Source organism: Urocitellus parryii, chromosome 4, assembly GCF_045843805.1.
Source record: "Urocitellus parryii isolate mUroPar1 chromosome 4, mUroPar1.hap1, whole genome shotgun sequence".
Lineage (NCBI taxonomy): Eukaryota > Metazoa > Chordata > Mammalia > Rodentia > Sciuridae > Urocitellus > Urocitellus parryii.
Genome location: NC_135534.1, coordinates 65,736,420 through 65,878,002, shown reverse-complemented (window position 1 = coordinate 65,878,002; position 141,583 = coordinate 65,736,420). Strand labels below are relative to the sequence as shown.

General features: G+C 48.9%; 3 protein-coding genes and 2 non-coding genes across 6 annotated transcripts; 1 reads left to right on the top strand and 4 right to left on the bottom strand.

Moving 5' to 3' along the window:
* Positions 1–1,716: 1,716 nt before the first annotated feature.
* Positions 1,717–8,244, bottom strand: Rps3 (ribosomal protein S3). The gene is made up of 7 exons (XM_026387265.2): positions 8,170–8,244; positions 6,770–6,900; positions 5,904–5,997; positions 5,344–5,438; positions 3,070–3,257; positions 2,428–2,624; positions 1,717–1,794 (listed from the first exon to the last, which is right to left on the bottom strand). The coding sequence occupies exons 1-6, from the start codon at positions 8,197–8,199 to the stop codon at positions 2,431–2,433; spliced, it is 732 nt and encodes a 243-aa protein (XP_026243050.2). The 5' UTR covers positions 8,200–8,244; the 3' UTR covers positions 1,717–1,794; positions 2,428–2,430.
* Positions 2,730–2,874, bottom strand: LOC113181738 (small nucleolar RNA SNORD15). Its single transcript, XR_003300624.1, has one exon. It is a non-coding gene; the product is annotated as a small nucleolar RNA SNORD15 (small nucleolar RNA).
* Positions 7,262–7,406, bottom strand: LOC113181732 (small nucleolar RNA SNORD15). The gene has a single exon (XR_003300619.1). It is a non-coding gene; the product is annotated as a small nucleolar RNA SNORD15 (small nucleolar RNA).
* Positions 8,245–33,304: 25,060 nt separating the features above from the next.
* Positions 33,305–111,164, top strand: Arrb1 (arrestin beta 1). Of its 2 annotated transcripts, XM_077796875.1 has the most exons (16): positions 33,305–33,371; positions 88,545–88,575; positions 90,612–90,672; positions 95,067–95,111; positions 95,796–95,992; positions 97,307–97,366; positions 98,202–98,269; positions 100,109–100,244; positions 101,053–101,137; positions 101,579–101,651; positions 103,556–103,693; positions 104,873–104,956; positions 106,084–106,107; positions 108,554–108,624; positions 109,414–109,465; positions 110,771–111,164. In XM_077796875.1, the coding sequence occupies exons 1-16, from the start codon at positions 33,352–33,354 to the stop codon at positions 110,880–110,882; spliced, it is 1,257 nt and encodes a 418-aa protein (XP_077653001.1). In that variant the 5' UTR covers positions 33,305–33,351; the 3' UTR covers positions 110,883–111,164. The 2 variants fall into 2 exon arrangements, with proteins under 2 accessions (XP_077653001.1, XP_077653000.1); XM_077796874.1 differs by lacking the exons at positions 33,305–33,371; positions 106,084–106,107 and adding an exon at positions 85,610–85,679.
* A 17,477-nt stretch (positions 111,165–128,641) lies between these two features.
* Positions 128,642–129,811, bottom strand: Tpbgl (trophoblast glycoprotein like). Its single transcript, XM_026387256.2, has one exon. It carries the CDS (start codon positions 129,809–129,811, stop codon positions 128,642–128,644), a length of 1,170 nt encoding a protein of 389 aa, XP_026243041.2.
* Positions 129,812–141,583: the final 11,772 nt, after the last annotated feature.

Here is a 141,583-nt window from a genome sequence, read left to right as displayed (position 1 = left end):
TTGTGCTTGCTATCCATGGGTTTTATGTTCAACCAACCACCTATACTGAACATGTATGGAGTTCTCTTTAAGGCATAATCTAGATGATATAAAGCATATGGGATGATGTGCTTAGATTACATGTGAATATCATGCTGAGAGCCATTAGCCAAGTAGGTATGACAATTTCCTTGCCAGCGTACCCCATGTTGCTTAGAGGAAGGACTCATGGAAATGGACTTGCCTTGGACATTTGCAGTGACATTGCATGTATGTTTGAGAAAGGTGACCCTGCTCAAGGACCAGGGTGGATCCAGGTTTAAGGTGTACCCTGCCGGGAATAGGGCGTATCCTGCTGATTAGAGCCTGGTGGAGTACATGGATTTTGCCCAGAACATGAAATTTCCCGAGAATGTGTTTGTAGAGGGCCGGTGTGAGTTCAGGCATTAAGAATTGCTGTTTGAATCTACAAAGCTGTGAGTGGCTCGTGATTTTGTGCCCAGCCAGACTGCGGCAATATCATATGCCATTTTATTGAGACTTGAGTAAAAGAGGTCTTTGGGGGTCCTGGAACTAATCCTCTACAGACATACTGTGTAGGCATTAAAGGTTCTTCACAAGGGGAAGACCTGTCTGCAAGACAAAAAGTTCTAGAGATACGTTGTACATCAATGAATGTACTTATAACAGTATAGAAGTGTACACTTAAAAATGGTTAAGATAGTAATTTTTATGCTGCATTTGACACAAGTTAATGGGGAACATGGATATACATGTCCTGTGAACACTATTTAATTCAGTGAAATATTAAGCCCTTACCATAACAATGTACAGTGCAGGTGCTCTTTCGACTCTATATAGTTAAGACAACCAAATAATCAAACAGCACTTCTGAGACAATCGATGGAACCAAGTTTTTTTTTTATCACCAGCCAGATAGCATTTCCATCAGGATGATGGAGCCACCTGACTTGGCCTCCCATTCCTATAACAGCTGTCATTAGGAAGCTGTATGTAGTGGTAAATAACTTTCCTCTGTGACCAATCAAAATGGTCTACCAGTCTTATGGGATTTTTCAAGCCAACTTTACCTTCACCAATTTCACCTAATCAAAAACATCCAATTTCTTACAAAATACAGTCACTGTTAGCAAATATTTCTAAACAGATAAAACTGTAGACAATTTAGGTGTTTTTAATAGTATTCCAGGCTATAAAAGCTAACTGCATAGGACTTAGGATGTGGACTCTAATGACAGTTTTAACACTACTTAAGGCAATTCACTTCTAAGGTTTAAGCACAATAGCACAGTCAAATCCCCTTTACACTTTAGAGATGCTAAGAATTCAGATAACACACACACTTAGCATAGGATGGCAAAAGTATGTACTTATATTTACTTTCTATGTGCAATACAATTTTCCTTATACAGCAGGAAAAAATAATCTTAACCCCCATAGCTCAGTGGTGGAGTGCATGTCTACCATGTGCAAGGCCTTAGGCTCAATCACCACCTTCCAAACCAAATTCTTCTTCTAAACCTGTAATCCTGAAACATAAGATAATTAAAGTGCTGCCTGCCAGCTTCACAATCTCATCTTTCTCTGGTTAGCTCTGCTTGGTTCCTCCAGTTTTGGCCCTTTGCAAATACTGCAAATATGGCTTAAACCAAAATGATATGTTCCACAGTCCAACATAACTCAGCTTGAATAGTGGACAGAAAGTCTAGTCAGGCCTTATGTTTTTGTACAAGATTTTATTACATGTCTTTAAAGAGTAACATCCAGACTCCAGATACAGCTGCCAAGAAGACCCTGAAACCAAACAGAGCACAATAGTAAGTGACACTGTACCTCAGTATCAAGTTCCTTCACTTATCAAATAGGTTCACATTAAGGTTAACAATACAGGAAGGCATAGTGGTGCATGCCAATATCCCAGTGACTCAGGAGGCTGAGGCAGGAGGATCACAATTCTAGGCCAGCCTCAGCAACTCGCCAAGATTTTCAACAACCTAGTGAGACCCTGACCCAAAACAACAATTAAAAAAGGGCTGTGGATGTGGCTTGGTGATAAAGCACCTCTGGGTTCAGCTCCTAGTACCAATAAGAATAAGCAGCAGCACCACCACCAAGAAACAAACAAAACCCTCAGATACATAAGAGGCTGCTTGTTAGGGAGCTACTGAAGAACACCAGCCAATTACTAACAAGAGTGCCTTGAAAATCTTGAGCAAGTATTTCAGATAACAGTAAAAGTAGGATCTTCATTCTTAGATCAGCCACCCCAACAGAAGTGTGAATTAAATGGGCCCCAGATTCCAACTTAGTCAATCTCCAGAATCACAATTTATTGTGCTTATTATCAGTTTGATACCAGTGTACACATGCGTGATCATGCATATGCACACACACGCACAAGGAATAGGAAGGACACTGCAGACTTACCTGTTATGCTGTAGGGACTGGCTGGGGCATGGCAGGGGGCTCTGGCTTCCCACCCTTCTGTTCTGAGATGGGGGTGGTGGGCAGGATCTCATCTTTGGGTTCCACGATGCTCACGTGGTCAGGCAAAGGCTTCTTAGGGCCAATCTTACCACTTGGGTCCCAGGGCAGCATGATCTTCACTTTGATGCCTAACACACCTAGAGGACATCAGACAGGAACTAGATAGTGCTTCACCAACACCCCCCTCACACACACATACAGGATAGAAAAGAGCAGTTTTCTAGAGCACCATTGGATCTGCCCCTTCTCAGACAAATGCCTCTAAATCAATCAATGAACAGGACACTTTTGCAAAAGGAACCCTGCACAGCACCACAGAACGTGGCACTGACAAGGACCAAGAGCAGGATGTGACCTTTCTGACTCGTCATCATATCATCACTGAAGGGTTCAGAGAAGACTAAGACAAAAACAAAGCAATGATCAACAATGCAAATTTTACATCCATGCCGCTAATCAATAAACCCAAGGAGTACTAACATGCCCAGCTATTTCCAAGGTAAATCCCTACAAACACTGAGGTTGTTTATGGAAAACCACACCTGCTTATGCTCTTTGCCCCAAATATCCCCAGCTGTTTACCCTGTCTGAGAAGCACGTGGCGCACAGCAGTATCAACATAGTAGTTAACAGGGTCCCCGCTGTGGATCATCAGGCCATCCACAAACTTCATGGATTTAGCTCTCTGTCCTCGGAGTTTCCCAGACACCACAACCTCACAGCCCTTGGCTCCACTCTCCATGATGAATCGCAGCACACCATAGCAGGCCCTTTAGAAGAACAAAAGAAACACACCTGTGTTATTAACAAATACAAAATTCATCTAACCGGGCTGGGGATGTGGCTCAAGCGGTAGCGCGCTCGCCTGGCATGCGTGCGGCCCGGGTTCGATCCTCAGCACCACATACAAACAAAGATGTTGTGTCCGCCGAGAACTAAATAAATAAATAAATATTAAAAATTCTCTCTCTCTCTCCCCCCCTCCTCTCTCACTCTCTCTTAAAAAAAAAAAAAATTCATCTAACCACTCCAGCAAGTTAAAAAAAAAAAAAAAGACCATCTTTCTTATCTCTAATGATCCTTTAATGAAGAGCAAATGAGATCACATTCGGACCCCCCAAAATAGTAATTCTATTCTTCTCATAACTAATCTTAGGCTAATTTTCCTTAGGGAATTAATGTTAAGCTCCAAGCAACAAAGTGAATTCCAACCGTACTTGCATATCACTTCAGAAGGCTTTATAAAAACCAAACCCTTATGGCTCTGGGGTGGCAAAGCTCAAAGCATTTTCAAAAGTGGTCCCTAGGTAGTTTTCACATACAACCAAAGTTGAGAACTATACTTTAAAACTCCACAAGTACAACCAGGCACATTGGCACATGCCTGTAATCCAGAGACTCAGGAGGCTGAGGTAACAGGATCCCAAGTTTAAAGCCAACCTCAGCAACTTAATAAGGCCCTAGATAACTTAGTGATACTGTTGCTAAATGAAAATTTAAAAGCTGGAGATGTAGCTCAGTGGTAAAGCAACCCTAGGTTTAATGCCCCGTGCCAAACAACAACAACAACAACAAAAAAACCACAAACCCGCTCTTAATAATTTAGGGTTCTTCCATGGTTTACTGAAATATTCAACCTCTAGAATTCATACTCAGAAGTGAACAAGAGTACTATATGGGAACCTGGCTGTTTTGATATCACAGTGCTGGAAAAAACTTTAGGTCTATAAAACTCAATCTTTAAAATACCTGCCCTTGCTGCCTGTCTCATCCATTGCTTTACACCATGAGATACCAACTGGATTATTAACCACTTCCCACCCTTTCTCAATGTCATTCAATCATCACAACTAAGGACAGTTGGCATAATGACCTTTATTTAAAGGAGATCCAACGGTCAGAGAAACTCAGTAATTTGATTAGGTTGCAGAACTTCCAAGTTAACTTTAATGTCAACAAAAATCACATGGAAGGCTTATTTAGACAGAGAGCTGGGCCACACACACCCCCAATTTTTCATTCAATGAGTACTAGATAGAAACAGTTTTTATTTCTAAGAAGTTCCCAGTGATGGCAGTAATGTTAGCCCAGAAATAAAACTTCAGGAACACTGTTATAACAGCGAACTGGCACTCAAATCAGGTTGTCTTTTCCATGTCCTTGACTATATTACCCAATCCCACAGACCAACCTTCCTATAGCAGAATGTTCATGTCATTCCTGAGCTGAAAAACATTCCTTCCTCCAGGGCTCTGTAGTCAAGTACTGTCTAAATTCCAAACAACAAGGGGAAGACACTCCACAAATAGTCAAAGTGCACAAAGAGCTTGTCAACCAACCCCCTATTGCCCTTTATACCTTTATCACTCCTCATTGTCCTAACTATAGTTTATAGAGATTAAGTGTCTAGATTTTATGCTGTCTCCCACCAGGACTATGTTCTCTTCACAGCCCCCATAAGGGTGAATTCATTTGTGGATTTGCATGGCTTCTAGCTGGCTTGAATGGAGGTATCCTACAAGTGCCAAAGCACACTTATTGCCTATAGATACATAACACCAGCCTAGTTAATACGAATTACTCCTTAGTGAGTGGAGGCTGCAGTTCTATTTCTATTCTACTCTCAAAGTACGCAGAACACTTCTCCATTACAGCACTGACCACACTTTATGGCTTTTGCTTCTTTACTAATCTTGTCAGCCTACCAGTTCAGCAATGGCATGGATTACCAGTATCTTCAGAGACTAGATGATCCTATCACTTAATAAGAGTTCATCTGCTAAATCAACAAAATGGCAGATACCATATTCTGATCCACACAAAGAGAGCATAACCATCAAGTTTCAGGACACTCACCTCCGTACAGCAAGCCCTCCTAGGAGTTTGTATCGCAGAGACTCTGCCTGGGCAATGGCACAGAGACCTCTTGTGGCCACCTTTTCAGCATAAAGCTTTAAAGAAAGCAAGACACATGCTGTTACCTTCACTGTTTCCAATTATAAGCCAGCACCATCATCTTTTTCCTACACCATCATATATTATCAATGTAATATCCCTGAAGAACTGAAGCACTTCTACCCACACATGGTACACAGGTACATTGTGACACAGTTCTCATTGTGTTCCCACCACTGGCTCACCCTAGGAAGACCAATGGGGTAGCCAGTCTATCCTGTGTTACCTTTTCTATACTCAAGTGGAATATAAAAATTCTTTAGCCATCAAATTAGTTGAACAGACCTATAAAATTAAGCCCACTACTGATTAAGAACTTTGTTAAACACAATATTTGTAATACTCAATAAACACAAATACATTAAAGTTTCAAAGGTTACATCAAGATTTTTTTTTAAGTACCATTCAAAGAGCCATTTTCAAGTCCATAATAATTTCTGGCACAAACCATGACCACTCACCTCTACACTGCCCTCAGGGAAGCCAAACCTCTTCTGAACTACCGCAGTCAATTCCCGGATCCGCCGCCCCTTCTCACCAAGAACATTCTGTGTCCTAAAGGAAAAAAGGTGACAATTCATGATTCTCACAAAATTCTAAACCTAACTTCAAACCTTATGACAAAATTCTAAATGTAGCTTTAAGTCTTGCACTTATGCTTTTTTTGTGTGTGGTACAAGGGATTGAACCAAGGGGTGGTTCTACCACTGAACTACACACCCCAACCCCACTCACCCCTTTTAGACAGGGTTTCACTAAGGTGCTGAGGGTCTTGCTAAATTGCTTAGGCTGCCTTAAACTTGGGATCCTATGTGACTGAGTCTTTCAAGCTGCTAAAATTACAGGCATGTGCCACTGTGCCCATTTTAAATAACAAGAACTAAGATAAAAATTTTTAAATCCAGCTTTTAAAAAACTTGCGTCCAGGGTGCAGCCAAGTGGAGGACAAACAGTGCCTTCTCCAGTTCTCTAGCAGTGTCTGTTCCTGTCTGTCCATCTGGCTCAGAGCTCTGGGAGGGTAGAGTCATACCACGATTCTCCCAGACTCGCATGAGAAATGTCAATAAAGGACCATTGGCTAACCAGGTGCAGTGGGGCGTAAGTTCAAGGCCAGCCTGGGTACTGTAGTGAGACCCTCTCTCAAAAAAATAATGAAAAATGATATAGCTCTGTGGTAGAGCACCCCTGGGAACCATCTCCAATACTGATGGGGGAGAAAAGCATTCACCAAGGCCAGATTCATTGGTTGTTTCCAAAGTTTACACAGAATAAGTCACCTTAGTATATATAACAATCATAGGTAATGACCAATCAAGTGAGTTTTTACCTGGTAGCTAAGATAATGATTTCTGTCCTGGTTGGTGTAACTCGGACCTCAACTCCAGAGTAGCCATCTTCAGCCAGCTCCCGAGTGAGAAACTCATTTAACTCAGCTTTGAAGATGCCATCAGCAACAAACTAACACCACCACCACCAAAAAACAAAAAGAACAAACAAGTTAAAAATTAGGAAACAAGTAAAGGCTTACATTCCCCTGAACTGGTCTAGTTTATCAGTCAATTAATCACTCATTACAAAGCAACACTTCCAACAAATAACCCATCAATCATCCTATTTTTTTTTGTTGTTGTTGTGTCAGGGACTGAACCCTAGGACAGCTTAACCACCTAGCCACATCCCCACCAATTTTTTTTTTTGAGACAAGGCCTCACCAAGTTGCTGTGGCTGAGCTGGAACCTCAGCTTCCTTGGTTGCTGGAATTAAAAGCATGTGCCATCACATTCAGCTAATTCTCCTATTCCAACAGCAATACAGGAACCCTTCTCAGACAAATGCCTCTAGGTCATCTTTACTTAGTTTCTTCTACCAGGGTCCTTTAAACTGTGCCACAGAACGTAGCACAGAGTAGGGCCGCATGGCCAAAGATGAACCAAGTCAGACTCGTCATCATCTCTTCATTGAAGGGTTTAAAAATTGGTACTTAAACATGTAAAATAAAAAGCTGCTCTAAAGTGGCATATATATATATATATATATATATTTTTTTTTTTATTAAGCACTACGAGGACACCTACATAACTTGTCAAAGGAGCAGTGTGGGCTGAAGATAGCAGTCTCACACAGGGACTTCAACTTGGTCGCAAAAATCCCAGCCATGTTTACCTGGTCTTAACGTACTTGTGAACTGATCTATCGATAAAAACAAACCGTCTATTTCCAAAGCTAATGACTTTTACAGCTCTTTACTCTGGGAATAACAAAAAATTGAACCCGAGAATCTCCAGGAAGGAGCAACTATCAGTAGCCTCTCCAACTGAGGTCTCTGGAGTTGTTAGATACATTGAGACACTAAGCAAGGAAACCAAACTACACTGTTGTCGCTCCTTCCCAAAGCCATGGGATGAGATGTGACGCCTCATGCCCTCTAAATGCTACGTTTACTATTTTGCCGGCCTAAGAAATGCTCACAAGCTCCTTCTCCCGGGCAGGTGGGGCGCCCAGCTAAGTCGGGAACTGGCGGAATCTGTATCTTCCCCAGCCACACTGCGCTCGGCCGCCGCGGGCCTCACCCTCAATCCACTGCCATCCGCAGCCCGCGGGAACCCAAGGCAGCCATAGCCACTTCCTGGAACAAGGCACGGAGCTGTGGGTCTCTCAATAACACCCCAAGAAAATCCTGGACCCGTGCATCCTCAGAGTTTCCCGTCCTCGGGCCCAAAGGCTCACCTTCCTCTTCTTGGAAATTTGTACCGCCATCTTGCCGCCGCAAGCCCCGAAAGGAAAGGAAGTCTGGCGGGCGGAAGTGAGTATAAAGGGCGCGGAGCGACGGCGAAAACACTGCGCGACGTCGACGCCGGCGGGCGCTCATGGGAAATGCAGTTTCACGTAAAGAAGGCGTTAAGAGGAGAAGAATCGTAATGGTGACACCTGTAGGCAGAACAGAACTGCAGAGCAATCTGGAGTCTAGTTGTTGCCGCTCACAAACGAGCAACGTGTGGCGCAGAAATGGAAATTACAGGTATTAACTCTCAAAGCAACAGAACTTGATCAGCGGAACCCTGGTTCCTACACATTCTGGTCCACAGTAATGAAAATCTGCCGGAAGCCCTTCAATGAAATTTATTCAAGCACCCCATCTTCTCCAATCTGTGTCCATTTTCTCCGCTCTAAATGGATAATAATACTTAACATTTATTAAATTCTCTAGGAACTGTTATGTGATTTTTTTAATGTTATTAACTCATGTACTCCTACCTCACTTTCATAACAATCCATTAAAATTTGTATCGGACAGAGTAGTGGCTCCCCTGCTCATTTTTTTCAGCCAAAAAAAAAAAAAAATCCGTTTCGATTTATTATGAAAATGTCTAGCAAGGTGCAGTCACACACCCCTGTAATCCCAGGGGTTTGGGAGATTGAGGCGGAAGGATTGCAAGTTCGAGGCCAGCCTCAGCAATTTAGCAACCTCCTGTGTCAAAAAATAAAAAGGGCTGGAGATGGTAAAGAACCCCTGTCCCTGTTAGATGAAAAATAACTTTTCAGTGTACCACGGAACTCACTTCATTTGAGTGAAGTCTCTGGAAGCTTCACTCAATTATTTCCTGGGCTTAGAAACCATTTTGAGTATATTTAATTCCAGCACTAAAACAACTCTGGTGCCAAGTGACGAGTCCTATTATCATAGACTTAACAGTTCTGTGACAGCTGAGACCAAATGAAGGGGAAAAGAAGGGAATAAACCAGAGATAGGATAGGTGTGGATCTGATATATCTTGAATGTGGATTGAGGTTGAAGGGAAATTGAAAATGAAGCAATGATGCTGTGGCTATTTGAGAGACAGAGACAGAGAGAGAGAGAGAGAGAGAGAGAGAGAGAGAGAGAGAGAGAGAGAGAGAAAGCAAAAATAAATAAATAAAAATAAATAAAAAATGATACCATGGTTCCTGATTTCAGTGGTGGATGCTTGGTGACAGCACTGGCTGAGATGAGGAAAACAGAAACAGGTTTCTAATCCCCCCTCCATCTGTCATATTCCTCTGTTCTTCACACCTCTTCCTGCCCAAGGTCTGTAAACTAAGTGGTGTCAGGTTGCCAAAACCATAACCTTGGTGAATTTGCCAGTGTGACTTCTCTCTATGGTCATGGGTACTGTAGAAGAGCACCCTACCTTGAATCCTGGGGACACAGTGGTCCACTTCAAATAGGCTAGTCCTTTTAGGTGTATTTCCTGCATTTTCCCATTCTAATGTTTATGTCTCTTTCTCCCACAGTGTCAAATATAATCTTTTTCAAATCACAAACACCAGCATTTTCTCTTCACTCTGAGAAGTTAACCTCCCTCCTGATCCCTTCCCCCCCCATACAGATTGAATAGGCAACAACTGTCTTCCACCCATCTTATAATTCTATGTACCCATGGTCATCTTTTCTTCCTTAGTTTAGGAAAGAAACAGTCTTCCTACCCAAGGTCAGCCTCACCTTTGTGTTCTCTTTCAAGTTTCTTTCTTTTCTCTATATTTTTTTAACCCTGGGAATTGAACCCAGGGGCACTCACCACATCCTCAGCCCTTTTTTATGTTGGGACAGGCTGCTCTCTGTAAGTTGCACAGGCTGGCCTTGAACTTGGTGATCCTCCTACCTCAGCCTCCAGAATATTTGGGCACCACCATGCCTTGTCTTAGTTTTGTTTCTTTGAAATATTGCAATCATTCCTTCCCTTTCCTGTGATACTCTTCCTTCATACTAGCTCTTTCCCTTCTTTGCCATCCCTAATGTTAAATATGCTACACACTTTCTCCAGGTGATGCCCCTGCTCGTTGCTTTCATAGCCTTCTGTATGACCCCCACCATGTCACTCCTCTCACTAGGTTGGAATGGTCTGTTGATGTGTTTCTCTCACTAGACCCTCAGCTTTGTAAGAGCCTGGGCTAAGTCTGCTTTGTTTATCATATCGAGAACCTAGGATCTGGCCAGGCTCAAGCCCAGTCAATACAAGTCTGTGAGCAAACAAATCCATGCCTGGATTCTGAATTTTAGATCAGTTTCTGGCAGTATTGTTCTTAACAAATTTGCTTGCAAGTTCTGTTTCTTTTCTGGGATGTTCATGAAACCAATTTCTGAAGATTCAATACTGGGGGCTGGGATTGTGGCTCAATGGTAGACCACTCGCCTAGCATGGGCAGGACCCAGGTTCAATCCTCAGCACCACATAAAAATAAAGGCATTGTGTTGTGTCCATATACACCTAAAAATAAAATAAAATAAAATAAAGATTCAATACTGAAGATGAAACCATAGCAAGTGCTCTGAGGTAAATACCTCTCTTTGGTTCCGTGATACCTCATCTGCTGCCCTTCCCCAGTGATGCAGACGGCTGCCTAGATATCATCCTCTGGTCCAACAGAAAAACCATAAAGGAAGACTTTGTCTTTATTATAATGTTCTTTGTGTTATGTAAGACTGACATAAGAAAAATTACATTCTATTAATCTAAATAATGCTAAAAATTACAGTGCAGTCATAGAGTTCTAATGAAGAGCGGACTGTAGGAGTAGTGCCTTCATTTCCCCTGGGGTATCCAAAATGTAAATAAGGTTTTATCCAGTTAGCCCCCAGTGTCACAGAATTGTCCTTAGATATGCGAAGAAAAAAGACTGTGTCTGAGAACACATGAGACTTTGTGGCTACACTTGGGCCATGCCTTGGGTCTCATGAACACCACATAGGTACTTTCCTGAAATTCCTAAAATCCAGAGGTGAGAATTGCTGAGGTTGAATGAACACAGCCCACAGTTTCTGAGAGTAGTTTAGTGGCTTCAAGACAAAGTAAAACAGAACCTCATAGAAAGCATTTAATTTACCTAAATCCAGCTCCAGGAGCCTGACAAAAAAGGGAAGTAGAGTTTAAGCAGTGTATGTGGGTGGGAGAGGGAGTGCCTTCCTCCCCGCCCCAGGAGGGCCTGGATCAGAGCCAGGCAAGAGGACAGAGGAGTTTCATCTCTTGTTGCAGGTAGTCTAGGCTAGCTATCTTGTGGCCTCATTATGGGGTGAACGTCTAATTGAGCTGGATGTTCAAACATAGATTTTCTTTTTCCGAAAAGACCCTGAACAAGCTAACTACTTTATCTAGTGTTTAATTAAAAACAAAACAAAACAAAACAAAACCTTACCAATCCTGGAGGAAGATCTAATTCTCAAAGAGAGGAGAGGATACATCTGTTCCCACTAGGATTGCTCTTAAAGGATTGCTTTTTCAGGGTAATAGTGATCATATTTGATTGTCACTTACTTTTTCTTTCTTTTTCTTTTTACAGACCTGGGGATTGAACCCAGAGTCTTGCACATAAAGATATCCTACCTTTATGTCTCCAGCCCTTTTTATTTTATTTTGAGATAAGATCTTGCTAAATTTCCAAGGCTGGTCTTGAATTTGCATCCTCCTGCCTCAGCCTCCAGAGTAACTGGGAGGAGCAGTTTCTGTTGTTGGACTCTTTTTATAATGAAAATGTATTCACATAGTACTTGCAAAATGAAAATGAAGAAAAAAGAAAACATGCAAGAAGCTACAAGCATACAGAGTTTTGATCACATGGCCTCTTGTGAAACAGTGTGGCTGTCTCTGCCTGCAATACCAAATCCCACAATCCATTCTTCAGAAAGTTCAGTGTCTGTTACTAGTAATATAAATCTATACTAGCCAGGGGGGATAGTAGAGGATAGGAAAGGTAGCAGAAAACAACAGTTACTAATAGGGCATTATGTAAAAATGTGGATGTGTAACCGATGTGATTCTGCAATCTGTATTTGGGGTAAAAATGGGAGTTCATAACCCACTTGAATCTAATGTATGAAATATGATATGTCAAGAGCTTTGTAATGTTTTGAACAACCAATTAAAAAAAAGGTGAAAAAAAATAAAACTCAGCCATATTTCATGAAAAAAAAAATCTATACTAGCCACATGGGTCTATTATTCACTGAAAGATTGTTACTCAGAGTGGAAAAGTGTTGTTAAGTATAAACAATACCAGTCTTCAAGAATAAAAAAAATATAAAATATATAATTTTTATACTGATTACATGTTAAAGAATAACATTTTAGATATAGTAAGTGAATTTTTAAAATATAATACTGGATATTGAACCGAGGGGCATTTAACCACTGAGCTACATCCCTAGCTTTTTTTAAAATTTTACTTTGAGACAGGCTTCTGCTGATTTCCCCGACAGCCTGAGATCCTTCTGCCCCAGCCTCCTGAGTCACTGGGAGTATAGGTGTGTGCCACCATGCCTGGCCCTAAAATATGTTACTAAAACTAAGTTTGCCTGTTTCTTCTTTCTTTTGTTTTTTTTTTTCACATGACTACTAGAAAATTTAGTATTACATTTGTGATTACATTTGAGGCCTTTATTATATTCTGTTTTACTGTACTTCTGTAATCTTTTCAACTCCAGGGATCAAAGGTGTTTTACTTGACTGTTTCCATGAGACACGGCACAGTGATTGGCCGAGGATCAGCATTTAGTAAGACTTAATGGAAAGTCTTATTTTCACCACAGACTTAATGAAAATAAATGGTTTACAAGGAGTTACAAGGAATGTTAAAAACTTATCTTGTTTCTTCTCTGTTTGCTGGGAGTCCTGGGAAACTTACAGCCAAGTTTCATCCTCTATTGAGTTCCGGGGACCCCTCACTGTGGCCCAGAAGATCAGCTCTGGAAATATGGAGGAAGCAAATTAAGACAATTTAGGAGGGCTGGGGATGTGGCTCAAGCGATAGAGCGCTCCCCTGGCATGCGTGTGGCCCTGGTTCGATCCTCAGCACCACATACAAACAAAGATGTTGTGTCCACTGAAAACTAAAAAATAAATATTAAAAAAAAAAGAAAATTTAGGGTTGTTTCTGGATCCAGGGAAATGAGACCATCACAGTCCTTCTTCCCTATACACATATCTCATATCTTTTTTATAAACTGATGTCCAATTGGTCCAGTGAATGAGTAGAGATGAACTCAGTGAGAAAACCACTTGGCCTTGTCCAATTTCCCTGAACAATCTGGCTATGTGGCCACTCAGCATCTATTTAGTATGGCAGAGTGTTTAAGGTCACAGACTTGAGATAGACAACTTGAGCTTATATCCCTGATCTGGTTGGTTCTTAGCTATGTGACCTCAGGCAATTCATCTCTGTATCAGTTTCCTTATCTGTAAAATGAGATGAAAATAATAATAAGTTCCCATTATGGCATAGTTGTGAGATTAAATTAATTAATACAGGCAAAGTGCTTAATATGTGGGGCATGAAAGTGTTCAATTAGCCTTAGTTATTATTACTTGGAGCAAGTTTCTGTGCCTGGACCCAGGTTCACTGATGAATCTGATTTAACTCTTGCCTCCCAAGAACTCAAATCTGGGGTCAGGGGTACAGATAAATAAATATGATAGGCATCTCAAGTGTCATGGTAGGGATAACTGGGCACTGAGGGAGCATCTAGGAGGGCAGGGAGTAGGAAAAAAATGTCACAATGCTCTAATCCTTGAGCTGAGGCTCCCAAGAGATACGTGTGTATCAGACCATGGGACACATCAGGCAGAGTGCATGGGCTAAAGCCTTTGGGGACAAAAGAACATCTTGAATTATGAAAATAGTTTTCTTTTTCTGATTCAAAATAATAAAATGTTTTCATTAAAAAGGGATTTTTTTAAAAAGGAAGAAAAATGACCCAGGAAAATAAAAAAAGACACTGTGCTGGTTAATGAAAATTTTGGGAGCACGAGATCTCTCCCTAGGATCAACCTTCAGTATGTAGATGCGTATTCACCTGACCCAGCCCTGGGACACATAATACACAGGTACACGGGAGAGGCTGGTGCCATGCTTGGAAGGTGGAGACAGAGTGACAGGTTAGGGGAGGTGGCGAGGTAGGGAAATCTGCAGCCAGCTCAATGTGTTTCACATTCCAGTGCTGCTACTTACAAGCTCTGTGAGGTCAGGCAAGTCATTTAACTTCTCTGAACCTCATATTCTTCACCTGAAAAGGGAAGAAATTATCATTACTCTCACAGACTTTCTGTGGTTGATTGAAATGATATCTGTAAAGCTCTTAGCTTAGTATCCAGCACGTGGAAATTATTTGTTAGATGGGACAGATTATCATTGCTGTTAAAGCCAACAAACACCTAAGCATTTAGGTTTACGTTATTAATCTTCAATGACTTTGGTTAGGGCAGGTCTCTTTCAGCAATGCCAACATGTGGCTCATAGACAACCAAAACACCAGTGCCTTTCATTCTCAAGCACACAGGACACTCACTATTTTACTACCATGCAGCAATTCCAGGCTGAGTATATAGCCTAGAGCCCTAGTCCTCAAAAAATTTGTGCATTCTCCCTTCAAAAAGGACTCAGGGCTGGGGTTGTGACTCAGTGGTAGAATGCTTGCCTAGCACATGTGAGGCACTAGGTTCTATCCCCAGCACCACAAAACAAAAACAAATAAAGGTATTGTGTCCATCTACACCTAAAAAAGATTTTAAAAAATAATTTGAAGGATTCATGGTAAGCTGATGTTCTACCACTGAGCTACATATCCAACCGAAGTTCTGTAGGACTTTAACATAGGTAGACCTTTCATCATGAGTTTAAATAAACTTGCAAAAACTATAGTTTCCAGTATTAATGTCAATATTTGAAATAAAGCAGTCACTATTTTTAAATGTCCCCTATCCACAGGGAACATAAATACCACAGAAATTTGATGCAATTATCCACTTAAAAATAAGTTTTCCCAGAACAGTAGCACTTATGTTGTTATGTTTTCCTCTCTAACTTATATTTCCATTCCACACAACCCTGGGAATATCTTTGTGCACCCTTGAAAATCCACAGTTCCAGTGGAGTTGATCCATGACCTCTTCCCCAGCCACTCCTCTAGTCCTAGTTGGCAGAGCTAACTCAAGTTCAGTCTAGATGGGTCATTTTCCAAGAAGACCCAGCTGGGTATTTTCCCAGCCTAGTGATCCAATGAAATTTAGTTTCTTTCCATTCCCTTTATTTACTTATCAAGAAGATTCTGAACCAGAGTCCCAGCATGCAGGGACAAATAACACTCTTAAAAGATTGCTGCTTATATAAGTAACAATTTCACATATTAATAGCTACAATAACTGAGAGTTTATAATGTACCAGGAACTGTACTAAATACTTTTTATATATTATGTTTCCATAATCTTTATAATGCAGTTTAACCTGTTATCATACTATTAACACTTTTTACCAACAAAAGGATTCTGTCTTGAGATCAAACTCCTCGTTCACTAAAATCAAATTACTGGAATTTAAAGGGAAAGGTAGCATCATTTTTCTAGACATAATTGAACCAGAAGCAGCACATGAAGAAGTTAAGAGATACTTAAGGCATTTGTTTGTTTGTTTGTTTGTTTTTGGTGGTGCTGGGGATTGGGAGATTGAACTCAGGGCCTTGTGCATATGAGGCAACCACTCTTCCAACTGAACAATATCCCCAGCCCAAGGCATCTTAATTGTATTGATACCTGTTGTGAAAGTGATGGATCAAGACCGTGAATGGTGGGGAGGGGGAGATAGTAAATAGAAACAGGGAAATGACCTAAATTCCTTCTATCAAGTGCTTTTTTCCTGGTGGCACTGGGGATTGAACCCAGGGCCTCGGCACATGATAGGCAACAGTTCTACCACTGAGCTATACCTCCAGCCTCCTATTGGATGCCTATACATAACTAAAATGATAGTAGGTAAGAAAAATAAATGATTTGGGACCACAAAGTGTTTCAGGATAGCAAGTCCAATACATTTCCATCCGTGAAGACAGGATGACGCTTAACAGCCGTAGGAACGCTTGGAAGACAAACCACTAGAGGGCGGCAGAGGACAGTGGCGGGGTGGTCCATCGCCGGTGCCCTGGGCGGTCCAGCGGCAGCCCTGAACCTTACTGGGGGACACTTCTGCCTACCTTCTCTGACGCGGACCCAGCTTCTCAGGCAGTGAAGGGAGGCAGGTCACCTGCAGGCAAGGTTATGGTCCAAAGTTGTCCAATAGAAATATAACGTGAGCACATATGTGATTTCATGAGCTGAGCACGGTGGTACACTCCTGTGAATACCAGCTGAGGCAGAGGATTGCAAGTTCAAGGAATTCTGGGCAAATTAATAAGACCTTGTCTCCAAAAAAAAAAAAAAAAAAAAGGAAATAGAGAAGAAAAAGATGATTTTTCCCCCCAGTATTGTAATTGAACCCAGTGGCTTTCTAACACTGAGCTACATCCCCAGTCTTTTTTTTTTTTTTTTTTTTTTTTTTAGACAGGGTCTTGCTGTCTTGAATTTGGATTCCTTGCCTCAGCCTCTGGAGTAGCTGGGATTACAGGCCTGGCTAATAATATTTTTTTTTCTTAATCACATAAATCCAAAATGTACTTCAGGGCTGGGGATGTGGCTCAAGCGGTAGTGCGCTCGCCTGGCATGCGTGCGGCCCGGGTTCGATCCTCAGCACCACATACCAACAAAGATGTTGTGTCCGCCGAGATAAAAAAAAATTAAAAAAAAAAATGTACTTCAACATATAATTAACATATTTTTTTAGTATTATGTCTTTGAAATCCGATGTGTGTTTTCTTTACAGTCATTCTCTCTCTTTTTTTAAATGAATTTTAATATTTATTTATTTTTTAGTTTTCAGCGGACACAACATCTTTGTTTGTATGTGGTGCTGAGGATCGAACCCGGGCCGCACGCATGCCAGGCGAGCGCACTACCGCTTGAGCCACATCCCCAGCCCCTATTTACAGTCATTCTCAATTTGAACTGGTCACATTTCAAAAGGGCTCGATAGGCACTTGTGGATACAGTTAATTTTAATTAGGTAGGTGCCTGCTGCAGGACAAGTGAGGCCAAGGACTCCTCCTTGTAGCCTTGACCTCCAGCCCCTGCCACTCACCACCTGTCACAGATATTCAGGATGCATTGACCGCTGTCTCCTCACCCCTCAGGCCACCTCTTGATACATTAGAGCTGCCTTCTAAAATGCAGCTCAACCTATGGTGCCCCAGATTAGGACATGTTCACAACCCCTCTAGCCTTCTTCCTTCAGTTTGAGACCAGAGATGTTCAGGCTAGATTTAGAAGGTTCAAGGGTTCAGGCAGCTTAACTTCAAAAAGACTGGGAAGGCACTGGTGACAGTAACTGGACTCTTGATCCAGTTTCACATGGAAACGGCAGATCTGAAAAGAGGTGAGAGAAGGCCAGGGACTCATGAAGCCCGGTGTGCATCCCAATCATGTGGCCCTGAGCAACTCGCTTAAAAATTTCCCTGTGCCTCAGTTTCTTCATCTGTATAACAGGGATAATAGTACTTGTCCAAAAAGATTGTTGTGAGATATTTACATAGTAAGAGCGAAATAAATGTTAACTTTTAAAAATCTACATTTGTAGTTTTAATGTATCAAGAGGTGGCCTGAGGGGTGAGAAGACAGTTGTCAATGCATCCTAACTGTATTTCAACACTTTTTAATAATTACTGTTTGGCCATATGTATAAACTACTGAGAGCTATCTCAGTGGCCGTGCTGCCAGGGATCAAAACCATTCTCTGAGGTGCTTCGACTGGGCCATTACAGCATCACCTTCTGTCCCATTTAACTAAGTAGAGCCCATCATTACCACTCTCTGCCAACTAAAAATTTTTAACAGAATACAGAAAAAGATTGTCAATTTTAAAAAACCTCTTTAAAACAATTTAGTTGTTTGCTAATAAGTGGATACCACTTATTGAGTACTTGCCAAGAGTCAGATATTCTCCTACTTTGCTTTTTTAAAAACATGCTTGAAATACTCCATCCCTATTACAACTTTGTAAATCACATTCTGTATTTTACAGAAGGGGAGACAAGTCTTCAGCTAAGAAGGGGAAGAAGTGAGACTGAAATCCAAATGGTCTGACTCCAGAGTCTGAGTTCCACTCTATGCCACTTCTTCAGTGTTCAGATCCCCAGATAAGTAAGTGATCTCCCACTGAAGAGCCAAGTGTCTGACAGCCGCCTGTGAGGGGTTCTTCACCACCTGCCTGAAACACACCTTTCCAGTATTGGCCCCAGACCAGCTTCTGCTCTGCACACATTTATTCTCCTCTCCGGAGCTGATATTCCAGTTTCTATGTCTTTGTGAATGTTGGTCTCTCCCTGCTGAGGACCCTTTTCTACTTCTCATCAGCCAGATCTGTTCCTCCAATATTTAAGCCTCACCTGAAAGGCCCTCCCTCTGTGAATCCTTTTCAGACCCTTGCCTCTGCCTGACCTGTCCCTGGGCTCTGGGTCTGTGCTCTGGGGCACTGGTCACATGACATCACCGTGAGTTATCCTGGAATCTAGTTCCTCATACCAGGTGTCAGCTTCCTGCATAGCAACAAGGACCAGGATCAGGCCAAAGCTAGAGCCTGATAAGCCAAGGCTTGGTTTCTGGCTCCCTCACCCACTCTTTGGTATCTTAAACAAAGGGCTTAATTCACGGTGTCAGGAGTGTTTTGATAATATGTGTACATTCCTGACGAATACTAAATGTTTCAAAAATGATGATCTCTTATGATCAAAGACAATGACTATGTTATATTTTTCTCTGAATTAAAATATAAGCAGATAGTTTCTTCATAATCATTAATATGACAATCAGTAAATTGATATGGAAAGCGATTTGGTAATAACCTTAAATATGTTAAATACATTAACCCTTGGACTCAGAAATTCCACTTCTTGGAAATTATCTTACACATATGTTCCCATATGTGAGAAATATATATGCATAAGAACAATCAGTGGGGGCTGGGGATGTGGCTCAAGCGGTAGCGCGCTCGCCTGGCATGCGTGCGACCCGGGTTCGATCCTCAGCACCACATACCAACAAAGATGTTGTGTCCGCCGAGAACTAAAAAATAAATATTAAAAATTCTCTCTCTCTGTCTCTCTCCCCCCTCTCTCACTCTCTCTTTAAAAAAAAAAAAAAAAAGAACAATCAGTGAAGCAAAAGATTGGAGGCCACCAAAATTTCCAATGCTAGGGCACCGTTTAAACAAACTATAGTACGTTTACTGAATGGGAGGGATACTAGAAATCATGAACAAGAATGAGATGGCTCTGTGAAGAGTGGGATAAACTATTTTTTAGGATTAAGTTTTTAAAAGAGCAAAATGCAGAATGGTGTAGAAAATGTTATAATTTGTGCCAGGTGCAGTGGTGTATGCCTGTGACCCAGCGACATGGGAGCCTAAAATGGGAGGATCACAAGTTTAAGGCCAGGCTGGCCAATTTGGGAGAGAGATCCTATCTCAAAATGAAAAATTAAAAAGGCTAGGGGTGCAACTCAAGGGTACAGTTCTCCTGGGTTAAATCCTTAGGACTGCCAAAAAAATATATATATGTGTATGTAAAAACTGGAAAGGCAATACATATAAGTGCTTATATATGCACCAAATATCTCTGAATGGAAACTCTAGAAATGGCTGTCAGACATGGTCTCTGTATAGAAAGTCTGCAGGGGCTTAGCTTCAGATCCACGGGAAAGAGACAAACTTTTCTGTTTTGGTTTTTGTTTTGTCCAGTACTGAGAATTGAACCAAGGGCCTTGTGCATGCTAGGCAAGCACTGAGCTATATCCCCAGCCCTTTTTATTGTATTTTGAGATGGGGTCTCCCTGAATTGCCAAACTGTCCTCAAAGTTGTGATCCTTCTGCCTCAGCCTCCTGAGCAGCTGGGATTACAGGAGTGTTCACCATGTCCTCTGTGAATGTTGTATGATGTGCATGTATGCCAATTAAAATCTTAATTAGAAATTTAAGATCATTTTTTGCATTTGTGCATTATCATAAACCTTTAATTAACTTAAAAATAAAAATAGGGTCAGTCACAATGGCACATGCCTATAATTCCAGCAGCTTGGGAGGCTGAGGTAGAAGAATTGCAAGTTCAAAGCCAACCTTAGCAATTTAGCAAGGCCCTAAGCAATTTAGCAAGACCCTGTCTCAAAATAAAAAACAAAAGGGGCTGGGATGGGCTGGGGTTGTGGCTCAGTGGTAGAGTGCTCCTGGGTTCAATCCCCAGTGCAGAAAATAATAATATTTTAAAAAATAAAAATAGGGCAGTGGTAGAGCACTTGCCTAGCATGTGCAAGGCCCTGGGTTCAGACCCAACACTGCAAAAAAAAAAAAAAAAAAAATTAAATAAAAATAAAAGTAAACACCTGAAACTAATCAATCTCCCCCCCCACAATAAAGGAAATGCAAATTAAAACAATGAAATTATACTTTTCAACTGTCAGATTGGCCATCATTTTAAAGCTGGTGTCACCAGGCATAGCAGCACAGATCTGTGATCCCTGCAGTTTAGGAGGCTGGAGCAGAAAAATTGCAAATTTAAGGCCAGCCTTTGCAACTTATCAAGACCCTATCTCAAAAAAATAAAATAAAATAAAATAATATTTAAAAATAACTAAATAAAAAGGACTGAGGATGTGGCTCAGTAAAAGAACACCCTTAGCTTCAATCCCCAGTACCAGAGGGCAGAGGTGGGGGGACTAAAGCCTGGTGTCAAGTACTGGCTCACTCTGGTTCTGTCATACCTCCTGGTGGTAGAGAGAAATGGTACAGCTAATTATAAAGCCACTAGGCAGTATCTAGTAGAATGTACTGGCTCCCTGTGACCGGGTAACCCCATTTTCCAGTGTCAGTTCAAAGCTGAAGGCAGAGCTGTGTCCCTGCAGTGCTTAGCATCAGCCTTGCAGCGGCAGTTACTTGTGCACTGGTCTTGGTGTGTCATTTCCAAATTTGTTTTAGTTTTTTTTTTAAGTACTGGGAGAATAGCATGCATTATTTGTATATATTAAAAGTCTAAAAGTTTAGAAATATGAACCAGGTATGGTGGTATATGCTTGTAATACCAGTGACTCAGGAGGCTGAGGCAGGAGGATCTCAAGTTCAAGGCCAGCCTGGGCAACTTAGTGAGACCTTGTCTCAAAATAAAATATTAAGGGCCAGAGATATAGTTCAGTGGTAGAGCACTCGTTTAACATATGCAATTTCCTGGGTTTAATCCCCAGTACTGAAAAAATAGTAAATAAATAAAAACATACGTATATGCATATGTGTGTGTGTGTGTGTGTACCTGAATAATCCTCTAGTTTTCCCTTACCCTTCATTGTCAGTTAGTTGGTTGACTTTGGGTTTCAAGTTTCTGGGTGTGTTTGTTGATATTTGAGAAAGAATATATATATATATATATATATATATATATATATATATATACACACACACACACACACACACACACATATATGTATATACTTGTATAAATAAACATATTATCTACATAAGCATTTTATGACATGGTTCTCAGGAAATATTAGGGAAGAGAAAAAGGGAAATGAGAGGGAAAAATATTTCTATCGCTTAAGTTCACTACCCTGACATTTTAGTCGTTTTTCCTCCATTTTTTAATGCATGGTTTACCCCTGTGCAGTGTTGAGAAAGTACACAGTTTTGCAAGATATTTTTTCCATCAACTTCCTAATTTGGTATTGACTAACATCTGTGACAAGTAGTGCAACTGTCCCTGTACATCTCTCAGTTGCTTGCGGGTGGGAAACAGGGGGGCAGGTTGTGAGGGGGAGGTGGGGGAGAGCTCTCTGTGCTCTGGCTACTCACCAGGGCAGAGTTACTCAACCTTGGCACTGTTAACGTTTTGATCAGGATAATTCGTATAGTGCAGATGAAGCTTTGGGCTAAAGTCCCAGAAATGAGATTGCTAGGTCAAGGAGTAAGTGCACTTATACTTTTGTCTTACTGATTAATTGTTTTTTCCTGTTTCTGACTAGCTTGTAAACTACGTGAGAGCACGAATTTTAAAACTTTTATGCATTGCTATATTCCCCAGTTCTTCAAACAAGACTTGGCACAGAGTAGTTGCTCAGTAAATACATGTCGAATGAATGAATGAGCCTCTTCCTGGAAGCCTGGAGATGTGCTCCTAACAACCATTCCAAACTTGGTCTCCTTCCCACCCTCAGGGCTTCAGATCTTTAAAGGCAGAAGATAGTCACTGTCTGGTCCCATTGCCTCTTCCAGAAGTCTCTAGCTTTTTTTCCTTTGCTGCTAAAGGACTGTCGTTCTAAGGCCTGGTTATTCTCTTCCTCTGTTTCCCTTTCTTTACCCTAGAAGGCACTAAAAAAAAAAAAAATCCTTCTGCTAAGCTGCACACATCATTTCCCCTCTAAATTCTCTTCCCTGACTACAGTTTCCTCTTTTCTAAAAATTTACAGTCACCAAACACTTGAAGGTTTGTCAGGTGGCAGAGAAAAGGGGGTAATTTTCAAAGCATAAACTCATTCATGAAGTGGTATTTTTGTGCCAGGCCCCTTATTGGCAATGAGATGAGAGACATAATGAAGACTGTTCCTGCACAGGAAGGCAGCGCCCATGAACGGCTTCCTCAAGGGAAGGGTCTTATCTTCTCATCCTGGAGTCCCGGGTGCTTAGAGCAGTGTGTGGCATATTCAAGATGTCCACCTGTCCTCCTCACCGCCACCAAAAAAAAAAAAAAAAAAAAAAAAAAAAAAGTTAGCTGGTTAATATTTAAGTCCCTTAGACATGCGTAGGGTAATAAAAAGGTTGACCTGCATAATTCTCTGGCTTTCCCTCACCCTTCATTGTTAGTTGGCTGGTTGACTTTTGGTTTGTGTTTCTGGGTGTGTCTGTTGATATTTGAGTCAACTATTTAACTGCAGGAAACTAGGCCATTCTGATTCCAGGCATTCCTCTTCTCAGTGAATACCTAAATCAGCGTTCCAGTTTCTCCCTGGGCTGGCAGATCCCATGGGAGTGGGCAGAGAGAAGAAGGGGCTCACGTTTGGAGCCAGTAGGATCTGGATTCAAGTTCTAGCTTCACAACTCAGTAGCTTGGCAGTCTGGGGCAGCTCAGACTAAAGCTCTCTTCTTCTTGGGTTCTAACCCTGCCTGCCTTCTCCTCCCACCCCCATGATCAAGCACCCCAGCGGAGAAGGAGGGGGTAAAGTCCAGAGCCCGTGACTCAGGACTGGGCAGGAGGCAGAGCTTCTCAGTGGCAGTCTGTAGGCCCAAGGTCAGGCTACCTACTTCATCTTCAAGGCTGAGTAGGTTCTATCACAAAATCGGGAATCCATGGCCATAGATTATTTCTGAGGATCTTTTGTGGCTGCAGCTCTAAACACCTTTTAGCTCTTAATCTAAACTTCCTGGATTTTCTGAGAGGTTCAGATATAAATTAGAGCACTGTTTGAGTGTCTCTAATCCTATCTGGCACTCAAGTATCCATAGCATGTGTAACCAGGAGAGCTCTTAATAAACTTAGACAAACAAAACAGTACAGAGGATTTATAGACATTGGATACCTTCCTCGGTGTTTATGTTGGAACTGGGGAACCCATATTTCTGTATTGACTGGGCCACCAAAGAAAGGTCATGTAAGACCAAATAAACTAGAGGGTCTTTTAATTAAAAAAAAAACTGAGCACACCTGTAATCCCAGCAACTTGGGAGGCTGAGGCAGGAGGATTGTGAATTCAAAACCAACCTCAGCAAAAGTGAAGCACAAAGTAACTTTTATCTTTTATCTAAATAAGATACAAAAAGGGCTGGGGATGTGCTCAGTGGTTAAGTGCCCTTGGGTTCAAACCCTGGTTTAAAAATAAATAGGAAAAAAAAGAAAAAGAAAAGAATGATTTTCCTGAAGATTTGGCTGGCATGGTGGTGCATGCATGCAATCTCAGATCTCAAGTTTGAGGCCAGCCTCAGCAACTTAGTGTGTCAAAATAAAATAAAAAGGTCTGGGGATGTGGCCCCTGGTTTAATCCTCGGGTACAAAAAAAAAAAAAAAAATTAAAGAGACATGTCAACTCAATGCAATCTGTAGACTATGTTGGATCTGGATTTCAGCAAACCAGCTTAAAAAAAAAAAAAGGAAACACATATGCTCAGAAGCATACACATGTGGCATTTAGGGAAATTTGGAAACTGATATCTGAGATTGACCATATCTTGATAACTGCTGAAGCTGAATCATGGGCACTAGGAGTTCATTTTGCTATTTTTGCTACTTCTGGATATGTTTAAAATTTTCCACAATAAAATAAAATAAAGCCAGAAAAGAACAATGAAAAATATTTCAAATGCTCATGTCAAATATTTCTTTTTCCTTACATGTCATCAATTGCTTAAGAATCTCACCACTTTTTTATATTTGAATCACAGTTTCTGGTATAGATTCATGTTTTTCCTGGAATTTATTAGCATCTTCCCCATTTTTCAGAAAAAAAACATGTGCTTTCTTTACCTTATGACTAAGAGAGTCTATCTTCTTTAATTGTATTGTTAACTGAAATTCACTTTTTTTTCTTAAAGACATTATTATGAGAGCCTTCTTTTTCTGTGTTCTAATTTAAATCCAATACATGTAGGCAAACAATTCTCACTGCAGGGTTTCTTTTCTTTTTAGTATTGTTTTTCTTTCAAAATATTTTTTCAATGTTTGTCAGATTTGTTTTATTGTTTCTTGATATGTTTTAGGTCAGGCTCCCAAGAAGCAGAGCCTCAGGTAGTGTGTTAGTCTGTTTCTGTTATTATAACAATATACCTGAGGCTGGATATTTTCTAAAGAAAAGAGGTTTATTTAGCACACAGTTCTGGAGGTTCAAGGGCATGCTGTTGGCATCAGCTTGGCTCTGGTTAGGACCTCATTGCTGATGGCGTCAAAATGGTGAGATGTAGTTCAGGGATTAAGAACCTCTGGGTTCAATCCCTGGTACCACACCCCACTGCCCCGGGCAAAAAAAGAAACTGAGGTATATGTATATTAATCAGATTTGTGGTATAAGCCATAACAGCTCAAAGCAGAAAAGGTTAAAACAGGGTTTTCTACTTTTGTTTTTTGTCCCCTGCCACTTCCACTCCCCAGATCAGAGATTGAGGCCAGGGCCATTCTACCACTAAGCTACATCTCTGGTCCTTTTAATTTTGTGTTTTGAGACAAGATCTTGCTAAGTTTCTCAAATTGGTGATCTTCCTGCCTTAGTCACTGGCCTGCAAACAGGTTTTCTTTAGAGAGGAGGTGAAGAGCACGGGAGGATCGGTGGAGGGGAACTTTAAAATTTTCCTTACATTTGATATTAATCATGAATTATTATTATAATTATTATTTAGTTGTTTTATAAAAACAACTATAATGTCTGTAATCATTGGGCAGGGATAGGAACCGGTCAACATAGATTGTGTACAGGAAGGAGGGCCTTGGTAAGGGGTTCCCAGAGAACAAACTCTTTCCTCTGCTTCAAGGTTCTCATTGATGGAGCAGTTTGCCCGCACTTGCTAAACTCCAGACCCTATTTTAGACTGAAGCTACCCGGGGAGCCACCTTTGCCCTTGACCTTTAAACCACTTGTTACAATAAGACTGCAGGTAGGAAGGGTACATTCCATCCACATGTCCCCTGAAAAAGTTGGGGGATTCCCAGAAAACATGGTGACCAAGCTTGCTCAGGGTTGTTCAAATTTTAAAATTCCAAGTTTAGCTTTTCAGGAAACCCCTTTGTTCTGGGCCAACCTGTGCAGTTGCTCAGTTCCCCTTTCAACGGACTCTTCTGAGAGGGCGATTCCAGTCCAGCCTCTCATTCTTCATTCATCTTGCTTCTGCTAGAGGAGGCCAAGGAACCCTTAGCTTGTGAGTCTTTAGAAGTATGTTGTTGGGTCTCATTTTTTTTTTTTAATTCTTTCAATTGGAATGTTTAGTCTATTTCTTTTCTTTTTCTTTCCCTTCTTTTCTTTGGGAGCTGGGGTTGAATGGGGCCTCACATATGCTAGGCAAATATTCTACCACTGAACTACACCCTCAACCCCAATTTCTTGTGTTTTTAAATGGGTTGCTCTCAGAATTACAATGTGCATTCTTAATTTATTCAGTTTAGATAGAATAAAATATATGAGGCTGCAACAATATAATTCCATTTGTTACCTGCCTTTGATGCTATTATTGCCAGACATTTGCCTCTACATGCATTAAAAACCCTACAATAAAGGGGCTGGGATTGTAGCTCGGTGGTAGAGTTCTCGCCTCGCATGTGGAGGGTGCTGTTCGGTCCTTAGCACCACATTAAAAAATAAATAAAATAAAGGTATTGTGTCCATCTACAACTAAATATATATATATTTTGGGCTTAAAAGTGGAGGATGAAGCCAGGTCTGGGGAACACACCTGTAATCTCAGCAATTTGGGAGGTTGAGGCAGGAGGATTGCAAACTGAAGTCAATCCTCAGCAATTTAGCAAGACCCTGTCGCAAAGTAAAGAACTGTGGCTGTAGCTCAGTGGTAAAGCTCTCCTGGGTTCAATCCCCAGTGTGGGATGACAGGGAGTTGAGGGGGGGGGAAGTCTTATATTTATCTATATATTTGCTATTTCTGGTGCTCTCATTCCCCTCTGAAGAGCTCACTTTCTACCTGATGTCATTTTCCTATAGCCTGAATAACTTCATTTAACATTTCTTGTACTGCCATTCTGCTGGTGACAAATGTTCTCTTTCATTTATCTGAAAATACCTTTATTTCAGAAGATTGATGGGTTTCTTTGTTTGGTTCTGTTTTTAGTACTTTAAAGATGGTACTCCCTTGTCTTCTGGCTTCTGTGGTTTCTTGGTTTTCTCCCTCCCTCTCTTCTTTCCTTCCTTCTTTTTCTTTTTTCTTCTTGGTACTACAAATTGAATCCAGGAAACTTCTACCATGGAGTTACATCCCTAGTCCTTTTAATTTTTTTTTTTTTTTTTGGAGACATTGTCTTCCTAAATTGCCTAGGCTTGGGATCCTACCTCCTCGGCCTCCCGAGTCGTTGGGATTACAGGCATGCACCACCTCACCTAGCTCCTCCATAATTTCTGATGAGAAATCAACCCTCATTTGTAGTCTTTCTCTAAAGACAATCTATTTGTAATATGTCTCCCCCTACCCCTTGCCCTTGTGGCTGTTTTCAAGATTTTCTCTTTATCTTTGGTTTTTGGTAGTTTGATAATGATGTGTTTGGGTGTTGCTTTCTTTGGGTTTATCCTACTTGGGTTTTATAGAACCACTTGGATTTATAAGATGGTGTTTTTCATAAAATTATGAAATTACTAATCATTATTTATTCAAATATTTTTTCTGTCCCATTGCCACTTCTTTTTCTGAAATTGAAATTACATGATTTTTGTTTCACAAATCAGTAAGGCAATCTTTTATCTTTCTTCATTCTTTAAATTGGATAATTTAGGGGCTGGGGATGTGGCTCAAGCGGTAGCACGCTCGCCTGGCATGTGTGCGGCCCGGGTTCGATTCTCAGCACCACATACCAACAAAGATGTTGTGTCCGCCGAGAACTAAAAAATAAATAATAAAAATTCTCTCTCTCTCACTCTCTCTCACTCTTTAAAAAAAAAATTGGATAATTTAGATCTATCTTCAAGGTCACTCTTTCTTCTGCAGCCACCAATCTGATAGTAAGCCCAATCAGTGAATTTTTCTTTTCATATATTGTATTCCAAATTCTAAATTTTCTGGTTTGTTCCTTTGAAGGTTTTTTGTTTTTTTTCCCCCCAATTACATGTTGAAATTCACCTGGCTGTTCACTCACTATGAACGGGTTTTCCTTTAAACCCTTGAACATATTTATAGTGGTGGGTTTCAATTTCTTGTCTAATAATTTCAACATCTGGGTTATCTTAGAGTCCGTTTCTATTGACTGCTCTTTTGCATGATCTATTTTTTTTCTTTCTTTTTTCATAGTAATTTATATTATTCTGGGTTCTTTTCATAATAATGTTTACTTTGCATTTTTCATTATAGATGCTGTGGTGACTAGATTTTTGTCATCTTTAGAGAGTGTTGAATTTTTTTACAATAGGTAATTAAACTACTGGCTGGTTATCTTAAACTTCTGGAGTTTTGATTTTTGTGCTTTGTTAATAAAGATCTATTTCAATCCTAATTAAATTTTTTGTTATTTATAGTTTAGAAAAGTTTCTTTCAGCTTAAAAATCTGCAATTGTTAGTATCATATGAGATGTTAAGATTGTCAAATTTGGAATAAATCTTTAATAATTTTCTTTCCTATATGAGCTGTAAGATTTCGGATGTATCCATTATATATGTGGATAAATCTTCCATACTCTTTCATTTTTTAACTGGTTTCTCAGGAGTTTTATATCATCTGCCTCAACGTTAGTATTTCACGTCAAATCAGGAAAAAACATCAACAATTTTTTCAAGGTGACTGGAGTTCTTGAGAAGACAAACCTGAAACAGCCCTGCCATCTTGGTGAGCTGCATTGTCTCTGAACCTGCTTCCTCAGAACCTGCTATGGCCCCCATCTTCCTTTCCACTCCCTCCCCCGCCCTCTGTGCTGGCCACAGGTCCATCTGAATTCCCCTAAGTGTCCTGCTCTTTCTTTCCTCCCTGGCTTTTCAGCCGTTGTGCATTTCTCCCTGGAGTGCAGTTTTGTTATTCTCCTGAACTGCTCGCACCTCCTTTAGTTGTTCTTCCCCTCTGCATCCAGGGCAGTTCATGTCCATGTAACAGAGAGATCCTCTCAAAACACACTCTGAACGTGTCACCTCTCTGCTTAAATCCTTTAAAGCCTTCATCGGTATTTGGATGATGACCAAACTCTTTACATGGCCCTCCAGGCTCTGCATGGTCTGCCTATTTCTCTCTCTTTCTTAGGAGCTCGAAGCCTAGGATTGATGGATATGGATTGAGGTGGCAAGGGATGAGTCAGGATGACAGATTTCTGGTTGGGCGGAGTTAGGGGAAGTGCCTTGGTTTCTTAACCTCTAACATCTCAAAGGAAGGCATCAGTCGGCTGCAAATCTTTTCATGAGTGGAATGTTGAAAATTCATCATTCACTCCTCAGCTCACTCCCTCTCACTGCAGTTTGACATTCAACTACCGGGCCAGCCAAGCAGAAGCTTGGGTTTGAGCACTAGTTTTATCTTGATATGTCCTTGACTTCCACACTTTCCCTGTTAGAGCTGTATTTTCTCACATGTAAAGCAGGAATTATATTTCCTTTTCTCTTTTTAAATATAATAAATTATTATTAGTAGCAGTAGTAGTAATAGTACCAGGAGTTGAACCCAAGGATGCTGGCTTAACCACTGAGCCACATCCTCAGCCCTTGTTTTTAATTTTTTTGAGACAGGATCTCACTAGTTTGCTTACAGCCTCCCTAAATTGCTGAGGCTGGCTTTGGACTTGTAATCCTCCTGCCTCAGGCTCCCAAGTCACTGGGATTACAGGTATGTGCCAGTGCTCCCTGCTAACATAAGAAATTATTATTGCAAGTGGTAAATTTCAGGTATGTGACAGCTGGGCCCTAGCTTGAGATGACCATCTCCTCTGAGCCTCAGTTGTGGAAGTCATTTGCCTTTTTGGAAAATCACTCTGGTGTTCGGACAGAAGATGCACTGCAAGCGGACTGGGATAGGAAGGACAGAACTCTGTTATCCTCTCAACCCTAACTTCCCTTGGAGAAATTCATGGAGAGGTGGCCTTCATGGACTATGGAACAGACTCTGCCCCAAACCTCTGAGTCAGCTTTGATCCTCCTATCCACAGCTGGTCCTTCAGCAGGTACTGGTGACTCTGCCTGCAAAACTCCTAGGAGCACTTTACCGTCTTTGTTTCTGCTGCACCCACACTAGGCCAAACCACCATTGTGGCCACTGTACTAATGAGATGCCAGCCTCTGCTTTTCTCTAGTGCCAAGTCATCCTCATCCAACAAGGCCAGTGTGACTTTAAAAAATGTAAAGTAGATACTGCTATTCATCGGCCTAAACCTTCTCCTTGAACTCGCTGCCCCAAACTTCTCACTTCTGACCTCAAAATGATCTGACTCCTGCCTGCCCCACCTGGCCACTCCTCCCCGGTTATCAAAACCCAGGCACACTGTCCTGGTTCCTGTAATTCTGTGGTCGCTGATCCTTCCGCCTGGGCAAGTCTCCTGGGGCATGCCCCTCACATTACTGGTTTCTGGTCTGTAGGTCTCAACCCAAAGGTCACCTCCTTGGAAGGCCTTTTCAGTGTACACTTGTCCCTATCACTCTCTTCCATTACTGTATTATTCATTCCCAATATGTATAAGCCCTTGAAATTAAATTGTTGACACATAATTTTTCTCAGTATTATTACTTTTACATTTTTATTAATTTTGATATAGGAAGAATACATAAATATGTTTTCCATAGATCCTGACGGGTAAAGCAAAGTCCCCTCTTAAATAACCCCTTTTCCCCTGTCCTAGATTTCTTCCTCGAATGAAAGCTGTTTTGTCCTGTTTTCTACTGACTCATAAATTTCTAAGACCACGAGTTGCACATTCAATAAACAGCTATTGAATAAACATTAAATCAAGGGTCAAATTCTGGCTCTACTCTGTATTAGCTTCCCTTTGGAGACTGCTAGAGGAAGGGAGGTTAGAGGCCAAGGTCAAGAGGAAGCAATGAATGTAGGCAAACTACTTAGCTTCTGAGTATCAGTTTATTCATTTATATAGAAAAGGAAAGAGTATTAATTCTCAAAGAACTGTGAGAATCAAGTTGTGCCAGGCACACCACAAACACCCTCACGAGATTTATAGGCTAGTGGGGAGGTATTTGACATCCTGCATGTTGACTCCACAGTCTACCAATCTGTTCAGTGTCCATAAATGCTAGAGCCACACTCTCCAAACTGGGCTGGAAAGAGCTCTGTGGGGGTGGGGGCTAACCTGAAACCATCTGGTGCATCTTTCTGGACTGTTTGTTTTACTTGGAAGTAATTTAAAACATTATTTGTTATAGTAAAATAAACACAAATACTTATTGAGTAGAATGAAGAATTCGCCTGAATTTTAAAATTCAGGTGCTTTGGACATCAGCACCAGTGGAGATCATCTGCTTTGGTGGAAACTGTTTTATAGGTGGGGAAGCTGGGATGTGGCAAATGGCAGGACCAGGCCTTTCCATCCTGGTCAGGAGCCTTTCTGGCTTACAAAGGGAGTTCCTGCCATCTAGGAGGACTTTAGTTTGCTCCTCTCCCTGAAGCCCTGTAGGAACAGCAGGTGGCTTCCTCTCCTTCTCCTCTGGGGTGGGGATGGAGTCCAGAGGTTAAGAAGGGACACAATCAGGTTCTGGGCTTTAATCCATTTTCTCCTGGCTCCTAATGTTGCCCAGACATGGACCACCCTGCCAGCCAATCAGCCTCTACTCCCCAACATCTGGACATAATTATAGTAATTATACTGGGATATCATTACCAACTCTATCTACACTGTATAAACAATACATTCTATATAAACAGCATAGGTGACTGCTTTTGAGCATAATTACAGGAGATGTTTGCAGACCCACAATTGCATCTTAGTAAAAGATAGCTTCTCTTCCTCCCATTAATACTACAATATTAGGGACCTATGGGGTGAATTAGCCAAATTCCAGGGGTGATGGATGAGAAAGACCTCCCACTACCGGCACAGCAAGAAGGGACCTCCAGCAAAGCTGAGTCCCTCAAAGAGCCAAAAGAAAAATGGATTAAGGCCCAGAACCCTACCGGCCCCTTCTCCTCTGGACTCCACCCTCACTCCTACTGGGGAAGGAGAGAAAGCTCTCTCTGCTGTTCCTGCAGGGGTCAGGGATCTTGAGAGGAGCCAGGATTTCCAAAGACCAAGAAAACTGCAGAGAGCGGTGGGCTAACCGCTGCTGGCAGCTGCTGTTTGCGAGTCCCACCTGAGACCCGCAAACTCAAGCGAGTCCACGCGAGACGTTTCCACCTATCAACAAGTCAGTGGGCTGAAATCACTTTACAGGTATGGAAATCGGTTCTAAGGGGGCTGGTATCCAGGGTCCCAGCAGCAGACCGTGGAGCTGGGCCTTGACGCTTTCCACGATGTGACCCTGCCTAGCCACACGCACAGGCCGGCAGCAGACCAGCTCTTTGCCCCCTTGCTTATCTCCTTCTCACAGCTTCCTCTTTCTGGCTGCCACCGACTGTCCCTGCTGGCCTCCGGTACCCCTCCACCCCCACCAATTCCCTAACGTCAGCGCAGTCTGCGGCCCCTCCACCTCCTCTTCCTGTCCCTGTTGGGTGGTTAAGTGTTATCTCTCTAGAAGGGCGGGGGTGGGGATGGGGAGGGTGGAGCGTGGGGCGAAGGCCTTGCTAGGCATCCGGAGACTCCCACTGTCCCAGCGCAGGGGTGCCGCTGGGAGCTCGGCAGCTCGGCCTCAATTCCCGGAGCCGGGCTTCCACCCACCCGAACACACAAAGGCTGCCCAGGCGTGCCCGGGAGAGCGCGCTCGCACCCACGGCGGTGCGCACACACACGCACAACTGCACAAAGACGTGCACATCCTCCCATCCACACAAATACACTCCTGACAGGCCCGCGCACAGCCGTGCACCCGCACCTACACACTGGGTGCGCACACGTCCCCCTCGGTGTGACAGAGGGACAACAACTCGGGCAGACCCCCGCCCCCAACAGCGAGCTCTCGGTCTGGAGGCTTCCCACCGGCTCCCTGGGCTCTGCTGTGAGGCGCGCGCACACGCAGACACGCACACAGAGACAGGCACACGCGCGCACACCCGCACAGCTCCACGCCCCTGGCCGCTGCCCGGGAGCTGTGCGGCGCGGCGGGCGGCGGGCGGGCGGGGACCCGGGGCGGGGGCGGCGGCGGCGGCAGGGAGAGCGAAGGAGGCGGAGCGGGGAGCCCAGAGCGGGCTGGCCAGCGCTCCTCCTGCCGGCCGGGGATTTTCCAGACTGGGCGCTGACGCCGCGGACCTCCCTGCGGCCACCGCGGACCATGGGCGACAAAGGGACTCGGTGAGTGCGGGCGGCCACCCGGCCCCGCGTACGTGGGGGTGAGCTAGGCGAGAGCACGGGCGGGGGTTGCAGCCTGCGTTCGCGGTCACCCGAGGACCTGGTACCCGGCTGTCCACCGCAAGTCTCCTGTGTGGTCGCTGGCAGGAGCTGGGGGGCGGGGGTACTTAGAGGCCAAAGACAGGGCCACCCCATCTGGCTTGTGGCCCCTGACCGGAGACGCACACAGACTCACTGACACCCAGCACTGGCTGGCAGACGCAGAGACTCCTGGGGCAGGCTGACACACAAAACACAGGCTCATATGGACACACAGACACACTCATGATAGCACACACACTGACAGCCACTGCCACACACTCTTCACATACAGTGACAGGATGTCACACACACTCCCTGGCACACATTTGCCTGCTGACACATTCCTACTGACAGTCCTGTTGGCATACGCAGGTCATACTGCAACACACACCAACTCTAACACACCCTCATGATGGCACACACATGTGCTGCACACTGATGCACACATACACTGTCACTTGGACTCTGTAACATTCAGGCTGGCATGCACACATTGTCACCCTCACATGACACTGACATGATATGAGGCTGGCATATGTCTCACCATCACAGTGGAAGGCCAGTGCTGACCCCCACAGAGGCACATCAGACTGATGTCTGCGGGGATTAAGCACCCAACAGGAGGGAGCTGCCAGACCTGGGGCTACTGACACCCTCATACCAGTACCCAGGTGACAGGAGTGGAAACACATAGCACACAGGGTGGAGGCAGCCCCTCTAGAGTCTGGGAAGGCAGGTTCCCATCCACTCTGGTTCCTTTCCCTGTGACCTCCTAAGGCCTAGGGGTTGGGGGGTGCTGGCAAGGGGCTGTTTCAAGAATGGAGAGGGGGGGTTCCTGTGCCTTAAAGCCTGCTCTGAAAGTCACAGAAAGGGATAGATGTGCCTCTGAAATGGGAAACTGGGACAAAAGAGGCAGGGGGCTGGGCAGGGCAGCCTCTGGGGTCAGCCCTTCTGAAGGAGACAGCTTGGCTGACCTCCTGCACTGTCACCCTCCCCACCCCTGGAAGTCCCGCAAGCAGCCTCTCCTGCGCTCCTCTGCTCACCCTTTCTGCACCTGCTCTTTTTTGTTACTTTCTTTCTTTACCCTATTCTATTCTCCTGTCCCATTTCTCCCTTTCATCTTTCTGTCTCCCCCTCCTTGCTTCCAACATTTATTTATTGAGCTCCTGCTGTGTACTAGGCGTAGTGTGGGGGATCAAATTCTCGCCTCCCCTGAAAGAACCAACAGACCAAAGAGAAACCGCCCACTGTGGTCATCACATTTTGAGGCCCCTGACAAAGTGATTCCTCACCCACTGCCGCCTGATACTCAAAGGTCCTCCAGAGATTATTCCCATTTTCTAGGTGAGGAAACTGAGGCTCAGAGGTAACTTAGACTCTTACTATTGAGAAACTGCTTCTCAGCCATCCTCTTCCAGTAGGTTCATTTTCTTCTTCCTGTTTTCCCAAAGAGGAACCAGAGGGTTAAAGAGGTCACCTGACTTGTTTAGGTCAAGAGGGGGTTGGAGGCAGGGCAGAGGCCAGAGCCCTCTTGGTTCCTGTCTCTGTGGCTCTCCTTTGGGTACTGTCAAGCCCTTCAAGGGCCCCAAGTATGTGGGTGGGCAAGGTGCCTGCTCTGTGCTGGAGGCTCAGCCTTGGGGAGACTGCAGAAGATCATGAGGTGTCTGCATTCACCTTGACAGTTAGTCCCCACTGCAGCCACTGGCCAGCACCGCGATCCAGGTCTCTGTCTTAGCAGGAGGGTGTATGACTCCCTTCTCCAACACGTCAGTATCCCCCAGAACCAAGACCCCCCTGGCCTGTGAGGTCAGGTTCTTTCCCTGCAGGGCACAGCAGGCAGCCTGAGCCATTGCTCTTCTCCTTTGTTCTGTGCTGCTTGGCAATCAGGGTGACTCAGCCCCTCTTGGGCCTCTCTCTGCTGCTCTGTGACTTGGGGAGAAGTGTCATTGCCCCCCTGCTGGCATGAGTTGTCAGCAGGATGAGGACACCATGTGGCTGCCAGGCACCTGTTGGAGACCCTGTCTCTGGGGTCAGGGCTTTTTCCTTGACACCTCCTGCTCTGCCTCAAACTCACTGTTGGACCTTGGGGATGTTGGGCAATTGCCTTTCTCTTCTGACCTTAGTTTTTCCATCTGTAAATGGGAACTATCAATATTGACATTTTCCATGGTTCTTCCTGTGTTTACTGAATTCGCTGGGCATGGGAGGAGGTGCTGCCTATAGCCTAGAGACAGGTCTGACTAAACTAGCCCGCTGGTGGCTCTGCATGCCCTCCTCAGCCTCCCTAGCAGCCCCATGAGGTCTCCCTCTCCCTTTCCAGACAGGTTCTATATAATTGGGAAGAGAAAGGCAATCTCACTAATGGGCCATGTCTTGTTCTGAAGCCACGAGATTCTACTTGATTAATTGAAAGAGGAAACTGCAAATATCCAATACACTAAGCATCAGGCGTCATGACATCTATCTCTCCATCTGGGGGTCCAGAAATCAATGAGTCCACTCTGTTTCTATCCCTTACTAATTTCTAATGACAACATCATGGATAGAAACATCATGCGTCATCTTACTGGATTCTCCCCATGATCTAGAGTAAAGCAGATGATCATAATGCAGGGTGACATGTGCTTTGAAAGGCCTGGGGAGGAGTCCCCAACCCAGTCCTGGGCCACGGGCATGGGAAGGAGCTGGCATTGGAGTTCCTGAGTGTCATCTGGAAGGATAAGGAGGCCACGGGTGCAGGACTGGTGACATCTTGCCTGACCAAAGGTGCAGAATGCGCAGAGGCTTAGAGGCATGAAGCACTGCGTAAGGCCTAGGAGTGGGTTGGGGATGAAGGGTGAGCCTGAGGGGGTGAATGAGGACAGTCTGCCAGCCTGGGAATGGTAAGAGATGAGATTTTTCTCTTGAAGCCTTCGGTGATTCAGGCAGGGGTGTGTGGGGTGGAGTGGGCTGGAGCTGATTTTCCTTTCAGAGAAGTGCCTAAGGCAGTGGCCAAGAGTGTAGATGGGAGGTAGGGAGGCCCATAGGGGGTTCCCTGAGAACTAAGGCTTTGAACTCAGAACTACAGCTCTAGAGAGGATGGAGCTGAGAAATAGAGTACCAATAAGGAAGTAGAGTCTGTCGGACTTGCTGGTTTGTTGGACCTTCTTGCTGAGTGACTGGTATGTGCTAGAATTATGTGCATCATCTTATTGGATTCTCCCCATGATCTAGAAATGTAGGGATTGTTGCTCTCTTTATGCAGTTAAGGAAATGGACTAGGAGAGAGTAAGTAATTTGTCTACTGCCATGTAGCCAGCAAGCATCTGAGCCAAGACCTGCCCACAAAGCCCTTTTGGCTACTTTCTAGTTCCACTCAGAGCAAGGGGAGTTTGTTTGGCTCATAGTTGGCCTCCCCAGTAGTGCCTTGCCTCAAGTATCCCTTTTGGGTCTTACTGTTCTTACTAATTTCTAATGACAACATCATAGATCAAATTTAGACAACAGGAGGGACTTCCTGAGAGTCAATGGGGTGGAATAGAATTTCCTTTCCTGCTGATGTTTATGAATTCTTTTTTCTAGGAGAGGAGAGTGGTTGTGATGGGAAAGTGTAATCACCAGCTCTCCGTGAACCTTGGCTGTCATTTCTCTTGGTGGTTAAGCCCTGCGTGACCTATCTTGGCTGGGACATGGGGAAGTCCTGTGGCTTTGGCCAGGACTGCTCCTGGAACTGCTGGACACGGTAGTGGTGAGCTGGCCCACTGTCTCTGAATCCAGGCTGACCTCTGGGCCTCCGGTGTCTCCAGCGGCTCTCTCCCTTCCACATGTGGGCCTCCTCACCTGGGGCTGAGGCTTCTCACTGGCATGGGCACAGGGGTCCTGAGTTGTCGGCTGCCAACTCCAGGTCTTTTGGTACCTCAAGCTGTGGCAATGGAAGAACAAGATACTGGGAGTCAGCACACCCCAAACGGCTGCCAAGCCATCTACTGCTACCAGAGCGGCTGTGCATCTGGCTGAGCCCGGTGGAGGGTGCACATGCAGCCGTGTGACGAGAGAGCAGGACTGCTGGACACAGGCTGGCAGTGAGGAAGGTGTAGGGAGGCCTCTGCCCAGATGGGACCTGGATCCCGGTGGGAAGCAGGAATTTGGAAGTCTTGAGAGTCGAGTCGTGGGCCGTTACCTTGGGGAATGTGGATAACAGTGTGTGGCGAGGCGGAGAGGATGCTCAGGGTCAGCGGGGCCGTGGAAAGAGTCAGGATACAGAACAGCTGGGTCCTAGGGCCCAAGAGACTGGGAAGGACCCACAGAGGTGGGGCTGCAGCAAGACCCCATGCTTAGCCAGAAGGCAGTGGAAGGTGACCTGGGATTTGGGTGGAGTGGGTAGGCACAGTCGAGCCACGGAGGCAAGGAGAAAAGTGGCGGACCCTGCTTTCCCATATGCCTCAAGTATGCCCTGGGCTGGGTGTCAGAGGGGGCTGTGGTCATGGGGCCCGGGTGGCCCTATCCACCCGGCCCCTCTGCCTTGTGTCCAAAGGCAGAAGATCACTGCCTTGCACAGTCCTTTCAAAACCAGGCTGCGGGGTGGAGGAGCCTGGGTGGAGTATGAGCTGGCCTCAGGGCAGACATGTATTGTGCTGGCTCTTGAAAGGAGGGTCCTCTGACTCAGGCTGGGGCCCTTGGGGAGGCTTCCTAGAGCAGGTGACCCTAGATGGGTGCTGGAGCATGAGGAAGGCTTGGGCAGGGGCAGAGTTGTTCTGGACAGAAGGAAGAGCCTCTGCCAAGGTGCAGACACTGATCAGGTGGGAGAGTGAGGTGCCAGGCCGAAGAGGAGGTGGCAGCCCTGGTCAGCAGGCCTTGGGTACTGGAACAGACAGGGGTCATGGTACTTTTTCCTTCATTCATACCTTACGTGTCTTCATTACTCCATTGGTGTGCTTTATTATTATTATTATTATTGTTGTTGTTGTTGTTGTTGTTGTTGTTGTTTTGGTACCAGGGATTGAACTCAGGGGCACTTGAACACTGAGCCACATCCCCAGCCCTTTTTTTTTTTTTTTTCTTATCTAGACACAGGGTCTCGCTGAGTTGCTTGGGGCCTCACTAATGAGGAAACTGGCTTTGAACTCCGATCCTCCTGCCTCAGCCTCCCCAGCTGCTGTGCCACCACGCCCGGCAGTGTGCTCCTTTTGGTTCAGGGCTACCCACGGACTGGATAATGGGCCAACAAACAGGTTCCTGTTGATAGGAATGTCTGGCAGAGGCTTGTTGAACTGGACCAAATTTTTTCATCCCTTCTTGCTTCTGCTCTCAGCCCAGGGGCTCCATAAGTGATGAAGTGACTCTTTCCCATTGGAGAATCCCCGGTGTGAAAGGGATGCTTCCTACATTGGACTGGAGGCTCAAGGGAGGGGGTCATGCTTCTCCATCAGACTAGAGGCCTTTGAAGGGAGGATGTCTCCCCACCAGGTGGAGGACTCCTCAGGGTGGGACCTCGGCTCTTGGGATTAAACTAGGTGTAGTCTAAGTGGTTTCCAGGCGCCCTCCCCGCCGTGCAGGATAGGTCCTGTCCCAGAGGTGGCGGGGGTGGGGTGGGGTGGAGGATGGGTTGGGGGTAGCAGGACAGGGTGGCTGCTTTGAGAGGGGAACAAAGGCCTCTCTTGTCCCTGCTCCCTCTCCCCCTCCCTCACCGAGGGACCTTGGCTGGGTCATCTCTCTGGAGACGGGCTCCTCCTTCCTGGGACTGGCCCATCTTCAGTCCTACTTCAGAGGAACTGCTTGTTCCTGCCCAGGAGTCCTCATGCCAGATGAGGCCCCCCAGAGGCCTGAGGGACTCTACCTCACAGGTCCCTGGGGCTCCTGTGACTGAGGTCGCCATGGTGATGGAGCAACTTTCCCTCTGCCTAGGGCTTGGGCCAGGCCTGGCTGAGACCACCATGGAGCTTGGGTCTCCTGCCTAAGAAGGGTCTGACCACTGAATTTCAAGAGCCTTCAGCAAGAGGAGTGCTGTGACTTGGTGTCAGGCCCACAGGAGGCAGGACTCTTTCAACGTCTGAACCATTCAGGGCTGGGTGAGGCAGGACCTCCCTTTCATGCTGGCCCTGGGCCTCAGGAACCACAACCGGTCCTTTTGATTCTTTTGCAGCTTTGCCCCGGCTCCTTGCCATCAATGGGCATGGAGTTTTGGCAAAGAGCCAAGAGAGAGGTGAGGAGTAGGTGACTGGAATATACCATCCCTGGAGGGTCCCAGTGTTTGCTGTACTGCTTACTCATTGCTGTGTGACTTTGAGTGTGCCACTCACTCATTCTGGGCCCTGGTGTCTCTATGGAAGTCAAATCAGACAGCATGTGTGAGGCCCTTCTCTTGTGTTCTGGGAATGACCTGTCTTCCAGGGACCAAAGGTGGAGGATTGGGCCACTCAGTCTTCTGCTACAGACCTGTGGGTGGGACTGAAACTGGCAGGGAGCCAGGTCCTAGGTTGGGCTGGTGGTGGGTGCCGAGGGCCAGGAATGAGTCACCTTCTGCTTGAAAGTGTTGTCATCTCTCATGGGATCAGATCCTTTTTTAATTTTTAGTTGGACACAGTACCTTTATTTTATTTATTTATTTTTATGTGGTGCTGAGGATAAAACCCAGGGCCTCGCACATGCTAGGTGAGCGCTCTACCACTGAGCCACAACCCCAGCCCAGGATCAAATCCTTTTTCACCTGCTGTTTCTACCTCTCTGGTCACATCTCCTGACTCCTCCAGGGACACCATCTGCATCTGCAGTAACTGGCAGGTCCTCAAAGATCATTTGACTTTGCTCAGGCTGTTCCTTTCTTATGGACACCCTTCCCTTTCTTCCCTTTAAGGTTTTGCTCGGGATCATTTTCTTCAGGAAACATTCTGTGGGAGTCTCCAGGTTGCTCAGGGGCCCTCAGTGATCTGATTACCATAGATTAGAAGCTGATTAGCTTAGTGGTTAGGCTCTGGGAAGAACCAGATTCCCTGGTTTCAAATCTCAGCTCTGACTGTCCTCAGCTGGGTGACTTCAGCCAACTTTTTAACCCTTTCTGTGCTATATCTCCCTCATCTGTAAACCAGGGTAAGAGGTTGTCTTGAGGATTAAATGAGTTAAATGGGTCCAGCTCAGAGAGTCCCTGGCACAAGCTTAGTGCTATAGGAGTGTTAGCTCTAGGACATCCTCTTCCTGGGTCTGCTTCCATCACCAGGCTGAGCTCCCCCAGGGAGGGACCCTGGCAGATTCCCAAGGCATGTCCCCACACCAGGGATCGGGGATGGACCCAGCAGCGCCTTGATATTGAGCTACATCCCCAGGTCTTTTTATTTTGAGACAGGATCTCAGTAAATTGCCCAGGCTAGCCTTGGACTTGGGATCCTCCTGCCTCAGCTTCCTGAGTAGCTAGGGTTATAGGCATGCACCACCTTGCCTCAAAGGATCCAAAGTACTCAGCATTATCCTATATCATTGTTGGTCCTTTGTACCCAGTGGGTGACTGTCACTCGAGAAGATCTCCGACTAGAAGAGGGTCTTGGGGAGTTCCCAGAGAGGATGGGAGACCTCAACTCAGGAAAAATGAGGGTCTTTGACATATGTGATGGAAAAGAATGTCAGCACATGTCAATAGAGGCCACAGAAACTTATTTAGGAAAGCAAAGCATATCACCATCAGGTGGAGGACTCCTCAGGGTGGGACCTTGTCTCTTGGGATTAAAGTAGGGGTCAGCCTAAGTGGTTTCCAGGCACCCTCTCCCATGTGCCGTGGGAGAATGTGGGCCATCCCAAGAGTGAGAGATGCATTTTGGGAGGTCCTGGCTTCTAAAAGAAAGTTAAGGAGGGGTGAGTATGGGAAGGTTTGTGGGGAGAACATCAGTCTGATTAGCTGGAGATGGTTTGTGGTAGCCTGGTCATTCTCAGGATCCTTAGGCTGATCAGTAAATAGTGCTAGCAAGTCTCCTAAATTATAGGTATCTCTCTTAAGGTAATGATCATAAGTGGGTTATGGTAACTTTAAGATTTACAGATTTCCCGGAAATCTGGGAGTGACAAGCCCAGAGAAGAGATGGGCTTGGGGAGTAACAGGCCTGGAAAGGTATGCAGAATCTCAGACTATATTTCCTGCTCCCTCCTTTATGCCTCCTTTCTACCTATTTCTCCTATCCTACCTTGACTTGACTCATTCAACTCCCTTCCCCGGCTTCAAGGCTTTGATCGCACGTGTCATCCCAGGAATCCCTAACTGATCTCCAAGTGCTTTTTGGTGGCCTTTTCCCCATCTTCTCTCTTGCACACACTTGTCCCTAAGTCCCTCATTGGATCTTGATTATTTGCACACCTGTGATATCCTTATATGAGGTCAAGAATTCTTGAAAGGCACCCAGCCCCGGTCTGCTTGTCCTTATCCGCTGTGTAGGCCTGGCCCGGCCCTGAGCTCCATAAATATTTGTTCAGACAAGAAAGCTGAATATAAGTGTTTCACTGGGAGAAGATCTACTTGGGGGGTGGGCAGTGTGGTTCTTGGGAATGATGGGACATTACTGTTAGTTTCAAAATATCGCAGAGTAGCCCAGAGACGCAGGGTTTAGATGAGTCTTTTTAGCTCAGAGGGCAGAGGTCACTAGATGATTGGCTTTCCCTTACTGGGAGAAAGTGTTTTCTGACCACCAGAGCTTCCTGGCAGGAGGACTGGTGGCTCCTTCCAGCCTCTGGGCTTTTGCACCTATGGCTGCCCTGCGCAAGTGCTGTCCTAGTGTCTCCCTGGGTTCAAATCTTCCTTCCCATAAGCACCCCAGAATGGAGATAGGCTCTGCTGGCTCCCTCAGGGTGGGCTCCGTTCATCATCCCATCTTGGACATTTACTGAGCCTTTCTGGCTCTGAGCACTAGCATGGGAGAGTTGGGAGTCCCCTCTTTAGGGTGGACGTCTAGGTCTGGCTATAGTATCCCCCGTGTGGTTTGACCTGGCCTGAGCAAGGAGCGTGCTTCCGCCTACCTGCCCTGATCAAGGAGCTCTTTATGCAGCTGGAGAGCCCTCCCTTGGCGGGCAGAGCCCAGAGCTCCCCATCGACTGCCCACTGGGCAAGTGCTCAGAACCCACCTCATTACTAGGGACAGAATTCTGGGCACTGGATCCAGAAGGCTGTGGTTATAATCAGCTAATTAAACCACCCAAGAATTGCTCCTTGGCCCAGAGGAGTGGAGGGAAGGCGGAGGCTGGGAGAAGTGCGAGGAGAAGATGAGAGCTGGCCTGCTGTGGGCAGAGCCAGGAAACGGAAGGGAAGTGGGAAGAGAGGCTGGGGGACAGGGGGACAGATGCAGGGAGTGTGCCACGTGGGGAGATCACCCAGGTGACATGGGAGCCAGGGACCCCACTTCTTCACTAATTCCAGGGCAAGCCTCTTCTCCTCTTTGGGCCTCAATTTCTCCATGTGTCAGGCAGGAATAGAAGAGGCTTTGGTCTGGAAGGGCTCTCAGGCCTCTCCTCATTCACTGAGGAGGGGAGAGGCCTAATCAGCAAGCTGTCCTCCAGAGATGCTAGGCCTCTGCCAGCCCTGCCTCTGGGAGGGCGAAGGTCGTGGCAGTTGTGTGAGGGAGGGAGGGTCTGCTCCCACCTGAGGCTCAGTGCTGTAGGTTGATCCCAAGGGAAGACTTGTTGGAGGCCTGCGGCCTCCCTGGCACATCCTGCCCTCAGGCCGTGGTCCTACCCAGTCCCCGCCCTGTAGTAGGGACTGTCCCGTGGTTCTCAAACTGGTGTTCTCAGGGAGGGACTGTTTAAAGCTCAGGCTCCCTCTCTTGGGCTCAGCAGTATTTTTATTTTTTTATCTGTAGGAATTTCCCAAGTAGCATCCCCAGTGTACCTAGGGGAGGAACTCCCTCAGAGGCAGAGCCCCCCAGGTTTGGAGTATGGATTTTAGGGTCTGTCAGATGGGGCTTTGCTGTCCAGCTGTAGCTCCATGACCTTGGCCAAGGGTTTTAGACTCTCTGGGCCTCAGTTTTCTCATTTGGGAAATGGGTGTAATAATGCCACCCACCTCCTGGGATAGCTGTGGGCAGAGGGTAAAGGCACATAAGAAGTCCTTGTTTTCTGAGCCTGGGGGCAGAGCTCAGCTTTTGTCTTCTCTTCCCTCCCTCCTCCTCCCTCCCTCCCTGCCTCTCCCCAGCCTGTCAGGACTGCACACAGCTGGGTGCCCAGGAGAGGGGGCCCCAGAGGCCAGAGGACAAGCTCACAGGATGGCAGGAAAGGGAAGTGAGACTGCCCATGGCCAGGGCTAGCAGAGTGGTGTGGTGCTGCCGGCCCCTCCTCTCGGCCCCTCACCCAGAGCAGGTTTCCTAGGAGGAAGCGGGGAGAGACAGAAAGCTGGAAGCGGTTGTGGAGGGAGGGCCCTTGGCATCCCAGCTCTGGGGGCCTCTCTCCCTCGGTGCTGTCCCTGGGTGCAGAGCCCAGAGGCTGGTTTCCTGCCAGGGAAGCCAGCCGGCCACTGTTTCACACACTCAGAAAACAACATCCCTTCCCGGTTCCCAGCCCCTAGCAGGAGGTGCCTGCCGCAGAGGACTGCGGAGTCTGGGGGAGAGGTGGCAGAAGAGGGGAAGGAGGCCTCCTCTCCCCCCCCCCCTCTCCTGCCACCGAGCAAGCGCTGGGCTGTGACTTGCAGGGGCCTTCCGACTCCCAGGAAGCTGGTTACATAAGTCAGCATGGCTCTCTGATCCCATCCTCCATTCCTCCCCAGAGGGGCCACACAGGAGGAGGCAGGCGCTGCCATGATCAGAATGCCCAGGCCCAGCGGGTCACCGTGACTGTCCCCATCCTGGAGTGGTGGTCCTGCTGCCTGCACCCTTTGGGGAGGTGCTGCCTCATCGCGAGCCACGGGGGTTGGCTCCGAGCACTCTCTCCTCCCACACTCCTGGGAGTTGAGCTGCAAAGGGGAGAAGCCTCATTAGAGGAAACACAGTCCTGAGATAATTTGCCTACAAACTGCCCCCAGAGAGGAGCTGGCCTCTCAGCAGCCTGGGGAACAAATAGCCAGCATTTTTCAGTTTGTTTCATTGATTCCACAAACATTTCTCCAGCTCTGGCTGTGTAACTGGCAGGGCCCAGACTTCCACTACAGGCATGTCCCTGAAGTGGCCCGGCCCACCATGGTGGCTGGTGAGAAAGCATGTCTCCCACCTAATCCTGGGCCCTTTCCTTAGGTTAGGGTCCTGGCCTTCCGGGGACCATTGTGACGGAATGTTGCCTCCCTGGGCCTCTGGGGCAGGAGTCTCCAGGTTGGTTTAAATCCTTCTTGTTAGGCCACCCTGCCCACAAGAGGTTCCTGAGAACAAAGGTTTCTCTGAGTACCTGCCACATCCCAGGCCCTGTGCTGGACACTTGAAATACTGAAATATGAAGAGGAAACAGAGTCTTAGCCCTCGGGGTACTCTGATGTGTTGGAGGAGAAGAAGTTAGAGGCTCACATCATGCCGTCAGGCCAGGGGTAAGGAGGATCCATTTGTACCTGGGACAGAGCAACCCAGGGTTGAGGATCCGACGCTCTTGAGCAGAGCAGTCTATGGAAGGTGCATCTGATGGGAGCCAGAGGCAAGGCTTGTCTTGGAGGCATTTCTGTGATGCTAGGCTTCCTCAAAGACTGTGCCAGGCGCAGGGTCAGGCCCTGGCTTCCTTGCTGTCAGTAGGAGTGTCTTGGGAATGCAGACTGCTTGAAGACAAAACAAAAAAAAAATCTGGGGTGAAAAGTGAAAGTTCTTCTCAGTGGCTTCACAAACTTGTGTGTGTGTGTGTGTGTGTGTGTGTGTGTGTGTGTGTGTGTGTATGAACTTGGCAGGGAGGGCTCTCTATCACTGAGTTACACCCCAATCTGTCCTTCCTTCCTTTTCTTTCTTTCTTTCTGCTTTGAGACAAGGTCTTCCTCAGTTCCTCAGGCTGTCCTCAAACTTGCGATCCTCTTGCCTTAGCATCCCAAGGCATGGGATTGCAGGTGTATGTCACCATGCCCTCCAGGTGTATCAGGACTCACCCTGATAAAACCTATCATTGGAAACCAGATCTGCTTGGGTCCACCCTGTGGCAGGCAGGGAGAGTGAGCCCCCGCTGAGCAGACTGATGGCTCTTCACAGGGAAGCCAATGGACATGAGATGGTTGGAGAATCAAGTTTAGGAGAAACAGTTCTGGTTTGGGGCCATGGCCTGATCTCTACAGCTTGGAGGGCTGCCTTTGGGGGGACATTGAGCACCGTGGGGCAGCAGGCTAAGGTTCTCACATCCCCCTACTAGTTTTTCAACATCTGGGGAGAATGTTTTCCCCCTTTCTCTTTAGTATCTTTTTTTTTTTTTTTTTGTACCAGGGATTGAACCCGGGGTGCTTAACCACTGAGCCACACCCCAGCCCTTTTTAGTATCTATGCTAATGAAAGTGCCCTGCACTTTAGCAGAGCTCATCAAATAGTTCCATCTAGGCCCAGAGAAGTGTAAGAAACCTGGAGGCATTTAAAAACTCAGCAAAGAGATTTTTTTTTTTTGCAACAGAGTTTTAAAATATCCTAAAAATGACAAAGAGGATGACATGTCATAATCAAGTGGTTAATATGCACGTTGTCGCTCCTCACATGTTGAGCGCTGCTTTTTCCACAGCAGCCATTCAGTAGGCAAGCTTGATATGAGCCAGCCATCTCGGATGTTCACCATCTTGCAGAGTAAATGTTAGCGTAGAAAGAACTTTCAGAAGACCGCGATGGGGCTGCCGGTGAGCCTTGGCCAAGACACACACAGATAGGGCTTCTTCCACCTCCAGCGTCCATTTGAGTATAGCACTGGGAGAGGGGTGCTCTGGGCTCCATCCCTCAGAAGAGAAACCCACTCCCTCCAGCAGCCCCAGCTCCAAACTGAAGGGTGAGGAACACACCCACCCCCCCTGCACCTTCTGCTGACCTGGATTGATGCAGTGGTCTTCTCCTACCCCCTTGCTCAGTCCACACTCTGAGTCGTCCTCTTACTCTGAAATGTACATCTGACCATGTCCCTTCCAGCTTAAAAACCAATCCGTTACTTCCCATCCCCTACAGGACAGTCCACATATGTCAGGTGGCCCTGGAGGCCCTGCTGCATCTGTCCCTAACTTCCTTCCCAGTTCTCCGCATTACACAGCCAGCCTTGGGGCTGCACAGACATGCCTGCATATTTCTCAGCAGTCATTGTACTTTCCACACTTTTGTGCCTTTGTTCAAGTCAGTCTCTTTGCCTGGAATGTTCTTCCACCTCTGACCTGTGAAATCTTCCTTACATTTTAAGTTTAAATTTAAAGATGCCTCAAGCAGTTCTGGGAGCCGTCACCCTGGGCTCCAGGCAGGGACCCTTCCCTTGGCTCCATGTTCCCTCTTAAGTCTAATGGATGCCCCTCCTCCTGCTCCCCCCAGTACCTTGCAGGCTTCCCTGATGCCACTTTGTACTGCTGGTGGCTGACCTGTCACTTTTCTCCATCCTGATGATAGAGTTTGGCACAGTGTGGGGCCAGAATGAGGGGTAGAGGGAGTGAATCTGGGAAGATTTTTCTAGAGGAAGTGAGCCCTGAGCTGCTGACCCAAAGGAGAAGTGCTCTTTCCCTCTTCTCACTTCCTTCCTAGTCCTGGTGCTGAGAGAAAACAGAGAAAACTGACTTTAAAAAGGGAAATGTGTATATTTTGAATTGAAGGGGGTGAGCTCCCCAGATGATTAAGTAAGGCATGGTGTCCCACCCGGCCCCCTCCTTCCTTCATGCACTTCCTGAACACCTAGGACGGGAAGATGTGGGCTACAGGAACGAATAGTGTAAAGCTTGTCTGAATGTGTTCCCATCACCTTAAGGTTTGCGCTGGACCCGACTCTTTCTTTTATCTGTCTCACTGGATATGAGTTCAAGTCTCGACATGCCACTTGTAGCTCTGTGACTTCTGGCAGGTCATGTTACCTTTCTGAGCCTAAGTTTCTTATGCATACCATAGAGGTGATAATATACTGGGGATTAAACCCAGGGGCACTTTACCACTGAGCTATACTCCAGTCTTTTTTTTTTTTTTTTTTTTAAAGAGAGAGTGAGACAGGAGAGAGAGAGAGAGAGAGAGAGAGAGAGAGAGAGAGAGAGAGAGAGAGAATTTTTAATATTTATTTTTTAGTTCTCGGCGGACACAACATCTTTGTTTGTATGTGGTGCTGAGGATCGAACCCGGGCCGCACGCATGCCAGACGAGCGCGCTACCGCTGAGCCACATCTCCAGCCCCCTCCAGTCTTTATTTATTTATTTTTATTTTAAGACAGGATTTCATTAAGTTTTTTTGGGGGGGTCTTGTGAGGCTGGCCGCCAACTTGCAACCTTCCTGCCTCAGGCACCTGAGTCACTAGGATTACAGGTGTGTCACCACACCAGCTTTCAGAAGCTCCTTGAGGGCAGCAACCATGTCCAGTTCATCAGTGCCTAGCCCAGGACCAGGCACACAGTCCATTAGGATGATCAACCATTCCAGCCTACCTGGGACTGCCCCTGTCCTGTATTTTAGAAAGCCCCTCAGCTCAGTTCTGGACAAAATGGGACTGGGGGTCCCCCTAGGGTACATTTTGCATAAAGGTCTGTGGAATAAGTATATTGATGAATTAATCATTAGTGCAGGACAGTGGTGGACTTGGACAAACAAGAGCAAGTACTGGGTGCTCACTTGTGTGTGAAGGGAGACTTGTGACACAGGAGATGGCAGAAGTGTCTGGAAGGCCCAGGAGGTGGATAATGGGAAATGGGAAGCGCTTGACAGGGTGTGGATAAGACCCAAGGCCCAGCCTGAGTCTGTAAGGTTGCTGCTCTGAAACAGGCTTCAGACTCCCAAGGCCCACGGCTCCTCAGACACCTGCAGAGAAGGCAGTGATTGATTTCTGCTTTTCCGAGAAGGCCCTTAATGAGCCCCCAGATGCTCCTCTGCCTCAGTAACTGAAGGCGGCTCACTAGCTGACCCACTGTGTTTCAGCAGGTCGGCCCAGGTCCTCTTTTGAATTGTCCCCTTTGGGCTGAGAGGACCCTGGGCTGGACGAGGAGAGCAGGAGTGCAGGTCCAGGCTCAGAAACCGAGTGAGCCTCAGTTTCCCTGCCTGTCCCATAGGGACACAGCCTTACCCTGGGTTTCACTTGTGGAAAGCCCGTCGGTCTGTTCGGTACACAGCAAGAGTCATTCCTTTTCACCTCTTATAACATGGGGACAATAGAACCTGCCCTGCATACCTGCCAGGGCTGTGGTGTGGGCAGCTGGGATGTGGGATGTGGGAACACTTTGCTAAAATGCGACACACCCTACAAATATTTGGGGGTGGGGTATAGTAGGGCTGCTCCTGCCAGCCAGGGTTCCAGGCCTGGGAGCAGGTTGGGGAGGTGGGCTGCTGACCCTGCCAGCTCAGGTGTGGAAGGACCTTCTTGGGGAGGGACTCCAGGATCAGAGAAATCCAGCGGTGCTGCCTGTCCGGACGCTGTGGGCAGGTCCTGGACTCGTAGGAGCTCCACTGCTCCTGAAGCCTCCACAAGAGACAGACTGGACTACTGCAGGGAGGGTGGAGTAGCAGCGGGACTCAGTGACAAGAAGAAGGATTGCCCTCTGTCCTGGAGCCTCTTCTGTCTGTTGGGCTGGGGGCAGGGCCTTTGTGAAGGCGGGTTGTGCTCAGATCGCCTCTGGGCCCTTCCTCCAGCCCCGAGGCGGACTCACCGGATTCACCGCGGCCACTGCACCTTCAGCTCCAGGCCTTCACGTTCTGCAGCCCTCCAGAGGCTTGGCCATGCATCCGCGAGCTCAGGGTTCTTAGGAAATGTGCAAAGGAAGACATTTTTGTGTTCTTTTAATTTTTGGAAGTGGGCTTCCAGACTCAGTAAGCTTTGAGCCCATCCGTTGGGCTCTGCCTCTGCCCTGGCAGGAGCCGGGTAGTTCTTGGTATGTCCTCCGGGGGCTCTCACCCCACATCGGGGACCTGGTCCTGGGTGAGAGCTCTCTCTTCCTGCTGAGGCAAGACCTGAAAGGCATTGGGAAGCCAGTCCTGGGCCAGGCTGAGCAGGTAGAATCTGTTTGCTGTGCAAATGAGGGACTGGAAAGGTCTCTCTGGCCCCACTCTTCCTCATCTGCAAAATGGACGTAATACCTACCTGGGAAGGCAGAACCAATGATCCACAGGTGGAGCTGCCTGGTGTGGCCCCGGCTTATCTTGGGAGTTGAGGAGTGTTGGTAGGCTGGATGCAGATGGCTCAGGACACTGGTGGTGGGTCCTGGGATACAGGCTGGGGCAGGGGTGTGGGTGGTGTCAGATGCACTAAGAGGGTGAAAGCATCTATAAACTGTGCGGTACAGCTGGCTTGGGAAGGGTCTGTTGGAAACTCAATGGGACCTTCTGTAGGGGTGGGTAGACATCTGGACGGGCCTTCCCTGCTCCTGGTCTGGTTGAATGAAGAGTCTGACTGTTTTGTGTACGAAGAAGCTCAGCCTGAAAGCTAAGCTGCTTTCCTGCTCAGGAAGAGAGCCAGGCCAGAGGGTGTGCCGCATCCTCTGCTGTCATCATCGGGGAAGGGCATTTTAGTGGCAGGGTCAGTTTGCCTCCTGTCCTTCTCCAACATCAGTGCCCCCTTCAGGGAGGGGACGGAGGTGGAGAGTGGGGTGGGGCGACTGAAGAAGGAGCAAGGGCCTGGGTATCAGGCTAATTGTCAAATGCTGTTATTTTGTTTTGTTTGTTTTGGTACCAGGGATTGAACCCAGGCGCACTTAACCACTGAACCACATCCCCAGCCCTTTTTATTTTTTACTTTGAGACAGGGTCTCACTGAGTTGCTGAAGCTGGCCTTGAACTTGAAATCCTCCTGCCTTACCCTTGGAGTCAGTGGGCTTACAGGTGTGCACCACCATACTCTGCTGCTTGTCATGTCTGTGACCATGAGACAGTTATAGAATCTTTCTGAGCCTCAGTTTTCTCATCATTAAAATGGGATCATAATATCTTTTCCCCACCCCCATAGGGTTGTGGTAAAGCTTAAATGAGATAACATAGAGCTGGCACTTGTTATTTTTGTATTCTTTTAATTTTTAGAAGTGGGGTTTCCCACAAGTGCCACTTCTGGCACTTGGTAGGTGCTCAATAAATGCTGATTGTGCCTCTTGTCTGCTTCATGACTTTGATCAGCCTCTGTCTTGCAGTCTGCCCATCTGTCTGTCCTTCTCCAACATCTGTCTGTGCCCTGCCTTGGCTGTGGGCTCTCTGAGGTAAGGGCTGGATTTTGTTCATCCAGCAGGGCCTTCCCCTAGCTGAGTACAGAGCCTTTAAGACAGCGGGGATTGGTTGGCAAGAAGCCAAATGAACCCGGGGAAAGGAGCATTCCGTTTTAGCTAGGGCCTTGCTTACCACATACTCCCTGTGTGCTCCTGCCAGAGGACTACTGTGTGGACTTCCCGTGACCACTGTGACTCCCACTTGGCTCTTCTCAGAGCCCTGAGCAGCCCCTGTAGTCACATCACTATTTGGTGAGCTACCAGCATCTGCTTCTCCCCACTGGAATGCAAGTAAGTGCCTCAGGAGCTGTGTCACCAGTGTTCCAGTGCCTGGCACCCGGGGCACGCAGATGTGTGCAGAACACATGGCCATGTCTGTTTCTCCTTCTCTGAAGTCAGGCCTGTTCTCCCTTCCAGCACAGCCACTTTCTGGTAATGGCAAATCCCCTGCCTCTTTCAGCTCCACTTCCCTTGTGTCTAGAACGGGAGAAAGAGCAGAACCAGACGAATCCAACATTCAGCCGGGCCTGGAACTAGTAATACTGTAATGTCAGCTGCTGTTTTTCCAAATGTACTCCAAGGGTCCCTCCAGTTCTGACCTTCCGTGCTCTCTCTGCCTTTGGCTGGGAGGAGACAGGGGAGAACATTCCATTCCGAACAGACCCTCTCTCCAGGCCTCACAATGGATTCGGGGCTCTGTACAAATTGTTTATGTTTCCCGGCAGAATTTATTACCCAGCCTGGCCTTCTGCAATTAATTACCCAGCCGAGCAAATAACTTGTCCCCGGGAGGCTGGGCTTGGCATAAACATTTACATACAGCTGGGGGCCAGCCCAGGGGCTGGGCTGTCCCAGCAGATTTTGAAACGGAGGGAAAGAGGATTAGGGTGGAGTAGGGCGGACAGCTTTCCTTCCACTAGCAGGACTCCTCAGCCTTCCCAGGGGCTGTGCTTATGCTTTCTCTTTCAATCTTTGCGAATACACAAAATAGAGTTCCTGTTGGCAGCTGGGGAGGCTCAGGGAGGTTAAGCACCTTCTCCCAGGCTGCTCAGCTTGCAGGGGTGGCAGGATCTGAGGCTTCACCCGGCAGCTATGTAGGTGAGTGGATTAGTAGAAAGAGGCTAGAAATTCGGAAATGGAGAGAGATTCTTCTTTCTTTCTTTCATTCAACATGTATTTGTTAGGCTCCTGTCACATGGGATCAGAGGAGGCAGTGGTGACTCTTTGTGACCATTTGTCCCTTATGCAGAATGCCAGAAACTCATCCAAGATGGTCCCATTAGCAGCCAGAAAGGGGGTGGCCTGGGACCAAGTAGTCAGAGCCACTTCATATACAGAGGGAAGGCTTAAGCAGTCTTCAACAGCAGGGGCTGTGTGAGGTCAGCCGTTCCTCCTTCCCAGGACCCAGAATTCTACTATCCTTCATCCAAAATGCTTGGGAACCAAATGAAAATGAATTTCAAAGTGAAAATGAAAGGGTTTCCAATTTCAGAGTTTGGAATTTTGGCATATACATAAAGAGCTACCTTGTGGCAAGTCTAACAATGAAATGCGTTTATGTTTACTCTATGCCTTGTGCACATAGCCTGATGGCAATCTGTACAATATTTTTAGTGTACCTCTGTTTTTGTTTTTTAATTTTATTTTTTATTTTTAGGTGGATACAATATCTTTCTTTTATTTTTATGTGGTGCTGAGGATCAAACCCAGTGCCTTGCATGTGCAAGGCGAGCACTCTACCACTTGAGCCACAATCCCAGCCCGTGTACCTCTGTTTTGACTGTGACCCATTCCATGAAGCCAGGAGTAGAATTTTCCACTTGTGGCATCCCATTGATGCTCAAAAAGTTTTGGGCCATGGAACTGGATGTGGTGGCGCATCCCTGTGATCCCAACAGCTCAGAGGCTGAGGCAGGAGAATCGCAAGTTCAAGGCCAGCCTCAGCAATTCAGCAAGGCCCTAGGCAACTTAGCAAGACCCTGTCTCAAAACAAAAACAAATAAATAAATAATAAAAGGCTGGGGAGGTAGCTCAGTGGTCAAGTGTCCCAGGTTCAATTCCCAATACCCCTCACTCCCAAAAGTGTTTTAGATATTGAAGCACTTTGGATTTTAGATTTTCAGATTGGGGGAGTGCTTAGCCTGTGTCCTTGAGCTCTGCTTTTGGTAAGAGATGGCTCAAAGAGGTTGGTTTGAATTTTCACAGCAGGAAGGGACAGTGGAGACACCTGAAAAAATGTTTTTCTTGGTGCATTTATGATTAAGAGGCAGTCACTGATACCGCGCCAAACCACTCCCACGCCCCTCCTCCTTCAGAGCCCTGAGTTCTGCTTTCTGACAGCTTCCAGCCCAGCCATTCCTGCTCAGCAGCCTTGCCCTGCAGACCTCTGGAGCCCTCTGCTGGGGACCATCTTCCCTCCTTGCAGTGAGGAAAACTTGAGATCCACCAGGAAAGGAGCTGGGTACTGCTGGCCTGTACCCTCTTCGAAAGGGCCGGCCTGCCCCTGGCCCTGCATCCTGGAACCCTTAGCTGGTCAGGAGCCCCTCCCAGAGGGTGGGACCATAGCTCTGGGCCTCTCTGGCTTCAGGCTCTGGTGGAGTCTGGGGCTCAGCTGGAGACATCCATGCCAGGCGGTCAGTGCCCTGTCAGAGCCCAGCAGGTGATAAGTGAGGCCCAGAAAAGGTGCAACACGTGGGCTGGGAGAACGCTGGTAGGAGGCCACATGGGAAAGGGTCCTGAAGTTTGGGAGGCAGGAGGTTTGGGTCCAAGTGACCATCTAACCACACATGAACCCAGCGTTGTCTTCTGGGGATGGAACAGAACAACAGTTCTCGCAGGTTTGGGGTGAAGAGGGACAGGCAGCATTTGACTATTCGCTAGTGGCCAAAATGTGGGAACAAAGTTGCCTTAAATGTCCGTCGCAAATTGTGGTATATCAGTGCCACAAAATATTATTCAGCTGTAAAAAGAAATCAACTATTGACTCAGCCTTAAAGTGAATGAACCCTGAAAATATGAGGCTAAGCAAGAAGCCAGACACAAGGCCACACATTATCTGGAAAAGTTTATCCCAGCAATTCAGGAGGCTGAGGCAGGAGGATGGAAAGTTCAAGGTCAGGCTCAGTAACTTAGTGAGGCCCTAAGCAACTTAGTGAGACCCTGTCTCAAAACAAAAAATAAAAAAGGGCTGGGGATGCAGCTCAGTGGTTAAATCCCTCTGGGTTCAATCCCTGGTGCCAATAAAAGATATGTGAAACAATTTGTGTGAAATATCTAGAATAGATAAATCCATAGAGACTTAAAACAGACACTGGTGGTCACTAGGGGTGAGGGACAGGAAAGAATGGGGAGAATGGGCAAGGAATATTCTTTTGGAGGAATATTTGGAAATCTGTTGGAACTAGATAGAGGAAGTAGTTCACCAACCTTGTGAAGGTATTAAATATTACTGAGTTTTTTAAAAACTTTAAATGGTTAATTAATTGTATATTATGTAAACTTCAATAAATCTCCTTCTTGTGCCTGTGTGTGTGTGTATGTGTGTTGTTGTTATTGTTGTGGATTGAACCCAGGGCTTCAGGCATGCTAGGCAAGCACTCTACCACTGAGCTGCATCCCTAGCCTCAACAAATTACTTCCTAAAATTAGTAGTAATAATAATAATAATGGCAGTATTGAGCTAAGACATGGGTGTTACTGTTGGAGAAAGGGTGATGTGGGCTGTGGCAGGCTAAAGGTGGGATCAGTTTGACAGAGAGGTTAAGACTGAGGTTCTCAACCTTTCTTAGTCTGTTTTCTATTACTGTCACATAATACCCATGGCTATATACTTTATAAAGAAAAGAGGATCACAATTCTGGAGGTTTAAAGGCATGACAGTAACATGATCTAGGCTCTGGTGAAGGCCTCATGGTGGATGGTGTTGTGGTGGGAGTGTGTGAGTGAGATCACATGGTGAGACAGGAAGCCAGAAAGTATTTCTGGGGTCTAGCTTGCATTACTTATTTATTTGTTTGTTTATTTATTTCATCACTGGGCATTGAAGCCAGGGTCTCATGGCTACTGGGCAAGTGCTTTATCACTGAGCTATATTCCCAGCCCATTTTCTTTTGTTTTGAGACAGGGTCTTGCTAAATTGCTGGGGCCGGCCTAAAACTTGTGATCCTCTTGTCTCAGCCTCCTGAGTTGCTATGATCACAGGTACAGGCTATTGTGCCGGCAAGGCTTGCTTTTTTATGACAATTCTCTCTTTCAAGAATGAAGTAATGATCCCAGGAGAATTACCTTAATCCTGTCTGAGGGCATAACTGCCTCCCACCAGGCTCACCTCCTTGTCTTTCTTCTTTCTTTCTTTCTTTTTTTTTTGGTGCTAGGGAGGAACTCAGGGCATGGGCTCTACCACTGAGCGTCAGCCTCAGCCAGCCCCACCTCCTGAAGTCCCATGCCCTCTCACCAGGACCACACTGGGGACCAAGTTTCCAGTCTGTGAAACCCTGGGGGACATATCCAAGCCATAGGAGTTCTAGAACAAGATGCGAGGGTTCAAAGCTACCGGGCGGTGGGCAGCTTATTTATCCTCTGTTTTAGTTTCCCCATCTATAAAATGGGAATAATGAAAGTGTTTATTCTGGGAATTTTAATATTTTATCATGGGAATTGTAAGACTTTCACAAGGATCACACACGTTCATATTTGTAAAGCGTTTGGCACAAACTCGAAAACTATATTAAATACTTTATTATCAGTCATTCACATTTTGATTTACTTGTTCATTTACTGAGCCAGGCCCTGGCGGGCTCCTGGGGACACAGCTGCATGCGTGACTCAGTGCCTGCTCTCAGGCGCTCCCTCACATCCTGGTGGAGGAGTCAGCCCTGCCACCCTCGCCCCCTCATGGCACCTGCGACTTCAGCTGTTAATGAACATGTCCATCATCTCCTTCCAGAGCTGTGGAGCAGGCCTCCCAGGTGGGCAGGCTCTCTGATGGCCTTTGAAAATGTACTGGGCTTGGGCTGCTTCCCTAGGCTAGAGGAGACCTGAGATAAAGTCCTGGGCCCTATGTTCCCTGTCTGTCACCAGAGAGGACAGGCTGCCTGAGCTCTGATGTCCTTCTCAGTATTTGCTAACCCCAGACCTTGGAGTGGTACAGGCCCGAGCTGGGCCTTTGCTGTAGATGTGGGATAGGCAGGATTGGACCACAGAGCCCGGGGGCTTGAGGTCCAGAAGGGCTCATAGAGGTCCCTAGAGGTCCCAAAACCTGCAGAGATGTGCCTGAGAGTGCTGTGGAAGGTAACACAAGCCTGGTGGGGATTGGCCTTTGGTGGCCTCAGTCCATACCTGTCCTTAGTGTGGGCTGTGGAGTTCACTAGCCTATTTGTGGGGGTGGGTCTGTGCTGTCATGCTTGTTGAGATTTAACTTATAAGAAGTGTTCTGCCCTTTGGGGACTGGCATTCTAGGCGGCCAAGATAGGAATTAGGGTGTTAGTGGTGGGGGTTTCTGCCTTCCTTGGGAGAGGCCATTCCTTGTTGTCCCCACTTCTTACCCCACAGGTCCCCCTCCTGCCGTCATTCAGTCTCGGAGTGTGACCTCAGCTCTCCTGGATAAAAAGGAAATCTGATTCTGGCTGCCACCCTTGCCCCTCTGCCAACCCCTTCCTGGTTCTGTGTTTACACCTGGCCGGTGGCTAGCCTCAGTCACCACCCACAACTGTGAAACCCCCGCCCCCCCCCCCACACACACACACAGTCACCTGTGGCCACGAGTTCCCTCCTGTTCACTTCCAGCAAGGCCTTCCTCCGCTTGGTGCCCACATCCCCTGCCCAGCTCTGCCCGGTCTCTCCTCCCCTTCCTCCATTGCCCCCCTCGCTCCCCATGCACCTGGGGCCTTCTGTCTGATAATGTCCCAGAGACCGTCCTTGGCAAGGGATTCAGAAGCGGCATTGTAGGAGGGAGTTCGCTCTCCCTGCACCTTCTAAAAACAGCTACATCATGAGAGGAGACACGGCAATCCTCCCTGTGGTCTCAGGAGGGGACAAAATGAGCAAAGGCGCTGCAGGAGGGGAATGGTCCTGCGGAGGCATGTGTTCAGCCCTCTGGTTCCCAGAGCACCCAGGTCTTCTCCCCACCCCTGCCCTTCCCTCACGTAGACCCAGGCCTCAGGAGCTGGGTGCCACAGTCAGAGGGGCTTCCTGGGGTAGGATACTGGTTTACTCATCCCTTGGTTCATTTTGCTAATAGCTCCTTGGTACCGGGTGCTGTTCTGAGCTCAGGGGACACAGTGAGGCCAGATCTCATCTCCACCTGGGGGCTGAGAAGGCAGCTGCATGGGCTCAGGACACAGTACAGTCCAAGGGCCATTCATTCAGTCCCTCTGCAAATGCTCACTGAGTACCTGCTGCTATGTGTAGGGCCCTGATCTGGCGCTGGGGCCTCAGGCCAGCCGTGAGCAAGCAGCGGGTCCTCCTCCTGGAGCTAGTGCCTGGTCTCCTGCGGCGGACACAGCCCTAGTGCTGAGGCGTGTGGAGAAGAACTAACCTAGATCTTTCAGAAGTTCCCTAACCACAGCAGCAGCAGAAACCCTTCCCAGCAGGGCACAGGAGAGGATAGCCTCATCCATAATCTCATCATTTAGAAAGAACATTTAAAACAATTTGTAGTGTTTGTCTTTGCTCTTTGTGTGTGTGATTTTGTGTGTATACACCTGAATTTCAAGCACAATTTGTGTGTGTGTGTGTGTGTGTGTGTGTGTGTGGTTTTTGCAGTGCTTAGGATTGAACCCAGGGGTGCTCTGCCACTGAGCCACATCCCCAGGCCTTTTTATTTTTTTATTTTGAGATAGGATTTTGCTAAGTTGCTGGATGCTGGCCTTCAAACTTGCAATCCTGCCCCCTAAGTCACTGGGATTGTACGAAGCATGCCACTTCACCCTGCTCCAGCCCAATGTGCCCTGCACAAGCTCAGCTGTGACTAAACTCTTTATAAGATTTTAAATGCTGCTTTTCTTTTTCAACATTTTCCATGCCTTTGATTCATAGCATCTACTCATATCCCACCGTCCCACATGTGTGTGTGTGTGTGTATACACATATTTATTTATTTTTATCTTTTTAAATTTTTTTCAGTACTGGGGATTGAACCCAGGACCTCATGCATGCTGGGCAAGCACTCTGTCACTGAGCTGCATCCCCAGCCCAGCAACCATATTTGTTAGTGACTGCTTGGAGTCCCTCTTGTGGATGCTCCAGTTTATTTTATCCTCCCCTTATTTGGCTTACATTATCTCCAGGTTTCTTGTTATTGTAAATGATGCTGAAGTGATTCATCTTCCAGCTTTTCAATCACTTCCTGAAGGTAGGGCCCTGGAAGCAACAGGGGCCTGGGCATGGTTTTTGCCCCCTCTCCGGCTGCCGGCACATCTTTCTGCTTCTTTTCTGCTCAGCAGCTTCCCCTTCTTGCCCCTGGGGGGAGAGGAAGTTTCCTCTAGGTAAATCTCAGTGTAAGTTGTTCTATATCTTTTTCTATATAACCAATCACTCCAAAACTTAGTAGCTCAAAATGACAGCTTTCATTTCATTATTGGTCATAGTTTCTGAGGGTCAAGAATTTGGAATGAGCTCAGATGGGCAATTCTGGCTCAGGTCTCTCATACAGTTTCATATGGCACAGATACTGAAGCAGCTAGGCGCTTGGAACACCTGTTGATGATATTTCTGGAGTCAACCCCCACCCCACTCTGCACCATTGCTAGCTCCCTAATCTGGACCATCTTTATCACCTAGATGAATAATATTGGCTTAAACATACAGCACTCCTTGTTGGCTTGATATTGTTCCTATTTATATACATGAAGTTGTCATTTAATCCCTACAATAATCCAAGGAGGTAGATTCTGTTGTGATATTAATTTTACAGAAGAGAAAACTGAAGTTCTGAGAGAGTCCGTATCTAATAAATGGCAGTTCCAGGACTTGTTGTTGTTGTTTTTTTTTAATAATTTATTTTAAAATTTCAATTTGTTATATGTGACAGCAGAATGTATATTACACATATAGAGCACAATATTTCATATCTCTGGTAATACACAAAGTAGAGTCACACCATTTATGTCTTACATGTACTTAGGGTAATGATGTCCATCTCATTCCATTGTCTTTCCTACCTCCATGCCCCCTCCCTTCCCTCCTTCCCCTTTGCCCTATCTAGAGTTCATCTAATCCTCCCATGCCCCCCCCCCAACTCCATTATGAATCAGCCTCATTAAATCAGAGAAAACATTTGGCATTTGGTTTTTTTGGGATTGGCTAACTTCACTTGGCATTATCTTCTCCAGCTCCATCCATTTACCTGCAAATGCCATGATTTTATTCTCTTTTATTGCTGAATAATATTCCATGGTGTATATATAGCACAGTTTCTTTATCCATTCATCTACTGAAGGGCATCTAGGTTGATTCCACAGTTTAGCTATTGTGAATTGTGCTGTTATAAGCATTGATGTGGCTGTGTCCCTGTAGTATGCTGTATTTAAGTACTTTGGGTATAGGCCGAGGAGTGGGATAGCTGGGTCAAATTGGGTTACATTCCAAGTTTTTCAAGGATTCTCCATAGTGCTTTGCATATTGGCTGCACCAATTTGCAGTCCCACCAGCAATGTATGAGTGTGCTTTTTTCCCCACATCCTTGCCAACACTTATTTTTGTTTGTATTCTTAATAGCTGCCATTCTAACTGGAGTGAGATGAAATCTTAGAGTAGTTTTGATTTGCATTTCTCTAATAGCTAGAGATAGTGAACACTTTTTCATATATTTGTTGATTGATTGTATATCATCTTCTGAGAAGTGTCTGTTCAGTTCCTTGGCCCATTTATTGATTGGATTATTTGGGTTTTTTTGGTGTTAAGACTTTTGAATTCTTTTTAAATTTTTTTTTTTTTTAGTTGAACATAGATACAATACCTTTGTTTTACTTATTTATTTATTTTATGTGGTGCTGAGGATTGAACCCAGTGCCTCACATGTGCAAGGCAAGCAAGCACTCTACCACTGAGTTACAACCCAGCCCCAAGAGTTTTGAGTTCTGTATATACCCTAGAGATTAGTGCTTTATCTGATGTGTGAGTGGTAAAAATTTGCTCCCATTCTGTAGGCTCTCTATTCACCTCACTGATTGTTTCTTTTGCTGAGAAGAAGCTTTTTAGTTTGAATCCATCCCATTTATTGATTATTGATTTTATTTCTTGTGCTAGAGGAGTCTTGTTAAGGAAGTTGAGGCCTCATCTGACATGATGGAGATTTGGGCCTATTTTTTCTTCTAATGGGTGTCTCTGGTTTAATTCCTAGGTCCTTAATTCACTTTGAGTTGAGTTTTGTACATGGTGAGAGATAGGCATTTAATTTCATTTTGTTGTGTATGGATTTCTAGTTTTGCCAGAGCCATTTGTTCAAGAGGCTATCTTTTCTCCAATGTATGTTTTTGGTGCCTTTGTCTAGAATATAAGATAACTGTAGTTAGGTGGGTTTGTCTCTGTGTCCTCTATTCTGCACCATTGGTCTACAAATCTATTTTGCTGTTTTTGTTACTTCTGCTCTGTAGTATAGTTTAAGGTCTAGTATAGTGATGCCACCTGGTTCATTCTTCTTGCTAAGGATTGCTTTAGCTATTCTGACTCTCTTATTTTTCTAGATGAATTTCATGACTGCTTTTTCTATTTCTGTGAGGAATGTCATTGGGATTTTGATTGGAATTGCATTTAATCTGTATAATGGTTTTGGTAGTATGGTCATTTTGACAATATTAATTCTGCCTATCCAAGAGCAAGGTAGATATTTCCATTTTCTAAAGTCTTCTTTAATTTCTTTTTTTTAGTGTTCTGTAGTTTTCACTGTAAAGGTCTTTTACCTCTTTCATTAAGTTGATTTCCAAGTTTTTTTTTTTTTGAGGCTATTGTAAATGGGGTAGTTTTCCTCATTTCCCTTTCAGAGGATTTGTCACTGATGTACAGAAATGCCTTTGATTTATGGGTGTTGATTTCTGCTACTTCACTGAATTCATTTATTAGTTCTAGAAGTTTTCTGGTGGAATTTTTTGGATCCTCTATGTATAGAATCATGTCGTTGGCAAATACTGATAGTTTGAGTTCTTCTTTTCCTATCCGTATCTTTAATTTCTTTTGTCTGTCTAATTGCTCTGGCTACTGTTTCAAGAACTATGTTAAATAGAAGTGGTGAAAGAGGGCATCTCAGTCTTGTTCAAGTTTTAGAGGGAATGCTTTCAATTTTTCTCCATTTAGAATGATGTTGGCCTGGGGCTTAGCATAGATAGCTTTTACAATGCTGAGATATGTTCCTGTTATCCATAGTTTTTCTAGAGTTTTGAACATGAATGGGGTGCTGTATTTTTTCAAGTGCTTTTTCTGCATCTATTGAGATGATCATATGATTCTTTAAGTCTATTGATGTGATGAATTACATTTATTGATTTCTGTATGCTGAACCAACCTTGCATCCCTGGGATGAACTCCACTTGATCACGGTGCACTATTTTTTTTTTTTTTAAGAGAGAGAGAGAGAGAGAGAGAGAGAGAGAGAGAGAGAGAGAATTTTAATATTTATTTTTTAGTTATTGGCGGACACAACATCTTTGTTGGTATGTGGTGCTGAGGATCGAACCCGGGCCGCACGCATGCCAGGCGAGCGCGCTACCGCTTGAGCCACATCCCCAGCCCACGGTGCACTATTTTTTTGATGTGTTTTTGTATTTGATTTGCCAGCATTTTATTGAGAATTTTTGAGTCTATGTTCATTAGAGATATTGGTCTGAAGTTTTCTTTCTTTGATGTGTCCTTGCCTGATTTTGGAATCAGGGTGATATTCGCCTCATAGAAGGAGTTTGGAAGTGCTCTCTCTTTTTCTATTTCACCAGATCCAGGATTTGAACTCAGAACAACCTTATTGAACCTGCTCCCTTTCCTGCCTGGTTCTCCTATTCCCCTCCAGCCTCTCCACCTTTCCATTCTCCATCCAGCAGCCAGAGTAAGCATATTAAAACAGGACTGCATTGTTTCAAGTCTGGGTTGAACCCCTGCCTGTATTGTATCATGGTGACAAGTAAGATCCAGCTGTCTGGCCAGGCCTCTTGGTGACCAGGCCTGCCCTCCAGCCCTGTTGGCCTCACCTCATTTCCCTCACATCTCCAGGGAGTCCCACTTCTTCCTCCAGAGTCTCCTGCTATGTTGGATTTCCATGAAGCATCCTTAGCCCCGGCCCCTTTCAGAGCTCTTACTGCTTCTCCAGCTCCTAGTCAGATGTCCCTCCCTTGGGAAAGCCTTTCCTGAGTCCTCAGCCACCATGCTGGGCTCTGGGATCCCTGGGCATACTTCCCTGGGAGTCACCATGTTCTTCTGTTGGCTGGATGTCAGTCCTACAGGGCTGCTGTTTTGCCCACTTGCAGGAGATGCACTGTGGCCTGTTCCCATTGTGGTCCACACGGTGGCTCTGCCCGGAGTTGTGCAGTGCAGAGTCCTGCTGTCTTCCCCGCAGAAGGGAAGCTTCACCTGGGCAGGTCCATCGCAGGAATCCTCCCTGGTCACTGTAGGTCTGGCAGCCAACAGGTCTGATGTCCAATAGGCATCAAATCAGTAAGTGTTGAATGTTATTAATAAAAGGAAGAACTAACATGCATTACTAGGTGACAGACACTCTAGGCTCAACCCTGAGCACTGCCATCCTCACTTTACACTTGAGGACTCGCGCTGAGTGACAGGAGGTCTATTGATGGATGTAGTAAGTGGAGGTTTCAGCCAGGACCGACTGGTTCCCTAAGATAAGAAACTGAAAGGAAGACTACTAAATTCCAGCAGCCTTGAGCAATTGGGATGAGGATTAGAAGAACAGGACCGATGAAAGTCATCCCAATGTCTCACTTCTGCCACTGGAGGCCTGTCCTTTACCTTGTGCCTCTGCTGCCAAGAAGAGAGCCAGGAAGGCCCCCTGCTGCTGGCAAGGGAACCTGGGGAATCAGACACCTGGAGAATCAGACAGGTCAAGGATCTCTGGGACCAGGCTGAGGTCCCAGGAAGCCTCTCAGGCCCCAGTGCTGAGCGTGCGCTTGTGAACGTGTGCACACGTGTCCAGATGGTGGCGGGGACAGGGGCAAAGACAATGCCTCCCTCCTTTTGCTCAGTCCCACATTTCCCCCTGTCTTCTTGGCCCAGTCTGCTCTCCTGCTAGGGCAAAGGCTTTCATGCCCATTTGTGATGGATGGAGGGTGTGGGCCAGTCTTTTCTGGTCTGGGAGTCCATAGTGCCTCTGATCCAGACTCCCTCCTTTGGACTTCTTGGGTTCCCTGCAGACTCCGGACTTTCCAGAGTTTAGGCCTCAACTCCCATCTGACTAGTTTTGTTCTACAATATGTTTTCAGTTTGTGCTAATCCTTGTGTTAGAGCCCAGCCCAGAGGTCAAGTCGGGGGCTTTAGGAAGTGTTGGGAGCCTGAGAGGGGCTTGAAGAGGAGTAGGAGTTACCAGGTGGAGCCCCCTTCCCTTCCCCAGGGAGCCTTCAGCCCTGGGGTACAGAGTTGGACAGGTTCCTGTGACTACAGGGCCTCCCCCAGACTTTCCCATCTCTGGCCGGCCTACCCAGCTCTGAGGCTTCCAGAGGCTCCAGCCCCAGGGCCACCATCCCGCTCCTGCCCCTGGGGCCCGGACTTCTTCCCTCCCTTCCTCCTTCCAGGTCTCAGTGTGCTGGAGATTCTGTTTGGGTTGGAAGGAGGTGTTGGAGGAGTTTGCGTGTCTGGCTCTTTCCTCCTCTCCTGTTCCTCCTCCCTTCCTCCCACTTGCCGCTCAAGATGTTTCCTCTGCCAGCCTGGCCCTGCTCCAGGCCCTGCTCCAGCCCCTGCCCCGCCTTGGGCAGGCAGCAGCCATCCTCCTGCGCCTGGGCTTCTGTGGGCTGTGGCTTTCCAGAGCCGCCCTCGATGCCTTCAGTTGGGTAGACGGGCAAATCCTCAGGGTGAGGGCAGGTCACCTCCTTTCTCTCCACTGTGTAAAACCCACTTCTCCTCTGAGAGAAGGCTGAACGCCCACTCCAGAGCTGCCTTCTGCTTTGGGTGGACTCTGGTCCATCCTTTCCCCCTCAGGGCCTCTGTTTCCTGGGGAGTCCAGAGCCCAGGCACATAGCAGGCCTTGTGTTCATTTGGTAGTTGGGGCTGCTGCGCCAAGCATCTTCACCTTGGGCTTGGGTCAGTGGGAGGCCTTTCCCCAGCCTCAGTGGTGGCCTGCAATGTAGGATTTGAGGACAAATCCCCAACTGAGGTCCCGTCACCCCTGGGGACACTCACAGCCCCCTCTCTGAGTGCCCCTCCTGGCAGAGGTTCACAAGGATGTACGCAGACCCACACCCTGGCTGACAGAGCCCGGGCTCAGCCTGTATCCTCAGAAGTTTGCACCATGCCCAGGGCCAGAGCAGATGCACAATAAATACTGGTGGGATGAATGGCTCCAGGAGCAGCCGGGGAAGCAGAGAGTGGCGTGACGAGAAGTGAGGGCAGAGAAGGTCCTGAGCGAGCACTTGCCAGAGGAGGTAGAGCTGAGCCAGGTATTGAAGGATGAGCAAAAGTTAGGCAGAGTGTGGAGGGCGTTCCATGCAGGCAGAAGAGCCTGCGCAAACTCTGAAGCCACATGATGTGACCCGGTGCTTAGGGTATGTGTGAGGAAGTGGCCACAGAGTCTGGAAAGAAGGGCCTAGATGTGGGGGGAAGCCCCAGTCTGGGGTGAGCACCCCGCCTATTGGAAAGAGACCACCAATTAACCCCCTGGGCTGGTCCTAGGTCTCTGTGCTGAGGCCAGGGCTTGGAGGGCAGGCAAGCAGTGGAGGGGGAGATCCTGGGGCTTGCTGGGCTTGGGGATGTGCAGATCCTTCCTGAGGTTTTGGTTCTACTTTCCTGGGTGAGCAGGTTGTGGGATCCGGGCCAGCTGTGGTTGAAATAGGCTTGTGCCAACATGTAAGACAGAGCCAGGTTCCATTCTGGTCTCTATACTTGTCTGGCTGTGACTGAGCTAATTATTGACTTCCTTGTGCCATCACAGCCTCTGTAGTGAGGACAGTGGAACCTCCCAGGCCAGAGTGTTGGAAAAGCTCAACAAGACAGCCTGTGTAGAGCTTTCTTTCTTTCTTTCTTTCTTTTCTTTTCTTTTTTCTTTTTTTTTTTTCTCTTCTTCTCTACTCTTCTCTCTCCTCAACACTCCTAGCTCTTTGGACTGAGGCCTAATAATAATTTGAAGGACGCTGGGCAACCACGGGCCCAATAGCCTGGTTCTCAGTGTCTCTGGGCTACACCACCAGTGTCTCCTTTAGAAATGCAACATTGAAAAGTGCAAATTCCCAGGCCCTTGCATATCTTCTAAATAGGAGCTCTGCAGGCGGGGCCCAGCAAGCTGGGCATTAAGAGCCTTCCAGGTGATTCCGACCCCTGCCCATGTGTGAGACCCCCTGCCTTATAAGACTTATGCCCTTGAGCACCTCAGTTGGAGGAGCCTGGCTTTGGCCTTGCCCAGGGAGGGAACTGGCCTCCTGGGAGGGCATTTGCACAGGGCCTGTGCTCAGCCCTTGGTGGGTTAAATGTTCTGCTGTGTCTGTCTTGAAGTCTGCATAAGGAGCCCTGCATTTTCATTTTGCACTGGGCCCATAAGTTGTGTAGCTGGTCCTGGGTGCTGGTCCCAGCTGGGGTCCCCATTAGTTGGGTAATCTCAGGGAAGTCACTTTCCCTCTGTGAGTCTTCCTGTCCTTCTCTGTGCGGGGTGGGTGGGTGGGTGGGGGTATGTGATAATCCCCTCTCAGGGTATAACTGTGAGGATTAAATGTGATGCCTGGTGTAGCTCTCAGCATGGGGCCTGGCAGAGGCCAGCATGGAGTGACATCCTGAGGCCAGGTGCCAGCACCATGCATGTCTCTGGGGATACAATAACCGCCACGTGGACACCATCCTTGGCTTTGTGGGGCTCATGATCTATAAGAGGGAGACAGCTGAGGGGCAGCGGAGGCCTAATGTGGGAGTCTGACCTTGTTGGGGATCATTGAAGGCTTCCTGAGGAAGTGCCAGGTGAGCAAAACTCCAAGAGATGCAGTGGATGTGAACTGGGCGTAGGTGGGGGTGACATCCCAGCAGAGGCAACGGCATGACGACGGTCATCGAGTCATTTATTTATTTATTTATTTATTTACTTATTTTGGTACCAGGGATTGAACCCAGGGGTGCTCAACCACTGAGCCACATCCCCAGCCCTTTTTAAATGTTTTATTTAGAGACAAGTTCTTGCTGAGTTGCTTAGTGCCTCGCTAAGTTGCTGAGGTTGGCTTTGAACTTGCGATCTTTCTGCCTTAGCTCCCCTAAGCCGCTGGGATTACAGGCGTGTGCCACCATGCCCAGACGTTAAGTTATTAATAATAAGCCTCTGGGGAAGCCGAGGTGAGATGAGGGACAGGGAGGGAGGAGATGGGCCACCAGAGCTGAAGGTGAGTCAGAGGCTGTCTCATCCCCAGGTCTGGGCTCCTTTCCTTTCAAAAGGCCTTAGACTGCATCCTGTTAGAAAGGGAACAGGTCCCTCACCCAGAGCTCCTGGAGCAGCCGGGAGGATAGCTTGGCCAGGTGATGCCCCAAGCAAGTTGTTTAGCTTCTGGAAAGTTTGGCTTACATTCCTCCCTTCTTCCCCTCCTCTCTCCCTTTGTCCCCAGTATTGGGGATGAACCCAGGGGTGCTCTGCCACTGAGTTACATACCCAAACCTTTTTAAATTTTTTACTTTGAGATAGGGTCTCACTAAGTTGCTGACACTGGCCTCAAGCTGACTGTCCTTCTACCTCAGTCTCTGAGTCACTGGGATTACAGCCATGAACCACCACACTGATCTTTGGCTTTTTCTTAAGTGAAATGGGATTAATCAACCCCTCTCATTGGGCTATTATGAGATTTAAGTGAGATATTGCATGAAACTCAGCACCCTAGCCCCAAAGGAAGTACTCAGCGAATAGTTCATTTCTCTGTATCAGTTTGGAAGCGGGGAGTCCCATTTTGGATTAGGAGTTTGTCTGCCTCAGGCTTGCCCTCTCAGGCCATTGCTGAAGCCCTTGTTTAATTGTCAGGAAGATGAGTTACCTCTCTAGAGATGATCACATGAGAGCAAGAACTAACCAGACTTGAAGGCCCAGAAGTGGTGGCTGGTGACAGCTGAGTGTCCTCCTCTCTAAGAGACCCTGCTAATGGGTCCAGCCTAGGAGTAAATTAAATCCACTGGGCTATATTATAGAGGGGGGTGTTGTTGGGCATGGTGGTGCACACCTGTAATCCTAGCTACTTAGGAGGCTGAAGCAGAATTGCAAGTTCAAGGCCAGCCTGGGCAATTTAGCAAGACCCTGCCTCAAAATAAAAAATAAAGGGGTTGGGAGCATAACTTAGTGGTAGAATACACCTGGATTCAACCTTCGCTACCAATAAAAAAGGGGAGGGGTGTTATATTTTTCTCTGATTTGATTTTGAGACTCTCTCTGGAGATTAACTATAAACTCTAGCACTGTCCTGCCAGGGCTTCAGAAGAGGTAGACCTGATTTCAATGTGCTTTTCATGCATAGGATAATTTTTTTTTTTAAGTACCCAGAATTGAACTTAATCACTGAGCCACACCTCCAGCCTTTTTTTTTTTTAATCTTTTATTTAGAGACAGGATCTCATTAAATTGCTTAAGGCCTGACTAAATTGCTGAGGTTGACTTTGAACTTGCAAATCCTCCTGCCTCAGCCTCTGGAGCTGCAAGGGTGCATCATTGCGCCAGGCTCCAGATGGTGGGTTTAGAGCAAGGAAACAAAGTTCCCTAGAGACGTGCTATGACTGAGAGGGGTCACTGCAGTGTGTCTGCACAGTCCAGGGTGGGCACCAGAAAGCAGTTCTGTAAGGCAGACACTAGGACTGAGCATAATAAAGACTGGGAGGAGGCACCAAACTGGAAACTGGGTGGAGAGTGACTGAACCCTGCTCCTGGCTTGAGAAAGTCTGACTTCTGCTCACAGCAGATGCCAAGGAAACACAAATCTCTAAGACTTTGCTGCTGGGTGGTGGAATGAGCTCCCCACCCAGCAGTGGGCGCTGGTGGCAGCAACTGGGAGGCAGGCTCCAGAGTCCAGGCCCAGCTCTGTCAGTGATGAGCACCTTTGTCTTATCACGGGCTTCACTGCGCCTCAGGCTCTGCGCGTGCATTAAAGCAAAGAGGTGTGTTACGTTTCCCATTTAGAAATGGAGAACACAGAGACTTGGTCCCAGCCCAAAGTTGCCCAGTTAGTGAACTCAGGCTCCAAAGCCTTCACCACCATGAACCGACTTCCATAGTGACACGCTGTGGAGCCAGGGGGCAAGTCTTACCCTTCTGGAGGCTTCTGTGTTGCCATGCACGCCCTGGGGTGGGTGGGGGACATGTTCCAAGAGGCTCCCTCAGCTCCAGTATCCTGGGATCTGCCTTTCTGAAAGGGCCTGTCCTCTGAGACCTGGGTCCCCACATCTGCCCCACCTGCTGCTGCCTTTACTGTGTAGGAAAAGACCGACTTACTTGGACCCTCTCACACTAGTATCCCAGGCTTCCTGCCATCTAGGGCTGATCCCTGGCCCCTGAACCCTGTCCCTTCCACAGGAAAGAGAGGTGGCCAGGACCTGTGGTTTTTGCACTCTGGGACTGATGGGGCTGAAGCCCTGTGGGAGGGCCCAAAGTGGGAAAGAGTTTGGTGGTGCCCCGTAGCTGCCCTAGGTCAGTGGGCTGGAGGGCATATGGGGGCAAGGAGCATATGGGGAAGAGGGGTCTGAGGAGTGGGCAGGGGCCAGATTATGATGAGCTTGTGGGAAGGGGCTAAAAGTTCTTATTCAGAGGAGGGGCTCCATCAGGCTTGCATTTAGAGTGATTGAGAAAATACCTGTGACAGTAAAGGCAGCTTTCGCCTTCAGTAGCCCTTAGTCCTGTACTGGTCATTATAAATTCCCAGGTTCTGAGGCCTATTAGCCAGGAGAACTTGGGCCAGTCACAAGCTCCTGGGATTTATTTTCCTTACCAGTAATGCAACAGGAAAAGGACCTTCCTTCCCAGGGATTTTATCAAGATCAAAGGGAGACGATGAGAGATCTTATTTAATTTCAGTTAACCCTGTAAACATGCAGTCATCCATGTCCAGCTGCATAGCCAGGACCGTCCTCTGTGTGATGGTCAGGATGCAGCAGGACTCAGACATGTGACGGGACTCAGGGCTCTGAAAGGGCCATGTCATAGCAACCATCCCCTTGTGGGCGCAAAGCTTTACTTCCTCCAGTTCCCTGCCCTACGTCAACCTCGGCCCTGCAGTAGCACATCTTATCTCCTCCTCCTACTCTCTCTCTAGCCTCAAAGCCCCAGCTGGGGCCTTGCAGCCTTATGAGCTCATAGAGCTTCCCAGTAAATGAGTGTGGTGCAGGACCCAAGGAAGTCACAGCCCTACTCTGAGCCTCAGTTTCTGCATCTGCAAAATGGGAATGAAATACCTACTATACTATTCCTCTAATGTTCCTTTGGCAAAGTGCCATCAATGTAGTAGCTCGAAACAACACAGTTATATTCTTTTACAGTTCTGGAGGTCAGAAGTCCTAGAACGGGCCAGCAGGGTTATGCTCCTTCTGGATTCTTCCCAGGGGGGGAATCCCTTCCCATGCCTTTGCTGGCTTCATGATGCCACCTGCACCCAGTGACTCCTGGCTCCATCCTCCAACTTCAAAGCCAGAGCGTCACATCTCCAATCTCTCTCAGTGCATCTGTCACCACATCTCCTCTCTCTCAGAGCCTCCTGTTTCCCTCTTATCAGGCCCCTCGTGACTACATCAGGCCCCTCGGGATCATGCAGGAGCATCTATCTCCCCACCCACCTCGAGATCCTTAACTAAACCACTCTGTCCCTTCTACCACGTGAGGGAGCAGAGCTGTAATCTTAGCCTGGGCATCAAGTTGTGGGCACCTCAGGGCCATAATTCAGCCTCTCAAGTCAGCTGGGAGGAAATAGACTTGTGAAAGCCTTGCATGGTGCCCGGGACTGGTGTCAGCCCCAGTGTGCCTGCCTGCCTTCCTCTCCGTGGCCTCTGGCTCCCCACCTGTAAGATGAGCCTTGCCCACGGAGGTAGTCAGAACCTACCTTCTTCAAGGTGCAGCACAGACAGGTGGGCTGTGCTTGGGCAGAGTGGGACTCAGAGGAAGCATGGGACTGAGCCAGCGCCAGGACACCCCCTCTCCTCCTCCATGGGGCAGGTCTCCTCTCAGTTCCTGGCCCAAGCATTTCCCATCGTTCCAGGGATGGCTGATGGGAAAGACTGAGCTCACTGCTCCCTGGGGAGGGCCAGGGTGGGGGAAGGAGAGTCTGGCGCAGCTGCGGCTTGGAGAGAAAGGGAGAGGAGTCTTAGAGCGGGAAGGTCCAGGTTGTCAGTGCTCGGAGGAGTTGGAATGGTGTGCTCCTCCTCAGCTCCTGGGCCTCCACGGTGCTCTTCTGCTCCGCGGCTGGCTTCTCTGTTGGTGGGGACAGGTCCTGGAAATAGGGGAAGGTGTCAGGGTCCAGCAGGGGCCAGCATGAGGAGTTGCCTGGGCAGGAATCCCCCTGCCTGTGAGCATTCGTACATTGCTTTAATGTTTTGTGACTTTGGGCGAACTCTTTGCTGTCCTTCAAGTCCCAGCTTGGCTGCTGCCGACTTTCTGTCACTTTCTCAGCTGCCTTCTGGGAGCTTGACAGTCCTCTCCCTCATGGGAGAGGGAGGCTAGTTACTGGTTTGCACATCTGTGCGCTCACCCCTCCATGTGAGGAGCGTGTCCATAGCAGACCCCAGCTTCCCATGGCCACTGTGGGTGGGTGTAACAGGCAGCGTGGCAGGATGACCCTAGATGGCCTCCTGGGGTCTGGCCTGGGTAAGGTCACCCCATGGCAGTCATGCCCTGAGCTTCAGCAGGCCTCCACGACTGACTCACAAGAGACCAGATTGTCTAGGTCCTTCACTTTTGGTGACGTGAATGCCCATGCTCACGGCCCAGGACCTCCTACGGATAATCAGGACACCAAAAGGGTGTGTTAGTCATGAGGTTTCCCCATGAGGGCGAAATCTGAGCTATGGAGGGGTTGAAGGAGAGTCTGTTGAGGACATAGCATGTACAAGCTCATCTGCCGCGCTCCAAACTCTCTTAGGAAGGCCACGAGGCCCACAGGGACCACCGTGTAAGTGCTGGGAGACAGTGTGGCATGGGGTAAGGCTCCTCCACTTCCTGGCGGAATGTACTTCTGTGGGATTTCCTACCCACCCCTCCCTACCCTGCCGCCTCTGGAGGCCCTCGCAGCGCTGCTCACCTTGGTGCTTCTGTGCCTCTCTGTGCATAAGCCTCCCGGATACTGAAGCCGGGTTATGTGCCAGGGATGCACACGGCTCAGCTCATTGACCATCCTCAACACCCTGAGGCCGGCGTGTCATTCCATCGTCCAGCTGAGGCCAGATGAATCAGACAGAACCGTTAAGTGCCAAGCTAGAGACCTTGCCCCTGTTCCAGCTGCTCTTCTCCATCTCCTTTTCCAAGTTCGCAGCTGTCCCTGGGGTTTGGGAACCAATGACCTGAGTCTTGGGCCGGGGCAGCAGAGCTGGTTCTGGGGTTGTCACTCCAGACGTGTTGGCAGTTAAGAAGGGGTCAGCCCTGCTCCTCTTTGCAGGCTTCTCACAACCTCTACTGGGGTAATAGGAGGAGTAGGTGCAAGGTGTGAGGGTGGGCGTGGAGGGTGTCTGTTACCAAGTCAAGGGGGTGGTTTGGAGAAAGGTCCAGAGATGCCCCAGAATGCTCCTCTCCCGCATGGCACCTCACCGGGTGCAACAGCCCTTGGCCGGCTTCCCTGCACTCCATCACCTGCAGGCCTGTGTATGCATTTCTTAAAAAATGCTCCATAGGTCAGCCTTGTCCTACTACCAGGCCTTCCCCTCTGTCCAGCACTGTCCTCCCCAGACTCCTCATGCCCATTATCTCCTCTCAGCTGCCCAGGCTCCCACCAAGAGCTGGTGAGCCCTCTGAAGCCGCGAGGGACAGGGACCTGCCCAAGGCCACCCGGCAAGTCTGTTTGCTGTGGTGCTGGTTAGCATCATCACCACCTAGCTCCGTGCCAGGGCCTCACATACACTCCAGGGCCGAAGTGCAGGACCCTGACGCTGCAGGCCCGCCTGCCCTGGCTGTGCCCTTTCTGAAGCACTTTGTCTGTGCGGACCACTTTCCCTGCCCTGGAGGCTCTCCCACCCCAGAGGGAAAACACCCAAATGGATCTTGGCACGCTTCTCACAACCTCTACTGGGGTAATAGGAGAGGGTAGAGATAGGGGCCTTCTACCAGGGAGGGGGGCTGGAGTTCCCTCTCCCAGGGCTCCCTGCATTGTGGTTAGGCCTGATGGAAGGCTGCCTGAGCACTTTGATGCTGGCCATTCCCATTGTGACCTCTGGCCTCCCAGGCCACCTTCTGAGAGCAGAGGATACATAATGGGCAGAGGGAGCAGCAGGGGCTTTGGGGCCCATGGGCTGGCATTGCCTCCTGGGTTGCTGGCTGACTGTGGTCTTGTCTCTGTCCATCTCTGGGGCCCAGATTCCAGTTCTGTAAAATGGGGATAATGCCTACCTGTTGTGTTCCTCACGACGGAAACACTCAGGGTCACTCCAGGGGAACTGGGCTGCACAAAATAACCACACAAGAGACGGAGATACCTTTTTCTTTGGGGTCCTGTGACGACTCCTCTGACCTTAAGGGTCTGCAGAAAGAGAGAGAGAGCCAGCACTCGCTGACCCTTTTATTGAGGAGAAGCCATTCAAATGAGGCCAGGGGTCAGGTTTCAGGGGGTTGAGTCTAGCTTCATGATGTCCACTGTCAGAAGGTTGACTGACATCTAGGAAGGCCACACCCAAAGGCAGAGCAAGAGAAGGGGACACACAAAGGGAGTTTCCATGGAACATTCTATCCCAAACAGGGCAAAGGGGTAACATCACAGAAACAGGTGAGTATAGCTCAATCCATGGGGCGACAGGCCTATGTCTGAAGACACATCCTCAAACTTTTGGGACTAGGGCTATATTCAGGTCACTACGAGAGTGACGATCAGAGCCTCTCTGTCTGCTCTCAGGAAGGAGAACACGAAATTATTCAGACTGGTCTGCCCACACCTACCCCCACCCCAAGTTGTCCTCAAGATAAAACACATTAAACAGGCAAAGCACCCAGCCCATGAACAATTAATGATAAATCTTAAAATAATAATAATAATTTTTTTCCTAGATTCAAATAAAATCACTCAGTTGAAAGTTTCAAAAGAAGAACAACTATGATTTTAAGATGTGTGAAAAGCATGTTTTATATTGCTAATACTCTTTTGGAGTAGTATTACCTCTTACCTCCTAAACTAGATACAGGGTGTGGAATCATGAATGTTTTGTTTGGAACACACTTAGGATAAATTGTGTCTTTCAAGGAATATAATAGGGATCAAACCCATATGCTAGGCAAGCATTCTCCCACTGAGGTGCACCTCAGCCCTGTTTTTACTTGTTAATCTATTAAGCAGTTGGTTTGAGCTACCTACATTTTCTATTTCCTGCGCTGTGACCTTGGGCAAAGTATTTAACCTCTCTGTGTCAGTTTCCAGTTGGGTATAATAGGAATATATTGAGTGAGCATACGTTGGATAGAGTTAATATGATTATCTACTTTACAGGATTCTTGTATTAAATGGGTTAATAAAGTGTTTAGAATGATGTTTGACTTGTATTAAACACTTAAATATCACTATTAATAATAACAACAACAACAATGATAATGATGTCTTTTGTTCATCTGTTTTTTTTCTTTTCTTTTTTTCCCCCTTCCCAGTACTGGGGATGGGACAAGGGGTGCTGTACCTCTGAGCCACATGCACAGCTCTTTTTAAATTTTTATTTTGAGTCTCACCAAGTTGTTGAGGCTGGCCTCAAACTTGTGATCCTCCTGCATCAGTCTCCCAAGTTACTAGGATTACAGGTGTGTACTACAGGACTGAGCTAATAATAATAAATTCTGAATAAAAATATGCACTCAGATTTTTACTGAAGTCCAGTCAAGTTGCTATTCAGTAGATGTGCATTCAGCTCACATTTACATAGTGCTGGCTCTGGGCTTGTTTGGACTTTGCTCTTGGGATCTGATTTCATCCTTTTTTTTTTTCTTTTCCGGGCACTGGGAATTGAACCCAGGACCTTGCACATGCTAGGTAAGTGCTTCATCTACAGCCCTTGGAACCAGACCTCAAATGCTAGCTCAGCAACTCCCTGGCTCAATCCAGTGGCCTGGGCTCCTGGGTCTTAGTTTCTGCCTCTTCTTCCCAGCCCCCTGGGACTGGGTGAGGCTGAGCTCATAAAAAGTGTCAGCAAAGCACTTTGTGGATCGATGCTAACTAATAGCAGCTCCCAGGAGCTGGTATGAGTAGGGAAGATGATTGTGGAGCTGCTTGGACCAATCTCAGGGCAGCACCCAGGGAAGGCCAGTGTTGTCCTCAAAGCAGGATCCAGGAAGGGCCCTATTCTACCCTCTGCCTGATGCTTCATGCTGCTCTGTAACCAGGAGGGGTTGCCAGCATGGTTTGGAGGTGGGATGGCCGCAGGGGAAGGGTTTTCTCCATAGAGACCAATCCAAGGCACACGTAGAGATCCATCCAAGCCACACACCTGGTTGCATTGAGGCCAGACTGGATGCATGGAGTGACTCGGGCATCCTCTTGTCAGGATCCCCCAGCTGCCCCATAGCTATCTCTCTAGAAGTTGTTGGTCCTGATTGAAATAGAGGGCCTCTGATCTTCACCCAGACACCAGGCTGTCTTAAGTATGGCATGGAAGCTATCAGGGATGGGAAGTTGGCATGGGATCCTATGTAGGGAAAGATGGGGGAAAGGCCCCTCCCAGGTCTGCCCTAGAGGGTAGCCCACCTCGGTGTCTCAGACTGAGCTGACGTCGGATCTGGGAAATGCTGTGGGGGCAGCAGATGGTGACTGTGCTTTTTAAGAGCTTCTTTCTGAAGGAGGAGGCATGGCCCTATGCTCCAGGAGAGAGAGGGTCCTGTGTGATGGGGGAACATGGCTTCTGTTCCCTGGGACTCCCTGTCACATGGAGGGACATGGTCATCTTGTGCTCTGGCACTTCCCTGTCTGAAGAATGAGGCATCACCGTTATCCTGAAGAATGAGGCATCACCTTTATCTAATCTGATGGAGGAGTCATGGCCACTCCCTTAGAGAGATCCCTATGTGAGACCTGACCAATGCCCTCAGGAAGGACCCCTGTCTGATGGGGGGGGGGGATTCCTTTTTTGTTCTCTCACTCAAGAAACCTCATTTGATGACCTCTGCCTTGGGACCTCCTTCCCTGCCTGATTCATGGAGAGCCCAGGCTCCACAGGCAATAGGCACAGAATGAGCTGGGCAGCTAGGGAGTTGGCTTCTATGGGGTGGCAAGTGAGGGTGACATGGAGGGCTTCCTGGGGAGGTGCCTTTGTGGCACACTCCTGGACAGGAGGTGCTGGCTGAAGATAAAGAGCAGAGGCTCCCCGGGACTGGGGAAGGAAGCTTGAGGAGCCATGCCAGTGAGCTCTAGCCTCACACAGACCACACTGCTGGAGTAGAAAGGGGTCCAGGAGACAGACCCTCGCCGTGGCCTGTCCCTGCACAGGCCAACTGCTGCCAGCCCAGAGACATCCGCCCTCCTCAGCTCGAGAAGCCCAGAGGAGGAGAGGAAACAGGACGCGTATCAGGAACGCCTTTTCCTTTTCTTTGTAGCTTACCCCTCACTCAGGGCTGGGGAGAGCGATCTGCAGGGCTGGCCCTGGCCTGGCCGCTGCTGCCTGCAGTCCCCAGCTCTGGGTCTGACAGGCCGCCCTGCACCCTGCGGACCCTGCTCTGCTCTGCTCCAGGGCTGGCCCTGGAACACCACAGAATCTCAGGGATCTTAGCTGCAAAATGGGGTAAGACTTCCTATCTGCCTCACCAGGAAGTTGATGCTGTTTTTCTCGCTGTGGGATTTGCATCATTATTTCTTGATCCCTGAGATGTGCATTGAGCACTTCCTTTGTGCCACCTCTGGGATGGGCAGGGACAGGGAGCACAGGGGAGCCCCATGGGGAAGAAGTTTGTTGGGATTTGTCTGAGGAGTTGGGGGACTTCCAAGTAGGGATGTCCTGTTGCTTGCGGGCATGGGGTCAGAGAGGACCTGGCTGGAGATGGAGATTTGGGTGTACCAGGTCTGGTGGCAGTAGAAGTGGTCTTGTGGTTGGAATTCCCAGGGTACTGCTTGCTATGGGCTTGGGAAGGTGGCAGAGGCCAGATTCAGCTCTGGAGCTACCGAGAGCTGGACATGGAGCAGGGCTGAGGAACTGCTTGGCCAGGGGTTCCAGAGGCACTGAAATGGGGTCACCTGACTCGGTGCCTTTTAGAGGAATGTTGAGAATGTCATCTTCGCAGGGAAAGGTATGGGGAAGGGTAGACCCAGAGGGTGTGGAGGAGTACGAGGGCCTGGACATCAAGGAGCGCAGTCAGGTGGACTGGTGTTCTTTTCTGTTTCTCTGGTCATTCAAGTGATACCTCCACTGGGCAGAGGGCTCCTGGGGGGAGTGTCTGTGTGTCTGTGTGGCATGCGTATTGTGCAAGTGTGATGTGTGTGCATGGGGAATGTTTAGCATTTGGGGGTGTGCTATGTGTGGTGTACATGTGTGAAGTGTGAAGCATCAGAAGACACTTGTGGTGTGGTGGGTGTGGTGTCTGTCGGTGTGTGGTGGGGTGTGTGTATGTGTGTGTGGGGGGGTGTGGAGTCTGTGCACAGGGCCATGTTCAGGTTCTTGTCTCAGACTGCAGAGCAGGCTGGTGCTGAGCCGACCACCGGACTGGAAACTGGGAAGGCTTGTGAACTTTCTTCTGTCCTTAAAGTGACACTCAGTGGTATGCTGGTAGCAACTGGCCCTTTGGAGAAAAAAAAAGGAAGGTGGAGGATTGCAGCATTTGCCAATTTCCATGGTGTAAATACTCCTGCCGCAGATGCCTGTTCAGTGTGAGGCTATTGAGCATGGATTTGAGGAGCACAGGAGACACCATTACACAGGATCCGCCCCCCACCCCACAGCTATCATAGACATAGGGAACCTCAAAGAAGATAATAGGAAATCCCATAGGGTCATTAGGGAGTGATAAGCTTGAGCATGTAGTCCCTTTGTTTTTAATGTGTTTTAATTAATTGTGTTTACTGGGATTTCTCAACATCCACACTGCTAACACTTGGGCTGGAGATCCTTTGTTGGGGCCCTGGGACTAGTGCTCTGTGCCTTATGCAGGCAGCATCCTGGCCTATATCTGTTAGAGGCTGGGGGATCACTCCCCCAAGTCAAGACCTCCACTTTGTCTCCAGAAATTTCCAAATATCCCCTTGGGTGCAAACTCAAATTCCTTCTCCCCTGTTGAGAACCATTGATAATGATTTTGTGTAACAACTAACTCAAAAATTCCTAAAAATCTGGTGACAGTCAACTCTTAAGGATCTGGACAAGCCAGCTCCAAGCCACCACAGGGACCATATCTGGCTAAAGATAGGGTATACCCCTCTCCCCACCAGTTCTTTCTCAGGAAAAGAGCCGTCACTTGGGCCTTAGGCCTCAGTCTGAGCAAAGGCCCTGGGCACAGAGCTCTCAGCATCCTGACCCACCTACGGAACAGCTGATATGAGATGAGCCCCCAGAGGATCCACAGTAACACAGGAAAGAAGTAATGTTTCTGAACTAGTGTCTTGTTCTAATATACTATACTGTGTTATTTTACACACCTACAAGCTTGTACATTTAAACTGGCAAAAGTTAACCCCCCTCAAACCACTCCCCATGTCTGCTTTTTATTTTTGTTGGTACCAGGGATTGAACCCAGGAGAGCATAGCCACTAAGCTATATCCCCAGCCCTTTTTATTTATTTATTTTTAAATTTTGATACAGAGTCTCACTAAGTTTCTTGGGGCATACTTAATTGCTTGAAGGCTGGCTTTGAACTTGTGATCTTCCTGCCTCAGCCTTCTGAGCTGCTGGGATTACAGATGTGCTCTACTGTGCCCAGAAGCCCTTTTTATTTTTTATTGTGAGACAGGGCCTCTCTAAGTTGCTAAGGCTGGCCTTGAACTTGCAATCCTCCTGCCTCAGCTTCCCAAACTGCTGGGATTACAGGTGTGCACCACCTCACCTGGCCCAACCCCCTTTAAATAAAATCTTCCTGCTGGTTTGGCGATGGGCTGTCGAGTGCACTTGGTCTCTGCAGTTTCCTGCCAAGGCTGTGCGTCATCCTGGTGATTAGGCTGCCGCCTCTAATTTATTTTTTGGTCCAGGTCAGCTTTGAGCTCAGGGTTTGACTCTGGTTGGTTCATTTCTTCATTCATTCAAAATATTTATTAAGCACCTACTGTGTACCAAGAAAAAATAATGACTGAAGGAGGCTGCGGTTCCTGCTCTCTGGAGTTTGTCATTCTTCCAGTTCCATAGTGTCCACTAAGGAGCAGCCATGTGCAGGCCCCTGTGGATGCCTAGGGGACAGTGGGGAGGGGGAGCGTAAGGGGCTGATTAGGTCAGAGCCCAGCTGGGCACATCACGCACTCTGCTTCTGGGGGAGAATTCTGTTTGTGGAGTGTCTGTGCCCCCATCCCACCTCCATCCTGAGCGTAGGTGCCCAGGTACACACACGGGCCACTGGGACCTGGATCTCCTGCAGGGAAGAGCAATGCCCAGCGTTTTGGAAAATAAAAGGAAGGAGAAAAGGGAGTCCAGAAATGTGTCCAGAAATAAGAAGGATGAGGGGCTGAGTTGTGGCTCAGTGGTAGAGTGCTTGCCTGGCATGTGCGAGGCCCTGGGTTCAATCCTCAGCACCACAAATAAATACACGAATAAAATAGAAAGACATTTACAACTAAAAAAAAAAAAAAAAAACAATTAAAAAAATAAGAAGGATGAATGGAGGGAGGGAGGGAGAAGCCAAGCCTGGGGGGTGGGGACAGAGGAGTCAGGACAGGCGCTCTGATGATTCTTGGTGACAGTTGGGAAGCTGGGGAGCATTGTCATGGAGAGCGCTGATGGAAGGAGGGGCAGGGCAGGATGAGGACTGGCAGGGCATGTCTCTGGGGATTTCTGGAAGGTGGGGATCTAAAAGGGGAAGAGAACATCACAAATTTTTGCCTTCCATGTGAGACTGGCAGCTAAAAAGGCTTCCTTGTCTCCAGCAGGGGCCACGTAGCCACGCCTCCTGTCCCAGGGCCTCCTAAGGGACATTTAGGGGAGGGCGGGGACTGACAGGGTGATGATGGTCATGATGGAAATGATATCAACAATGTCAGCTCCCTTTTTTTGGTTCCCTGCTGGCTACCAGGTTTTAATATTGTTCCCAACCACCAAGGGGGAGGCTGCCCCCTGTCCTCCAGAATGGAGGCTCAGAGGATGGGAGACTGTCCCAAGATCATGAAGGACTAGGCGGGGTCTGCCTGCCTCAGCTCCTGGCTCTTTCCTCCTCGGCCTTTCCTTCCTGCCTCTCGACCCTCAGGCAGGCTCAACAGCGGTCAGGGCCGTCTGTGGGTCCTTGGTAGCCAGCTGCCAGCCGCTTGGTGAGATTTTTACCAGCCTTTGATTTTCACATCTCCATTTCCATAGGTTACCAGAAAATGGGCCAGGCTCCTTTAAGTAGCCCTCCCCTCTGTCCATGGCCACCTGGTGGCTTCCCTCTTTCCTTCATCTGTACCCTCTGAAAACTTCACGAATCTGGATCGAGGCCAGAAAAGTGACCCCGTGCGCACGTGTGCTCTGCCTAGAAGCCCTCAGGAGCTGGACTTGGCCAGTTTGGGCTCACCTTTACCCCTCAGGCCTCTAGGCACCACCCTGTGCCCCAAGAGCCCCGGGCAGGCCCAAGGGGGACAGAGTGGGGGAGAGTGGCCAGGGGCAGCAGAAGCCTGGGGTGCTCCTCTCGGCCCAGCTCTGCATGCACCAGGCCGCCCCAGACACCTCTGGCCCGTGGGCTTTGATTTCTCCATCTGGGAAACAGCAGATTGTTCTGTAAACAAAACCCTATGGCTCCCTAGAGTTCGGAAATGTGTGAAACAGGGTGACATTTCCTGTCTCCCCCCCTGGGCCGTCCAGAGAGGCAGGTGAGCAGGCAGACAGGGCTGTGTCAGGGGGAGGGCTGGGACAGAGGGCTGTGACGCTAAGGCGGAGCGGATGAGCCTGTACACAAATAACCCTGCCCCCCCCCCCAGAGTGTCATAAGGCCTCTCAGAGACTCTTTGCCTCTGCTGCCACCTGCTCTCACGCCTCCCTGTTCCCTGATGGCTGTTCTCACACCCTGGAAAGTAGGTCAGAATGTAGGGCGCCTGCTTCTGAGAGTGAATGCCCCCTTACATGGTGCCCACCCTACCCAACAGAGCCATGGCTGCTCTCAGGGCCAGCACTGGGGGAAGCCATCTCTGTATCCAAAATAAAGTTCTGGCCATTGGCCCTCCACCCCTCAAATGTGCATGCCTCCCCAATGACTGCTGGATGCGGTCCCAGGTCCTTAGCCTGATCCTCAAGGTCCTTCCCAGTCCCCTCTACCCTCCTAGGGCAGGGTCAGCACACAGAGGTGCTCCGTTATTACTATCTGGGGAGGGAGTGGACCTTTTTATTTTAGCCCACCCCCTTCCATGAGGCTCCTCCCAGGCACTCAGGTAAGTAGCCACACCCAGCTACTTACCCTCTCCCCAGCACCCAGAGGACTCAGCGGTTCTCTCCAGGCCCTCACCTGCAGAGCCGTTACCTCCTCCACACCTCTCTCAGTCCATTAAGATCCCCCTCGTCATACCTCTGCTCCTGAAGTCTTTCTTGGCTTCTCAGGCAGAACTCCACATTCCATGTCCCAGGCAATACTTGGGAGTGTTTAAAAGCATGGTCTCTGGAGCCAGGTTGCCTGAGCTCCAATATCTAGCTCAGCTCCTTACTTTGCTGTCTGACCTTGGGCAAATTACCTAACCTCTTTGTGGTTCAGTTTTCTCACCTGTGAAATAGGATGATGGTAGTATACCTTATAGGGTAGTTGAAAGAATAAACGAGTTAATATTTGTGATACACTTAGAGTAGGATATGGTACCTGATTTCTCTCCTGGAGGAGTTTTCTGATGTTGACTGAAGATCGTGTGAAGCCGAAGTTCTTCCCATGTTCATTACATTCACAGGATTTTTTTTTTGATTCTCACACAGGACTGAATTGTTCTTAGCCCTCTCCCAATTCCCTGGTAGTGGTGTTCGTGGCGAGTCTTTTCAGGATGAGTTTTCTGTGTTAAGTAAGATATAGTTTGTTCGATGGTATCCCATCAATGATTCTGTGAGTTTTCTGATACTGGCCTTGTGACTTTGGACAAGGAATTTGGCGTCTCTGAATCCGGAGTTTCTGCTCTGGAGAACTTAGATGGACCAACACAGCAATGTGCATGAAGTGTTTGGCTCACACAGCACCGTGTTTGGCTGGTGGTCCAGTGCCTGGTGGGTTTCTCTGACTTGGCCTTGTGTCATGTTCGTTTCCCCAGGTTGCGGTTCTAGTAGGGCTTGGAGCAGGTTTAGAGCTAAGGGAATGATAGACGGGTGGCCTTGACCAAGGCAGCCACCTGTTTGGTGTGTATCAGCTGCAGTGGAGGCTCAGCCTAAGGTGGCCGGGACCCTGCCCCTGTGAAGCCTTTCCTAAACCCAAGGCCTGCTGATCCCAGAGAGTGAGATGGAAGTGAGACCATAGAAACCCAGGGAGGGCACTCACCGGGAAGGAGGGTCACCACCACTGTCCTTTAATCTTCCTCCATCTCCACACTCCACTCCTCTCTTGAGGCCCCTCATTAGCAACCTGTATTTATTGAGCACCTGCTGTGTCCCAGGCACCATGCTATACCCCAGGGACCCAGGGGTAATGCTGCAGAGAAGATCTGGACTCTCATTTCTGTATAAAAGCACATCAGAGGGGATTTAATGGACTGTTACGTTGCTGCTAGTAGAGACATGCCGAGTGTGGAGTTGGGGCCTCCTCCCAGGCCTGGGAAGTCAGGGCAGGCTTCCTGCAGGAAGAGGTGGCTGAGCAGAAGACAGATGGCAGGGGTGATGGCAGTGGCTGCAGGCCTGGGGGCTCTGGGCTGCACATTCCAGACAAGAGACTCTGACCTCCAAGCTTTCAGACGTCTGGATCCATTTTTTTTTTTTAAACTTCTCTTACTAATTTTTTTCCAGACTCTCCTTTCTTTAATATTTGGGGCAGAATTTGTAAGGGAGCTCCAGCATCTTTACGAAGTGATTTATGATCACTGGAGAACATAGGAAATTAAGAGAGATAAAGACGTGGGTGGGCGACTGAGTCCTCTTTAGATCCTGTTAACATAGAGGCACATTTCCTTACCTTCCTTCCTTTCTCTCCTCCCTCCCTCCCTCCCTCCCTTCCTCCCTCTCTCCCTCCTTCCTTTCTTCCTTCCTTCCACATTGAGGTAGAACACCATGACATTCACATTTTTAGTGCACAATTTGGTGAGTTTTAGCATGTTCCCAAAGTCGGGTATCCCTCACTACTATTCAATTCCAGAACATTTTCATCACTTCTCCCAAAGAAATCCCAAACCTTCCTCCCTACCCCTCCCCTCTCCTGGCCATCGCTGATCCACTTGCTGTCTGTATGCATTTGCCTCCTCTAGACATTTCATGGAGGTGGAATCAACACTATGTGGCCTTTTGTATCTGGCTGTGTTCACTTAGCATAATGTTTTCAAGGTTCGTCTATGTTGTAGTATGAGTCAGTATTCTGTCCCATTTTATGGCTGAATGATAGTCATATTTTATGTATATGCCACATTAAAAATACATTCATTAGTTAATGGATATTGGCAATTTCCCCACTCTTTATAGCTATTTTAGATGCTGCTGCTATGGATATTCATGTACAAGTTTTCATGTGGACACGATTTCCATTTTCTTTTCTTATGTGGACATTTCTTTCCAATTTCCAAAATCAATGGAAATTGATTTCTTCCAAGTCCTGGGAGTGGACTTTCTGGGCCATGTGAACTCTGTCTTGTTCTCCGAGGAGCTGCCAAGCTATTTGTCAAAGTGGCTGCACACTTTGCATTCCCACCAGCCATACTCGAGACTCAGTGTCTCCTCGTTCTTGTCATCATTTGTTATTGTCCTTTTTTATCACAGCCATTTTACTGGGTGTGAATTAAACCTTATGGTTTTGAATTGCATTTTTAGGATGACTGATGCTGAGGAACATCTTTGCGTGTGCTTATTGGCCACTTCTGTGGAGACTGGTCTATGAAAATAAATCCATTGCCAATTTTTATTTATTTATTTAGTGGTGCTGGGTATTGAACCTATTTGTTCTTGACATTGTAATAGTTCTGTATATATCCTGATAAGACCCTTTCATAACCATTATTTGAGAATATTTTCTCTATTCTACAAGTTGTCTTTTCACTTTCTTGATAATGACCTTTGTAGCACCAAAGTTTTAATTTTATCTATCTTTTCTTTAGTTGCTGATCCTTTTGGTATCATATCTAAGAAATCATTGCCTAATCCAAGGAAATGAAGATTTACCCCTATGGTTTCATCCAAGAATTTTGTAGTTGTGATTTTTACACTTAAGTCTTTATCTATTTTGATCTAATTTTTATATATGATGTGAGGTAAGGGTCTAACTTCATTCTTTTGCAGGTGAATATCCAGTTGTATCATTATCATTTGTTGAAAAGACTGTTCTTTCCTTACTGACTTGTGTTGGCTTCCTTGTTAAAATCAATGGACTGGCCAGGCACAGTGGCGCATGCCTATAATACCAGCTGCTCAGGAGGCTGAGGCAAGAGGATTGCAAGTTCAAGCTCAGCTATGGCAACTTAAAAGACCCTGTCCCAAAATAAAAAATAAAAAAGGGATGAGGATGTAGTCCAGTGGTAAAATGCTCCTGGGTTCAATCCCGTGTGTGCGCGCGCAAGCGCGTGCACATGCACACACACACACAATCAGTTGATCATAAATAGATGTAATTTTTTCTGAACTCTCATTTCTCTTTTATTGATTTTATATGTTCATATGCAAGTACCATACAGTTTTGGTTACTGTACCTTTGCATTAAGTTTTGAAGTGAGGACATGTGAGTCTTCTAAATTTGTTCTATTTTTTTTTTCCAAGATTGTTGTAGCTGTTCTGGGTCCCTTGCATTTCCATGTGAATTTTAGGATCAGTTTACAAATTTCTGCAAAAATCCAGCTGGGGTTTTGATAAAGATCACATTGAATTTATAGATTAATGTGGGTCTTCATAAATCAATTTGAGTATTGTCATCTTAACAACATTGTTTTCTCATTCTTTCTCTTGGGTATTTATTGAATATAAAGTTGAGTTTAAAGGGCTGGGAATATAGCTCAGTTGGTAGAGTGCTTGCTTCTCATATACAAGGATCTGGGTTCAATACCCAGCATCAAAAAAAAAAAGTTGAATTTAATGCTAAATATGCTGTTTCTGTTTTGATTCCAGATTTATTCTGCTTAACATTCTATTTTAGTCATTTCCCTGCATTATGAAAGATGAGAGCATAATTTCAGTGCTGTATTATATTCTATTGCTTAGTCATACCATTCAGAATTATAAGTTCTATTTGTTGGGGAATCTGTCTTAAAAGGTACTTCATCTGGGTCCATTGTGGTGTAGCCCTTTCCCTGACAGGAACAAAGGGACACTGGAAGGACTGATGAGCTGGGGATAGGTTATGTTGCAGGACAAAGAGTTATGACCCTTGCTGGTAGAATTAAGGTTGCTAAACCATTGACCTACAAGAGGGAGATTATTCTAGATTATTCAGATGGGCTCAGTGTAATATTAAGAATGTTTAAAAGGGGATGAGGGAGCCAAAGAGGAGGTCGGAGTGATGCAGTGTGAGAACTCCACCACTTTTGCTGACTTTAAAGGTGGAGAAAGGAGGCCATGAGGCAGGGAGTGTGGGCAGCCCCCAGAAGCTGCAAAGGGCAAGGAACAGATTCACCCAAAGGTCTCCAGCAACAAACCTGCCAATACCTTGATTTTAACCTAGTGAGACCCATTTTGAACTTTTGAACTGCAGAACTGAGAGGTTATAAATTCATACTGTTCTAAGCCCCCAAAGTTGTGGTTATTTTTAACTGCAGCCATAGAAAATGAATATAAGGGGCATGGAGATTCATGTACTGGAATTTAAATGCATCTGCCTGGAAGTGACATGTGACACTTCTCCTGCACCATTGGCCAGAACAAGCCACATAGGCATGTCTAACTTCATGACGCTGTAGGAGATAACTCCTACGTAACTCCTTCAGCCCAGCCTTAGAGGGGACCTGAATATTGGTGAATATGGCCATATCTGTTTATCCTTCCTGCCTGCATTCTATTCTATTCTGGTTCATTAAAAAACCAAAATTCTCTTGGGTTGATTTCACTATCTGGTAGTGGGCCGTAACCCCTGGTTTGGAAAACACTACCTCACCAGACCCTCTTCTGCTCATTACCTCGTGGACCATGTGACACACCCTGGGCATGGCTGATTGGCCCAGGGGTGAGATACCTGACCAAAGCTAACCAATTGCTAACCGATTTGGAATGGGGCCATCCAGCCAGTTAGGAGCGGGAAGCTGAGCAAGAGGCAGAGTAGGAACAGGGTTGGGGTGTGAGTCACATGCAGCCAAAAGGATGGAGGAACAGAAAAGCCCTGAGTAAGCAGAGACACGGGTCCACAGAGACAATGGAGCAGCCGGCCCGACAGCCGAGAAGCTGGGAGCATATGCAGCCCCTGGAGGAGAGGTGCAGAGAGGGAGTGGCCGCCTGAGAGCCCATGGCTTCCCGGTTCCTGGGTGCAGCCCCGGTGCGGCCTGCCTGCGCATCCTTGTGAGAGTCTTGTCTCCTTGTAGTACCCCTTCCTTTTCTTGCGCTACCCTCAGTTGATTTCTGTTCCTGTGCAGTGAGCCTTGGTCAGCCAAGGTGTTGCTCTGGCTATGGATCAGGCTGAGGGGCAGAGGGGACTTGGGGGGGACCAAGCCCAGTCTCCCACAACCTGGGGTTGGTTTCTTTTTCTTCTTTATCTTTTCTTTTTTTTGTGCCAGGAATTGAACTCATGGGCGCTTAACCACTGAGCCGCATCCCCAGCCCTTTTAATTTAATTTAATTTAATTTTTTGAGACGGGATGTCACTAGGTTGCTTACAGGCTTGCAAAGTTGCTGAGGCTAGCATCGAACCTTCGATCCTCCCACCTCAGCCTTCCAAGTTGCAGGGATCCCAGGTGGGCACCACCACGCCCTGGCTGGGGTTTGGCTTTGACCGCCAGCTTGTATTCTTCCAAACCTGCAGGAGAGTGTTCTGTGTGGTGTCGCACTGTGGGGTCCTGGGAGACTGGGATCACCCCACAGGGGCCTCTTTTCTGATGGTGTTGGGGGTGGGAAGCTGGAGGAGTCTGGGGGAGGGCTTGGTGGTGTGAAGGAGGGGGTGGGACGTGGGCTCTGGAGACAGACTTTGAGTCGCCTCTCTAACCCTTAATTTCCGCATCTCTGAAATGGGAATGTCGTGAAGTTCAGCCGTGTTCTGGGAAACATCCCTGGAGATGTCCAGGCCATAACAAACATGCACTCAGGGAATGAGAGCAGCTGCTGTTGTTTTAGGAAGCTCTGAGTCCCGCTTCCTGAGGGAGGTGGCCCCATGCTGACTGAGAGCCAGGACAGTCCCCACTGCTGGCTGTGCTTCCTGCCCCTGGTCACTCCACTCTGCCCCTCACCCCCACTCACCCTTTTATTTCTTCTTCCCTTCCCCTTTCCTGTCCTCATTTCCCCTCTCTTCTGTTATTCCTGATGTTGATAAAAACACCTGCTTTAGGAAACAGCGGGGCTGGATATAAAGCACCCAGCCTCTGGAGGCAGGCAGACAGAATTAGGTCTGGATCCTGATCGAGTCCCTTGTTTGCTGTGTGTTCCTGGGCAAATTACAGCATCTCTCTGAGTCTCAAGTTAATTATTTATAAAAGGAGGGTTATCATATCCATTTCACAGGGCCATTATGAGAAATAATTAGGCACTCAAGAAATGCTAGCTCCTTCTTCTTTCTCCCTGTCTTCTTGAGTACTGCTCCTCCCAGCCTGGCTTGGGTGCCGCTGGGTACCCCTTATCCTTCCCATCAGTCACTGGACTGGCTTTCCCTGGCTCAGTTATTCATGCCCTGAGGGGTGTGTGGCTTCTCCTTTCCCTCAAACCCTGGGTTTCCTAGGTGTAGAGAAAGACAGAGGTTTCTGGAAACAGCTGAGTTCCCTGTGGACTGTGCCACTTTTTCTGGTCTCCTCTGCAGGCCTAGTCCTGCCTGGCTTGGGAGCTGCTGGTTCCAACCATGTGATCTGTATTTTTTCTCACTTGAGCAATTATCACACCCCTGCCAACTGTGGCATCTTCACACTCCCAACACTGATAAATATTGATGACAGGGGAGAGCCTGGGGCTCCTGAGGAGGGGGGAGGGGGTATGAAGCAATGCTCTGACCCCTCAGTGGTCCCTGGGGGCCCGGAAGTGAGCAGAGGAGGAACAGGGGCCAGGACTACAGAGGCCCCACAGAGCCAGCCCCTGCCCCAGAGGAGGAGCCATGGTCTTGGGATGAGGTGGCCTTTGCCTGGGCTTCCTGCTGGGGGTTAGGTGACTGGTGTCCCTCTCAGCCCCCTGTGGACCAGCCTCTGCTTGTGACCGTCTCTCTGTCTCTCTATTTACCTCTGTTCCATCTCTTACTTCACACCCACGTCCCTGTCCTCTCTCTTCCTGTCTCCCTCCTTCCTCTAACACCTCATCTCTGGGTCTCTTTCCTCTTTTCCCTTCCCAAAGTTACCCTGAGAAGTTCTGGGCTAGATGATGGAGAGTCGGTGGGGGAACTGGGTGGCCTGGACACAGCGGGGGAATGGGCAGCAGGAGCTCTGGACGCATGCATGCGGCGCGTTTGAGGAGTTGGGGGTCTGTCACTGCCTGATGCCCTGCGCTCTGCGGGGTCACCCTGGGTCTCAGTCGCCTGCGGCAGTTCCTTTCTTCACCGACTCGTTCCTGCACTCTTCAGTTGGTGTTTCTAGGCTTGCCGCCGGGACCAGCAGTTAGGGGTGCCATTGTGGGCACCTGGGATGTGCGCCTGGGCAGAAGAGGCAAAGAATCCCTGTCCTTGGGACGCAGGCATGCCAGGAGAGTGGACAGGCCAGCATGGAGTGCACAAGGAAATTATGTAGCAGGTCCCAGCGATGATGTGGGAGGAGGAAAAGCAGAGCGAGGGGAGGGTTGTAGGGGAGGCGCCGGCTGAAGTGGGGCTGGGCTGGTCGATGTCTGGGCGAGCATCCTGTGGGCAGGGGAAGGTGCTAGAGCAAAGATCCCGAGGCAGGAATCACCCTGGTGGGTTTGAAGAGCAGCAAGGAGCAGGGAGGCAGGAGAGGGGTGAGGGACAGTGGCTCAGACCCTACGGGCCCTTGGGGCTTCGCCTGTGTGTGAGCTGGGGCATCTCACATTGTGAGGTTCCCTCCACCTGCTGTGTGACCAATGGGTGGCCCAAGGACTGTAATGGCAACCACTGTGGCTTAAATGGAGGTCGGGTACAGATGGCAAGAGCTGATGGCGCTGGGCACCGTCTGGACTCTCCAAGTGCCTGCAAGTCTCTCCAGAGCACATCTGCATTGGGCGTGGGGATGGCCTGCAGCACCCCCGGGGCTGTGCTAACCCTGGCTTCACCTCTCTTTCTCTCCACAGAGTGTTCAAGAAGGCAAGCCCCAATGGAAAGGTGAGTCGGGCAGGCTGACCCAGCTCCTCCCAGAGCCCGGACTCTGAGGTCCTTTCCTGGGCAGAGAAGCAATGGTGTCTCCATGGAAACGCATACCTCCCAGGGACAGAGCAGCCATGGCTTCCTGTCAGGGTGACACAGCTCTGTCCTCAGGAGCCCTCCATCTAAACAGGGAGGGGCCCTTTTGAGGGACTTTCTGCCTGGACCTCAGGGAGCCTCAGCTCTGGTCGGGGAGAGGTGGCCTTCGCAGACCCCAAGCTCCATCCTGCTTTCCTCTCGGCTCCGCAGATATAATGACTGGCTTCATTTCATGCCAGGTCTGGGCTGAGCCAGTGGGGATCAGGGCTGGGTGTGCTGAGATGAATCAGGCACAGTGCTCACAGCCAGACGGTGGGGCAGACGTGGAAATGGATCATTTCCGTATGAAGTGCCAACTGTGAGATCCAGGGATTCCCAGGGGCTACAGGACCAAGCCTGGGTGGTTAGGGACAGATTCCTCTAGAAGGGACACATTTCCAGGCAAGGTGAAGTGAAAGGAAGGCAGGAACATGACTTGGGAGGGCATGGGGGGCATCTGGCAGCTGAGTCCTGGGGTGCGGAGATGGAGCAGGAGCGGAGGCTGGGGCAGCTGCAGGGTGGGGTCACGGGAGTCCTGTGGCTGGGCTTTGGAGCTTGACCCCTGGCCTGGGTGGCAAATAGCCACGTGCACGTCCACATCCCCCTTCGACGCCCACAGCAGACATCACCCCTCCCTTTTCGCCCTTTCCCACTGTGCCAGGATTTATTTTGCATTTCTTTTCAATCCAGGCCCCTGGGCAGCTTCCACCAATCCATCAGAGTTGGCACTTGGAATGAAAGCCATTTGTCATCCTTATCTCTGGGCGCTGAGGTTTCTCAGTTTTCAGAAGTGGCATGGTTAGATTTGCATTTTATAACAACCAGTCCGGCTAAGGAGGGGAGAGCAGCCCAGAGCTTAGAGCAAGAGGGGGCTACCTATCAAGTCCCCTAGACAAGGGTGGCTGTGGGGATGGGGAGGGAGGGACCTGAGAAATACGATGGGGATGGAATCACCAGGACTAAGGGATTGTTGAGGAGCAGGAAATTCTAGGATGGTGCTCGGGATTCGTCCCTGGGCCACTGGAACTCTGGCATCTAAGTGGCTCTCTGCCGGGCTGCATTGAGAGGAGCAACTGAAGAGCACAGGGCCAGTGTCAGTGCCTCTGGGGCCCTACCCAGGCCCCCCACCTCCCTCATGCCCCAGCACTGCCCCCGGCTGCTAGCTTTGCCATGGCTCCTCCTCTCTCAATGGTTGTTTGGCATGAAGACCTCTTTAGGCCTCAGTGGCCTCATCTGTAAAATGGGAGTTATCTAACTCCTTCATCGGGTTTTTGGAGATGAGGTGCTTTTAAAGTTTTGTAGGGATTTGCTATTCTTAGCATTAAGGTTGGGGCAGGGCTACAAGTCCCATTGTGATTTAAAAAAATTTTTTTTTCAGATGCTGGGGATTGAACACAGGCCCTCCTGCTTTCTAAGCAAGTGCTCCACCTCTAAACTACATCTCCAAACCTTTTTTTTTTCTTTAATATTTATTTTTTAGTTGTAGCTGGACAAATACCTTTATTTTATGTGGTGCTGAGGATCGAGCCCAGGGCCTTGCACGTGCTAGGCGAGTGCTCTACCGCTAAGCCACAACCCTAGCCTCATCTCCAAACCTTTTTAATTTTTTTTTTTTTTTTAATATTTGGAGACAGGTCTGGATAAATTGTTGAACTTGTGATCTTCCTGCCTCAGATTCCTGAGTTGCTGGGATTACAGGTGTGAGCCACCGCACCCAGCTGAACTTGTGACTCTTATCTAAGCCTCCCTAGTAGCTGAGATACAGGTGATTACAGGCATGTGCCTCCCAGGCCTGATCCACTGTGATTTGAATAAGGGTTGGGGTTGGGTGTCTCAATCTTAGCAAATCCCAAGGTTTGCTCCGGGGCCTGTGCCCTCCTGCCCTTACCTTCTAATGCACCCCTGCCTCTCCTCCCCAGCTCACCGTCTACCTGGGAAAGCGGGACTTTGTGGACCACATCGACCTTGTGGACCCTGTGGGTGAGTCCTGGAGGGCAGGGAAGGAGCCAGGTTGGTGGGACTCGCCCAGAGCTCCAGGGAGAGCCCTCAGGTCTCCAGAGGGCATGCAGCTTCTTGTGAGCAGCTATTTTCAAGTGAAGCCACTCAGGGAACTGTGGGAGGGACAGAGAAACAGGGAAGGAATCCTGATGCTGGGTGGTGGATAAGGGCGATGACGTCAAGGCTTACTATGCAGCGACAGTGAGAGTAGTTATCTTTGTTTTTCAGGAAGAGGAGAAGGAGACTGGTGAGAGGCTCCATGACTTGCCTCAGGTCACAGAGCTAAGTAGGGAGAGGCCCCAACTGGCCTCTGTAGAAACCCTTTGTTCTTTTCCTTCTGAGGGCATAGGTGGGAGAGCGAATTTTGAGGTCTGTGTACCTGCCGGTCCTACCAGAGGCTGGGTAGGTGGCTGAAGTCACCTTCCAAGGTCTTACTCAGGTTCAGTGTTTCCCACACTCAGCCCTGTTGACATCTTGGTTCAGATAACTCTTGGTTGGTGGACTCGGTCCTGAGTGTTGCAGGGTGATTGGCAGCATTCCTGGCCTCTGCCCACTGGGTGCCAGGAATACCCCACACTCCAGTTACAATGATCAAAAACATCTTTAGATTTTCCAAGTGACCCCTTAGGGGGCAAATCACTCCTGGTTAAGGACCACTGCTCAGGCTGGGGTTGTGGCTCAGTGGTGGAGCACTTGCCTAACACATGTGAGGCATTAGGTTCTATCCTCAGCACCACATAAAAATAAATAGCCGGGCATGGTGGCATGTTCCTGTCATCCCAGCGGCCTGGGAGACTGAGACAGGAGGATTGAGAGTTCAAAGCCAGTCTCAGCAAAAGTGAGACACTAAGCAACTCAGTGAGACCCTATCTCTACATAAAATACAAAATAGGGCTGGGGATGTGGCTCAGTGGTCGAGTGCCCCTGAGTTCAATCCCTAGTACTCCCCAAAACAAAAAGAATAACAAAAATAAATAAATAAAGTAAAGGTATTGTGTCCATTTACAACTAAAAAAATACATATTTTTAAAAAAAGAACCACTGCTCTTGTTGGAAGAGCCTTGGCTTATTGCCTCTTCCCACAAGGGAAGGGAGGGAGGCCCAGAATTACCCCCATTTTATGAATAAACAAAGTGAGGCCAGATAGGTAGCTTTTTTGTTTGTTTGTTTGTTTTGTTTTAAGAAGGACATGAACAAAGTAATGCCAACGGAGCTAACAGGTTGTGAGTGTCGGGGTTGGAAACTGCGTAAGGCCGAGGCTTGGAACTAGCCCCAGAGAACGTGGCCTCTTGTTTTGGTCAGTGACCGAAAGGCCTGACAAGAACAACGTTAGAGGAGGAAATGTTTATTTGGCGCTCACAGTTTCAGAGGTCTCTGTCCATAGATGGCTGACTCCCTCGCTCTGGGCCCGAGGAGAGGTGGAACATCCTGGTACAAAGGTGTGGAGGAGAGCAGCTCAGGATACAGCATCAGGAACGAAAGAGGGAGAGAGAGAGAGAGAGAGAGAGAGAGAGAGAGAGAGAGAGAGAGAGAGAGAGAATATACCCCAAAGGGATACCCCTAGTCACTTACCTCCTCCAGCCACACTTTACTACCCTGCAGTTCCCACCCAGTTGGTCCCCGTCAGTGATTAGATCAAGGTTCTCACAATTCAATCATTTCCATCTAAACTTTCTCGCATTGTCTAATACATGAGCTTTGGTGGGCCTACCTCCTGTCCCCACACCCCGCCCCTTTCTCTCTCTCTTTCTCTGGTACCCGGGATTGAACCTAGTGATGCTTAACCACTGAGCCACATCCCTAGATCCTTTTTTTCTTTTTTAATTTTTTTTTTAGACAGGGTCTAAAAAAATTTTGAGACAGGGTCTCGTTAAGTTGCTTAGGGCCTCAGGGCCTCCCTAAGTTGCTGAGGCTGGCCTTGAACTTGCGATCTTCCCGAGTCACTGAAACACAGTGCCTGGCCAGGGGACACCTCATATTTAAACCATATCACCTCTTTGCTCTTGTCTCCAGGGGCTGTCCTGGGGCCAGAGGTCAGGGAGGACCTGTGTGGTTCCTGAGCCAAGAGCAGAACTCAGAGATGGGGCAGGTTTCAGCTCACCAGGGGCAATTCCTTGCCAACACTGGGGACCCCTGTGCCAGAGGAGTGTGAACAGGGCCCGGCAGCTTCAGGGAGGCCAGCTCCATCCAGACCTCACCCTTTATGCCCAGGGGCAGGGTGACTCCACTCTTCCTCCCAAGCCAGGTCTGGGGACTGTTTGGCGTCTTCGGAGGCTCAGTGCTTCCCTCTGCCAATTGCATCTTCTCCCTGAACTGGCCCCGAGAGGCTGTGATCGACTTTGGGCCATTATTTCTAGAGGACTCTTGAGCCCAGAGCTGAGCAGCCCTGTTGAGGACAGAAGCAGAGGCCGGAGGAGGGCAAGGGCAGGAGGGGACCAGCTCCCCAGAACATGCAGTCACCTGAGAGCTGTCCAGCAGGTGTTTACAGAACACCCACTTTGTGCTGTGGGGACCCAGAGGGCTCTGGGATGTTGTCCAGGGTTGATTGCATGACACACAATAAGAAATGCTTTGCCCATCATGACATTTTCCTCTGGCTTGATCAGATAATATCCTCTCTATGTTCCCCATCAAACCTGGGTGCTGGTTCAAACCTGGCCTGGATCAGGGGACATTTGTCTTTTTTCGCGGGCATGGGCACTGGGGATTGAACCCAGGAGCACTTTACCTGGGTTACATCCCCAGTGCTCTTTAGTTTTGATTTTGAGACAAGATCTCCATAAATTGCTGAGGGTCTTGCTAAGTTGCTGAGGCTGGCCTTGAACTTGTAGTCCTCTTACTTCAGCCTCCCAAATTGCTGGGATTGTAGGCCTATGCCACCGTGCCTGGCCCAGTGGGATATTTATGATCTTCCCCTGCCTACAGTATCTGCTCCCAGGCCTCAGAGCCATGCCGTTCCTCTGCCTGCCTTGGCCTAACCCTTAGTCATCCAGTAGACAATCCTTGCTTGTCCTTTGAGACCTGGCTCCAGCCTCTCTCCCTAGGGAGCCTTTCATGACACCCCTGGTGGGGTGAGCTGCCCTCACTGGGGCTCCCTATGTACTGATGATCCACTGAGCCCTGGTGTCCAGTGCAGGACATAACACAAAGGACACATCACCATGAACAGAAGGAAGATGCCTGGATAGGCTGGGGGATGAGTTGGGCATGCACTGACCAGCTGTCCCAGGACCTGCCCAGGATGGGCTGGACCACTGAGTGAGTGTCTTGGCCTCCCAGACACTCACTTCCCATTAAGTCATCTGAGATTCCCCAAAGGGTTGGCTGTGGGGGTGACATGGGCTTGGGTGGGTAGTGTCTCAGGGTGTGGGTGGAGAGTGAGAGAAGGTTTAGGGAGAGATGGGCTGGGAATGCCAGGCAAGGAGATGACCCCGAGCCAATGCTCCTGGCCTCCTGGAGTGCTGGGCCAAGAAAATGTCCTCTGTGTCCAGCTGGGCACTCCACTTTAAGAAACAGGCTGGAGAGGGACATCAGGACACAGTCCATACCCTCTGTCATGCTCATATGTGCTGGGCTCTGTCTAAGCACTGTCCACACATGACACATTTCACACTTGTGCACATTGACACAGACCACCCACCTGTCCTCACGTGGATCACAGTCCGGATCCACAGATCCCAAATCTAGAATGCTCCAAAAACATAACTCTATTCCTAACTAACTTTGATATCGAGTTCATCTATCAGCAAACTGAGGCTGAACTGATGTGAGGCCTTTGTTAGTCTTATGTGTCACTTCACGATGGGGACATGTTCTGAGAAGGGCATCGCTAAGTGATTTCGTCATTGTGGAATGTTATAGTGTGCATGCACACAAACTAAGACAACCACTATGTCACTAGGTGGTATCATCTCATGGGACCACCTTCTAAGTGGGGTCCTCTGAAACATTACATGGCATGTGACTTTATCTGTGTTCCCCTGTAGAGGTATTCCTGGCTTCTCTAGCAGGTGTCCATCCCATAGGGGGAAGTACCTAAAATGCAGAACATGTATCGTATTGCCTCGCTATAATTCAGAACTTCTGAATTCCAGAGTGTACCTGGCCTACAGGTTTCAGACCTACAGTATTCTTAGAAATAGATGAAGAAACACAAATGAAGTAGCCTGCCCAAAGTCAATAGTGGGCTCTTGGGCATTCTGGGGGTGGACAGAGGGTGGGCACAGTTGGGACAAGGCTGGGAGGTAGAGTGCCACCCCTGGGTGCTGCTGGCCTTCTGATTTCTTATGCTTTTGGAAGGAGAGATGGCTGGTTTGGGTGGGTGTTGGGGAGGGAGGCCAAGTTGGGAGGGTCTGCTCACTCTCTGTCTCCCCCAGATGGTGTGGTCCTGGTGGATCCTGAGTATCTCAAGGAGAGGAGAGGTAGGTTGTGGCCCACCCCCACCTGCCAGGGCTTCTTCCCACCAACCTCAGCCCAGGGTCTTCCTGACTTCCAGGCAGGATATTGGCTAATCTAACTGCCCCTCCCTGCCCATCTCACTGGTCCCGTTCTGCAAGCACCCACATAGGCGCTCTTGCCTCCTCCAGCTGGGGCAGCCCTGCCCATGCCCAGGCTAGGAGACCTTATCAGCGCCAGAGTACTTTTCTTATCACTGTGTCATGATGGTGACAAGGCTGGGGTGCCGAGAAGGCAGGACTCAGGGTCTTCTTTCTCAGAGGAGAAAGCGGAAGAGATTGTGCCCAGCCAGCAGGGAGGCAGGGCAGGGGCTGGGCTGGGCTGAGACCCTGTGTCCTGGACACTGCCCTGCACTTGCTTCTCATGCTCTGCCAGCCCCTGACCCCATCAAACAGTCCATGACCTGTGACCCTCACACATGGGACTGGGACGGGGAGGATGGAGCTGGCTGAGCAGGCAGCCCTACTTCCTCCTGGGGGCCAGCCAGGGGCCGTCCTTCCAGGTCTTGAGTAACAGCCCCTCCAAGGGACAGAGCACGCCCGCTCCATGGGAGCCTGGGACAAGCCTGTGGCTTCCAGTCGGCACTCTCGGGGTGGGTGGGTAGATGTGGCCCTCCCGGCCCCCTCCTTAGTGCTTCTTGCTCCCCACAGTCTATGTGACACTGACCTGCGCCTTCCGCTATGGCCGGGAGGACCTGGACGTCCTGGGCCTGACCTTTCGCAAAGACCTGTTTGTGGCCAACGTGCAGTCCTTCCCGCCGGCCCCCGAGGACAAGAAGCCCCTGACGCGGCTGCAGGAGCGCCTTATCAAGAAGCTGGGCGAGCACGCCTACCCCTTCACCTTTGAGGTCAGGGACTGCCAGCCCCACCCGGGCCCCGGTCCAGAGGGGCCGCCTCCAGGAAGCGCTCAGGGTGGGCACATGGGGGCAGCGGGGGCAGCCGCTCTGTGTCACCCAGTTCCCCAGGGTACGCTGGGACCTGGGGCACTGTCACTTACACTACCTGGTAAGTGTCTCTTCTCCAGCCACTGCTGGGGGTGTCACCCTTACCTCTGGGCTATTCCTCGGACCTTCCCAAGCCTGGGTCACTGGTGGGAGAAAGGGGGGCCCAGAGGTGGCTGAAGAGAAAGAGCCCTGGGTTGTGACAAGGTGTTCCCCCTCAGGTCGGTTGCCAGTGTGCCCAGTGTCGACCCAGCTCACGGGGGTGGGGGGGGGGTGTAAGGGCTGTACCTCTCTGTCCTGCCATCTTTCAGTTCTGAGATTCCAAGGTTCGCATTTCACAATTTCTGTCTCGTAGACTCTCTGATTCTGTGCATCTTCCCCGTCCCATGAGCAGTGGGGAATGGAGGGAAGGCACAGAAGCATCTTTTCATGTGGATGTATTAGTTTCCTTTGGTTGCTGTCATAAGTGACCACACATTGGTGGCCAACCAGTTAAAATGACACACAATCATGACCTTACCTACCATTCTGTTTCCACGGGGCTAAAACCAACGCGTGGGCAGGGCCATGTCCCTTCTGGAGGCTTTAGGGGAGCGCCCATGCCCGCGGCTTCTCCAGCTTCACATTCCAGGGAGGCTGCGCACACTCCTGTGCTCTTGGTCCCCTTCCTCCACCCTCAGAGCCAGCAATGGTGCTTTGAGCCTTTCTCCGACCTTCACTCTTGCACAGACTCTTCAGCTTCCTCTTCTGTCTCTCATGAGTACATTGGGCCCACCTGGACCATCCAGATGCCTGTCCCCATCCCAATGTTCTTACCGTGATCACATCTGCAAAGTCCTCTTGTTGTATAATGTAACATTGGTCACATGATTTGGGGATTAGGGTGTGGACATCTTTCAGGAGCCACAGTAGACATCATGGAAACACCTTTCTCAACCATTGCTGCGAGGAGTGGGTTGGGCCAAACCCTTTAGATGAAGAATACTTAAGTCCTTGTCTTCACTGGAGGGGCCTCTGGCCCTGGATGGCACACGGTGTGGCGTGTTCTGATGGGGGAGACACAGCCTATTCCAGGGACCCCTAGTCTGGTGGGGGCAGATGGCCTGTCCTTGGGCCCTGGTTGGATGAGTGTGTGTGGGAGTTTGGGAGTGTCAGGGATGTGGAGACCCAGGGAGGGACAGTGGTAGATGTGACAGATGGCTGATTCTGTCTTCTAAACAGATCCCTCCAAACCTTCCATGCTCTGTGACGTTGCAACCAGGGCCTGAAGACACAGGGAAGGTAGGTGCCCCCTGAAGGCATCATCTCTCTGGGTCCAGGACTCTCATGTCCCCAGGTCCCTGGCTTTCTCCCTGGGAGGTGCTGGACATGTAGAACCACCCTCCCTGTTAGAGACTCCTACGGTCTAGGCCTGGTTGATCCCTCCTGGGTCAACCAGTCTCTTCAGACCAGGTTGCAGATATAGTTAGCTTCACCCCGACATCCCGTGATATGTCCCTGTCACTGATCCTATTGTTGGCTGCAACTGGACCAAAATGTTCTGAGGATCTACCCCTAGCCTCACAACCTTGTATGGCGGTGCAATCACCACTGTTCCTCACAGAGGAAATGGAGGCTCAGAGAGAAGCTACACCTGCAGTGCCCCAGGCCCCAGACCTCCAAAGCAATTTCTTTATCTGCCAGGCAGAGATAACAGGGTGTGCCTTTTCATGTTGTTAGAGGGCTGGGGGGAGACACTGGAGCAGGGTCTGCATATAGTAGGTGTCCCCGGGCAGGGCTGCCTATTGTCATTTCTGGGCAGCTGCTATGATGAGGACAGCCAAGGGGCTGAGGCTGGAGTCCAGGGAGAAGGACCTAGAAACACTGGTTTGGACTCCTGGTGATGGTGGAGTCAGGAATAGCTCAGTGGGAATGTTGGTGGAGTAGGCAGCTGCAGAAGGGGGCAGTGCCGTCCGGGGGCTGAGTACAAGGCTTTGGCGTCATACCCAGGAGCTGTGGGCTGCAGAAGCTTAGCGTCCCTTCCAGTGTCCTGGTTTGTAAAATGAGTGCAGGCTGGCTGTGCCCTGGAGACCCTGCCTCTTCCAAGGCCCCGGGGTCAGCTCCGCCTCCTCCACAGGCCTGTGGTGTGGACTATGAAGTCAAAGCATTCTGTGCTGAGAACCTGGAGGAGAAGATCCATAAGAGGTGCGTGAGGCGCTGGCTGTGGAGAGGGAGGGGACAGAAGGGAGGTCTGAAGAGTCTGAAGGGAGCTAAGTCACAGTACCTAGAAATTTGCATGGAAGGCTGCACACTCCAGCCTCAGAGCTCTGGGAGGGCACTCTGGAAGGCAGGCAGGTCATGGAAGGCTTCCAGGGGGAGGTGGCCTCAATTGCTCTGGCTCAGGATCCGCTTCTCCTTTGCACCACTGTACCAGTTCCCTCCCTCATCTTCCTTCCTCTAGTCTCATCCTCTCCAGACTGCTGGTCTTTTTATTTTTGGAAAAAAAAATCCTAAATTCAGATTGTGTTCAATGCTGAGCAGGATGTCTGCAGGCTATCATTTCCCAGTTTTCTTTCTGGGAGGGGATCAGCAGGAGATGGAGTAAGTGTGTCAGTAGGGGCCTCTAAGCAAGAGAAAGAAGTGGGGAGAGCGAACCCATGTCTCAGAGAAGGGAATGCGCTCTCCTGAAGTCCCCTATAGAGAGAACCCATGTTGGCAGCCAAAACAAAGCTAGCCCTGACTTCATGGATGCCCTTCTTGTGGTCAAGTCCTGTCCTGCTTCCTGGCCTGACGGACCTTAGCCAGCAACTCTGATGCCACCACATCCAAAGCCTGTTCCTACATACAGGAGGCTGGCACCAGTTAGGCAGCCTTTCTAGGGAGTGGTTCAAGTTTGCCATCTGGTGGCCACAGGGTGTACTACAGGTGTTTCCATCAGCAGCCCTGGCAGCTCATGGGCATGAGACTAGAACCTTCTCCCTCACTTCATTATTCCCCTTTTTCCTCCTAAGACCTGAGACTAGTAGTAGGGAAGGAAGGGTACTGTGGGTGTGGGAAGGAACTTGACCAGAACAAGGGAAAGGAGGCAACACTGAGAGCCACCACCCTCATTCCACCACCAATGGGACCTTTAAGTCCACACGAAATGAAGAAGTCCACACGGAAGACTTACTAGTGATAAAGAGATAGTAGCTATCATTTCTCCAGGGCTGACTAGGTGCCAGACATGCTCCGAGTGCTGGGCAGCTGTGGACTGGCTTAGCTTCCATAGCAGGCCTGAGGGGTGGGTCCTGCTGTTGTCAACATTTTACAGTTGAGGCGGCTCAGGCTCAGTGCCGTGACTCAAGGCCACACAGTTAGGGAGAGGAGGGGTAGGAGTGTGATCCTGACTCTGGTTCCTGGGGGTGGAGGTGGCTTGTGGCTTGTCTGAGCAATGCCAGCACTCCCTGCATGCTACAGAGATGGCCTCACTGAGTCCCCATCCCTTCCTCAGCTCTGTGTCCTCACTTCCTCTCGGAGCTCTGTCACCTTCACTGAGCCCCTCCATCTGTGGGCCTCCGCCCCCTCACTGAGGGTCCCCTTTCATTGTCCTGCAACCCTCTGGCTGAACCCCACACCTCCCAAGCCCCTGTTTCTTCCTGGGATCCATCCTCTGAGCATGTTTTACTTAAAGGGTCTTCACTCCATGGCAGGCACTGTCGTAGCTGCTAAAAACATAGCAGTAAACAATTTAGACAAGTCTCTATCCATCAGGAGCTTACACTACTAGGTGACATGAGGAAGCAGGAGGTGAAAGCAGTTCCTTTCTTACCATCCTCTTGGGTACCAAGACACAGACCCAAATGAGGAGTTTCCATGGAGTGGCTCAGGGACAGAATGGGGAAGGATGGAGTGGGCCAAGTGGTGACAGTCTAGGTCAGCCTCTCTAGTTAGCTGGCAGTGGGCGCCCTGGCAGCCTCTTAAGTAAGAGAGGGATGTAGAGGTTGCAAAGAAAGGGGTTGAGGCAGGTGACCCTGGCATCTTTCACTCCACCCTTTCCACCAGGAATTCTGTGCGCCTGGTCATCCGGAAGGTTCAGTATGCCCCAGAGAGGCCTGGCCCCCAGCCCACAGCTGAGACCACCAGGCAGTTCCTCATGTCGGACAAGCCCCTGCACCTAGAAGCCTCCCTGGACAAGGAGGTATGAAGCTTGGGCTTGGCAGGGGTGGGGCTGCTCCACAAGGGCCCTTATACCCCACCGACTCCCTGCAAGCCAGTGGTAAAGGTAAAGAGGGGTACAGAGGGGGCCCGTAGACTCCCTGCCATAATCTTGCTTAGCCCTAAACTATGAGGCAGCACCTGACAAAGGCGGGGGACTCTAATCCAGCTGATTGATACCTGCTCTGAGTGCAGGGGGCTTCTCCTCGAGGCATGGACACCCTCTTTCCCTGCAGGCAGCTGCAGGCAGGTACCTGGGACAAGATGTGGGTTGAAACCCTACAGTGAGAATTCAGAGCTGGTTCCCTCAGGGAACTGGGCAGCCCTTCCTCTCCTTCCCAGCTCCTTCCAGAGCCTCCTGTGTCCAAACTGTTGATCTGGCAAGGACTTGAGACATTCCCTAGTTCAACCCCTGTTGTATACAGAAGGTTGGGCTTCAGCCTTCCTTGCCACTCAGGGTAGATGATATGAAAAAGACTTTCAGAGGCTTAGGCAACCTGTCCAATATCACATGGCTATTATTATAGTCATCCTTACTGGTGGCCAGGACAGGACTGGTGCTGGGAATATACCTTCTAATTCAAATACCTCTCAATGGTCCCACAAGGGAACTGAAAGCTAATATACTTGGTGGCTTCAATGCTATATTTGCATTAATGGGAAGTGGCTGAAGCCCTTGGGGCAGTTGTCAGAATAGCTTAGATTTGAGGAGCTTGGGAGGGCTGTTTCTTCTTTCCCTTCACCTAGAACGTTGGTGTCTTCCCAACCAAGGCTCTCCTTTCTTCTCCCAGATCTATTACCATGGAGAACCCATCAGCGTCAACGTCCACGTCACCAACAACACCAACAAGACAGTGAAGAAAATCAAGATCTCGGGTACCCTGGGGAGAGGGTCAGCTTGGGGTGGGCAAGAGGGGACCCTCTCAAGGGTTGAGAGGGGGTCACTAGAGGCTCTCCTCTTGTCATGATCCTTGAGATAACTACTGCCAAAGACTTCTGAAGCCTAGGGCCTGCCCTGAGCCAAGAGACCCTTGGAGGCTGGTGCCTCAGGCTGCTCATGGCCAGTTCAGGCCATCCCTAATCTCAGGTGTCCTGGGCCCTGGACACGGCTGTCCCTACAGGGATGACCTTTGGCTATGGAATGAAATGGGTATTTCAGAGGCTACATTTTGGGTGGAAGATGGCGGTGGTGTCCTACAAATTCTCCCAGGTAGACTCTGGCCGTTCCCTGGGGCTAGGCATCCCACCTCAGGCAGCCGGGAATACCCCCTGGGCTGGGCCCCCCTGGTTCATGCGCCCTTCCGCCTCCTTCCCTAGTGCGCCAGTATGCAGACATCTGCCTTTTCAACACAGCACAGTACAAGTGCCCCGTGGCCATGGAGGAGGCTGAGTAAGTGAGCGCACGCTGGGCCTCGGGAACGGGGGGGTTGGGGGGCAGTCCAGTCACAGGCCCAGCTGGCTCTTCTCCACCTGGCGGAGGGCTGGGCCTCAGCCTTCCTTGCCACTCAGAAAAGATGATGTAGAAGAGATTCAGAAACCGTCCACCTGATTTAGTTAACAGTGGTAGAGCACTTGCCTAGCACGTGTGAGGCACTGGGTTTGATACTTAGCACCACATAATAAATAAATAAAATAAAGGTATTGTGTCCATCTATAACAAAAAAGTAAAGTTAAAAAAGAAAATGTACACTGCAGTCAAAAGACTCCATAAACCTTGAACAACAAAACAAGAGCTAAGGAGTGAAAGGAAATTGGGTTGTTGAGTGAGAATAATGACACTGTACCAGAAACCTGGGTGGAAAGGAGAAACTTTTGCTCTGAGCTCCTGAGAGCTGGGGCAAAAGCCCTGGGTGTACAACTTTTAGTAATCCCCCTCATTGGGTAAAAGGGGTATATGTGGGAGGGTACAGAATAATTGTACAGAAAACAAAAAATGTCCAGGTTTGAGGAGAGCTGCTACGGGTGAGCATGGAACTTTGTCCCAAATTAATTGGCAGATAAGATGTGAGGAGAGATCTTAAGAAAGGCATCTTATCTAGAGGAAGTGAATACTCCCAAAAGAAGACACATCTTTTTTTTTTTTCTTTTGCTGTTAGTTTTTGGGGTGGTGTGGCAATTGCATTGTATTTAGTTTTACATATATGGGGATATTTATTCATATATAATTACAGTCAATATTTTTTGCAACTTAAAGACATTTTAAGAGTTGGTGTGACCTGTATGGTTGCATATGCCTGTAATCCCAGCAGTTCAGGAGGCTGAGGCAAGAAGATGGAGAGTTCAAAGCCAGCCTCAGCAACTTAACAAGGCCCTAAGCAACTAAATGAGACCCAATCTCTAAATAAAATATAAAAAAAAAGGACTGGGGATGTGGCTCAGTGGTCAAGTGCCCCTGGGTTCAATCCCTGGTACCACAAAAAAAAAAAAAAAGTTATTACGTGATCTCAGAGATAGTTTTTAATGTGACTGTGGTATGAGTAGATCAAATATTCCCTCCTTTTGGTTATTTCCTCTACCCACTATTGATAGAAAAAATAAAAAACAAAGCCATGACGCATAGATTCCTGGTGAAGGGTGCAGTGAGGTGACCCAGATCCAGAGGGGACACCCTCAGCTCTGCCAATGTGCACAGGAGCGCAGGGCAGCCAGCAGGGACAGCAGGACGCTGCTCCTGTGGATGGCCTGCCTGGTCTCTTTACTTCCTGCGGAGGCCTGTGAGGTGGGGGCTGCTACTGTCCTAGTATGATGATGGGGAGATGGGCTCAGAGAGCTGTGACCTGCTCAGCTCACGGAGCTGACAAGAGGCAAAGTTGAGGCTGGCTCCAGGACTGCCCCCGCCCCATCTGCTGCACCCCTGCTATCTCCTTGAAAGGGGGAGGGGATGGAGCAAGCACTAGAAAAAAACGGAACAACCCAAATACCCTGCACCATGGCTAGATGTGCCATAAAGCGAAGTTTTCATTGCGTAGTCTGGGTGGGGGGTTCATGGTGTCCCATGGCTTCATTCATGGTTGCAGGTAGCTGTCATTTTAAAGGTAAATGTACTGCGTAGTGCTGTGCTGTTTCTCCACCCCGGGGTCCCTGCTGGGTATGGCATAGATGTGCCTCTTTTGGGTGGCTGTGGTCTCCCTGCCAGAGCCAGGCCTAGCCCAAGTGTTCTCTGCAGTTGGGGAATGGAGTGTTGGCAGAGGGAACTCGGGGCCAGGCCCTGCTAGATGTCCTAACTGGGTTGGGGCACAGGGCTGGGATTGGCTGTGGGCAGGGCCACCTCCACACCTGCTTCCCTTCTTTCAGTGACACTGTGGCACCCAGTTCGACGTTCTGCAAAGTTTACACGCTGACTCCCTTCCTGGCCAATAACCGAGAGAAGCGGGGCCTCGCCCTGGATGGGAAGCTCAAGCATGAAGACACGAACCTGGCCTCCAGCACCCTGTGAGGACCTGCCCTCCTGGTCTCAGGCTCCTGCTGCTGTCCTTAGTCCCAACTGTCAAGGAAAAGGCTCAGGCTGCCCTCTTCCCTCAGCCTTGTCTATGGCCTGTCCACAGAGGCTTGAGTGGTCAGGGAGGCTGTCCAGCTTCGCCCACCCTCCTGGGGGGACCCAAAGGACAACACAGGCCACTAGACCTGGCTCATTCGGTCTGTGCCAGCCCTGGTAGTTGGTCTGGAGGAGCAGCCTGGAAAGGCTTCCTGCCAGAGGCAGCAGATCCTGACCTGGTGTCCTCAGTCAGAAGGGTGGAGCCTGAGGCCAGCGAGGCCAGAGGGAAGGAGGAACTCCTAGGAGGACCCCAGCAGAAGGGGGACTGGAGAGCTCAGGACAGTGAGCTGGGTGGACCAGACATGGCGCATCCCTTCAAGTCAGGGACCCCTGGGCCGTCTGTCACTACTGCCCCGTGGGCATCACTGAATCCTCCAGGTCACCCTGCTGTAGCAGAGCCTCGGGGTGTGGGGTGCCTGTTGCACCCTCCCTGCTGAGCCCCGCCCTCTGGCTGGGCTCCAAACTGCCTCTGCACCCCTGCTCCCCCACCCCCCCGCCGCTGCCAACCCAGGCTGCCCTTGGACCAGCCTCTCTTCCTCATGCCCTGCAGAGGCTGCCCACTTACCTCCAAGATTCCCACTGGCTCCTCTACCCAGGCTCTAACCCTACCTGTCCTCAAGACTTTGTCAGGGCACCAGTCACCAGTCACCTCCTGACCCTTGCCCACAACTGCCCCCAGCCTCTCCAAATTCCCAGCCCTTTCTGCTCACAAGTTACTGAGCTCTAAACCGTGGCTGGGAGAAGCTGGACTCATTAGCGAGGAGTTAGAGCCCCGCCCCTCACAGCCCTGCCAGACACTGGCCACTCAGGGGTTGGGAGCTTACCAAGCACACAGTGAGGGCTCTCACCTCCAAATCTGGAACTCGGGGCTCCAAGTTCCAGCTTCCTAAGGGTAGAGGTCACCTTTTCTCACCTCCGCTGGGACCAGGGTGGGCCACTCACTGGGCTCCATTGGACATGGTAGCTGAGTGGCCAGGAGAGGGATGGACAGTGCTGTCCTCCACCGCATCCTACCACCTGCAGTATCTCACCCATCAGAGAATCCTGTGGATCAGCTTCCCTGTATCACCTTGCAGGTTGAGGGAAGGCGCCAACCGTGAGATCCTGGGGATCATTGTTTCCTACAAAGTGAAGGTGAAGCTGGTGGTGTCTCGGGGCGGGTGAGTGTTCTAGCCCAGCCTAAGAGCCCAAATGTGGAGGGGCCTGCAGCCCCCCACCCCATTCCTCCCGTTGGACCTTTCAGCTGTATCTCTTGTGGAGGAGGAATGGGGCAGGAGGACTTCTGTTCTTTTCCTCCTTTCTGTTCCTCTTCTCCTCAACTCCCTTTCCCTCTCCTCCAGTGGCTCTGGGCCGTCCTTCCCCGTCCCGTCTTTTCCCCACTCTCTTGTCCTCTTCATGGCAGGTCAGGACCTTGTGCTGAGTACTGTGCCTGGCCCAGGAGGGAGAGCAGGTCCTGGAGGGCACCACGATGCTCACACACCTCTAGACATAGCACCCACCCACTCTTGCCCAGGCTGATCTGCTGGGGAAACGGCCAAAGGGGCTCAGAACCCCTGAGCTGGATTGGGGATTTGCTAGCTCAGCTGACTCCCATTTTATAGATGGGGAAACAGAAGTCCAAATGGTTCCTGAACTCTCCTCCCTGAGCCCTGGGTCACAGGCTGGGTGCTGGGGTCCCAGTAGTGGACTGGATGTATTTCCTGTCCTACAGCATATAGTTTGGTGGAAGCTTAGAAAAAGCTCCCATTGCCCCATATATTGGGGTACATATTATAAATCAAGTATTAAGGCTTCTAATTTGGGGATTCCCCCCCTTAACTTAGTTCATAAATGTCTATGGAAAGATTGAAAAATGAAATAACATTAGACATTGAGTCTCTTTATTATTAAAATAATGACTCTTTGCAGGTGGCAGTGTGTGATACTGACTGTATATTATAGGACCTCTCTAAATCCCAAATCCCATGTCATGTGACCTTGAGGACCCACAATTTTCCATATGCTTCTGGGATCCCCCAAAGTCTTCCTTCTGCCATTAGCTATTCCTGGCAGGGAGATGTTCTTACACCTCCTTTACAGAGGAGGATCTGGGGGCCCACCTCGGCCCCTGGGTAGGTAGATGCCATGTCACTCTCCCTGGATAAGCAGTCAGAGCTGTGCCGGGGTCGGGGGTGTGTCCCTCGGGTCCGCCTGCTCTGCGGGGCAGCTGAGGAGGTGAATAATGTGTTTTTTCTTCCTCTCTGCACTCTCTCCTGACCACTCCTCCTGCCTCCTCTGGCCCACCCAGCCTGTTGGGAGATCTTGCGTCCAGGTAAAGTCCCTCCTTCATCCTGCTTGAGCCACCTCCCTGGAGGGCCCAGAGACAATTGGCCTAACTGGTCAGGACCAGGGTACTGGGTTGAAAGGAATCTAGTGGTCATTTCAGGACTTGGGACCAGGTGTGTGCTGGGCTAGACCCTTCTCTAGGGATGAGGGAGACCTGGCCTTTCCATAAAAACCTTGCCATGCTCTTTCATCCCATTCCAGTGACAGGGACCTTTACAGACAGCAGTGATCTGGGGAGTGGCCACCAGCAGAGCTGACTGAATTCCAATCACCTGATTTATAGGCTGTTTAGGAGAAATGCAGGCCTCGTGGCTTAGAAACTTCTACACTAATGAGAACGAACTACTGGCTGCGTGTTGCTAAGGACAGGTCCTCAGAGATCCACTTTTGTAGACAAGATTCCCTTGTAATTGGTTGGATGGATTTAACATTCCAAAAATGCCCCCAACATAGCCATTTGGCTTCCCTTCACAAGATGGCAGTGTCACCCATCCTAAGAAATCTTGGTCTAGTTTGAGAGATGACAATAATTCAATTTAGTTCTGTATAATTTGGCAAAGACTTTCTGAACCTAGACTTGTGCCCAGCTTTATGCTGTTCTCCAAAGTCCCAAAGAGGAGTCAGAAGTGTCCCTTTTCCTATCCCTTATGTCTTGGGGGAAAATTAAGGTCCAGATCCTTTCAGCCATATCCTATGTGGTCTCCATGAAGGCTGGACAATTCAGTCTTCCAAGTGAACACTTTGGAAGCAAAAAACAAAACAAGACCCCCCCCCCCCCACACACACACACCAGAAAGGAAAGGAAAAAGCCAATGAAAAAGAAAGAGCCTTCAGGAGGCTGAGGCAGGAGGATGGTGAGTTCAAAGCCAGCCTTAGCAAAAGCAAGATGCTAAGCAACTTTAAATAAAATACAGAATAGGGCTGGAGATGTGACTCAGTGGTCAAGTGCCCCTAAGTTTAATTCCCAGTACCTCCTGCCAAAAAGAAAAAAGAAAGAAAGAAAAAAAGTCTTATAAGACCCTCATGTTGCCAGGCACAGTTATACACGCCTGTATTCCCAGCAACTCCAGAGGCTGAGGTGGGAGGATTGCAAGTTCCAGGCCAGCCCCAGCAACAGTGAGACCTGGTCTTGAAATAAAAAATAAAAAGGGCTGGAGATGTAGCTCAATGATGGAGTGCCCTGGGTTCAACTCCTAGTACCAAAAAAAGAAAACCCAAAACAAAAGACCCCTGTGTTCCCATGGAGGGGAAGTACTGGTTCTGACAGGCTCATGCTTCACAGTTTAACCAGATCTTTTACCTACAATGTCTGCTGGAAATTCCAGTGCTTCTAGAAGGTAGGCGTTGTTCTCCCATGTTTCCAGATGAGCTGAGTGGGACTCAAGGCTGTAAAGTCCTCCACCAATGAGAGGGAGGCTGGCAGAGCCTTTCTGATGGCATAACTTGTGCCCTAACCACTCCATTCCCTGTCCCTTCACCCTTCCCAGCTGCCTTGAGCAACAAAACCAATAAATGTGGCTATGCCTGCAGGCACTCAGGGTTTGGGGGGTGTCCTAGGGTGATGGCACCCAAGCTGAAAGATGCCTTCAGGGCTGCTTCTGTCAGTCTCAATTCTGCTGTTGTCACAGTAGTTAAGGGAGTGAATTATGGAGCCAGAATTTTCCATCACTTACAATTAATAGTTGTATGTAAGAGACTTTAATTTCCTTGTGCCTCAGTTTCCCAATCCATACATTGGGGGTGAATAATAGGGTTGTTATAAGGATTAAATGAGTTCCTCTAAGGAAGGGGCTTAGAACAGTCCTTGGCACAGTCACGCCATGCAAATGTCTGCTTTTATTATTCTGTCAGGAGCAAGGGAGAGAGGCCTTGTCAGAGGCACTGGCCGGTAGTCAGTTCTTCCCCATAGCCCCTCCCCTCCATCTTTCACAAGGCTTCCAGACTCTGTGCATGGTGTAGATAGCCCTAGTCCTGGGCCTTCATAGTGCTACATCCAGATTTCACATTGCCAGGAGCTTCTTGAGGCATGGAGAGATGGAGCAAGGGCAGGAGGGGTCCCATCCAGGAGTTGGGAAGGGCAGTGTCAGGGAAAGTTGGGTGACTGTGATGACTTGAGGTGGGCAAGGTCCCAGAGCACTGCTAGAGCCACCCCGTGACCACAGTGCACACTGCCCTGGGTTCTCCTTTCCCACCCTATATCTGCTTCTGGCCCATGGAATCCAGGGATTCTTCTCAGGACAAGGGAGGTTTCTATTTCCTTCTGGAAGCAGGAGAGCAGGTCTCCTAGTTCAACTCCTAGAGAGACAGATACTCACCGAAGCATGGTGGATCTCCCTCTAACACAGCTCTCCCAGTTCTCAGACGGACAGGGCACTGGGGCTCACAGCCTGAGGCTTGGCCCAGGGCTGACTGTGTTTGGGTCTGTGTTTCAGCGATGTGGCTGTGGAACTGCCCTTCACCTTAATGCACCCCAAGCCCAAAGAGGAACCCCCACATCGGGAAGGTAAGCAGGCCCTGTGGGTCATTGGGGTGGGGGGATTCCAGAGAGCTAGTTTCCTCCTCCACCATGTTACCCCCTCATCCTACATCCCTCTGAGCTAGCCTTCAGCCTAGTGTCACCCTTTCCCAAGCTCCCCAGGTCTTTTGTGGGGCCCACCACTCATATTTGCTTCTGATCTGCTAGGAGTCAGTGAGCGCTGGCTCCTGCCTCTGTGGGAGAGGAAGAGAGAAAGTTCATTGCCAGGCATCCAGGGATGGGCTGGGGCCTGTCTGGAAGTGGGGGAAGGAGCCACACAGATGAGATGACCTGTTGATACAGCATTTCCTTTTTAAATTTTTTTTTCCCCAATTGATAACGGAGTGTTTATACTTCTTTGGATCTAAGGCTGTTTCCCAAGGGACTGCGTGTTGCATATACAAAGGCAAACAGTGGTCCCACGATTAAGCTGAAATGTGAAATGTCATTGATTTTTTACACTCCAAATTCAGAGAGGTTAAAATGTGAAAAACAAATAAAAGCTACGAAACCCAGACCCTCTTAGAGAAACTTACGCAAGCTGGAAATGAATTTGTCATGTTGGAGACCTGTCCCGGCAGCACAGGATCAGAGGTTCAAATCTGCTGGGACTGCAGTGGGCATCCAGGACCCTCCCTGTACCCTCCTGCCTTTAAGATGATTTGGGGTGTTTCAAGACCTGGGATGAGCTCCCTTTTGCCCCCCCTCCCCTCATCTTAGCCGGCCTGTCCCCAATTCCACACTAATCCCTGGGCACCTTGCCCTCATTGTGTTCAGTTCCAGAGAACGAGGCGCCAGTAGACACAAATCTCATAGAACTTGATACGAAGTAAGCCAAACCCTGCCTGCGGATGTTTGGGGGGCGGGCCAGGGGGCGGGGTGGAGGGTCATTTGCATATATGCTTATTAACCCTTGAGGATCAGCTGGTCTAACCCTGTCTGCTGAGAGCCGCCTCTGCTCGCCTCTTCAGCAACCCGCTTGCCTGCATGTGACTTGAAGGACCCTCCGTGCCTGTTCCTCTTCCTCCTGCCTTGGTGGGGTCTGTCTTCCTCCCTCGTCCTTGCACGTCCGTCCGTCCGTCCGTCCATCCACAGCGCCTGCTGGCCTCACAGGGCTGGTCAGGGCCCTGGGCTTGGCTCTCCTCTCGGCTCTCACCAACTCATGGAGGCAGGCTGAGGGGTGGGGAAGGGTCTGGGTCCCGTTGCATCTGACTCCTAAGGACCCACCAGTGCAGATTTCCCTGCAGTGAAAGGCCTTGGTGGCACCGGACAGTGGCTGGCGGGGGAGGACCTGGGCCTGCTGCACGAATCATCTCCAGGGCCAAGCAGCTTTCTTGCTCCAGCTGCAAAAGCCACCCTCCCTTGTACCCCAGGAGAAATGTGGGATATGGGGACTCCAGCATACCTTGCGGATGACCCATGTGTGGCTGGCTCCATGGGGCAGGGGACATTTTGTGGGTCCCTACCTGGTCTTAAGTGGCTGGCTTTTATGCCAGAAAGGAAGCAGCCCTTAGTCCTGCACCCTGCTCAGGTACCCCTTCCCCTACCCCCCTTCCTCAGCCCCTATGTAGATTTGCTAGCTCCCCTATCCCAGTCCCTCTCCTACCCAGAATCCCTGACGGCAGCATGTGAGTGACACTTTTCTGGAGAAAGGGCCTTTGTGGCTTTCTCTCCATTAAGCCAGCCCCACTGCTCTCTGGAATGCTACCTAGGGGTAGTTTTTTGGGTGAGTGGGTGGGTTTCTTGGGCTTGCTCTTGAGGGATTCATAATACACTGTGAGGATGTGGTGGTCTGGCCTATCATGGTGGGATGATTTCTACCTCTGCCACAGAACCCCACTACTCCCTGTATTTGACATGCCTCCACCCCCTCCAGAGTTAGGGTCCTTTCCTAGGCCTTAGGCACAAGAGTCAAATTCGTGACCCCCCTGGCACTTTTCAATTTCTCCAAGTCCAGTTGTGACTATCCCCAGAGCCTTTCTGCCCCAGGTTGGCCCCAGAGGCCAGAGACCTTGGGGAGTGTGGTTCTGTCCTGGGTCCCTCTGTGTCACATGTGGTCAAGCCTGTGGATATGACCTCTCTCCTTCTCCCTGCCCTTGCTAGCATGCCACGTTGTCCTTGTTTCTCCCTGCAGCGATGACGACATTGTGTTTGAGGACTTTGCTCGCCAGAGACTGAAAGGCCTGAAGGACGACAAGGAGGAAGAGGAGGATGGCACCGGTTCTCCACACCTCAACAACAGATAGACTGGCGGCCCGTGCCCAGCAGCTCCGGGCCGCTCTCTTGCACTAGGATGCTTACTTGTCTTCTTCCTGTTCTGGTTTCCCTCCCCTTTGTTCTTCCAATTTCAACTAGGGGACCCCAAGTGGTCTTCCTGGTCACGGTGATGAACCTCTGGCCTCAGGATTGGCCCCACATCACCATGCCAACAGTGCACCACCTTCACCTCTCTGCGGTCACCGCTCCACCCACCCTCTTTTCATGCTCATTCCCACAAAGGCCACCACAGCCCTGGCCTTGGGATTGGGCTTGAGATGGGGAGTGGGAAGGGCAGGGTGGGGCTGGAGGGGCTCTGTTGTGGTGGGTGTGAGGGCTCGGAGGAGTGGGCATGAGGGCTCAAGACACATGAGAAGATGTCCCCAGTTCTACCTGGTAATGGTTCTGGCAGCTAAAAGATGACTATATTGAAGGCCACCCCCTCCCAACTGGAGGGGCAGAACCATGGAGAGATTCTCAATGCCTTTTTGCAGTTTGGACCCACCAAAGACCTCTCCCCCTCCACCTTTCTCCTTGTCCTGTGTCCCTGTGTCTGATAGTGGCATTGGTGAAGCTCGTGAGCTCATAGACCCAGGAGTGGAGAAAAGGAACGAAATGACTTCCTTACCAGCAGACACCTAGATGGAGGCAAGCCGTGTCAACTAGCCAGTTTTCTTTGGGACTTGCCAGGATGAGCACCTTAGCTGCCTTGTGTTGTGGTGGTGATGGGGGGACTGGGTTCTCACATGCACAAAGGTGGGGCTCTTCAAGCACCAGCCCCTGCAGAGGGAGTTTCTGATGGGGCTTGCAGAGGTGGGCAGAGGTGGGAAGTTGAGCCTCCCCTTCTCCCTTCCTTCGCAGACTTAAGACTTTTTTATCACCAGGATCAAGGTGGGAGGTCCAGGGACAGCTGGGGCCACCAGCGTCCCCCTCTTTCTCCCTGTAGTCTTCCATGACTAGGCTGGGTTGGCCCTACAGGTGGGGAGAGTGGCCACTGTCAAAGGCAGTCCTTCCCCAGAAGGTAGCAGGCTCTATCAAGATGCCTTCCTGCAAAGGGAAAGAGGCTGTGCTTCTTTCCTTGGGGAATGGAGACCCTAGTAGTTCCCAGTGTCAAAGGTACCTAATACCCATTGGCTGTTGTTGGTGTGATTGAGAACTGGGGCCTTTCCCAGGGCAATGGGGCAGACATAGTGATAAGTGGCAAGTATTGAAAGGTATCCTTGTCTGGTCTTTAATGCTAACTTGCTGTATGATCTTAGGCAAGTTTCTTCCCCTCTCTGGGCCTCAGTTCCCCACTGGAAAACCCAGGGACTTCTGGCTTTGAAAATTTGTGAACATTTGAGCTCTGGTCTGCTGGGTGGAGCCAGGGCTGCTTCCTGTTCCATTGGCTTCTAGAGGGGATTCACAGACCTCAGAAGCAGCAGGACCCAAGAGAGCTTCTGTCCAAACTCTGGGCCTAGAAAGACCCTTTTTGGGCTCCCGGGGTGTCACCTGATGTCAAGCCTTGACCATAGCCTGCATGAACTGCTCTGCCCTAAGGCCTGGGTTTGCTGAGACTTGATGGGGGGCTTGTGATAGGTTCTGCAGGGCTTCACAGCCCCCGAAGGGGCAACATGAGATTTACCAGGCAAATATACTAATTAGCAGAACAAGGGGGATTTCTTCTCAATTTCTGCTTACTTCTGTCTTGGTCCCATATTTTCCTGAAAAGGGAGACAACACGACTTTTTATACAAGTTGGATCCCAACTCTTTCCAACCCAGCACCTCTGGGGATGAGCTGCACAAACCTTTCCCCATGGTGAAATGACAGTCACCAGCCTGGCCCCATGCCTGCTAAATCTCATGAATGCTCAATCTTCCCAGGTCAGAACCAGGTCAACTGGGGGCAGTCACATTATCCAGGCCAGTCCCATGGTCCTAGCAGCAGGTACCCCAGGCATCCAGCCCCTGCTGGAACTGGGTCGCTGTGGAGCTGGACGCACAGAGCATGTACCCTTCAGTGTCTTCCTCTGAAACTTGGGGCTGGTACAAGACCCTTTAGCATTGGAGGTAACTTCTCCCCTCAAATATCTTTTCCCCCATCCCTAACATGCACACAGAAATTTTGTCAGGCTGGTTTTTGAAGCTTCCTGCTTTTCAAAATCACACTGGTAGGGATTTTTCCAGTATTAATTGAAATTTCTCCAGCTGCAGGGGAGTACCAGGGCACTATCTTTTTGCTCTTTGAGCCAGGACTGCACAAGGACAATGGTAAAGTGTAGTTGAATTCAGCTTCACCATTCTTTGCTGACAGTTTCTGTGCTCTATGCCCAGCCTTGGTGGCACAGAGATGGGTCTATCCCAGTCTCTGTTCCTGGTCAGGGGAAAGTCACAAAGGCATTGCATCCAGGGCTGGTTCATATAACTCACTTGATGTGAGTTAGAATACAGTGCCCTGCCAGAGGGACTCAGACCACAGCAGAATGCACAGGCCTGTGAGTGTCACACAGGTTGGATTTGGTTCCACGTGCCTATTGGCCAGGTGCCCCTCTACTCAGCTTTGTGCTGCAGCCCTGAGAGACACAGGCCAAAGCATTTCTGTGGTCTCTTCTTGAAGAGGAGGACCCATATCATCTTTCCAGGTTTCTGGTCAGCTCCAGGCACCATCTCTGAACTCAGCACCTAGACATGACCCAGTACTTCTCTGCAGGGCCCCTCTCCACCCTGGAGTCAGCCTGGCCAGGTGACACCTTGGAGTGATAGTGGGGGTGGGGAAGCCTTACTAGGCCCCAGGACCAACCCACAGTACTGGCTCTTGTTATGCCAAGTGTTTGGGGCCTGTGCTTGCCAAGCAGCCCACTTCCCAGTGGGTCATGGGGCTGGCAGGATGATGCCAATCTGGGCAGGAAGGAAGAACTTGGCCTGGGTGAAGCTGCACAAAGCAGAGGGCCAGCTGGGTTTCCTCAGCACCCAGCCCAGAGAGGAGTTCAATCTTGGGAAGACAAGGACTGAGTCCTTTGGCTGGACCCCAGGGCCTTCTCAGCCTCGAAGCCCAGATAAGCTAGAGTGGGCTTGCCCTGGTTCTGGTCCAGCTGGCTCCCACTCGGTGCAGTGGAAGCAATGCCAGGGCTGAACAGTGCCCAGGGCTGCTTCTCAGGCCTGGCTGTCACCAACCAGTTGGGTTGCCTTGAGCAAGTCCCACACCTTCAGTCTCAGCTTCCCTAACTAAAATGGTACAGAACTTCCTTCCCTGCCTGACTTAGGAAATGGCTGTGAGATGAAAACCAGTGGCCCACACTCTATAAGTTGCAAACAGCCACCAGGTGTGTGACCTGCAACTTCAAGAGCACGACCCAAGGTCACACAGGAAGTTAACTGTGCGCCAACCCACCTCCCGCTGGTCTTCATCTCTGGCCCTGCTTCTCACTTAACTGTCAACCAGAATGAGAAGCAGCCAATTTGGCCTTGGTGACCCAGCTGAGAGAGAAATGCAGACACTATTTGGAAACACCATGATCACCGACACGCAACCAAGACAGAAAAGATGTGCATGTTTTCAGTGATTGGGGAACAGGGGGGTTCTTGGACCCTTCCAGGCCTGTAGTCCCCGACATCTCCCACCTCTCACACCCCACAGAGGTCAAGAAGGCTTGGTACGGAACCCACCATTGCTCTGTAAAAGAAATCCAAGGGTGAGGGGAAATAGAAATTGCCTACTCCTGGCCCTCAAAGTAAAAGGCCCCATTCAGGATCAACAGAGCTTCCTGGTGACACTTGAGAGGGCCCTGGGCCCAGGGAAAGCCCAGATCTCTTGCCCTGAGCCCTGAGCCCCTGCTGATCCTCTCCCAGTGGTTTCAGCAGCCCAGAGAGGCAGCTTGCCTCCTGCCAGTGCCAAGGGTCTGGCCATGCCCTACCCATCCAATCTTGAACTCTTTTAGGGTCCAATCTTGAACTCCTACAGGGTCTCATGGATGCAGGCCTATGCCTGTCCTGATATTTTTCTTTTTAAAATCAATAGGGACCAAAAGAGTCCCCACTCCTCCCTCATACAGCCTGCCTGGAGCAAGCAGCGCCGTCTCCTTTCCCTCCCTCCTGGACTGAAGAAGCCCCGCTGTGGGGCAGACCCCACCTGGCTGCTCCTGCAGGCTCACTGCACAGTAGTGAGAGGCCATGTGGAAGGGGGTGCACGCTCCCCCAACATTCTCTCCCAACTTGTCACCCCAAAATGGAAATCAAAGCACAGGTCCCTGGGACCCATGATCCGTAGACACACTGATAGTGGCTTTCCAGCCAGTTCCACAGGGTACCGTGGAACTCCCACCAGGCCTCGTCAGCAGCTCTACGGGAGGAAGGTGGGGGCAAAGGCTGAGTCTCTAGCCCTCCCCACTTCCCACTTCACCAGAACAACTCTGCTTTTATCTCTCTTGCCTGTTGTGGTTTCACTTTAAAAAATTTTTGTTTTGAAGAAAAACTTCAAACCACCATTCTGAGGTTTGATCTTAGACCAGCAAGCACAGAGTCTATCCTTGCTTTTCATGTTGGCATGGCTCGGGCTTTCCAATACAAAGTGTCTTCATATTGGAGCTTGGGTCCCAGACCAAGGCCCAAGTGTATGCTTACACACACGGGTGCACGCGCAGACACATTTCATGTTTTGTTTTGTTTTTTAACCAACCCACCCCGAAGCTCTGGCCTGGGTTTGACTTGGGCAGGGGCTGGTGATCAGAAAGGTTAGGGCTTAACCTAGGCCACATGGGAGACCATGGAGCAAGGGAACAGGCCCAGTCCCCACCCAGGACTCTGTCTCCACCTCTGTGTGACACCCTACTTCCCAGCCCAGGCCCTCAGGCTGTCAGGAGGATCAGGGTGACCGGAGAAGGAGAATCTAGAGCCAGGTTCAACTACATACAGTGAGGGAGATGGACACCCAGGTTCTCACAAAGGCATACTGAACGAGGACTTTATGACAAAAGTCTCTTCCCTGAGGCCAGGAGTCCCCCAGAGACCTTTCAAGCACCAAGTTTCCTTGAGTAATTCCAATAGGATTCTATTACCACAATTGTGACCAACCAAGCATGTGGACAACAGGAGATTTTGTGCCCCAAAAGAGGCTGGCCCCCTCAGGAGGTCGCCTGAATTCTTTCTCTGCCTACCTGCCCCTCTGCCCAGGCCCCTCGTGGGCACTCAATAGCAGGTGGGTACTTTTGGACCAGCCCTTGGCACAAAATCCCACCTCCCAGGACATTCTAGATGTGAATGTGAAGCTCAGGGCACTGCAAGCCACATGGCATGGGAGAAAGAGCGTGCCATCGGATACTTTATGTTCAACCTGTGCCCTTGGAGACCCTGCTGGCCTCAGTTTCTACATGTGTAAAATGGGGCCAGTACCAGGTTGTGCTCACCTTCATAGGGATTATTGCAAGGGCCACAGGGAGGCGTGTAGGCGAGGAGGTAGTATGAAATGGCAGCATATGAGAGGTGCCTTACAAACTTGGGGTGAGGTCCTGTCCTGGGTGGCCGATCTGCAGAGCCCCCAGGGAACAGGTGCAGAATGTACTGTCCCCCTGGGCAGCTGTGCTCAGCAGTGAGGTCTGGTCACAGATGCTCTGGGACTACCTCTTCCTATGAGCGAGCCTGTGAGTCCTGGGCTGGTGGAGGACGGGTGGCTGGGTGGGTCTCCAGGCCTGTGGCCCTTCTGTGAAGTGACTGTCGGTTATTCTGTGGCCCTCTCACTCCTGGACCCCCTCCAGGTGAATCGGCTGCACCTGTGGCATTCCTTAGTTCGTCAGATAAGTTATTCCAGTTTATTCAACTCCAACAGAACAAATGAACAAGAGAACCACAAGGAGGAGGCCAATAAAGGTCTTTTGTGACAGAAGATGCTGCTGTCCTTTTATTTCTGTCTCCTAAGCCCCTGGCAGGACAGAGAGCAGGAAGTGCTGTCCTGCTGCCCTGCTGCCCCGGATAAGGTTTGCTGCCTTCTTCCCTTGTCTGGCCCCAACTCCAACCTGGTCCTTATAGCCCTTCTGCTGCCAAGAACTTCCTTCCTGTCCAGTCCTGCCATTGTCCAGCATGGGAGAAGCTGCTGAGCCTCTGATCCCTCTCAGAACCCACGGGATGCCATGGCCCTTGGGTGAGACCCTTCTTCTATCTTTAACTCCACTGCGCTCATTTGGAGTCAGTCCTAAGCCCTGCCTTAGCTCCGGCTCTTGTTCTTTTCCCATCTCTTGTTCTTCCTGGACTTCTTCCTGAGGTAACTTCAGGTTTGGAAGCCTTCCCTGCCACCTAGGCTAACAGAACGCATGGAGAAGTAGGGATCTAGGTGAGGAAGAGTTCACATTTTTTCCTGGTACTGAGGATTAAACCCAAAGGTGCTAAATGAGCCACCTCCCCAGCCCTTCTTATTTTTCATTTTGAGAAAGGGACAGGGCCTCATTAAGTTGCTGAGGCTGCCCTCGATCCTCCTGAGTTGCTGGGATTACAAGCATGTGCCATCATGCCCAGCAGGCCGATCGCCTCTTGACACAACCATAACAACAAAATCAACATTGTATAGAGGATTATAACAGGATCCAGAGTCTACACAATATAACTTTCACAATGTCCAGAACACAACCTGAAATTACTCAACATACAAGGAACCAGGAAACTAGTGACAGAAAACTAGCCTCCATCAGCCGATGCCAACTTAGGACTTAGAATTCTGTTTCAAATTAACACAAAAGACTTTGAAGTGGCAATTATAACTTGAAATGGATGGGACAATCATTGTTTACAGCAGAGAGATGAAAACGTAAAAAAAATATATAGAAATTTTAGAATTGAAAAATGTAATATCTGAAATAAAATATTTACTGGATGGATTCATAGCAAAATGGAAGTGGTAGAGAAAAGATTTAATGACCTTGAGATAGATCAATAGATGTTATATCTGGAAAAAAAAAAAAGAAAAAAAGTTGAAAAAATGAACAGAGCCTCAGGGACCTGTGGAACACCACCTTAGGGTCTGAGATTCATGTCATTTGACTCCAGAAAAAAGGAAAAAGAGACTGTTGAGGAAATAATGGCAAAATTGGGGAAAGACACAGATTCACATATTCAAGAAGCTAAACGTTAAACCCTAAGCAAGTTAAACTCAAAGAAAACCACACAGATACCTATGATAAAATTGCATATAATGAAATCAAAGATAAATAAAAACAAAAAAAATCCTAGAGAAAATAACACATTCTTGTATGTCTTTCCATTCAAAGAATTGCCACCAGAATTCTCAATTAAAAACACAGGAGCCAGAAGGATGTGTTGTGAAATAGGTTCAAAGTGGTAAAAGAAAAGAATTTTCAACTTATAAATATCCTTCAAGGCGAATGCAAAATATGGAGTTTCTTTTTCTTTGTTTTCTTTTTTTCTCCCTGCCTCACCCTCACCCAGTGCTGGGATTGAACCTAGGACCTTAGTTCATGCTAGATCTACCACTGAGCTAGACCTTCCTCCCGTACGGATTATCAGTGAAGGAAAACTAAGAAATTGTCACCAGCAGACCAACTCTAAAAAAGAATCCTAAAAAAAATTATTTAGGTTGAGCCAATCATGGTGGCACACACCTATATTCCCAGCTACTGCAGAGGCTGAGGCAGGAGGATTCCCGGTTTGAGGCCAGCCTCAGCAATTTAGTGAGTCCCTGTCAAAAATCAAAAGGGATGGGGATATAGTTCAGAGTTAGAACTGTTGCCTAGCTTGTGTAGAACCTGGGTTCAATCCCCAGTACTGAAAAGAAAAATTAGGTTGAAAGAAATTTATGCCAGAGATAAACCCAGATCTTCAGGAATTAAGAGCACAGAGATGGTAACTATTTGAGTAAAAATAAAAAATATGTATGACTATTGAAAGGAAAAACTATAAAACTTTTGATGGGGGCTTATCAATGTTGATAAATAGAAATATATATGACAACTATAAGAGACAATACATAAAATATATATGGCAACTAGAATGTGAAGATAAAGAGATTTATTTGGTTCATAAGTTTTCTATATTATGCTTGAAATGGTACAATACTAACCCTAAGTAGACCATGAAAGGTTGCATATGTACATTGTGATCCCTAGAGCAACAACAACAAAAAAATAGAGCCAAAAATACAAATTAAAATAGAAAAAAAAACAGACTAAAAATTATTCAAATGCTCTCTTTAAAAAAGGCGGGAAAGCCAAGACAACAACAAAAATAAACAGATTGGAAAAACAGAAAAATAAAGATGGTAGGCTGTTATGCTCTGGAGGTGAGGTGTCCCCCAAAAGCTCATGTGTGAGACAATGCAAGATGGTTCAGAGAAGAAATGATTGGGTTACAAGAGCCTCAGCTCAGCCAGTGAATTAATCATCTGATGGGATTAATTGAGTGGTAACTGAAGGCTGGTGGCGTGTGGCTGGAGGAGGTGCGTCCCTGGGGGGAGGTGTGTCCCTGGGGGGAGGCTTTGGGGTATATATTTGTATCTGGCTAGTGGAGTCTCTCTCTTTGCTTTCTGATCATCATGTGAGCTGTTTCCCTCTGCCACACTCTTCTGCCATAATGTTCAGCCTCATCTTGATCCCTGAGGAGTGGAGTTAGCTGTCTGTGGACTGAGATACTCTGAAACCAGGAGCCCTCAAATAAACTTCCTCCTCTACAGTTGTTCTGGTCGGGTCCTTTAGTCTCAGCAGAGAAAAAGCTGACTAAAACATAGTAAAACCAACCATATCAATAACTACATTAAATGAAAACGGTCTAAATACAATAATTAAAGAACAGAGACTGCCAGATTGAATTGAAAACATGATCTAACTATATGTTGTCCACAAGAAACCCACTTTAAATGTAAGACAGGTTGATCGCAAAAGGATGGAGAAGATCTACGATACAAAAAAACAATCAAAAGAAAGTTGAAAAGCCCAAGTTAATATCTGGCATAGTAGACTTCAAAACAAGGGATAAAGAAGGACAGACATAATAATAAAAGTGTCTTACCAAGAGGACATAATAATACTAAAAGTAGAGGCATCTGATCATGATGCTTCCAAATACATGAAGCCCAAGGTGGTAGAACTGAGAGCAGAAATCTACAAACCTGGAACGATCCTGTCTTGGTAACTACTAGAGTAAGGGGAGGAAATGTTGCTGAGCACACAGACTTGAGCATCCATATCAGTTAATTTGACCTAACTGACATTATAGGATATTTTACCTCAAAACAATAGAACATGCATTCATTTCAAGTGCACAGTAATTAACTATTCATCAAGAAGGACCATCTTGGGCTGGGGATGTGGCTCAAGCGGTAAGGCGCTCACCTGGCATGCGTGGGGCACTGGGTTCGATCCTCAGCACCACATTAAAAAAAATAAAAATAAAAATGAAGATGTTTGAAGATGTTGTGTCCACCAAAAACTGAAAATAAGTATTAAAAGTTCTCTCTCTATATATATTCTCTCTCTCTCTTAAAAAAAAAAGAAGGACCATCTTCTGAGCTTTTCAACAAAACCTTAACAAAGCAAAAGAAACTTAAGTTACAAAAGCAGATTCTCTGATCACACCAGAAATAAACTAGAAATTAAAAACTGAAAGGTATCTGGAAAGTTTGTCCATATTTGGAAATCAAGCAACAATTTTAAATGGGCCCAGTAGAAAATCACAAGGAAATTTAGAACAAATATTAGAATTAACTGAAAATTGAAAATAAGCATTCAGATTTAGGAAATGTAGCTGAAAATAGTGATTATCTCAATATATGCAGAGAAGGGCATCTGACAAAATTCAGTATCGATTCATGATCACAAAAACCTCTTAACCTGACAAAGGACATCTGTGAAAACACTCCAGCCAAAATCACAGCTAATGCTGAGAGAACGAGTGCTTGTCCTTTAAGGTAGGGACTAGGCCAGAAGGATCACCCACCACTCCTTCCCAACATCAGACTGGAGGTCTCGCCAGTGCAGAAGGAAGCACAAGATTCAAAGGGAAGACTGATTGTAAAGGAGGAAAGATTGTCTCTATTCACAGACAACTCCACTATCTCATTAAAAATACCAAGAAATCTAAAAAAAAAAAAAAAAAAAAAAAGGGCAGGGGAGTGATTTTTGGAGGCTGATAGAACTATTCCCTATCTTAGTCATCAAAACTCACAGAACTGCCTGCTGTGGCAGCTTACACTTGTAATCCCAGTGACTTAGGAGGCTGAGGCAGGAGGATCATGAGTTCAAAGCCAGCCTCAGCAACTTAGCAAGACCCTGTCTCAAAATAAAACTTAAAAAGAGGCTGGGGATATGGCTCAGTGGTTAGGTGCTCCAGGGTTCAATCTCACGTACCAAAAAAAAAAAAAAAAAAAAAAAAAAAAAAATCCCTCATAGAACTGCATGCCAAAATGTAGATTTTTATGCTGTACAAATTTCAATAAATAAGGAACAGAGAAAGAAACTGAACAACATAGAGTTCGCAGCTGTGAAGAGTATTTATAGAGCATGCGCCACTTGCTGGCTCTTGTGCTGGGACCTAAAGATGATAAGATAGATAGATCAGACAATCCTTTCCTTCAAATTGCTCACAAATTCACTGGAACAAGGAACAAGGATGAAGGTTTAGATTTGCTGGTGAGGGTGACTGCAAATGGGACCCTGCGCTCACAGCATGCTTCCTACGGGAAGTAACGCTAGGACTGTTTTGAGAGGATGATAAGGAGGTAGTAGGTAGGTGAGGGGGGCTATGAACATTTCAGGTAGAAGGGCAGCTCCTGGGGAACCTCTAAGGGTGAGACAACCTGGGACCTCTAGGAAACTGTAAGGGCTTTGTGTAGTTGGGGTAAAGGGAACTGGAGGAGTTTGCAGGAAATTGGACCTGAGGGAGGGGGTTACAGAAAAATCAATCCAAAGGGCTTGGCTTATATCCAAAAGAGAGGGGGAGGGGTTTTAGGCAGGGCAGTGACAGGATTAGATTCATGCATTTCCAGGATCTGTAGGATTGAAGAAGCCGCAGGCAGGGGGATCAGGGAGCAAACTAGTCGTGAGATCCACAAAAGAGATGCAGAGGCTGGGGGTGGGGTGGGGTGGTGAATTTAGAAGAAGGACAGATTGGAAAGGTGTTTGGAGATAGAATGGTGAGAACTTGCCTTCTACCCAACTTTGGAGCATTTGGTCTCAGCACCTTCACACTGACCACTTCTGCCTGAATTGATTTTTCCTAGGCTTTTGACATAACAGGTTCCTTTTCCATTCTTTAGGGTAGGTTGCCTTCTCAGAGGGTCTTCCTCCCATTCAGAGGAGACCCTTCCCTGTCACTCTCATTTTGCCCTGCTTATTTCTCTCATAAGAAGGATCTTGCTTATTCATTTACTTGTTTACTGTCCAAGAGCCTGACTCTGGCCAAGTGACCTTGAACAAGTTGTCCATACGCCTTGGTTTCTTCATCTGTAAAGTAGGAATAATAATACCCACTTCACAGAATTGTCATCAGGGTAAAATGGATTAATACAAGTAAAGTGCCTAGAACCCCATTTTGCCCTGGGGATTGAACTCAAGGAGCTGCACCACTGAGCTACATATCTAACCCTTTTAATATTTTATTTTGAGACAGGGTTTCATTAAATTGCCCAGGCTAGCTTCAAATTTGCCATCCTCCTGCCTCAGCCTCTCAAGTTACTAGGATTATAGGCATGCGCCGTTGCTCCCAGCTTACCAATTTCTACATAAATGTTAGTTATTACTATTAATGTATCCTAAGGGAAGTGACTTTTGTCAGTTTTCTTCAAAATTGTATACCCAGCTTTTTCCTAGCACGGTTCATGGAGCATGAAAAGTATTTCATGAATGATTGCCTAAATGAAGGAACTTTCCCATGGCCACCAGCAGATGGCGCAAGTATGCAAAGAAAAGTAGGAGCTGGCTCCGCTCGGACTCAGATTCGCCGACAGATGTCGCGGCAGTTTCCAGAAGAGAGGAATTCAGGTTAAGTCAGTGGCAGATGCTGTCCACACAGAACCCTGGACAAATATTCCAGACGCCGGCCTGAACTCTGTAAGAGTATTAAAAAGCCCAAGTGAAGAGTTTAAGGCTAAAAGATGTTTTGCAAGATTGCATATTCTGAAACTGCATATTTTTTGTTGACTCACTTTGCTTAGTTTTATTTTGTAGTACTGGGGATTGAACCCAGGAGTTCTCTACCACTGAGCTGCATCCTCAGCTTTTTTTAAATTTTGAGACAGGGTCTTGCCAAGTTTCTGAGCTGGCCTCAAACTTATGAACCTCCTGCCTCAGCCTCCCAAGTTGCTGGGATTACAAATATGGGCCACTGCACCAGCTTCTTTGCTTACTCACTTTGTAGAACAGTAATCAGGAACAGCCACCCAGGCATCTTCTACCATTATAACCTCAGTTTAACGAAGGGGAGAGAGTGAGAGTTAAAAGAAAAGTAAACCTTCAGAGCAGAAAGGGTGGCCTCCCAGTGCCCAGCATGGTGCCTCTCCCCCTTTTATTTTTGTGGAACAGGGATCAAGGGAGTCCCACAAATCTTCTCTGTGCACAGGATTAGGGAATCTAAAAGTGAGCCAGCCCAGTCCCTGTCCTGGGGGAAGCTTATGACCTGGAGCAGACAAGGGACAAGAAAACTAGTCAGTACAAATAAAGGTCTGGAAAAGGGCAAGCTCAGGAAAGCTGAGGGGACCCTTGCCCAGTCTGAATGCTTCCTGTGCCGGAAAGAGGGTACCATGTGAGTCAGGGCACAGCACAGGGATTGTTACTAAGATTGCATGATCTGGTGTGGCTGGAAAATAGGGTCAAGGAAGAGGGTATGTTGGTCACATAGTGCTCGGAGACTTTCTGGCCTAGCAGTCTAGCATTTTCTCTTTCCCCTTCTAAGTCTTATCAAAAGTCACTGGTGTCCAGGACCACTAGTCTGTGAAGCCCTAGTTTATTCTTGTCCCCACATAATTTCTTCCAGTTGTCCCTTTCATGCTAAAGTGTGCCCATTTGGTCACTTTACTTAGGGGTCTCCCTGGGCCCCCTCAGCTTCCTGGGATCTGGTTCGTCCACATAAACCTCATGCTCAGCCACGCTCAGCAGAGAGGAGAGACTGAGGAGAAATGGGCTGAATGCATGGGGACCTCAGAGCTTAGGAATCCCAACCAAGCCCCTTTCTGCCTTGGGGAGGGTGGACTGCCCCTGGCTGGAGCAGGACTACTGAAGCCTGTGAGAAGCTGCACTGGTGAGTTTGTCCTGCTTCACTGTTACTTTGTTTTTACCTCCTCAGCCCAGTAGGACCCAGGTCTGGCTGCTGGAGGCAGTCACTATAGTGTGGAGATCCTCTGTTAGGAAGTGGGGTGGCCCTGCCAGGCACTCAGAGCAAAGCAGGGATAGCCCCGGAGGCATCCTGGGCCCTGGATCTGCTCCCAACCACTGGGTAACCTCGCTGGCTCCTGTGCTCTCTGAGCCTCAGTTTCCCCACCATCCGAGGAAGGGCTGGTTTAGGTGGTTGGAGAGAGGCTGGAGGACTCCTGGTAAATGGCCCTGAGGCGCCACTGAGGGAAGAGGATGGGTCAGTGAGGCAGGGGTGAGGGGTGGAGGAGGGGCCTCGGAAGGAGACCAAGTGCATTACCACAGGAATATTAACTGCCCCCGTCACTTCGCCCTGTCTGGGAAAGGCCAGGGCCATAAATTAGGGCTGAGAGTCTGCCAGGCAGAGACTTAATGAAGAAGGAGATGGACTTCAGTGAGAGCAGCCAGTGCCTCCAGAGGTCACAAGTCCAGCCTCCGCCTGGACAGAAAGAACCTAGAGCCAGAGAGGGGCAGGTCGTCCAAGGTCAGAGTGCTGGGTTGGACCAGAAAGGCAGCAGCCAGCTCCACATGTTCCCTGGTGCCCAGCACACAGCAGGGCCTCACCAGTATTTCTAACTGACGAGGGACCAAGTGACATGGCAAGGCAGGTGCTGAGCTCGCCCTGAAACCCCGGACTGCAGTTAGGCTAGGCCTGCCCTGGTTCCCACTCCAAGGGGTTGTAGAGGTGAAGGGCCTCTCTGAGAGGTGTTTTTGAAAGGCAGTTTCACGCTGCTTACAGGGTCACAGCACCCGGGAAGTCTGCCGTGTTCAAGGGCTCAGCTGGTTTCGTGTCTGCCACATTCCTGACATTACACCCACACCTTCCCTCTCTCTCTGCCGCTCTCTACCAATCTGCTCTTGAAGGGGACATCCTAGAAGTAGTTGTTTTCCCTTTGCCATTTGGGCCCTGTGGTCCCCAGGCCTCTGCCCACTTCTCATTTCCAACACCTCCAGAACCAGGGCAGTGCCAACCGGACCCCTATCTCGCCTTTCCCCGCAAGGTCTCTTCCCTTATCCCTCCCCCCTTGCCCTTCTGGCCTCCTGTGGGCATGGCTTAGGTCTGGTTCCTCTCTGTGTCTCTGGGGTCCAGCATGAGGCCTGGTCCCAAAACGAATAAGCAGAAGGAAGGAATAACCAAGTAAGAGGCGGGGTCCCTCTCCCCTGCCCACGTCTCACACGTGGCTCCTTCCTGACTTCTCCAAGGGTAGCAGTCCTCTGTGCTTCTTAGTGGAAAATGCAGATCCTTATCTCTCTCTCTCTCTCTCTCTCTCTCTCTCTCTCTCTCTCTCTCTCTCCACACACACACACACCCTTCTACCTATTTGCAGCCAGGGTTTGTTTTCTTCAGTCCTCCAACTGACAAGATCTTTCTGCCTCCAGACCTTTCCACAAGTTGACCCTTCTGATATTTCTGGTTTGCAAACTCCGACTCATCCTTTAAACCTCAGCTCAAATGTGACTTCCCCCAAGACGACTCTGTAAGCTCAGCCTTTCCTCTGAGCCCTCATAGTTTCCTGGGATTTCTTTTTCCCTAGACTTTGATCAAATGTGATTCCTTCCTAGCTTCCCTAGGACTGGCACAGTTGTACTTAGTAAAGGCTGAAGGAATGGCTACTTTTGCAGAGGAGACAAGGCTGGAGAGCCCCAATAACAATCCTATAAAGCCAAAGGCAGATTGCAAAGACGGTGGCAGACCAGAGATAACTTGTAATGGGAACCAGGGACGGCACTAAGGTTGAACATCAACTGGTGTATTGTAGGCACTCTATTGATGCTTAGAAGTTCAATAAAACTAAGTTCTTAGTACTTAGTAGCCTGCTATAGTAGTTCTCATATAAAAGCTTCAAAGGTTTTTGCTGACAATAAACCCACAGCTAATAGCATGATCCTTTATTTGCTAGGTTTTATTGCAGTCTTGGGCCACATCACCAGAGGGCACACCTTTGGTAATGAGGTGATCAGTTAGAGACCCAGTTCTCTAACCTGTTACAGACCATCACTATGTTGTCCTAGGGGACGGTCAGGGCATCTTGTGAAGGTCACTGGCTGATAGGAATACTTCTAAAGGATTTAATACCTTCTTAGGGGAATGACTGGGAGATGTGGTAGGGAACTTGCTGGGACAAGATGAGGAGACTCATGCATGGTCTCCAACTGTGTGCAGAGCTGTCCTGGGTAAGGCATGCTCCCAGCTCCCAGGCAAAACTAGGACTGTCAGAGGGTTTCAGCATACTCCTCTGGGACTGAAAGGGGTGATTCCAAGGAGGGGAAGTCTGCTCCTTGAGACAGCTTAGGAGGCTTCCCACATTACCCTGAGGTCCTTTTCAATGTTTAGAAGGCATATATTCTAGAATATATGCCTGGACCCTGACCAGTGGATGAGATTCTAACATGCCAGAATTCTAGACTTCTGCCCCATGGTTCTAAGTTTCTGTGACTTTGAATGCAAAATAACTCAGTCTGATGACCTTGAGGTGGGAGACAAGCCCCTTTCCTGTCTCTTTTCTCCACATATCTCAGGCGGTCATTTTACCTACACCCCACCTCTAGACTGCTGCTTCTCTCAGCCTCTCTTACCCAGCCAGCCAGGAGGGTGCGGCATGACGCAGGAGTATCAGGAAACCCATCCAAGGGGGTGATTCCAAAGCAGCAGACTCCTCTTCTTCACAGCTGGATTCCTCCTCAAGAGCTTCAGCTGAGGCTAGGGTTGATTAGTCCAAATACACTTTCCTTCATCCTCCAAAGTGAGGGGGAATAAAAGAGGAAGAGGATGTAGAGGAAGTGTAGAATCCCAACCTGGCTGTGGATATCCCCATTTCAGAGCAAAAAAAGCAAACTTGTTTGGAGATCAATGTTATCCCAATGGGAGGTCCCACCTTGGGTCTAGCCTCAACCCTCTATGCACAATCACAGCCCATTTCTTCTTTCACATTCCCAAGGGTCACTGCCCTACTTTAGGGAGGCCCAAAATGCCCTCCCGCATGTCACCTCCCACCCCCATCAATGCCCCAAGGTCAGTAGGAATGACAAAGCACCACTTACAAGAGCACAGAATCTGAGATTATTGCAGACTTTATAGAAAACTGCCCAAGGGAGGTCCAGATTTCTTGGGTGAGGGGTGGGAGGGCAGGTCTCAAGCCAATATATTAAAGGAGGGGGATTTCCTGTGTGCAGAGGCAGCACAGGCCAGCCATTCTGTCTGACCCAGGGAGTGGGAGTCAGGGAGAGGCAGCCCCCTCCCCACTCACCGATTGTGCTTTGGGATCATGCAGAAGGCAGGGCGCTGAGACTCTGACCCCGAACAGGAGAGCTTGTGTCTGGGACAGGAGGCCAGACCCCCATCCTCTTCAGGAAGGCATTCGGGGTGGGGTGGGTGGTAGCAAAGAGTCCCCAGAGGAGAAAAGCCACAGTGGGTGAGAGGCAGCATGGAGGGATCCATAGGCAGCAGCTCCCTTCCCCTCCCAACTCTGGAGCCTCCACGGCCTAGTGGTCCTGGTTCTTGGGTGCCATCATCCCTTCACTCCTTCCTGCACTTTTCTGCAGGAAGGACCAAAGAGCTCATTCTAGGAGAAAAGGGGGTGGCGTATCCCAGGGGTGGATTCCTTGGGCCCTGACCATTGAATGCCAGGGGTGGGTATAAATGCAAGTGATGGGAATCCAGGGAATAGAGAGCCTAAGATTTAGGTAGGGGATAGAAACAGTTGGGTGGAGGGCTGAGAGGTTAAGATTGGGAGTAAGCTCTGAGTATTGGAGGATCAGAGCCCTGGTGTGAAAGGCTGAGGATGGAATCCACCCTAAGGCCAGAATGGGGGTGTGCTTGTCCCTGGAAAGGGAGAGACAGACTGGAAGCGGAGCCCTAAGTCCGGGCCAAGGATTGGGAGGGAATGGCCAACCCATAGGGACCCAATGTTGAAGGTCTCCAAGCTCAATAGAGGGCTTAGAGCTCTAGATTGGGATAAAGGGCTCGAAGTTCACAAAATCCTAATGGAAGTGCGCTGCTTCTGAGACCAGAAGGGAATATGATGGCTCCTGAGCCCTGAGAGGGAGGACAGAGGGCTCTGAGTGGAAGATGGGTCAGTGCAGCCTAGGGTGCAGGGGCCCAAGCAGAGTTTCGGAGTCAGTCTCAGAGCTTTTGGATTGAAGGACAGGGTCTCCAGGAGAGGCCAGAAAGCGGGAGGGACTTTCAGAGCCCGAGGTGGGCGAGTAGTTTCTGGAATTAGATGGGGTGTCTCTTGGCCTTTGGCTGTGGGAACTCTCAGAGGCCAGGGAGAGAGGGTACAGCTTGGAGCTTCTGAGTGGGAGGGATGTCAAGATACAAAGGTCTCCAGCTGGTCTGGAGCAGGTCTCAAGAGATCCAAGCTTGCGGGTGTCTCATCTCCAAGGCTTCAGGCGAGGCAGGGGCAGCCTTCAACCCCCAGGCAGTGAAGCTCAGAGGCCTGAGCCAGGTGAAGTGGCGCGGGAGCCCGCAGGGGCAGACGTGGCAGGTGCGCGACGCGGGTCGGCGTCCTGCTCATAGCGGTAGTGGTAGCCCTCCATCTGGTCCCGGCAGGCCTCGCGCAAGTTGCGCATCCAGCGCTGGATGCCGCGGCGGTTTAGGTAGAGCACCATGAGGAAGATGAGGCCGATGAGTGCCAGCACCAGCCCAAAGAAGACGTAAGAGGCTTCCAGCTCCGGGCCGGTGACATCCACCTCTTCGCCACGACCGTCGGCGTCGCCATCTGCGCAGCGTAGTCGCGCCTCGTCCAGGTCCAGCAAAGGCTGGTCCAGCAGCGCCCTTGGGGTGGCGCAGCGCAGGCGGCGCGCGTCGGGTACGCGCTCTGTGGCGTTGCGCAGCCAGGCCAGCAGGGGGCGCGCAGCGCAACCGCAGCGCAGAGGGTTGTCGGCGAGTAGCAGTCGCGGCTCGGGCAGGCCGCCATCGCGCTCGAGCGCACGCAGCTCGTCGGGGCCCAGGCCGGCCAACGCATTGAGATGCGCGTCCAGCTGCTCGAGGAGCGGCAGGCGCAGCGCGGCGGGCGGCAGGCGGCTCAGCGCGTTGCCCGACAGGCCCAGGAGGCGCAGCTCGGCCAACGGAGCGAGCGCGGCGTCCAGCGCGTCCAGCAGTGAGGGGCCTCCCCGCGCTAGCGCGTGGTTGAGCTGTAGCGAGCGCAGCGCTGGCAGCCCGCGGAAGGCTCCGCTGCCCAGGGCTCGCAGCGGGTTGTGGCTCAGGTCCAGTGCCGCCAGGCTGGGCAGCCCGTCGAAGGCGCCGTCCTCCAGTACTTCGATGTTGTTGTGCGTGAGGCGCAGCGCAGTGAGGAACGGCAGGCGCACGCTGGTCGCCACCGCCTCCTCCCCGTCCGCGTCCCCGCCGGCGAAGGCGGCCGCGCGCAGCACCGTCAGGTTGGCGCCCACGATGGTGAGATTGCGCGCGTCGGGCGGCACATCCCGCGGCGGCTGCCGAAGCTCTGCGCCCGACGCGCAGCGCAACAGCAGCTTGGGGCCACCGAAGCAGTAGCACTGGAAGGGACAGGGCGCGGCGGGTCGGCTCAAGGCCGCCGCCACGAGCAGCAGTCCCGGCAGCAGCGGCCCCCAGAGCCCCGGCTGTCCCGCACGCGGGGCCATCGCGGCCGCCCCGGCATTCAGCGCCCGGGCCGCCGCGCTCACCAGTGAGTTGGGAGCGCCTGGGGGGAACACGGGTGGGGCAAGTCCTTGACCTGGAGCGGCTAGCAGTCTTGGTCGGTCTGTCCGCTGCCTCTAAAGTCCAAGGAATCTTCACTTTCCTCGCTGGGGGTGAGAGGGATCAGGCGGGGAGCAAAGCCCCCCGCCCCTGGTGCCCTCCTTGCCCTGCGCGCCGGCCTCCGACTTCCGCGGCCGTTCTGGGCTCGGAGCCGAGTGGGCAGGGTTTGCCTCCCCCTCCCCGCCTCCTGGCCGCCTCGTCCGCCCCCAGCGTTGTCTCAGGGCCCTCCTAGCCGAGGGAGGCGGGGTGGGAGGCTCTGGAGATTCAGGGTTTCGGCTGCTGCGCTCTCGCTCCCCGCTCGTCAGCCTCAGAGCTGCTGAGAAGTTTGGCTCCCCGAGGCTCTGACTTGCTTCCTCCCTTCCCCCCATCCCCCATTTATAAGCTGGTTCATTCCTCCTCCCTCTTTGGCACGTGTGGGGCGGGGCCGGCTGGGGCGAGCTGTCAGGTGGGTCTTCACTGGCGAGAATGTGGGAAACGGACTTTAGCGCTGCCCCTGCAAGAGGAGGCCGGGATGAAGGGTGGTCTGAAAAAGTTACTCGTTTTCCAACCTCTTCCTCATCTCTTTGATCCGGGAAAGGGGCTGTGCTAGGAGGGAGAGAGACTGGAAAATCCCCAGTCTAGGCCACTGGCTCTGCGACCCCAGTTACATTAGGCACATCTGTGTTCTCACCCTTGCAGGTCCTATACCACCAGCCTTTGTTTGACCCTGTCCCACGCCTTTGGAAAGTCTGTGGCGCCCCAGTCCCATGGCCCCCAACTCTAGCTGCTCTGCCCTCTCCCATCTGGTTCCCTTCAGCAGGCTGGAACCCTCCCAAGCACTCTCCTAGGCACAGGGACAGGATAGATGGAGTGATTCAGTTCTTTGGTTTTCCTCCCTGCCCCAGCACCTGGGCACCCCCAGGACACCATCAGCCTGCCCCTTCTTCAGGCTTCCCCACCTGTCAGTGGTGAATGGAGGTGTGTAGTGGAGGCTCCAGAGGCCAAGAGAATGGATTTTGCAGCATAGAGTGGGGTGTCTGAGGGGACCAGGACTGAGGTGGGGGCTGAGCTGTTTATAGGTTTGTTTTGTTCTGGATTTTACTTATTTATTTATTTTTTTGCAGAACTGGGAAGCTCCAGACTTGATTTAAAGAGACAGGCTCCTGAGAAGGAGCATTCCTGGCCTTAGCATGAATTATTCAGGTTGGAGAAGCTGACATTTGATCTGCAGGCCACTCGAGTATCAGGGAAGCTTGTTGGGAGAGAGCCTCCCCCCCACCCCGCAAGAAACAGTCAGTCAGTCTCTTTCTTTTGAATTGGGAGTGGTTGTTGGGTTGACTTCTCTGAGGTTATATATAACAGATCGACCAACCGATCGAAACCACTTAAGGAGAAGACACAGACCCTGCAGTGGCCTGGGTCTCAGACAGGGAACAACATTAAGGACCAAGGCTGGTGATACTGGGGTTCCCCCAGTCCTCCCTTCCCCTGAGTCTTCTCTTCTCTATCCCTATTATAGATCTCCCAGTTACTAGCAGAAGACAATTGCACATACCAGGATGCACTGGACTTGCACATGTAGAGTCGGGCATGTCTGTACAGACACACATGAGGTTGTACATACACATATGCTTATACATGTAAAGGCAAGCTCAACATGAGCAGACCTAGGTGTGTCCACATGTGAACATACAGACTCATGTTTACTTAGATATGCACTCACATGTAGGGAAAGGCTTGTCAAGCTTATGCATGGTTCCAGGCAGGCTCATATGTGTTTCATGCAATACATGCACACTCATTCATACATGTGCATGTAGAGAGAGAGATTTGAGTGCATCTTATTTTGTGTCTGTAGTTTCATAAGCACATACATGCTTGGGTAGGCACCCTGCTGAGCACATGCAGGTTCCCAGGTGCACTCTCAGAGGGGCAGGCTTATAAACTCATGATGCAAGCACATGTATCCAGAGCTGCCCAGCACTAGGAGCCCACTCCTGCCCTGTACTGTGCCCTTGGTCTGTGGAGAGCACAGGCTGATAGTGTCTTTTCTCACATGGGCATAAGTTCTGAAAGCCCCCAGCTGTTGCACTCCCTCAATCCTGGCCCACATCAGCTACAGACCCTAGCTCTGACATCTCCTGGGAGGCAGGGGTACTGAGTCTTCTGCATGACTCTATTTCCAATAATAGGGGCTAGCACAAAAGAGGGTACAATAAACGCTTATAGCAGATCTACCCCCGCCCTGCCCCATGTTGCCAAAGGTGCTTCAGGGCAGCAGGCAACCTTGACTGAGGCCCAGGAAGAACTTAGAATCATCAGGTGCCAGAGGACAGAGCAAAGGTGCTCTGTGTTGTTCAAGTAGGGAAATGTTCTATTCTCTGGAAGAACAGTCCTCTCCATCTTGGAGTTGTCAGTGTTGGGTATGTTGGTATATAAATGTGTAGCCAGTTGAGTTTCAGACTGTGTTTATTCTCTGCTGCATCTAATGGAAATATCTTTTCTTGGACTCTTTGCCCATCTGGGTTGCTCCCCTTGACTGTGCTCCTTTAGTTCTAGCCCATTCAGCCCCTCCGGGCTCAGCATAATTTCTGCCCCTTGCAGGAAGCCCTCCAGGCTTCCTTCTTCCTCTTTGGAACTTTGTTTAGTGGTCAGGGTACTGGGACTCTTCTGAGCTCTTTAGCTGTCCTCAGCTGGGACTCAAGACTGATCTGATTTCCTGTATTGTTAGGACACAGCAGAGGGCTCAGCACAGAGAAGGCACCTTAGAACATTTGCTGAATGAAATAATGGCTTTTAAAACTCTGGCTTGATCCTCCCATCTCTGTGAGGCCAGCCTGGTGAGGATCCCCCATCTATACTTCACACCAGGTGACAGTCCCAGAAAGGTTAAGTGCTTCCTCCAGGTTGCACAGCTGTCTGGGCGCTGAGCCCGACAAGAGCTCAGGTTTCCTGCCCATCTCCTTTGTCGCTGCAGTCCTCCCTGTCCGAGGCTGCCTCTCTCCCTGGAGTGTGATTAGGGACCTTGGGCAAAGCTCTGGCTTGCAGGCTTTCCTCAGGACTAAGGGCAGTGAGACCCCATGTCACCCAGGCAAAGTGACTGACTGCCCTGGACCCACACAAGAATTCCCCTTTACAGCCACACTGGACCTCAATTCTTATTTTTTTTTTGTCCGCACTAGATCCCAGAATTCCTCTTTGAGCCTTCCAAGGTATTGTCCCCCCTGTGAGCATCAAGGTCCTTCATCTGAGCCCCCTTTCTCCTTGCAAGGATCTTGATTTCTGTGAGTGCCACTGAGCCTTTGTAGAAAGCACAGAGAAGTTTGGTGACTTTTCTGAGATCACTCAATAGGTAGTCCCTTCCCCATTAGGCTCCAGACTACTCAAGTCCTTGGGCAAATCTCTGCTTTTCCAGATCTTAGTTTCCCTGTCTGAAAGAAAAAGCATGTGTATATGGACAGAGAACCTTTTCATCCTGTGCTCCTTGGCTTTTTAGGGATGTAGGTCAGAGAGGGGGACAATGTACTGTGAGTTTCCCAAGTTGGTGTCCTCTCTTTCATATATGACCTTGAACTTGACTGCACCCAGTTCAGGCCTTAATTTGCCTAACTAGGAAGTGGGGGTCCTTGTAGGTGTGATGCTGTCTTGTCCTGTAATGCAGGTTCCTTTATCCTGGTTGCCTTCCCGCTGCCTGCCCTTTCTCTCTGCCCCCCCTCCTCTGAGGTAAATGGAGAGCAGCTGGCAGGCCTGCCACGGTGCAGATCAGTCATTAGGCAGCGGGGGAGGCCCTGCGTCTCTCCTTTTGCATAGCTTCTGCACTGGCCGGGAGGGGAAAACTTCACTGTGGGCCTTGCTGTTCCCATTTCTCACTACTGTCTCCCTCCAGCCCCCACTGTCCCGAGACATGGGAAAATCCATAGGCCCAAGATTCATTTTCTCCGTTGAGTCAGCAGAGACCACCGTCTGCTTCTGAGGAGCGGGCAACTGGCTTTTAAATAACTCTCTGATATTTAATACCCTCCTCCTCCACTCTGTGGCCTAGGCCTCTGGGGAGAGGCTGATATAAATGAGTGGGCTGAGTCCTCTGAAAGTCCTATGTGATCTTAACCCATTTCCCCACACCCAGACTCTCAAGGCACCTAAAAAGGTGTTTCCCTTACCACCTCTGCACTGGACTTCACAGTTGACAGATGATGCTCCATGCTGGGCTTGTTATCCCCATTTAGAATTGGAAGCTAAGTTCAAAAAAGGGGAGTGGGCTTACTCAGCTTTTAGTCCAGGTCTATACTGCTGGCTGACTGTGTAACTGTATACATGTCCCTGTCCTTCCCTGGGTTTCTGTTTACTCATTTATGCTACAAGGTAATTCAGCCAGTGGGTTGCCACCAGTCCCTCTCCAGTTGTGAAATTTCATGATTTGTTGTGGTCTAGGTCTCTTTCCCTCATAGAGCCACTGTGTTTCTACACTGCTAAAGGGCAGAATAACTGGAGCTGAAGTTCAGGTAGGGTCTGGCCTCAGGATTTTAGTGTAGACTCCAAAGCGTTGGGCGGGAGTAGAGTGGGGAAAAGGGAAAGAGTAGAGTTGGGCCTCTTCCTTTCCCTTTCCTTCTTTCTTTTATAGGTAGAAATCAGAAAAGATCAAGGGCAATAGCCTATTTGCATCTTGGTTTCATTAAATCCAGGATCTAAGAAGCTGTAGATGCAGTTGGAAGACGTGAAATTAAATCCCTCTTCCCCAGATGCATCAGAGCCCAGGCTCCTGATAATGAAAATTAGAAAGTTCAGTTCTTTGGGCTCTGCCACTGTTCTACATCATTCAGAAAACAGGGATTGGGATCTTGTTTGGCTGAATGAGAACACTGGCTGATTAAGAGCTCTATGCAAGGGACTGGGGATGTGGCTCATTGATAGAACATCTGCCCAGCATGCGTTAGGCCCTAAGTTTGATCCCTGCACTGAAAAAAAAAAAAAAAAAAGCCTGTGGTTGGGGTGACCTCAGATTAATGATGAAACAGGGCCTACAATCTAGGTTTACTGATTCCCAACTTGGTGCTGATGCCTCTGCCCTAATCCAGGCAGGCCTTGGGGACTGATGGATGGGGGTGGGAGAGTCAGGTGGGTATCCACTCAGGTCTGAGAGTTGACCTTACTTTGCCTAATTTCCTAAGCCTCCTCTTAGGGCCTCATGTTTTTTCTTGGCTGTACTGAGCCTTCCAGTTCTAGAAGCACAGAGTCTTGGAATCAAAGCATTGAATTCTAGGAGCAGACTTGGAAAGCCATAGAACTATGGTTTCTTTGAACCAGAATGTAATATGAATCAGAATGGTAATATGAATGGTGGTGAGTGACACATGTAGATCCTGCAGTAGGTTGTGCCATCTCTATTCCCAAATGAGTCCTGCCTCTCTCTATCCATTTTTTTTTTGTGATGCTTTCCTGCTCTAACTTTAGTATGGCCACATGACATCAACAAATTCAATGCAAACAGAAGACTAACAAGTGCTTTTGCACAGGGGCTCCCCTCTTGTTTCCCTGAAATTGCTACTTATGGCAACCCAAGTGAGCCTCTTAGAGGAGGAGACTGGAAATGAGCCATCCTGCTGAAGTCCCCTAGACCAACCTGCTCCCAGATGATCTTATACCTGGCTTCAGCTGCCTGTGTGACCCCAGACAAGAGCAGTAGTACTACACTAATGACTCAAGCCCAAATTACTCAGAATTGTGGACAAAAATAAATGTTTATTGTTTCGAGCTACTGAGTCTTGAAGTGATTTGTTACACAGCAGTAGATAACTGATGCACAGCCTTTGAGTTAGAACCGTAGAATCTTAGTCACAAGTTCCATATGCCCCCCCACCCCGCCAAATCACAGCATCACAGAATCCTAGGACCTGAAACAGGAGCCATTGGTATAGAATCTAAGGAAGAGAAGAGTCACCTTCTTTAACTGCCATCCAGTGCTACCCTCTTCTCATTCACAGACCAATGGACCCTCTTGTCCTCTTTCAACACTGGGTACCCCCACACACCCATAGTGGTACCATAGTCTTCAGTGTTCTGTCCATTCTGTCACAGTCTTCTTGCTCCACCCAACAGCTTCTCAATCCCTTCCTTCTGGTCTAGGAAGACTTCTTATGTTGATCTGCTTGCTCTGGCCCCAGGAGCTAAAGGTGGACTTGGTGGCAACATATCCTGGTTCCTGGCAGCGAGCATTACCACCACCACAGAACCGTTCTCACTTCAACCTGCTGGTGCTCCTGTGGTCCCCTAAGCATGCTCCTTGCTCTGTCCATGGTGCTGAAAATCTTTATCCTGATTGCCACTGCCTGTATGGGAATGGCTACTTTCCACATCCTAGTCCCCGCTGCCCCACCCCCGGTTAGATCATCGGACTAGACTATTTGATGCAAAATTATCATACGTGGTGATGGTTAAGTATAATAATTAAGATTAAGGTTCCAAATGTCCAAAATAACAGTCTCTTAAATGATACAGAAATTCATGTTTGTTCTCTCAATCAATATATTTGGTAGTTGACAATCTGAATGGACTCTCCATAGTCACAAGGAACTCATGCTCATTCCACTCTTCCACTCAGCCTTCCTGAGGGTGTAGTCCTTATTCTGTGGTTCAGATGGCTGCCAGAGCACCAGCCACCACATCAGACAGCAAATGGAGGAAAAGGGTAAAGGCTCCATCCTGTTCTTTTATGGGTACTTCCTGTGGTTTCATTCAACACTTTCACTTGGATGGAATACCTAACTATCTTCAAAAGGCCTGGGAAATATGAGGGAATGTTTCCAGCAGAAAGTTGTGGTCCTTCTAACTGTGAAGGAAAGAAAATAGCTATTGAAAAGCAACCGCAAGCCTCTGATAGTGGAGCAGTGGTGCTGATGGTGACAGTGATTGTTGAATAATAGTTGCAGTGTTTACAGTAACGGTGATGGTAATGGTGGTGGTGATGATGATGGTTCTGGGGTGATCATAGTAGTGATGGTGAGGAAGAAGGAGATAATGGTAAACGTGGTGATGATAAATCCTGTGGCCAACATAAGCTCAAATTGAGGAGCACACACTTACTTAAATATTATCCTGGACCAGGGCAATACCGGGACATGGACTTGGTGACCCAAAGTGTGTGGAGCCTTGTAGCTTGCTCCAAGCCACTTAGGTATGATTTCTGGCACCCCAGGTGCTTTGAAGTTCATCGGCTATGACCTCCTCCGTTCTTGAGTATAAGCCACTCCCAGCAGAGCATGAATCAGATTCTGCCTATTTTGGCTGGAAATAACTCCGGAATGGAAACTTTAGGCCTTTGGGAGGTGAAGCAATAAATGGACTTCCATTTATTAAACAATAAACCCTGATGAAATTTGTTGTTACAGTCAAGGAAAGGGTTGCTGTGATATACGCAGAGAAACACATGGACACATAGCTTCAGCCATTGAGACAAGTCATTATAAAGACAGATGAGCAGACAGAATTACAGATATGTAGATAGGAGCAGGGCACAGCCACATACCCACGGGGACAGGTACCTTTGTCTCACACAGATGCCTAGGACAATCTCTCTCCCCAAAGAGGACATCTTATTCCAGAAGACAGCTTTCATGTGACCACCTGGGTCCCCAGATGAAGCCAGAAATGACAGTGATTGAGGAATCAGGTCAGTAGCCAATCAGAGAAGGAGCCAGTCTGACCTTTGATGCCCCTCATCTGGAGCAACACTGCACTGGTACACCATGGCCTGTACCAGGCTCTGTAGCTGAAGGTGACCAAGGGGTGGGGCATGGATAGGAGGAGGTGTGTCCTCCAGGAAGTCTACCCCCAGGAGCCCAAGGACACACCTGGAAGCCATTAGCAGAGGGGCCAGCAGGCAGCAGCCCTGGCTCCAGGTGAGAGGTGTGATGAGAACATGTGGCGGCCTCCTGCCCGCCAGAGCTGGTTCATGGAGGACACCTTGGCGCCGAGTGGTTCAGCATCACTCCCCTAGCACCCGCCAGGAGTGCAGAGCCCGGGGGCTCAAGATTGTCAGCCATCACGCTCCAATTGGCTTTCCAAACCTTTGACACCAGATCGCCTGACCTTGTAGAAACACCCTCTTCCAGGAAGCCTTCCTGGTGCCCGCCTCGCCCTCTTTGGTTTCTTTCTTCCTCTGCTTCTATGCAGAGCTCCCATGTGCTACCCCCTTGCAATTTCCTAGAGATTGGAGATGTTTGGGTCCCACCTTGGTCTCAGTCTACCCTTGCTGCTAACCTTGGCTCTGGGTCTTATAACATTTCCAATTACTGGCCTGCTGGAGCCCCCAGCTCACGATGGATCCTCCAGACAGCCTGCTCTTTGCAGACAGATCACCCTCTTCCAGGTTCTTGTTACCCCAGCCTCATGTTACACATTTGCAAGGATGCTCTCTTAGTTGGTTTCCTTAGTGACTGTGGTACTGCATCAGCCTCAGGTGGGGTCTGGGATAGCTCCCCCACTCCTCCATGGAGTCTGGTGTCCTTGGGGATCTCTGTGAGCACATCACACCGCAGAAGGCTGTGGCTGGGCAGGAAAACCTCAAAATCTGGTCAGAACATTGATTCTTGCTGCCTCACAAATACCCAGATCTAGGACAGGAACCTTGGGATGATAGATGAACAACAGAGCAAGCAGGCAAGAAGTTCCCTGTTGGGGAGCCTCAGAGTCTGCCTCAGTGGTCCCCATGGCACAGCCAGGATAAGTGAGCTCTCACCCAACCTTGGCACAGGGTCTGGTTGCTCGGCCATTTTATCCCCAGCCCTCCCTGGGGAAGGAAAAAAGAAGCCAGTTGGAAGTTCAGAAAAGGAAAGGCTAAAAAGGAGCCTACAATTGGCACTAATTAGAGAGAGAGAGAGAGAGAGAGAGAGAGAGAGAGAGAGAGAGAGAGAGAGAGAGAAAGGAGGTCAGAAGACTAAGTCTACTTTAGAAAGAAAGCACCTGGCCCGCAGAGCACACCTGCTCCTTGCCCCCACGCTGCCCATTCTAGGGCTTGACCCCCCACCTGCTTCTGACATGGGCCTCTACATCCCCAGCTGGGGGCAGGGCTCCAAGTCTGCTCATAGACCCTGTTCTGGCCTCTCTGGAAGAAGCAGCTGGCTGAAGGGAAGAGGGGGAGGAGCGGGGAGGGGGAGGCAGGCAGACTCGACTGAGCCACTGAGCGTCCACTGTGTGCCTGTCACTGAGCAGAGAGCTTGTCACACACAGTTGCATTTAATTTTCACAATGACCCTGAGATGTAGGCTCCTTGCTCCTAATTTTTAAATACAGAGGTGGAGGCTCAGGTAAAGTTGTTGACCCAAGACCACAGGTTTAAAGGGGGCTGTTTTGGGTGCCTTAGAATGAGCTCCTGGAGGGCAGAGCCCTGGCCTACGTCATCTCTGTGCCCCTCACCTGTCCCGCTCCTCAGTGCTCAGCCCAGGGAGGGCAAGGTTTGTGGCAAGTGCTGAGAAGAGCTGTTGAACTTGACAGACAGGAGAGGCTGAGCCAGAAAGTACAGAAGAAGAGGGAGACAGATGGAGGGACGGTGGAGGTGGTACAGAGGAAGGATCACTCCTATCCCAAGGGGTGCCCTGCAGGGGACCCTGGGGGAGCTTTCCGGGGGCCCAAGATGCTGCTTCACTGAACACAGTCCTGTGCCCAGCCACAGGGAGGGTGCAGGGGAGGAAGAAGGGCAGGAACAGAGCATTTCTTCTCATCTTTACCAACCCCCACCGCCCCAGATGGTTAAGCTGAAACAGAAAACAAAATGAAGAACCTTTAACCCTTGATGGAGGCAGCAGATCACTCGTGGGCCAGCTGGTTACAGCTGGGCTGTGGGTCCTAGTTGGGGGATGGTCACTGGGCAGGAGGGGCACCTGTGGGCACTATGCCTCTCCGCATAAGCTGAATCTTTGGGCCAAATATCCCTAACAAAGAGGTAAAGAGATGGGGAAGATGACTCTTCTTTGTCCCTGCCTGTGACTGGGGAGTCACAACTGGGGAATAGGAGAGACGTATGGTAGACTGGACAGATGTCTCATAGGGCTGACTCAGTTCCCACAACCACCAACCTGAAAGGTGGTGCTGCTCAACCTTAAGTTGAAAGATGAAAAAACCAAGACACAGACGAACTTGCCTAAGGTCACGGTTTGAGTAGGGGACAGCTGGGATTCCACCTCTGTCTGTTTGGCACCAGGCCTGATCTTAATCAGTAGACTCTCCAGAGAGGAGCAGCCAGAAGCTGGCTGTCTGCACCCACCAGCTATTAGCAGCCCCTTGGTAGAGTGAAAAATGTCGGTGAAGTGTGTCTGATTAGGCTCATCAGTGCCCAGCATGGGACACACGTGTTTTAAAGATGGATCACCATTATCCTTGGCTAAAGTGTTGCGTGGGGTTTTCTAATTACAAATTATTCCTGCTGGATTTCATTATACTTCCTCTTGTACTGGCTTTTTGTGTTCTCAATAATCTTCCAAAACTTTGAAAATCATGATTGGCCAAGCTTATTTTCTAGGTCCTAAAATATACAGTAAGTTTTTATTATTATTATTATTATTAAGACACGTGTTGTTATAGTTTTAAAAAGCAAATGCCTGACTCAATATTACAAGGAAGTAATTATTTGAATTTCACCATTCCACACTTAAATGAGTCTAGAGAGCAGGACAGATGTTTGCTTTTCTGGAGAAAGCCTTCATTAATTTAGAAAGCAAATTTCCAATGGTAGAGGAGGCATTCACTTAAGTATTTTAAACTATTTCAGCCAACAGCCAGCTGTTGAAGGCAAGTAGCTACAGAACCACTGTGCCTTTTTAGGTTAGACTCTTCCCAGATCACTGAAAGTTCTTCGACTTGAACAGCATTAACAAAGGCAGCAGAAAATATGATATATATCATTAAAAATAAAGGCAGAGGGGCTGGGGTTGTGGCTCAGTGGTAGAGCACTTGCCTAGCATGTGTGAGGCACTGGGTTTGACTCTCAGCACCACATATAAATAAATGAATAAAATAAAGGTCCTTCAATATCTAAAATAAAATAAATAAAAGCAGAAAAGGTAGAGATCATCAGGGCCCAGCTGAGGCTTACTTAAAAGAATCAGGCTAATCTCTCCTCTCTGCTGTTTTGGGAGGACCCAAGGGCTCTTGAAATTCTGAGAAACTTGATTTCAAAAAGGCACTGGGGCCGGGTGCAGTGGTGCATGCCTATATTCCCGGCAGCTCAGGAGGCTGAGGCAGGAGGATCCCGAGTTCAAAGCCAGCCTCAGCAACTTAGCAAGGCCCTAAATAATTCAGCAAGACCCTGTCTCTAAATAAAATACAAAAAAGAGCTAGGGTTGTGACTCAGTAGTTAAGTGCCCCTGGGTTTGATCCCTGGTACCAAAAAAAAAAAAAAAAAAAGCACTAGGAACAGAAAGTGAGGGGCAGGATACAGCATTATGCACTAGAAGAATCCCTAGTTGCCTGGACAGCAGGTGGAGGAGAATGGGCTGGGGAAAAAATGGCAGCTTGGAGCAAAAACTAGGGAGTCCTGCTTGGGGCTCAGGCCCCCATGCTGCTGTGCCAATCTTCAATATTTTTGAAGGACTTGGACAAGGTCAAATAAAAGGTGATTATCAAATCTGTAGGTGGCATAGTGACGAGGACAGAGGCAGGACTGGGTTTCAAAATGATCTGGATTG

Excerpts from the sequence above, each read along its gene's own strand:
- Rps3 (XM_026387265.2), bottom strand. The coding sequence starts at position 8,199 with ATGGCGGTACAAATTTCCAAGAAGAGGAAG. Across the intron at positions 6,901-8,169 it reads AAATTTCCAAGAAGAGGAAG|TTTGTTGCTGATGGCATCTT; the intron begins GTGAGCCTTTGG and ends TGGTGGTGTTAG. Across the intron at positions 5,998-6,769 it reads ATCATTATCTTAGCTACCAG|GACACAGAATGTTCTTGGTG; the intron begins GTAAAAACTCAC and ends TTTTTCCTTTAG.
- Arrb1 (XM_077796874.1), top strand. The coding sequence starts at position 85,627 with ATGGCTTCCCGGTTCCTGGGTGCAGCCCCGGTGCGGCCTGCCTGCGCA. Across the intron at positions 95,112-95,795 it reads GTATCTCAAGGAGAGGAGAG|TCTATGTGACACTGACCTGC; the intron begins GTAGGTTGTGGC and ends TGCTCCCCACAG. Across the intron at positions 100,245-101,052 it reads AAGCCTCCCTGGACAAGGAG|ATCTATTACCATGGAGAACC; the intron begins GTATGAAGCTTG and ends TTCTTCTCCCAG.
- Tpbgl (XM_026387256.2), bottom strand. The coding sequence starts at position 129,811 with ATGGCCCCGCGTGCGGGACAGCCGGGGCTCTGGGGGCCGCTGCTGCCG.